At 38.0% G+C, this 144179-nt stretch overlaps 1 protein-coding gene across 4 annotated transcripts; it reads left to right on the top strand.

Moving 5' to 3' along the window:
- The first annotated feature begins 43097 nt into the window (after nt 1-43097).
- Nucleotides 43098-111127, top strand: POT1 (protection of telomeres 1). 4 transcript variants are annotated; one of them, XM_065664929.1, is made up of 20 exons: nt 43098-43193; nt 51671-51804; nt 56055-56127; nt 57841-57932; nt 60620-60730; nt 63163-63210; nt 63898-64012; nt 75364-75494; nt 80635-80925; nt 85387-85542; nt 90966-91126; nt 92770-92858; nt 93953-93997; nt 94264-94420; nt 97510-97715; nt 100473-100608; nt 103625-103722; nt 105280-105371; nt 108114-108219; nt 109248-111127. In XM_065664929.1, exons 1-20 carry the CDS (start codon nt 43115-43117, stop codon nt 109358-109360), a joined length of 2433 nt encoding a protein of 810 aa, XP_065521001.1. In that variant the 5' UTR covers nt 43098-43114; the 3' UTR covers nt 109361-111127. The 4 variants fall into 4 exon arrangements, with proteins under 4 accessions (XP_065521001.1, XP_065521049.1, XP_065521030.1 ...); XM_065664977.1 differs by lacking the exon at nt 43098-43193 and adding an exon at nt 43206-43365; XM_065664958.1 differs by lacking the exon at nt 43098-43193 and adding an exon at nt 44508-44593.
- Nucleotides 111128-144179: the final 33052 nt, after the last annotated feature.

The raw sequence follows: 144179 nt of genomic DNA, 5'->3' as shown, positions 1-144179 counted from the left end.
GAGATGACAGATCATGGCCCAGGAGGCAAGTACGTAATCAGTTCTCAGTACTGAGACCAGAGTTTTGCAGGAGAAGCAAACTAAAGCTACAGTGATTCCAAGCTTCTCTGAAGAATGGGTGTCTTCCATTTAATAACCTTTTCTAATGCTGACAGTAAGGTTATCTTTAAATCACACAGGTATTTTCTGCTTTATTTGTGGTAATGTAATCTATTTTTACTCATAAATAGCTACTCATCTTTTTCTGTGTAAGACTAAGCTGTGTTTTGGGCCATGGACATCCATACTCATCACTCAAAAGTACAGGTTGAAACTAAAAAAGAAAAAAAGATCAAAATATGAGAATAATCAAAACCATCCACAGTAAAATACTGAGCCCCAGGTATATGGGAGCGTTACATGGGTTTGAGGGAAATAAATACAGTGTGAGGTGAAACCCCACACTACCTTTTAAACTCCCATGTAATATTGGACTCAGGAACACTGAAATGCTGGGACATTCCTTACATGAATTTTATTTTTCTCTAACAGCAATCTAGGAAGTCAGGGTTGACCTTACTGTCATGCATTTAGCTACCAAAAGGAAACCTCAAGATTTTTTTATTGATTGGTCCACTGAAAGGCTAGTCATGAACGTTCTCCTTTTAAGTGTGATGAGTAATATCCAGTACTAGAACATGAGTAAATTTAAGATCAAGATGCTGTGTTAACTTCAGCTATCAATGTGAAGTTAACTTCTACTGTTGTATTAGCAAAGCTATGCAGCAGAGTAGAAGAGGATCAACTTCCTCTACTCACTCTGTCTCCATGCAAAACGCTTTATTAAAATAAGAAACTACAGTATTTGAGTGAGATAAGGAGATGAGAACTGATCCCCATGCCACTATTTTATCTTATATGATGTTGGTGTGTTTGCAAAATCTCAGGCATTGATTTCATTCACAATTTATAATTTTACCAGAAATATTAAACACAATAGGTAAACCTGTGTGTATTCTGTATCAATACTATTCTTGTCTGGACATCTCGGTGTGTATTATTTTATGGTTTGTGACTATGATGGCCACAGCAGAAAAGAGAGAAAGTCACTGTCAAGCACCAGGAGTTTATTGCCTTCTATGAGGATGCACACACTTCTGGGCACTGTAACACAAGCTGAACACAGCTAAGCAGGACAGGACACTTAGGTACTATGAGGAGATATCAGAAGCCCAATTGTCATTGCTCTGCACCAGTAGAATGCCCAGATGATTTGTCTACAGGTGAAATTAAAATGAACTTATATAAATTTTTAATACTTTTTGCACCTCCCTCAGAAATAAGAAAAGGTAAATTTACTGTGAGTATACCATGCTACATCGCAGATATTTGAACTAAGCCAGGTTAGTGATTGAATTTGTCGGAAAAAGATTTCATTAAAGAAAAAAAAACCAAAACCCTGCAACTGAAGTTGATAATCATGCAGTGAAACATTGCAGCTTGCATATTTCGTTGCAGAACCAAGGACAAAGTAATAATATACTTTCATGTTGTATTAACTCTAAATTTAGGGAAACACACAAGATTTCTGTATAATAATCCATTAAAAGTAGCACAGTCTTCCGCTGTGTCTGATAAGAAAAAAAATCATCATGGCTCTTACTAGTCAAAGAAAACACCACTATTGTCTTCTGTATGTTAGCCTATGCTAAGTTGTGCTCCTAAAGTATTTGCTATAAATGGACTTCTCACCACAGGTGCACAGATAGATAGCATAGAACCTTCCCTTACAAGTGTCTCCTGTGTCACCTGTCCTTCCCACAATTCATCAATGTCCCAGCCTACTCACGTTTAACATTTTCATCCAGTCACTGCAAAACTTTTCTTCATATAAAATGCTTCCAGCCTTCTTTCACTGGTGCACCAAATCTTGCACTGATCTTCTTTCACTAATTTAAGATTCCCTTACAGCATATTAACTGTATTTATTGGTCTCGGGAGCAGTTTTTGAGCAGCCTCTGCTCTAAGCCCTTCTGCAAGTTCTATTATTTGATATTGCATGTTTACCAGATTGTATGGTGATTCTTTAAAATGTCATAACCTAATCAGGGGCACCATTAAATGATAGTATTCCAGAAAGGCTGATCATTGGACAAATACTGCTTGTATTCAACATACATTATTTATTCCCAAAATTAAAACCCAAGCATCTGAGATTAAAAGAGAACTGGAGAGGAAAGGGTATTGTATTTGAACTGAAGTAGGAAAAGAGTTTTACTGATTTGCGGTTAGTTGGAATCTACTGGTGTTTACATTTTGTCTACCTAAAGGTTTCAAATATAGATGCCATTACTCGTATCGCAGTAGTCTGATTTCAGTTTTCATACTGTCTAGACTCCCTTGTGAATGCTACTTGATATTAATTCAGAACAAAATTGCATGTCACTGTACTGTCTGTTTTATGTGTGCCACTCTGAATATGGTTGTATTCCTATGGCAGCTGAATAAATCCTATTTACCTATATTTCCATGGATGTGTGATACCTAATTACTGCTTGAAAAGCTCTCTGAGATTATTGATTAAAAAAAAAAAATCCCTTCAGCCATCCCAAGAATCATAACACAGTGCTCCCAATAGCTTCAGTTTAAAAGTCCTGCAGTACATCTCCTCCAAATAGAGCTGCAAAAGTGAGAAGAAAGAAGCTACCATTATGCTTGGTTGGCTTTTTTGTGAGGTTTTGTTTGTTTTGTTTTGTTCTGTCTGTTTGTTTGTTCATTTTGGGTTTTTTTTAATACCTAGATCAGTCAATTTAACCATCATAGTAAAAGGTATCAGGCCAACTGCAAACACATCCTAAAACTCCAGAGTCATTATCTTCCACACAGAGCATTCACTCGTCCTTAGAGCACAAATACAGTTCATCAGAACACCGGTTCATGTTACCAAGAACAAAATAAGTCTTTGACGGAAAATATGTATTCTGTACGAAGTCTGCTTATGGACTGCAGAAGCCTTTAAGAGTTACTGCAGTTTGCCTCTTAAAATACTGGAGATGAGCATCTGTATTTTACTTTTTTTATTTTGCATATTGAAACATCTCTGCAGCTGGGACTCCAAAAAGAAAATCCTAAATTACCTCAAGTGAAGTACAAAGAAATCCAAGGTTAGATTCTGGCTGTAAAGCTTTACTAGCACTCTAATGCTAGATCTCATAGGCCACTGAAATGGTAATGAGTAATTTCAAGATTTCTACTGGGCTACTGGAGAACGAGTGGAAGAAAAGAGGATTAAAAAAACATGCTTCCTATATACTTCCTGAGGACTATCAGAGTGAGGCACATTGTCATCAAAAGAAAATTATCTGTGTATGCCAAGAACTCCCTGACAGGAAAGAAGCTAAGACACAAAGGTGTAATTCTGGCAATATTGGCTTTATAACATGGACAAACACCACCATGTCATGGGAATCTTGAGCTGCTCTGTAAAAGATTTTTTTCCAGTCCTTTTGTTCCTAATCCATCAAGTCCTCAGTTGCTGTTTCTGAGAAGCACGCACAATTTCACTTTATGTCTTTCCAGATTCACCAGCAGAAGATTTATTTTATGTATCTCTGGAAACATGAACACTTGACAACTTTATTAACAATCAGTTCATTCCCATAACTTTCAGTCCTCTGATTTACTCTGGATAATTATGATCTGTATTTTAATGTGTCATATCAGCAGAAACGGAATGCAGGCATTTATTAACATATCTGTCATTTGTTCCTGTCCAGTATCATGGTCCATGTCTTATTTAAGAAATGGGTTACTTAGCTTCAAATATTTAGAGCCAGAAATCTTAATATAAATATATTTTTCCTCAAGAAGTATTAAAAAAAAAATCAGATTATTTGTCGTAAATGAAAGTTGACTTCAATCAATAACAAATAGAAAAGGAATATTTCTTTTTTCAAAACAAATTTCCAAGTTCTTCTAAATATACAGAGGTATATTTATAAAAGATCATAATCTCACAAATTCAGTTACAAAAAATGTGAATTCATTTTTCTGGTCTATTACTCCATTTTCTGCTGCACTTCTTTATTATAAGCACTAAAAGTAATATTTATTCTTGGATATACTTCATGGTGCTGATAACTTGACTACCATCCCTTTGTGATTTTCCACACTGCCCAATAGCATTCTAGCTGTTAAAGAGTTTTTCTTAATGTCTAACTTATTCTTTTCTTTTCCTGTCTTCAGGCCATCACTTCTTGTCATGCCATCTTCCGAGACAGAGTAATTCCCTTCATTCATTTTTATTGTTATCTTGATGGTGTTTATTGACTGTGAACATGTTTCTCCTGAGCTTTCTCTTTCCTAAACTATAAAATGCTATTTTCCCTATGCTTATAACTGGACTGGATTATTCTTGTTGAATCTCATTGTATTTTCTTCACTATCAATCAGAGGTGCTTGTAGTTTGTCAAGCAACATGCCCAGTGGCAGGCACGTCAAGCTCCTTCACATCATTCTGGTACATCATAACAATGCACAAATATTTGTATTGTTAAAAAAAAAAAAATCCACAGGAGTTTATAATATTCAATTGTGTTGTCTGCTGTGTTCAGGGACTGGAAAAGGAGGCACACAAGACTCCTCAGAAATGAAGTAAAAAAAAGGCTGAGCTAAAATCTTTAGTCTTCAAAAGCAAAAGAAGTATTTCTAAAAGCATTAATAAGTAACCAGGAATTATATATGAAATTAAAATATATCATCAGAGCTACACTAATTTTTTTCCCTGTTTTTTTTTATTTCTTTTTTTTGTCACAAAATCACAAAGGCTCCAAAGCTCCACATTTATCAAATTATCTTCATCGGAGGAAAAAGAGCTTCACTGAGAAAAATTTATCTGTTCTTCTTCAGAGTAGTGAACTGCTAGAAGAAAGATGTAGCAAGTGTCGAATAACTATAAAATAAACCCTTAACAATTATGGTTAGCAAGGTATGTCTGAACTCACTAGCATTAGGACTGCAGCACACTATGGTCATATAAACTAACTTAAACCATGCCAAGTGCAAGGTCCTACACATGGGTCGAAGCAACTACAGGCACAGCTACAGAGATTCAGGCAAAGAAGAGATTCAGAGCAGCCCTGCGGAGAAGGACTTGGGGGTGCTGGTCGATGAGAAAATGAACATGAGCTGGCTTCAATATGCGCTCGCAGCCCAGAAAGCCAACCATATCCTGGGCTGCATCAAAAGGAGCGTGACCAGCAGGTTGAAGGAGGTGATCCTGCCCCTCTACTCTGCTCTCGTGAGACCTCCCCTGGAGTATTGTGTGCAGTTCTGGTGTCCTCAACATAAAAAGGACACGGAACTGCTGGAACAAGTCCAGAGGAGGGCCACGAGGATGATCAGGGGACTGGAGCACCTCCCGTATGAAGATAGGCTGAGGAAGTTGGGGCTGCTCAGCCTGGAGAAGAGAAGGCTGCGTGGAGACTTCATAGCAGCCTTCCAGTACCTGAAGGGGGCCTATAGGGATGCTGGGGATGGACTCTTCATTAGGGACTGTAGTGACAGGACAAGGGGGAACGGGTTAAAACTTAAACAGGGGAAGTTTAGATTGGATATAAGGGGGATATTCTTTCCTGTGATGGTGGTGAGGCACTGGAATGGGTTGCCCAGGGAGGTTGTGAGTGCTCCATCCCTGGCAGTGTTCAAGGCCAGGTTGGATGAAGACTTGTGTGAGATGGCTTAGTGTGAGGTGTCCCTGCCCATGGCAGGGGGGTTGGAACTAGATGATCTTGAGGTCCTTTCCAACCCTAACTATTTTATGATTCTATGATTCCATGATTCCATAACTTGAGAAAAAAATGCCCATACAAAGCAGCAAGCCAGCAATGCGAAATTAATAACGAAGGTAAACAAAAGTGGGCGTGTTTCTGAGCATTGTGTTACCTTTGTACCACTAAAGATGCTATCTGCAAATATGATCATTATTTAAGCCACATGTCATTCTACAAAAGTGCAGTTCCTTTTACTTTGGGAATCCTATTCCCTTGCCTAACCCTGCTAGGTTCTTCACTTTGCTATTTCTCTGACAGGCATCAGATCCATGCTACAGTATTTTGATCTAGCTGCTATACATCATATAATATGCTATTCTACAGCTGACAGATATAATTCCTTTACTGAATTAATTTTACTAGGTAAATCAGGACATTGAGGACAAAGGATTGCTTTTGCGTGGTAAAATCACTTTGGCAAACTTATCAAGCTCATTATCTACCAAGGGGCATTTTCCAGATACGGCCTCTTTTCCAAAAGGGGTTTAGATATGTGGTCATGGGCTCAGTGAGCTGGGTCTTAATGCAGCAACAGGGAGCCCACTGCCCATGTGCCAGTGGCATATGCACAGAGCTTTCCCTACTCCCTCACCACGTTTCCTTACTTTCTTTTCTCTTTTTTTCTTTTTCTTTTTTCATCTTTTTCTTTCTTTTTCTTTTCCTCTTCCTTTTCCTTTTCTTTTTTCTTTTTCTTGTCTTTTTCCTTTTCCTTTTCCTTGTTCTTTTCCTTTTCCATTTTTTTTCTTTTTCTTTTTTTTTTTTTTCCTTTTTATATAACCATTTGGGAAGCGGTTAACAAAGCTAACACAGAAATTATGTGGATTTGTGTAAGCATAATAAAATATTAGGCTGATCATCTTTCTGTGTATTTCTCTGTGTGTGCCATATCAAGGGTGGATTTGCTGTGGGAAGGAGAAATATGGAGATCAGATTATGCAGTGCAACCATGCAGCCCTGTGCAGAACAAGATGACATTCAGCAGTGTGTGTGTGTGTGTGCGTATGTAGATGTTTGTTCACTTCTATTTTTTTTCTCAAATTTAACTTACTGGAATTGAATTACATTGACCTTTCTCCAAGCCCTTTCTGTCTCTCCTCAGAATGCAATATGTGTGTGTGTGTGTGTATATATGCAGACATATATATATATATATATATATTTCACTTCTAATAACTAGAAGGAAAGAACAGAATCACAGGTACTTACACCATTCCATTCCGTGCCCATCATTTCAGTAACACAAACAGTACATGCCTTTTTTCTTTTCTCTTTTTTTCACCACTGGAAAATGAAACAAGACAGACAAAACACATTTCCACACCGCCATCCACTGATTAACTTTCTAGGACAGTTATTAGGTAGACTCTGTTTGCAACCCATGTGGCGTGCTGCTGGGAGAGCTGACAGCCAGAAGGAGAATGATGGTAAGGGGTCAAATGCTGTTCTGCTAGCCAGGAGAAACCCTTAGAATAACTCCACTGACTTTGAAATCAAAGAGTAAGAGCATTGCTACAAAATTCCAACCTGCAGCAGGACACAACGTAATCACTGAGCATAGCATCTCTCTTCTGCAGATATATAATTAATGTTTTCCTGAAAATGTTTAAGACAATGCTCTCATCTTCAGTCCGTCTGGGCCAGCTCCAGTGCCTGCTGAAGTCCATGGCAAAAGTCCTACAGGACTTTCCCTGTTATCCCTCATGTTCTTATGTTGAAGGATTTTGAATATTTCTGTCATTATTTCACTGACTTCAGTATGGTTCTATGTTCCCAGTCTTACTATGAAAGCTGAAGTATGATCGTCGTAGTTTAAACCCAGTCAGGCATAAATCACGCAGTCGCACACACACACACACACACTCCCCTTCTTGCCTTCCCCCTGCTCCCAGAGGGATGGGGAGGAGAATCAAAAGAATGCAACTCCCATGTGTTGATATAAGAGCAGCTCAGTAACTAAGGTATAACACAAACCACTACTGCTACCACCAGTAATAAAAATGATAAGGGAAATAACAAGGGAAGAGAATACAACACCTCACCACCTGCCCACTGATAACTCACCCCACCCTGCCCGACCAAGCGCCGACCAATACATCCTCCAAACCCTCAGTGAATCAGCCCTTCCGGGTAACTCTCAGTTACATCCTGGGCATGACGTGCTGTGGTATGGAATACCTCTTTGGCTAGCTTAAGTCAGGCGTCCTGTCTCTGCTTCCTCCTGGCTTCCCCACCTCCCTGACAGAGCGTGAGACTCACAAAGTCCTTGGTCAGACTAAACATTTGAGCAGTAACTAAAAACATTGGTGCTATCAGCAGTGTTCCCAGGCTGAAAGTCAAAACCACAGCAGTGCACCAGCTACCAAGAAGGAGAAAAAAATGACTGCTACTGCTGAACCTAGGACATCAATATTATTGTATCATTGTATAAAAGAAAGTGGATCAAAAGAAGAAGCTGCAGGCCAGCGTCTGGATCAGTTCCAGCAACACTCCTCTTAGCTCTAATCTCTCTTTCTTTCTTGTGATCATTCACTTATGGCACCATTTCAAACATTAAGAAATAAATACAAAAGTTCTTTTATAAAAATATAATTTACAGGGTGCCCATGTGTATGTCTGTGTCTCCACATTTTCTCTCCTATATTTTTTATTTATTCAGCCTAAGATTATTTAATTACATTTCAAACAGCAGCAAAACCAGCCCCCTATGTTATCTCCCATTTCAAGTAGAATTTTCTCTTTTTCATTTATAGCCTGTTTTCCTTCTATTCTAAGATTTATCTACAGTACTTCTTACAACTCATCATTATGTACAAACACCAACATCCCTATGGGGCAGTGTTCAAATGAGGATCAAGAAATTCCACTTAAAAGATCAGTAAGGTGAGGGAAGGGGTGGTATTAGAACCACATTTCACCTTTAAAGCTCCTCTGCCAGTCAGAGGAAATCAACCAATGCTACTTTTTGTTCCAAACATGTATAAAAATTAACTATAAGTAAAGCCTGTTTTTTACAAAGGAATACCCAACAGATTTAATTATGAGGAAAGACTATGACACTTACAGAAAAAAATATGACACTATATTCAAACCACTTACGTATCCTTCATCCACTAGCGATTATGATCCTTCATCCACTGAGCTGACCCCACTGCAGCTGAGGAGCCAGAAATTTGATTTTTAATGTCATAATGACAGCAATTAGTACATAGTATCTGGATTTTGACACATCAGTCAAAGGCAGAAGAGTTTGTAAAATATGGCCTACTGAGGAGAGAAAAAGCAAAACCTAAAGCCACACACACACAAAAACCCAAACCAAAAGAAAACCCAGATAGAATTAGAGCAATCCTGCAAAGCTGATTCTGCATATGTAGATAGATCACTGCCTCCGTGAGGCTCAGCTTCATGACCTGTAGTGCAGTCGGTAAGCCCTGTGTTCCAAACCCAAGTCATCTCATTTTCATCATAAAATCAATATATAAATTTGGAGGACAACATAAACATTACTTGTTTCTCTGTGGGAGGACAAGAATTCGAGCGAGGAGCCAAGGGTCACTGAACACTCTTCCTTTGGATCTGAGGTGCTAACAGGAGGAAAATGCCTTGTTGCTCTCTCTGTTTTATCCTCTCTTTCACCTGACAAGGCCAATTTATTTTCGGTTAGAGGAAAAGACAACTGTGTGACTGAATATAATTTGTAATAGGATATAAAAAATATCCCTTACTATCTGAATGAGGTAACAGCTCTTAATGTTCTATGGTACACCATGAGTGAGATCTGCCATTCCTACTACGTTATTATTTTGAATGAAAGAATCCATACAGGAGCAAGTGTGTATTATAAATGCGTTTTAATGTGTTTCAGTTTAGGAGAAATTACAACAGATGTGGACAAAAAAGTCCATATTCTCTGTTCTGTTCCACCTATTTTCTCAGTATCATGCAGACATATGACTATATGACATACATATGTGCTATCTCTTACTTTTCTGCAAGCTACTTGCTTTATGTGGACAGATGTTGGAAGGCTACAATGCTAATGCAATTTCTGACTGGTTAACAATCTATTATTGCCTATTATCAACTAGCACAGATAATTTCAGGCCCAAGGTTAAACTATGCTACACAAAGCCTGCTACAGAGTAGGCCCAGGAGTCAGGGATGGAAAATGGGATCCTTCAGTCTTCCTCCTTTGTGTCCTTCTGAATACAATGAAGATCAAGACACTTGAAACAAAGCAATGTGTCATTAGCCAAGATTTCTTCTCAGTTTCAAACCTGTTTCAAAGCATTGCCACTCTTTGAGCTTCTGTTTCTCACTGGGAAAACACTGAGTATAACTTGACATTGTTTATTTTCTATTTTGATGAGCATTTTTCTTCTGTGGTAGAAAGTGGGGATAATGGAATGGTCTCCATGGCAAAAATGCTACTTGCTTTGAAATTAATGGGATTGGATTTCATCACCTGACTGTAGTAATGGGAGCATTCTACACAGTATGTCCTAGTGCAGAAGTTCTGCGTCTCCATCATTAAGTAGTTTCAGTTTACAACAGTTGCAGATCTTACTTTATATTTGTCCTGGGTTTACCAGTAGCCGTTTTTCTCCTTCTTAGTAACTGGTGCAAGCTCTGTGTTTTGACTTCCAGCCTGGGCAGAGAGCTGATAACACTGATTGTTTTAACTGTTGTTAAGTAACGTTTATTCTGGCCAAGGACTTTGTGAGTCTCATGCTCTGCTGGGGACGAGGGGAGGCCAGGAGGAAGCAGAGACAGGACACCTGACCCAAACTAGCCAAAGAGGTATTCCATACCATAGCACGTCATGCCCAGGGAGGTAACTGGGAGTTACCCGGAAGGGCACTCTCTCTCTCTCTTTGGGGGGGGGTCGAACTCGTTCGGTGGTGGTATCGTATTCTCTTGTTATTTTCTCTTATCAATATTATCATTGGCGGTAGCAGCAGTGATTTGTGTTATACCTTAGTTACTGGGCTGTTCTTATCTCAACCCGTGGGAGTTACATTCTCCTGATTCTCCTCCCCATCCCTCCGGGAGCAGGGAGGGTCGGGGCAGGGTGGGGTGAGTGGACGACCTGTGTGGATCGGTTTAAACCACGACAATATTTACCCCAGGACAGAATTTAATTTTCAGTGGTCAATAAATACATATTCATGAAACAGTTTTAAAAGGGATTGTGGTGAACAAATATCTCAGGGCAATATTCAGTCATTTTGGAAGGTCAGTCAATTAGGTTAAAATTTCATCCTCTCCTTTAATTTAACTTAATGTGTTTTCTTCCTTTAGTGGTAGGATCTATTTCAATTAACTATGTACCTAGTTTGGGCTTGTCATTATCCTCCAACTTCTAGAGAGAAATGAGCACACCCAGTGAGAAATTAATCCTATTCTGTATTAGAAATCTATTTCTGGTTATAATGACCCAGACTCTGAAAATGTCCCCACTAACTAAAGAGCTGTCTAGACAACCACCTTAGGCTAAATATGTAATTTTCATATACCTAAAGTTAGGTGAGACATATCCTATTAAAGTGTCAATGAAGTTAGCTTCATACCATTTCCAGGCTAATAGGAAATGGTTATCCACAAAATTCACATGCACAAATCTGTGTTATCAACAAACAGGATGTTTTTAATTAAAGATTTCACTAGTTGTCAAGGAAATATCAAGCCACTTATTTTCATACTCTTATCCATTTTTGAAATATGCAGTCCTCTGTCAACAATAGCCATTGCTTTTTGGCTACAGCAAATTTTCAAAAATTTACTGCTCTGGATTCTTAAAATGCAACCTATACAATGCGGAATTCTACTGAACAGCATCTGGATTCTGGAAGGAGGGAAGGTGACATATTTTGTTGTTAAAGGTGGACCTTAATTACCTACTTGTGCCTCTTTTTGTTCAGTTATTATGACAAAGGATAAATTACATGCTTCCAGAAATGTAAGCCAGGCAAAATTAAACTCTTAATTTCCCCTTTATTTCACTTCAGTATTTGTAGAAATACAAAGTATAATACAAATCTATAGACTGTCTACTACAGACAATAAATTTATTTTGCCACTAAAGCCTCCAAATAACATACAATAATTTCTAGTTGTTCAGAAAATCCAGAGATTTCTTTTTCAAGTGTCATGCATTTTTGTACACAAGCAGTGTCTAACGGTAGCTCAAGGTACTTTGTTCTTACTGCCAAACACAGAACAAGCTTCTTACATTTTCTCTAACCTAGATTTATACAGAATATCCTCTTAAATGGGACCAACACTAAGACATATTTACAGTTATACCAGAAGATTAAAGATGCAGTTCATAAGCCAAAGGATTTTTTGAAATTACCTCTAACAGTGTTTTCTGAAACTATCTCAGAGAGATCGCGATGCTATTTTTATGCCAGTTCCTCTGTCAAATCATTTGTACTGTCACCATGAGATTTGCTGCCAAAAAGGAAGACAGCAGATACAGTACCTTTTTTTTGTATGTGACAGCCATGTCACAAACCTGCTTCTTACCTAAGAAATGTGAAATGTTTGTCATGCTATCAGCATGAATGTGCTAGTCAACACAGTACTGAAACGATGATGACACATGAATAATTTCTTTTTCTGTTGTTTTCCTGGTACCCACTCAGTAATGTACATTAGATATTGCTTTCTGCACGTGATCTACATAGTATTTAGAGTTATTACAGCAGACAGTTATGATCAGTTTGTATTGATTCATGATTGCTTGTTTGGAAAATCCCAGTTTGGATTTTAGTGTGTCAGAGAGTCACGGCTATGGCAACAATGAGGAAGGAGAAGACCAAGAATGGAGTCTTTGAAATGCTTGCAGTGAGATTTTGCAATGAAAGGGCATTTTTTAATGTTTCAGAACTGGGGGGGGGGAGGAAGAAGAAAGGTCAGGGTGCTATTGTCCCTTTCTATGTCTACTTGTACATTCTGCATAAAAGCCTTACTGCTGGGAGACACTGAACCAAGGGTTGAAAATCTTTTCTTACATTTTTTAACCTGATGTACCTACTAAATACGTACTGTGTTAATTCCAGAAGACTGAAGATTCTCAAAAGAAAGCTCATGCATATTTCAAGCCTTGATCTGTCAAGAGGTGCCTTCTAGCTGCTGAAATTTTAGTTGCCCTGAGCTACAAAAGTATAATTTCCATTTAGTTTGTCTGAGGTGTGTCAAAGGGATATAATAGTATATAGTGCAGAACTCACAGGCAGTGTATTTCATGTTATCTTCCCTTTCACAGAAAAATCACACACAGTATATGTTTTTCTGTTGACTTGGGATAGTGGGGACAAACTAGATGGCATAAAGACAGACAACATTGTGAATGCATGGTGCTGAAGAGGAAAGAAGCTTCTTTAATCAGTTCTTTCCTTTTTCTTTTATTTCCTGCTTGTTATGCAAGGAGCAGACATACCACACCAACTAGCACAGTGCGAATGCTTGCATTAATAGGTTTTCCTCAAAGTATAATTTCAAAAACATTAATTTAGTCAAATTATGTGTACATAGTGTAAATCACTTTAGCAAACTAAAAACCTGCAGAGTTTGACTCAAAATCCTATCATAGGTCATGTTCACAACAGTTTTTGAAGGGATATACTGACACAGCTGGACTTGGACAGGCTGGATTGATTGCCTGTGGCCAGGTATACAAGGTTCAACAAGGCTCAGTGCCAAGTCCTGCACGTGAGTCAGAACAACACCATGCAATGCTTCAGGCTTGGGTAAGAGCGGCTCAAAGCTGCTCAGTGGAAAAAGACCTGCGGATGTTGGTCGACTGCAGTTGAACATGAGCCAGCTTCCGCACAGGTGGCCAAGGCCGATGACATCCTGGCCCGTATCAGGGATAGAGTGGCCAGAAGCACCAGGGAAGTGATTGTCCCCCTGTACTCAGTACTGGTAAGACTGTACCTTGAATACTGTGTTAAGTTCTGGGCCTCTCACTAGCAGACAGACATTGAGGTGCTGGAGCAGGACCAGTGAAGGGCAACGAAGCTGGTGAAAGGTCTGGAGCACAAGTCTTAAGAGGAGCAACTGACAGAACTGGGGTAGTTTAGCCTGGGGAAAAGAAGGCTCAGGAGGGACCTAATAAGGCTCTCTACAGCCACCTGAAGGGAGGATCTAGAGAGGAGGTGGCTGGTCTCTTTTCCCAAATAACAAGTGATAGGACAAAAGAAAATGGCCTCAAGCTGCATCAGGGGAGGTTTAGACTGGATATCACTGTCCTGGAAGTGCTCAAAAACCATGGAGATGAGGCCTTCAGTGGTATGATTTATTGGTGGACTTGGCAGTACTGGAGTAAAGGTTGGACTTGATGATCTTTAAGGTCTTTTCCAACCTAGCTGATTCTATGACTCTATGGTCATATGACATGAACAAAGTGATATCAACTTCAAGTTGTACCTGCTGAGACATGAAAGATCTTAGTACTGTTTTGGTGGATATAGCATACTTATGTATTAACAAATACCAACAGAAAGGCATGCCAGCAGCTGACCTTCTTCTACAGTGGTCAGAAGAGGCTGAGCGCACTTCTTTAGTCTTTTTAACAGCTAAAGGATCCTGCTATTAGAACAATTCCCCATTTTTAACTGCTTTAGCAGAGGAGACTGTACTTATTATAATGTTGTGGTACTAGCACTTTCTACAAAGTTGCACTGTTTGCTGTGTGCCCACACAGTTTGGACTTTGTCAATGCATTGGCTCATGTACATTTGCAACAGGAGGTGGGCTCCAGTATTTTGCAGCAAACAGAGAAGCTGTAACATAACCTGAAGAAAAAGTAAAGCTATGACCTCTGGGGAGCACTTTCACTATATGCCTTAATGCTAAACCAGAGAAATGTATTAAAAAACAGTTTTTCTATTTGGTTTCAAGAAATTCCTGTAAGCTTTAGCTATCTTTCAGATTTTTTTACTTCAAGAATAACACACTACTTAGAAGATACAAAATGCAGATGTGAATGTAGAATACTACAAATATTTTTAATTATTTCATTGCTCATATTAATTTGGACATTCTTTAAGGATATTAAAGTACTTAAATGGAATGACTGCAAGTAAGAACTAAAAACTGGGCTTTGTTCCTTTGGGACAAAAAAATTCTTCTCTTCTGTTTCCTGGTGATTTGGCTGGTCACAGCTGACAGTATTAGTAGCTTGTTCCACCTTGAAGTTTAGGACTTTTGCAGGGGGGGACGATGTCTTGAAAACTGAGAACATGTCTGATATCTCCTGCATTTCATCACAGCTGATGGTCAGGCTGTTAATCCTAAACAACAGGGATACTAACCTACGAAAAAGGTAAGAGAAATAAAGGTTAAAAAAAATCACTCAGTAAGGTACAGGAACCAAAAGGATTTAGTGTTGCAGATCTGCAGACAGAAATAAATCTGGATAGGAGAAGATCAGGAAGAACACAGACACTTGGCAAAAGTGTATCTACATGAATGAAACTTCAAATTTAGACATAATTTTCAGCCTGACACTGCAATGTTTCTAAAATTACTTGTTCCTTGCCATGATTGAGAATATGCATTGCAGATGAAGGAGCTGAAAAGTAACTACAACAGGTGTCCTGACTGTCCTTTACACTGCAGTGAATGGCTGCCAGTATCCCACAGAAAAGTTGCGTGGAGGATTAAGTTTATCTACAGAAGAGGCTTTTGGAAGTGCAAGCCAAGGAGGTTTTCTCTAGAGAAGGACAGAATAATGCATATTAAAAGGTGGTTCAATCATATGAAATACGAGCTATGTCTTAACACTGGTAAAATTTATTTAAGGATTAATTCTCTCAACTGATGAAATCTACCTAAGTAGCTGGGAAAATACACAGATAAGACAAACTTTCAATTGCTAAATTACTGAAGCAAAAAATCATGTAGTGTCCATGCCTGATTTCAGTAAAAACCAAAATGAAAATCATGCAATCAGACACAGGAAAGAGAAGGACTGCAAGAGGAGGAAAATTGTAAGATTTCTATGAAAAAGGTGCTAGGAACACAATCATTGGTAGAGTGAAACCTAATCTACTTGGAAAACTTGATGAGAGCAGTAAAAAGCTCAGAAAGTTTGTGCACTGTTGCAAGGAACAAAACAGAAGAATCTGAATTACTGCAGTAGGACATAAAAAACATATATTTTACAAGCGGCAGACGGGCACTAATAATAAAACATAGTTTCTGAAAGATATCTATTATTAAAGACAGCTAGAAATAAAAGTGCTGAAGAAACACTAAGTAAATAAATGTTACATGGAGAACTGATAGGGCAGATAAAACTGAGTCAAGCACTTGAAAATAGTATGGAGGAATTTGTTTCAAGGTCCAGAATCAAACGTTAATACTGGTGCTGTCTCAAATCCTGTGACTATTCATTTACATTATGTAGAAGATTGATATAGTCCTGAGAACTCAGGATGGAACCCTGATTTCTTACACTGTATTTGATCATTCCATTTTCTCCACTTTTTTTTGTGCAGTTACTATGCTCTGAGGCTCTGCATCACCTGGTTAATCCAGGGACTCTGTCCACCAGCTAGGATCTGGTTTACTCAGAGTGGACTGCTTCTGCATGTAAGGAGTCTAAGTTCACAAACCTGAGGAACTCTGAAGTTCAAAATACTGACACTAAATTAAGTGACGAGTTCTGGGTAATAACCTTTCTTAAGAACTGTGTTGCATGGTGCAACATGTCCACATTCAACAAAAAACTTATCCCAGGTGCCAGAGAGCCACCTCTGAATCGTACCTGACCCACAAGATTTTAAGAACAGTTTGTTGAGTCTTTCAGTTTCACAAATACCTTGATCACAGCAGAGATATTTCTTAGAGTTTAGGTCATTTTCTGTTACTGGTAAGTATGAAGAAAGCCAGAAGTCATTTTACTTTCATATACTGCTCCCCTAAGCCAATCTGCACTGCTTGCAGAGGGGGAAAGTTCAAAGCAGAAAGAAGACAAAACAAATGAGTAGTAGCACATTTTGTCAGACAGATTAAGGAAACGGGTCTTGCTCCCCAAATACCCTACCTTTCTACCCCTGGCCAATTGCTAATGGAACACTTTGATTACTTATTTTTCAAACCATAGATAAGGAAGGTATACATTTATGAATGTGCTGCTCCTTTCTAAATTCATTTACAAGTGTGTCTATACAAATTTGCAGATATGCAAATAACACCATATTTACCTGAGGTGAAGCTAATAAATATTTAATGTTTTCTAAAGCAAAATAACCTTTTCAAGCCAGTGCCACGCCTGAGTCTAATGCTTGCTGACAGATTTTATTTTGACAATTATTTTTAAAGGTCTGCTTCTCTTCATTTTATTAGTGCATGATAAAGTCAAGCCCTAAGGCATCCAATTTCTGAGTTAAATGATGAAACACAGTAGTTACTGAGGAGGACTAAATTAAAAAGGTAAAAATTATATTATATTTGAAAGGAAAGAAAAAAACTTCCACACAGAGTGTTTTTTTGAGAAACTTGGGCTCTAGAAAGAGTAAGAGTATACAGTACATACGACAGTATATACAGTATATTATTGACAGGCCATGCTTTATAGTTCAATTTCTATGCCTTTCAGTTGTACTAGATGATAAGGTACATGCTACTGAATGCAAGAGGGAATAGTAACCCCTCTGACTTTGTGCTGTTTAGAGTCATTTCATTAACATGCTCAGTAGGAAAGGTATGGACAAAACTACTGGGAAAGGCAGCGAGCTGGCAAACCAGCAATACACCAGCTGTGCTGAAGGTGAAAGGTTGCAATCTATGAATTAAAATCCTCTTCGTTTTGGAATTGCAATTATAGAGACAGAACTGTGAACAGAAAACCTGTCTATCATTTCAAAACATAATCTTCTGTCCAGTAAAGAAGCATGAAATAACTCATTTAAGCTCAAAGACATGTTTCATTAATTATCCAGGCATTTTTAGCACTGCAGTAAAAGATTTTAAGCAGAACATTGTTTCACCTTCTTAGGACTGCTTATTTATATTTTGTGAAGAAGTCTTAGAACTTAATGATGTTGTGCAATATATGGATGTAAAAAGAATTTGACCCACGCCTTTTTGGATACATGAAATGTATTGCAGCGTCAATAGGAAACTAGCAACCAGTATACATAAAAACCTTTTGAATTGTGGATGTGAGAAAGAGGTCTGAGACAGTAGAAATAATACTAGCCTACATCATCTATTAAAAATAAACAGCATCTGGTAACATCACTGCAGCATGATTACTAAATGAAGTTTATTGATTACCTTGACCTTTATGGACAAGTATTATTGTTAGTTACTGGTGTACCTGGAATAACCAGAACAGGAGATGGGATGCACCTGACCGTAGGCAAATTGCTTCACCTTCTATATGTAAGCTAGCAATTTAGATAAGTGGTGAAAAAAAAATATGGGAATTCTAGATTGTGGTATGTCTCATGTTAGAGAAGAAATCCTAAAATAAATCAGATGAATTGTTTCTGTTTTTCCTTTGATGGTAATGAGATACCTGCTGTAGACATCTACATTATAAATTTACCTAAAGAGAATTCTGACTCTAAAGGCAACAAAAATGAGTAGTATGTGTACATATAGAGAGGAAATAGTCTAGAAGATGCTGGAGTGTCTGGAAGATAACTTCACATCTGACGAGTGTGACAAATAGAGAAGGTGCATTGCTGTGAATAGAATAGGACTTACGGTGATGTGATGGTTGAGGCCATCTTGGGCATAGCAACTACAAAGTAAGTTTCCGATTCTCGGAGCGGAGGGGGGGGGTGGGGGGTGGGGGTGCAGCAAAACTGCTATTTTCGACCTCCAGAGGGCAGACTTTGGCCTGTTTGGAGATGGCTGGTCTCCCGAGAGGCAAGTGACGGCACTAACGGAAACAGCCCCAAGTTGCACGAGATGAGGTTTAAATTGGATATTTGGAAAACTTTTTCATGGAAAAAGTTGTCAAGCACTGAACAGGCTGCCCAGGGAAGTGGTAGAGTCACCATCCCTGGAGGTATTTAAAAGATGTGTAGATGTGGCACTTAGAGACATGGCCTTGGTAGTGCTAGGTTAATGGTTAGACTGATGATCTTAAAAGTTTTTTCCAATCTATTCTATGACTCTGTGATTCTATATATGTGTGTGAGAAAGCGAGGAATAGAAACTATACCTTTCTCAGGAAGCACACACTTTCACTACATGAACACTCGTTCATGCTGTCTGATTTTCTGTAATTCCATTAGTATTAATGTATTTTTTACATGGTAGCTTCTGCTACTTCACTGTCATTTCTAGCACCTCCTTTGCAAGTAAACAGAAATATAACTTCCAAAATATATTAATTAAGCCTTCCAGTTTGTTTAGTCATGAAAAGAATTCAACCATAGTGTGATATTTCTGTTTGAGCATTGTGCCTCAAAAAAACATGCAGACCAAAGAGATGAGAGAAGAACAATGAGAATATCTAGAAACATACCACATGTGCAAGAAGTCCGAAGGACATACTATTGCTAAAATAAAAAATAACTTGCAGTCTTCAAATACATAAAACACTGTTAAAGAGAAAGGAAGTAATTTGCTTGTCATGTCTACATTTTCTTTTCATTATTCATTTCTTCTACACTTTCATTTGTTCTACATTTTCATTTCTACATCTGCTTTTATTTTCTACAGTGGATAGGAACAGTGGGGCTCAGATGCAGTGAGACACATTTAAAATAGACAGTAAGGAAACACTTCACAACAATAAAGATGACAAAGTACTGCCAGTGTAAGCTCACGTGTCTTCATCGCTAGAGGTTTTTAAGTGGTTAATCAAGTCACTGTCAGAAATGCTTTAGCTCTAATTGATCTTGCATTGAAGACAGCAAATGGAATACATGGCCTCAGTCCTTTCACTCATGTTGTCTATGACACATATCTGCTAGACCCCATATCCCTCTTCCCAGAATTGAGGAGAATTTACCACTCAGAAATGGTGCATTGTTTTTCACCTTCTGATATTCCAGTAATTAAACTTTCATGAACAAGGACAGACTGTGAATGTGCTTTAACAAAAAAAAAAAAAAAAAAAAAATCTATTTGAAGAAGAAATAGTATTTAATCAGACATGGAATCATAAAATAATTCAGGTTGGAAAAGACTTTTGGACATCATCTAGTCCAAACACCTCCTCCAAGCAGGTTCATATGCAGACCAGAATGCTCTAATTGCCCTGACCACTCTGTAACTTCTTTGCTCAAGGCTCAGCTGCCTGCATCAAAGTCAGCTATGCTGGCCCTACGCCTCCATCAAAGCACAGCTGTGATACCCTGATTGAGACTCCTGTGAAGACAACTAAGTTGCGAAAAAGAGCAGCGAGATACCTCGTCTGGCTTTCCTAACCATGCACTTCATGCCCATGGGCTCACAAGCTGCATTTAACCTCAGGCCCTTCCTTTTCATCCTTCCTTGAGGTATAATGCATGCATGCTGTGCATGGCCTTGTATCTTGTTGATCCTGGCCTTGTTGGCTTGCCTTTCTGACTTGACCTCAGACATGTTTTGTCACTATAGACTTCTCTGGTCATCACTCCATGAACCTGGCTACCATCACCAGATCTGATCTCATTTAGGTTATGTGGAACTGTCCCATGTCTTCAAGGGAACAGTCTGTCTGCAGGAAATAATTTGTGCACACTGTCCGAGGTCATCAGTGAAGCTGCTGGTGCCTCTGTACCAACATATTTAAGAAAGGACAGTAAACACCAAGACAAAGGAATAAGGCCAGGGCAGCAGAAGGTGTTCCACAGCGGAGATGGTTAACACCCCAGAGGGACTGCAGCCTCTAGATAAGCCCATGATCAATTAGGTAAAACAATGAGGAACTGTGGACACCGAAGGACCCATGTCAAAGCAGGTACATCACTAAAAAGACTGCAGCCTGGGGAGCACCACCACCAGAGAAGAGAAAACCACTAAGAAGGAAGGCACAGTGGAAAAAATGGAGTAAGGAACAAGTACTGCAGAAACCAGTATGTAGTGAACACCAATCCCCTGCAATGGCCTTTGCCTCAAAGAGAGGACTGAGTCTAGGAAAAGGGAATGAGATGTGTCTGGAATGAAGTTCAGCATGGGAAAGGGGGAGAAAAGGTGTCTAAGTGTTTGTCATTTTTTGCTTCCCAATACTGGATCAGTAATTAACTGTTTTAAACTGATTTAAATTTCCCAATTCAAACCTGCTTTGGCCACAAGAGCAATGGGTGAGTGACTTCCCTGTCTTGATTTTGATTTGTGAGTTTTCTTACTCTGTTTTTGCTATTTTTCTTCCCTGTGTCACTGTGTGTGTATATGGGAGGAGTGAGCAACAGCTTGGCTGCCAGCTGAGGCCAACCCACCTTAGCGTAGACAAATTTGTCTTCACAGCCCCTCTTCCTACACTATATGCTCCAGGCCCACAAACACCTTAGGGGCCCTTTACTGAAATCTCTCCAGTTTGTTGATATTTCTCTTGTACTGAAGTAGCCAAACTGGACAATTATAACTGATTAATAACAAGACACTTAAAATTATGGTCATCTTCAAAATTTTCTCCTCTTCTGAGTAATTGTTTCATTAAAGAAAATAACTTCTGACTTTACTAAAGGAAAAACTACACTGACATACAATAAAAAATTAAACAAAGTAATCCTTCTAGTTAGCCAGCCTCATAGGGCTGATATAAGATGGGTTAGGGAGGATATATAAAGAGTAACAGAAAGAAGAAAATGAAACAACAGTTTCAAGAAACTGAAACTTATAATTGGATTAGGGCAAGGCTGAGACATTCTCATTGTTCAAATATCCTTTCTTCCTCCTCAGACTGTGAAATTCTTGTGTGACTCTTTTATTTATTCTTTCCTTTCCAAAAACCAAGAAGAAAGGCATGGACTGCAGTGATATGATTTTTTGACATGTTTCCAGTCAATGCTAGAAGGTTCAGAGTCAGAGTTTCTATTTCTTTCAACAAACCCCAAAATGAACTAATACAACCTTCTTTTAACTTGATCCCTCTGAAAATCTGGACTGATAATTTTAAGCTGATTGTTGAAGCTCACAGAAAAGAATCGGGAAAAAAATAAAGGTTAAAAAAGCCAAACCCATGTAATTTGCTCATAGAAATATAACTGACAGTATTATTGCTAATGTTCTAAAATATTACAATAAAAATCAAATGAAGTCATAAAAATATATGTTTAAATAACATTTAAAACTTTAGCTAGACCTTATAAGCTAGATGATGGAAGCTTTAACGTATTTTCTTCCCATGTGTTACTACCACATTTCCAAACATGAGTTGCAGTATTTTACTGTGTAATAGGCAGAGACTATAATAAAATGGTTAAAAAATGGAGTTTAAAATGCTAATTTTGTATTCTCATGCTTTGTGTGAAGTGGGCCCCTATGTGCAATATGCTTAGGATGAGAGAGCTTCCTAACAACAAGATTTGCCTATTTTTCGGAGGTAATTAAGAAACAAAGCAACAATCAAACAACATTACAACCATGCAACATTTCCAGCTCCTAGTCTGGGAAAAGCTAGTTCTCTCAAAGTGTAATTATTAGTTGTGATTAATCATTCTCCCATACAGCCTGGCCAGGATCACTGATTCATTTTGGAAATTACCAGTTTATTGTCTCAAAGGAGGATATTTAAGCCAACAGCAAGCAGGAATCATGCGGAGATGGAAGTGATGTCAAAGCATTTAAGCCAAAAGGGCTGAAGCTCAAAAATATAATCAAAGCAAAAGGGCAATGTGCAAAATTTACATATTTGTTCTTGCCTTTCAACAGAGAAATGCAATGTAACACCTGTCTTAAAGTCTGCTTGCTCCTTTCACTGGCTTTGCTTGTTTGATTTTATCTTTTCAAAACAAGTCTGTTGAAGGATGGTTCCATGCTTAGCTTTTACACTGAACAATTTTTTTTTTTTGGTTTGACATGTCACAGAAACTGTTGCACACACACAGTCTGGTTGAAGGATACACACAAACATTCACCTTTGCACATCTACGAATTGCAGTTCTTCTTCAGATCCAGGGCAAGTCACTCAGAAATCTGTGTTTCAGCCCCTCTGTGCTACCACTACCATCTAGTTGATTGTTTAAACTAACAGATGGCATGACTGCTAGTACAGATAAAGTCTTCTAAAGCACATAAATCTTTAGCTTATGTTCCCATTGAAACAAGAGGTATTCATCACAGATAGTAGTGGGTGCTAACTTGAGATATAGATGTCTTTTTTGAGGCATTTACTGGTTTAAATAATTTTGTAATGATAAATCACAGGAGTAATAGACCTTAGGAACAGAAAAGAGAATTCAGCAGGGTTTTAATCTCGAAATTAAATGAGAGAAGTGGGGTCTGGAAGGTGTTCCAGTCAAGATCCCTCAGCCCTCGTGCTGTGGCTGAACTGTGCACTGGAAACCCAGCTGCTCTGGGGATATGAGCAGATCTCCCTGGGTATTGTATGCCAGACGACCTGTTGAATTTAGCTTTGCAAAACTGAAACAGCCACTGAATTGACAAAGCTCCCTAAGAGTAAGCCCCATTCTTTGCCAAAGCTATTGCTGAGTTGCAGTAAGAGTCAGGCTGCTCCACAGGGAAGGAAAACTACAGTTGAGGTTACACCCAGCACAGGTATCTCCGTGTCCTCACCAGCAGGGCACAGTACCTGAGAAGGGTGAGCACAGTGGGGATGCCCATTACAGTGGTCCCACCCGCAGTCGAGACAAAGCTGAGGTAACCAGTCATGTCTAACATCAGTCCAAGAAATCTAACCAACAGGTTAGGAACAGCAAAGGACAGGGCTGGAGAGTGTCTGCTGAGGCCAAGACTAGGGGCTCAGGTGTGAGGCGAAACGGGGCTCCTGGCCATGGACAGAGTGGGTGGGTGAGGTCCCAGGGAAGGCTTCTCAGGGCACTAAGGCTATTTCACAGAGGGATTCGGGAGCCTCAGCAGAAGATTTTTACTGTTAGCAAGAGGAAAATTCTCTCAGCAGGGCCTCTAAGTTGTCCTCCTACTTCTGTAGCAAAACATCCCAGTCTCATTAGAGTTAGAATTACCTTGGGTAACCGACTGTGAAAGAAAAGTAAATGACTGTAGACAGACCCATAAAACCAAAGAAATAATTAAATAGGTCCTTGTGGATAAGCAGCATTCCAGAAAACAGAGCAACAGTGGTGCCTATTTGTTATTTGGTAGATGTGTTCTGACTTTATGGGAAGAATTAAAGCTGCTTATTACTTCTCCCATTTTCAGTATTGATCCTGGTATCTAAGAAATAGTGCTTGGATTATGATGCCAACTGGTTCCAGGGAAGGTGGAAAGTACACAAACCTTATATTTCACATTTCTTTCCTGATGCAACAGCATTGTCTATCCTGCATGTTTCACCCATGGTTAATGCTAGTTAAATTTAAAATTAATAAGACCCTACAAGTGTAGATTAAAAGAGACCTTGCTCTCTAGCTCTTTGCTTTCCATTCTGTAATACAATTAATAAACAAATAAACTTGGCCTTTGAAGTAATTGGAGTTTCTGTTGTCACTTTTTTTTCAAAGGCTACTCCAAGTTATTTCTTTGCATGTCGTGTAGTCAAGATGTGCAAATATCAACACTAATAGGTCTTACAGTCAAGTGTTCCTAACATTTAAAAAAGAAAAAGCTAATTTTATGAATGGCTATTTCAAGTTATTTATTTTATCAATAAAAATGGGTCAATTCCTATTCTTCACTAAACCTGTGAATGGAAAAGGAAAGACCATTACACAATTAATAAGCAAACAAGGTCCCATCCTGCAGGGCAGGGATGGATCATCAGATCATCACAGTTTTCTCAGAAATACCCCTGAGCTTCTCTTAAAGGTGTTTATCAAAGAAGTTGAATAAATAGTCTGATCAGAATCAACTGCTTCACTTGACATCCACGTAGCACTGAAGTGTTGCAAATAATTGTGATAGAAGGAATCTGCACCTGACAAAATTCAAGATAGTTCAAGCTATATAGTGAGATTTTTCTGTTATCAGTTTTACTTCATTCTCTATCCCTTTCCTCAGATTTTCTCCAGTCTGTGGAAGAAACGTGCTAATACTTTCCCAACAATGGAATAACATTTAAAAGAATACTCTTTCCTCCAGCTCTGCCAGTTTTTTCAACTATCATATTATTGCCACTCTATTTATCTTATATTTCATTTATCTTTATACTACTGTGGCTACAACAGTACTATCAACAGTGAAAGAAGATCACTATAGCGGCCTTAGTACTGGTGAAACAGTTTGAGTGCTGGCATAGTGGATTTTCTGTGTAAATTTGAATAACCTTAAGCTACTCTTATTCATAAGAAAAGTTGAATTGGCTCTTGGCTAACCAGGGCCATAGAAAAAGACATATGCATTTGAATATAGTTAACCAGAATTCAAGGGAAGCTGTCTGGACTCAAATAGTGCTCACTGGTCTTAGATTAGTGTCAGAGTATTATTTATACAGCTATACTGAATTTTTAAGTAAGTATCCATGGAGAAAAAAATAGCTTCTTTTATTTCAATTTCCAGCTTTAACTTTGGATGTTCTGAGCTGGATCCATAGCTCTCTGAACCCTTGCCAATTATTTTTCCATCAGGAAATCTGGTATAGTAAAAAGAAAATAAAAATAGAAAAACATTAGGCTAGACAGAAGGACATGTAACAACTTACCTCTGCTCCTTCATAAAACCCTGATGTTTTCCCTTGAGGGAAATCACAATTTTACAGCATGAAAATCTGTAAATTCCATTTGATAAACATGGGGTGAAATTTTGAGATGATAGTTTTTCAGTTTTTCCTATGAATTTTCACTGCAGGAGAGAAGCCGAAGTCACTACTTCCTTTTAGGAGAGCCGACCCACAGGGGGTTTTATTTTCATTTTGTGGACATGAAAATGTCTAAAGTTTTTACTAAGTCTGCTCCATCTGGCTACAGAATATATATAAAAAAGAGTATTATTTTACCTATATGTGATGCTGTTGAAATTACCAATGTTAGTCATTGAAATCAGCCATTACGAGACGGCCTACTGATTTCACAAGGATTAGCTATGTCAGTAATATTAAAAGCATGCATCTATGACAACAGCGTGTTTAGAATAATGTAGTTTATGAATTACTATATACCTTTAAGCAATTTGGCAGTTCATTTTATGTGCTTCTGCATTTTATGATGTTTTGCTACTGCATTTACAGGAAAGTCTATTGACAATTTTTATTTCCAAACCTTCAGTGTATGGATTCTGGTGATTCATGAGTGGCAAAAATATTAAATTCCTAGACCTAGGTAGTTGCAGTGAAAAGATTGAACATCTGAGATACAACACTTATGGTAAATTGAACCAATAAAAGAAACATATAATTATTTCCTTAATTGATCTTTCAGACAGTTTCCTAAGTACGAAAGATCCAACTTAGTTTTTCTGAATGTAGTCTAACACTGGATTGTGAGAGATCACAGGGAGCTTTATGAAGATCAAGTAAAAATGAAGGGAAAGGCAAAATGAGACACCAGAGAATTATGCTAATAAATTAAATTTACTGAGAATATTCCTTGATCTTGAAACCAGCTGGCACAGCAAAGCTTGCTTCTATGCTAGTAATTGCTGCTATCCTGGGAAATTGGGTGGTTGCAGGCAAACTATCTATTGGCAGCCCTTGCTGGAACTCTCCAACTCCAGCATTGTGCCCAGGAATTCTTTGGGTAAGCTACTTGTGGCACATGAAAACATCATGACAGGAACACTAACTAAAAAGCTAAAAGCTTACTAGCATAGGCAGTTGTATTCCAACACTCAGAAACAGCACTGCACATCACATAAAGAGTAAGTAGCTTGTGTCCAGTGTTAGGATTGCATGATATATATATCATGCAATATAACAGCCATATAATGTGACAACAGCTCCTGTGGCTTCCTATGTACATTACAGGCTCAAACACTGTGTCTATTTATACAGATTCAATTTTACATCATGTCTTTACATTGGCTTAATCTAAGGCATGTTTACTCATTCACTGTTGATCTCACACATTGTTCTTCTGCCCCGAGTTACAAGTTCTTGTTCCAGGCACACTGAAACAACCCACAGACCACGGCACCAAGGTAAAACATAAGATGATCTATTTGAAGATGTTCCCGCTCATTGCAGGGGGTGTTGGAACTGGATGACCTTTGAAGGCCCCTTCCAACCAAACTATTCTATGATTCTGTGTCTGAAATGCACATGTTCCTTTTGTCACGTTTTCTGACATTTTTTATAACTCTGACATTCTTCAAGAAAAGCCCCTAACTGACCATCTCCTGAACACAGAGCACCCTCAGGCTGGTTCGGCTGGTTCAGCTGACCCACCATGCAGAACAGCACCTTAATGGACAAGGCTGGAGTATATGGAGGTGGTGACCAGTAACTATTGACAGGCTCCACAATAACTATAAGCTATGATGACATACAACAACAGGGGATTTCTCCTGTCAAGGTAAACTCTGTTGATGTAAAGTTAGCAAAAATATGCATACAAGTGGCACAGTGGACTAGACAAAACAGTTCTTATGCAGCTTCAAACAAATCCAAACTGCCTTGAACTATGCACATGCTATTTGCAGCTGACCTGTTCTACTACATCCAGCAGTGGGCAAGTATTCTGAGTGCACAGATCATGACCTCGACCTGAGAAAACTTACTTCATGAGTCTACAAAACATTCCTTCTTGATAACAGAAAATAGAAAGAAGAACACTATGGGTTTTCTTGGCCAAGCCCAGCCATGATCATCTCGTGTAGCTGTTTCCGGGTGGTTTTACACTGTCTCAAGGCACAATAAGTTGTTAAAGGGTTTGTGAACAAACTGCTCCACAAATTGTAGGCTGAGATAAACATCCTGGACCCAAAGAAAGTCAAAACCATCCTCATATATTGAAGCATTTTTCATCTCGAGGACAAAACATCAGGTTTGGGGAATTTACAAACCTTCCAGGTGAAACAGTCAAATTGATTTCCAGAAAAGTGTTTTGAGCAAGAATGGTTCAATTTGTCAAATTCTGTAGTTGTCTCAGCTGACAGAGAAAATGTCAGGTTGGGTAGTACAAATCAAGATACCTCAAGTAATGTTTGCATGCATGTAGCAAAAAAAAAAAAAAAGAGTTTAATATTACCCTGGGCTCTGACATATAACTGCCACAGCAGAGCCAAGCACGCTGGCTAGTGCTGAGAGTGTGAGGCAGAAGCAATTGTATAAAAGATTACAAATCACATTTCTAGTCTTTTTTGCAATAAACCCTCCAAGGACTTTTGTGACTATCAGTTACACATCTGTGCCCACATAGTCAAGTAATCTTCAGCTCATACTTCTGCCAACAACTGAAAAGTCCTGCTGCTTTGGCCAGCAGTGAAAGACCACTTCTTGTCTGCTGAAGCAATGTCATATATATTGCCCTGCTAAGCAATAAATCTGCTTTGTCTTTGTTCAGAGCCTGCTATTGTTATTCAGAAAAAGCCAGTGCATTTTTCAAAAAGCTGAACTAATTTCTCCACTTCCTGCAAGAGATTAAATCAGTACAGTAAACAGTAAATAAATTGAATCCCTCAAAATTTCTACATCACATCATGCGATACTATTGTGAATAAGCTATATCATGTCATAAGTACAATGACAGGAATGAAACTTAATTCCAGCTTAGAACTCCATGCAGTCAGAATTGTTTTATATGTTTGCACTTTTTATTTTTCCTCTTCACTCTCTTTTCCCCTAGTAATTTAGGTAGTTTTGCTTCTTTTGACTTGTGGCATCTGTTAAAACATGGCAAAAATCAATTTCACTAAAATAACACAAACCACATGAAAAGGAAGCAGGAGAGAAAACTAGTAAGCTCTAACTTACTTTTTCCTGTTTTACTGCTGTATGTATTCTAACAGCTTAATACCCTGCTCTTCTCTGCAACAGGGAAATAAAAATAGCAAAAACTATTATGTGGAAAAGCTTCTTTGCAAACACAATTTCAAAAGAGTGACAATATTTAAGGAATGCAGGACTCCGGTTGTTTATCCAGTCAGTGAAATAAGTAGGGTTTTTTTGCTCTTTCATGTGCTTAAAGACTGTACCCTCATCATTTTTATAGCACGCTCTTGAAGAGCTTACAAATATGGACCAAGTTCTTCCTCGAGGGAGGCACTGAGTTTTCCTGGACCAGTGAGAATTTTCTAAAATAAATCTTTGCTGCACTGCAAACTCTCAGATGTTGTTAGATTATTTTTAATAAAGCTCTCCTGCTACCTTCTGAGCAACTTTCTTCTGTTGAGATTTAAAAATATCTTACATTATTCCTAAATTAGTCACATTTGAAGCAATCACCAGGGGTTTCTTTGCAGGTTTCTCAGAATTGGTTGCTTCATGGAAATGTTGACTTTATGAACTGTGAAAAGATCAGAGTAACTGACAAATTTGTCAAGCTTGAACTGGAATGTAAAGACAGCTTGTTTGATGCAGTAAATCATGTGAAAGCTATTTCCAAGAAGCATTTTGACAAGCTGTCAGGACATTGGCTGGACAAGCACCAGGTAGTGCTACTCAGGAGTGAAGCAGTGACAATGGTGAGAAAGCTCATGTCATTTCAGCTCTGTATTCCACTTCTTGAGAGCTAGTCGTCATATGATAGAAAATATCCTTCCTGTCAGAGTGATTTTGTGTGCTAAGGCTCTTCAAGCTGGCTGCTTAAAAGAAGCACATTTACAAAGTATAACTTCAGGCACAAGAACCTAAACTATGTAGGTTCCTCTTTTCTCAAGCAGTGGTGAGATGGGCTCTTTCAGAGACCACTTAAGAGATCACAGGTGAGGCTCCTTTCACAAATTTACCCTGAAATGGTTTTTCTCAGGGGTTCCACTTGGTTCACTTTTCTAAGCCTGTTGTGGTCTCTCTGACAGGTAGATAGCATAGCCATTCCTCCCAGTTTTGCATCATATTCAAGAATCATACTCAAATGGCCTGTCCCGTTGTCCAAGCCATTAATGAAGATGTATGATGATGCCCCAATATTAACTCCTGGTGCGTGCCACTAGCAACTGTCCTCCAGAAGGACTTTATCCTGATGATTGCAATGCTCTGAGTCCAGCTCTTCAGCCACTCTTTAGTCTACTTCACTGTCCACTTATCTGGTCTGTTACTTAATCAGCTTGTCCTCGAGACAAGCTGTTAGAAGAAACAAAATCAATAGCCTTACTTAAGTTGAGATAAACTGCCTTCCCCTCATCCTCCAAGGCAATAATCTGACACAACCTAAAGGGTTACCTACTTTGCAAATGTGTAGAGGTTGTGACTGTGGCTTCTTAGGATTCCATAATAGACAAGGACATGGAGGCTTTATCCTCTAAATGTCTTTGCCCTATTACAGATGACCACAAGCACTGTTAGACAGTATAACTATGATTAATAAAAAAAATATATATATCAAGCTCTTACAAATTATTATCAGCAATCAGTAATACAGTAATAGCAGTAAACATAGCAACAATCAATATAATAGCAACAACCAGTAACAACAACAATAAAGTAGGTATATACTATTACAGGGTAGTAGAAACATCATTAATGAAGCAAATATATCAACAATGTAACATTCATGTTCATATACCTACGAATATCATATATATATATATATATATATATGGATACAGAATACCGGTATCAAGAAAATTTCAGAAGGGGGCAAAAAATCCCAGAGAGGGGCAAACAATCCCCAAACAGGAACCAACCATCCCAGAAGTCAGAGGACAAACCAAACAGAGCCCAAAAGTGTGTGCCCAGAGGGGGACCAGCAGAATAACTGACAGATTCTCACTGCAAAGATGATCCACATCACAGAGTCTGAAGTCAGCCAGGCATCCCCACTGAGACTCCAGGATCTTGAAAGTTTGTACAGAAAATTCAACCTGTTTAGGAAATGTATGTGCAGCATGAGAAGCTCTCAGAGAAAGGCTCCATTTTGGGCAAACATTAACTCACTTTACTATCATAGTGACATAAGAGGCCATGGGACGCCACCACTTTGAGCAGCCAATAGGTGTCGTTAGTTTTTTTTTCACCTGGAACAGCCAACAGGTGATTATGTTTTCTGTTCTCTCAGACCAGTTTTTATTTTTCCAGCCTGTTTTCTTGTTCCTACAGTTCAAACAGCCAATGGCAGTTACTGATTCTTACTTTCTGAAGATGTTTCCCCTTTTTGTGGAAAATTGTCAACAATTTTCAGCAGCATTTAAAAAGAATATAATTATTATTGCATTGACTCAAAGAAAAAGCATTATGCCAGACTCAGCCTCATCTGACGAGCTCTGATGTTTCATAAGACCCACCAATGACTGGCATCTTCTGGCTTTTATAAGAGCCTTATATAATTTTTAAGTCTACTGTAGGGATATTTCTCCTTAGTTATCAATAAACCTAAGAACTAATCATGAGTATCCCCTTTCTTGGAGTTCTTAATCATCCTAATTTTTGCCCTAAGGGAGTTGGTATAGATTTACAGTAAATTATAGATGTCTGGTCAGATAGTAAAATGTTAAATGTATCTTTTATTGGGTTTATAGCCTTCCTTTTTCTTGTTCTGCTCCTTTTCTATTTTTCAGTTCAGCTCTTCATATCACCTTTCTCTGGTTTTCTATGTAGATATGCCATGACAGTTAAGTAATTCATAAAAGGATTGTTCATGACTTTCCATAACTATCCATTAATTTCTGGAATGTCACTCTACATAGAGTCCACATCAATTCTCAGACCATTACATCTAACACCTGTTGGTATCAGGAAGCTGTGCTCTGTCATACATTATCATTTCAGGCAGTACTGATAAAATTTCCATTTTACCAGTACCACACAACAAACATTTCCAGAACAATATGATTCCTGACATCAATATAGGACAGAAAGATTTTTAGTATTCTGAGCAGTGTGTGATACTTTGTTTTGCAAGCACATCATGTGGGAAATCTCTATATTTCAGTGACTATGAAATTTAGAGTGAGATTATGGCAGTAAACAGACTACCAGTTAATCAATGTCTTGCTGTTATCTTGCCTATGAACTTCATGATTGTCATTTCAGTATCTTCCCACTCGTGAGATGTGCTGAGCTGCAGTACCACTGTCATGACTCTGTAGAAAGCCCTCTCCACAGATGCCAGAGGTGCTGAATAAAGAAATATAGAAACCCTCATTTGCTTGTTTTCTTCTTCTGAACCCAAGGGTTCAATAAAACTGCTATGAAGAAGGGTGGATGAGAAAAAAGGCAGAGTTAATAGGCAATGATGGCGTATTCAGATCTAAGAGATGTACAAGGTATTGATCTTTAATCACTACTGCAGCCCTTTTTTACTTTTTTTCTTTTTTTTCCTTTTAATTATCTCTGTGATTTCTACTGTCATTTAGCCAAACACAGTAGCTGCAGGACATCTGAATCCTCCGGAAGGGTTATTGGCTATTTCTCTAATACTGGTAATGAGCTACACTGTTCATTATGATCCTTTTTTTTTAAATCTTGTCCACCACAGTTCATGCCTTCTGGCTTTTTCTCCCTCTTCACTTATTCTCACACATGGAGACTGGCTTCTGTCAGACCAACAGGAATATGGACAGATGACTCACTAAGAAATTGGACTGCTGACCTTGGCAACACTTAATTTGCTGCTGTGCTAAAACTACGTCTCATCTGGCGGACCTTATTGCTTTGCTGGCCTTCTCTTGTCTTCAATTGGTTGAAAGCACTTACTGTCAGCAGCTGTTGCTCTCTTCAGGACAATATGGGGCTAGTTTCTCACAAAGCTCCTACTTGCTAGACTAATAATATACATTAAAAAAATGCCCACCCCAAGAGAAATTTAGAGCTGGATATCAATGTAAAGATAAATTATCTCTGTCAATGCACAGTGTTGTGGTTTAAGGCCAGGCCGTAAGTCAGACACGCAGCCCTCTCGCTCACTCCTCCCCTCACTTCCCCCCACCCCAGGCTCCCGGAGGGACGGGAAGGACAATCGAAAGAACGGAATTCACAGGGGTTGAGATAAGAACAGCCCAGCAACTAAGGTATAACACAAATCACTGCTGCTACCACCAATAATAATAATGGTAAGGGAAATAACAAGCAAAGAGAATACAATGCCACCCGTCAATACGTAGCCTGACTGAGCAGTGGGCCAGCCCTTCCAGGTAACTCCCAGTTACATCCTGGGCATGATGTGCTGTGGCATGGAATACCTCTTTGGCTAGTTTGGGTCAGGTGTCCTGTCTCTGCTTCCTCCCGGCTTCCCCTCCTCCCTGGCTTAGAAAGTCCTTGGTCAGACTAAAACATTTGAGGAGTAACTAAAATCATCGGCGCTATCAGTGCTGTTCCCAGGCAGAAAGGCAAAACCACAGCACTGCACCAGCTACTAAGAAGGAGAAAAATGACTGCTACTGCTGAACCCAGGACACACAGCACTATCTGTTGACTATCACATAAGTCAGACTAATAGCTATAAATAAATATTTTATTTATTTTTTTTTTTAATTAAAAGCCATTAGCCAATCTGAGAAGAAAGGAATTATGAAAGCTGGTGAGAGCATGCAGAACTCCAAATTTCTGATGACTTTATTTAGTTCTTAAAGATGATGGGATATGATTTTTCTGTCTGAAAAAGCAATGTGGATGGATAAAAGGTTCTGTGTTGGGGTGGCAAGGGTTTGGTAACAGGAAATTGCAGAGGTGGCCCCTGTGGAAGGTCAGGGACTGTGCTGGACACAGTTCCAGATGGCTCTGGACAAATCGAAAGCCAAAGCTGAGCCCATCAGTGGAGGAGAGAATAAGGGAACAGAGATAGGAGGAAGGAATCAGAAGGAAACAGAAAGAGAACCCTGAAGTCAGAGGGGTAGGAGCTGCTCCATACCAGAGCAGGCATTCCCAAATGGACAGAGCATGTAGAAGACCCATGCCAGTGCAGAGGAAAAAATCATAGAAGAAGCAACAAAAAGAACCACTGTGTCCTAACTGCAAAGACCACCGCCCCCTACCCCTCACCCCCTCCTCGCCTTCTGCATTCCTTGCCTCACTGAACGCATTGAGCATGGCCTGTGGCCATAACGAGGTGGGAGGAGAGGTGTGTGATGTGAAGTCGAGCCTGGGAAAAGGAGTGATGTGTTTTCCCTGTTTTAATGCTTTTTCTTTTCCTTGTTTTGTTTTGCTTTTTGTCTCTTTATACCTGAAAGAGTAATTAAATATCCAATTAGATTCTATTTTGCCTGCCTCCATAACCAGTAAGTGACTCCCTTGTCTCTATCTTGACCTCCTGGCTGTCTTGCTCCTATTCTATTTTGTCCCCTGCCATGCTGAGGGTGGGGGCAGTGAGCACACAGTTGGGTGGATGCTCAGCTGCCAGCCAGAGCCAGACTAACACTACTTCCTTAGTAATTATCTTTTTAGTAACGTTGCTGGTTTCTTCAGTAATCTCTGCTCTTAAAAAGAAATGCACCTTGTTTTGAAGAATCTACCTTTCTAAGCCACAGAGAAGCTAGAACTCCTGAAATCCTCACTGTTGTAAATATTTCAGAAACAGCTTCACATTTGAGAAGACATATGCAGATATGTAGTGTTTGATCATTTATAATGTTGTTCTGAGAGCAGAATCACACAAAAGATTCTCATGAAACTTGCAAAGAAATGCTCATATTCACCAAGGTTGAGACAAAAGTGATCTACATGACTCCCTAGTGTGTCTTCTTGGAAAAATGTCCTGTTGTCTTTGAAAATACCATCTTGGACATCTTCTCTACAGATATAAACTACATCAACATTAATAATCATATGTAAATAAACTGACCTTCTCCTCTAAAAGAAGACTATTGGTATTAGTAAGAGTTGCAAGCTCCAAATGTGGTGTGCAGTTATGCTCCTTCAAGCCTGACTGCTTTCTTAAAGATGTAGAAATTGGTATCAGTAATCCTTGTCTATATTCATTGCAAATGCAGCATTCATCTGCAGTTTTTCAAAATAATTAGATGCTTGGTTGAGCACCTAGTTTTAGTCAGTTCAGTTGAACGCACATATAATTATATCAGAAATTCTGTCTAGAATATTTATTCCTTTTTGCTACCAATCAAATTATGAAATAGATTTTAAATTTTCTTTTTGAAACCACTTAGCACTTCTTCTTAGATTTTTCAGTTATCTGAAAGATGACAATTGCACCTAACATTAAAACACACAAACCACAAAACTGAATAACAGTGTTGATATAAAAAAAAGAACAAAGAACTAAAGCAGCATGAAAAGGTGTCATGAACAATCATGCAAGATTGTGTAAAATGAAACAAAATTACAGCTTTTAAGCACATATTAACCACAACCAAACAAATACAATGAATATATACTAAGTCCCAGAAAAGCAACAAATCATGAATATTTCACAGTCTGCATATAAAGAGCCTTCCATCCTTGGCCAGTGATTGCTTTGTGCTAACGTAAAAGGCATAGAATAATGCTGTCTAACTGAGAATAATACCGCTTTGAGAAGACAAAAAAATTTAAGTTTCATACCAAATCTTACAGAACCATAGACAAATAGAGTTGAAATGACCTTCAGAAAGTATCTTATCCATCCATCTACTCTGAGACAGATCAGCTACTTAAACTAAATATTTTATTAACCTGGTAAAAAAAAAAAAAAAAAAAAATCCATTTAGTAATGCAGATTTCAGAAAAATTATTCCATGCCTCATACATTTTTTTTAGTCAGAGTCCGTTCTATTCTCCAATAATAATAATAATCTATTTTGTGATTTAAGCTTATTACTTCTTCTGCTGTGTACCATGGACACACAGAAACAATTATTTCTTCTTTGTTTCTATTTTTTATTTACCACATGACTCCACAGGAGAAAAACATCCTGTTGACTTCAGGCTAAATAATCCCAGATCTTTCCATTCATCTTTACAGATTATGTTTCCTAAACCTTTCATCATTCTTGCTGATGTCCTTCAGAACCTCTCCAGCTGACCTATGTTTTTGCTGAAGTTTCATGACAGAAACTAAACACATCACTTCAGCTTATCAGAGCCCTTGAACAGAAAGATTATTTTATGTATCTTACAGGTTCTTTATGTCATTTGTTCTTTACCAGAAGGGAATTACATGGCTGACCCACAATCAGCTTGTGATTCATTCCTTTTTTCTCCAAGGAACTGCCACTTAGCCTACTGTTTTCCCTCATGTATTTATGCAGCTGACAGTTTCTGATTAAGTGCAGTGTCTTTTGCTTGTCCCTGTTGACTGTATCTTATTTTTAAAACCTTTTTCTTCGATTTGACAAAATACTTTTGTAGTACAACAAAGAAGCAACATCCTCAGTATGTGATATAGAGTCTTTCTTCAGTTTACATTGCTTCCCAGGTGTGCTATATTTAAGAGACCATGGCAACCATTGCTGAGGATATGAGAATATACCAGCATATTCTCATAATTCTGGAGGTCCTGAATATCTGCTGTGACACTTTTATGGAAATTCAGCTCATGCTGTGCCTCTCAAGAGTTCAGTAGTCTGCTAAATAAGGTCTCAACACAGCCAAAGAATGCTTATTTCCACAAAATTCCATGTGGCTTCAAGTCCCACAAAATCATCAAAGTACCACACAGGTGAACTCAAAAAAACCTTGGACAGTAATGACGAAACCACAAGCATTCTTAAGTTAAGCAAACCTTAGAAGTAAAGATGAGTTCAAAATCATCAATAAAATGCTATACCAGATATTTTTACACAGGTTAGAAGCTTTTCCTGTGCTTCCCCCTTACTCAGTTGCTGAGGGATTCTTTTTTCATGTCAGTCATGATAAAAAAAAATGGAATATTTTGCCTCAGTCTGAATATTTTGGCTGTTTCCAAATGCAAAGAAATGTTTATGTTTTCCATGTTTTGGTAAACTCTGCTTCTGCTTTTCTGTAATACAAAAGTTTCAAAAAATAATCATCTGGCCTGAGAAAATAAACAGATGAAAATTTTTGGAAGATTGAAACCAAACATCTTCAAAATTATAAAAGTTTTAAGATAAGGTAGTTTGCCATTCATGGTAGAAAAACTTCTGTTCAGGTTTTCACAGAGCACTGAAGCAAAAGGGGTTAAGAGCCTGATGCTTTAGCTTCAAGGTGCTGAAAACCACTTAAGGTCCTTTGAGTTAAAACTTGAATTGAAGGTCTCTTAGCAAATCTTCAGGATGTCTCAGGACAGGAGGTGAACATGACTAGTGATAAAGTCATGCTCTTGAACCCACAGCTCTTTCCCCTCCTTTATTTACATAATTTTAATTCATTTAATTTTCCTTTTGTCTTGCTGAAAGCAAAAGATATAACTTTTTAAAAATATATTGATGCAAAGCCAAAATGAGATCTAAATATAAAAAAAAAAGCAGGAAAAAAATTATATAGGTAGATATTTAATAATCCCACCACAGTCATTGAAGACAAAATTATCAGAATTGACCCCTAACAGTTAAGATTTTTCAAGAAAAAGAACAAATGCTCTTTGTGTTTTTGGGGTATTTTATATACACCAAAAAGTCTGAGGTTCCTTAAATTATAATTTGTTTTATGTAGTGAAGTTTTCTTCAGGCTGGAGAATGCAATGATATCTAGAAAACCGACACCATTATCACACTAGCGAAAGCTAAGTAACGTAAGGAATAGGTTTCCTAGTAACACCTCAAGTCCCCTCTTGCTTCCTGACTTTTTTTTTTTTTGTTTTAGTTAAGTATCTCACTGCATTATCAATTAACTTCAGTTCTAATTGTCTCAGTGTATTCTGACTGTAAGCCTAGCAGCGTAGAGACTACCATTGCACTGTAGAACACAAATGGATTTTCAGTTCATGATGGCATCGATATATTTCCACAGGGAGGACAACGATGTCTGGGATAACAACCAAAGTCAGACTTTCACTCCTGAAACTGAAGAACTTGAATTTTCCAAATAAACTGGTTGCTAAAGAATGCTGCTTAAAAAGTCAGAAAAAGCTTCCCTTTCAGGTCTTAATATATATGATAGAAAAGCAACTGCTTCAGTTAATGAAAATAACAGAGCAAGAAACACTTCACTATATTACAAGTAATACTTAAACAGCTCTTATAGAAATAGTTTTATTTATCTGTGCTCACACAATTTCACCCTTTAATAAGCTCTTTCAAGGACTTCCTTGAAAATAGATGCCTAGGTTCCTGTCCTCTGTCGTCTAAAATTGACGCACTTTTACAAATTCACCTGTAATGAATGGGCATACAAATGCTCTAACATCAAGTACAGGCACATAAAAGATTAAACACCTCACTGATGACATTTTCTTTGTCATTGCCTTGTACTTATGAATGTCATACTTTTCTTACGGAAATATCTTATATTCCTGGCTTTATTACTGTGTTTGCAAACACACACACACACACACACACACACACACAAAAAAGATACAATGCTTCTGAAGTGTTGGGGTTTCTTTTAATTTTCTTTTCCTCATCTTACTCCCAGGACATGTGTCACACTAACACATCAACTCCTTGGTAAACTACATAAATTAGTTTTATTTTTGCAGGAGCTTTCTTAGCCAGGATAAGCTTTCAAGCATCAGTGAAAGAAGCACACACAAACTTCTATAGCTAGTCAGACAGATGAGATTTTAGGATAAAGAACAGTGTTTCTACATTCTTAGAGTAGGGAGTATTTAATTTAAAATATAGAAAAACTACTATGCAAAGAGAAAACAAATCTCCATTATTGTGCATTTCAGCAGAAGGCTTTTGTATAGCTGCCTCATTAGAAAATAAAATAGTATTGCTAAGCAAATTAGCTAATACACAACCACAGAGCAAGCATACTTAAAGAGTGTATTAAATTTAGAAAAGAAAAATATCTCATTTTAAACAAAGAGGCAGACTTAATAGTGGCAAGCAAAAATTTAATCTGCAATATCTGTGATGATTTGATGAATGGGAAACCCTTGAAAACAACAGAAAGATTGACTTTAATCATCTTTGGATTGGATTCTAAAATTTACACTGACTCTAATAACTATTTATAATCTATTAATATCTGTCTTATTAATGCTGAAAACCCCAGTAAGCTTTGAATTAGCCAGTAGTATAAGAACTGTTCTTTGAGTGAGACTCCATGTATCACCGTCTTTTATAAGAGAACTTGGAGACTGAAGATATATTTTAGAGTTGCTGAACCACGTAATTGCCACAAGCAAAGATGTTTCAGGAATCACAATAGTGGAGACCTTCTTCACTCCTTTGCCTTACATTCAGCTTTTTGCTTTTCCCTGGATGTTCTCCCATTTCTTTTCCTTATCACCTAGATACAGGAGAAAATTGTCTTCTGACCAGAATAAGTCTTTCTTCACCAACTACTCTGTTAAGAGAGTTATTTACAGCTGGCTTCTTCTGGTCAGGGACTCATGAATCTGCTCTGTGAGTGAGGTACTGAAATACCAGCAATAACCTGTGAAAGTGGTCCACTGCTATAATATAACTTGTACGATCTATAACCTATGCTATTTAGTCTAATAAAAGATTTATCCTCCTTTGCAAATCTTGCTTCCTTATCATAATGCACCCATTAAATACTTATTAAATGTATGTTCTGTTTATTTTTACATCAACATAAGATATATCTATGTACATGAGGTTCAACTACATAGAACATTAATATAATACAAATAGTGAAGAATTACTTATTTAAGTACTTCATATATACTGATTTCAAAAGACTCTAATTCTGGCCTCTGTATTTCAGGTTTGCCAGCAGCAATAACGAAAATTCATGCATCTGACTGTCCTTTAGAGAACAAAAATCATTTAAGCAAAGCACTTTATAGTGGTTCATTGCACATGAACTATGCTTAAAAAGATGCAATTAGACAAAATGCATTCTTGGAAATCACCTAGAAATTATTAAACATTTATACTGTAATTATTTTAGTAATTTTAATAAATCTGGATTTTTCACTTCTATTAGCCTATCAGCTCTAACAAGCAATGCATCATTTCAGATATATTGCAAAGGATCTTTGCTCCATAACTGTCTGAATTTGGCCTGTATCTGTAAAAGTCTAATAAAAAATTGAGTGCTGCCTTTAGCTGTGGATGTATTTGGAAATAGTTCTACAACAGCTCTCAAATGAAATGAAAGCTGATCCTTTTTGAGAGCTATATTATTTAGAATTAGAGTATATACTTCACATTTAACACTGTCTCAGCAGCCTGAAATGTCTCATGCTGAACATGGAAAATGCTATACCAGGAGAGCTGCTAATGGAGATAGGCTGTATTCCTACAGGACGATTCTCTTCCTATTGTCTTCTAAGATGTCAGAGGAAAATAAGGTTGAAGTGATAGAATTTTCAATATTGCTGTGGACTTGACTGCCACTGCAGCATGTTTAAAAAATAAAAATAAAAAAATTTGAAAATCTTGCCCAGTATTTTCAAGTTACTCCAAAAATTTGAAAAAAAACATGAGCCTGACACTAGTTTCCAAAACCCCTATTTAGTTCCCTGCCTCTTTATGAGAACAGTCTCCAGGACCTTCTGTGACTACATATTGATTTAATTTATAAATCTATTTCTGAAAGCTTCGATTCAGCGTCTTCTGATGCATATATTTTTGATGGGAAAGTTTTGGTCTTGCTGAAGCGAATGGAAAGTTTTCACCATCATCACTATTATTAATTATTATTATTATTATTAATGTCACTATTATATGAGATCACAATTTCAGTTGCATTTGGGGTTTTCACGGATTCCTTAACTGTTTAGGAGTACAAGCAACTGTTGCCTGTGCACCCTCTTTGCAACCCCCCCATTTCAAAATACAAGTTCAAGAAATAAGGGTATCGTGTTGTTATTTATTTATGAACTTTCATTTAGGAGTGAAAGTTTTAGACACGATTTATTGAAATTTACATAGCAAACCAATGTTAAGATCAGAATTCTCTTGAAGGGAATGGTTTGTTTGGGGGTTTTCCTCTACAGAGATATTATTTTTTACTAAGATACATATAAATTACAGCACATTTAAAGATCACTGAAAATAGCATGAGAACATGGAGTATAAAGATACCAGAACATAAAATAATCACTGTCTGATGTCATGTAATTAAATATATTTTTCACCTAAATTCTCATATTGACTGTAATATTATACTGACAGAAACTGGATAATTTCTTGAAGAAAAACTAGTAACTGAAGAGGAAGATGACTATAATTAAAGAAAAAAAATAATCCCCTACAACAAGCATCAAAAACTAAAAAAAAAAGATTTCAGGCTAAATTTCTGACAGACCCAACAACTATTCTGTTGACAGATAAAACTGGGATCTATCTTCTTTTTTCAAAATTCTGCTTATATGCCTCTTCTCCTTCATTTTTCTCTTTTGATTATACACACATAGGTTTGAGACGAGAAGATCAAGTAACCATTTAAATTACTCAGGAGTGCAACTTCCAAACAATTTTAATTTAATTCATCTATAATGCATAAGCTTGCCACAATTTCATTTCACCATAATTATAATTGCTAAGCAGATCCTTTACAGGCATGAAAAAAGAATCAGAACAGAAAAGAGAAGCACATCAGTGGGCTAAAGCAGAATTCCTTCACATTGTACTCTTTTAAATTTTACACTTTTTTTTTCTAGTGTTTCTAAAACTGTTTCATTCTTGACTGTATTCTTTGCTGCTTTATCAACTTATTTTCTGATAAATATTTAACTGTGATCAAAACTGTTGTTTTCAAAATGTAGATTTAAAATAGAAGCCATAAGACAGGACAGACAATACCCCACCAGGAATGCTCACTTGACATAACTTAATAGTCTGCAACTAAGGCTGATTTCTCCAAATCTTTTGATGGAAGCAAAGGACATGGATAAGTGACACCAATCTTAGCCTACCTACTCTGCTGTAGTTGGCTTTTCAGACAGCCAGATCATTAACCCTCCAGAAAACCAGGTGTGCTTAAATTCCCAGCTCCATCCTATCTCAACTGTGTGCTATTTTTATCATGCCTGTATAAAAAGGTCTTAACAATATTCTTTGCTTATAACCAAGCATGCTACATTAATACCCAGTGGAAGGCATAGGATCAAGATTTATTGAAAACAGCGATGATCAAAGAAAAGAAACCTATTCCAGAAAAGGCTGGCAACAATGGGAATGAGTACAAACACAAATGTCAGTGTATCCCCCTCCAGAGGTTTCCTGAACACAGATGGATTAAATTCCAATTTTTAAAGTGAATTTGAATTCAAAGTTCAACTAAACCACTTCAGACACTTAACTAGAACAGTTGCAAAATAGGGGGAGGATTGTAAAGGAGACGTTCTAAAGGTAGAGAAAGGAGAAAATTATTTCCAGTGGGACTTTTTTTAAGTCACTAAGTGATGAGAAAGAAGAAAAGGAAATCTGTCCCGGATACCCAGAGCTGCAGAGATGAGAAAGGGGAGAGCAAGCGCTGGCTGGCAGAAGACATTTCTTCGAGGTACTGGAGAGAGAAAGCTGCTGTCTCTAAAGGAAGGAGCCTTGCTGTTGTGATGTTGAGCCATGTGTGCTGTAATTTTGAATTGGCGAGTACTGCAAAAGGCATCTTGGCATGGTGTCAGCTCGCAGAACATGCATCAGTAAGCCTGAGGGACCCCGTGTCTCTGACGACAAATGCTGTTGTTCAAAGCCTGACCTGATGCCTCCTGCCATTGAAACAATGAACAAACACCACCAGGCAGCAGAGCATTTTTCCCCCGTAGTTTTTGATCTACTGCAGGTGAGAGTTTTAAGTGCTCCTGAACTCCGTAGAGACACCCACGTTTTACCGGCTCCGCAACAACGGGCCGGCTCCTACGGGCGCAGCGCACCCTCCAAGTGAGGGGGGGGGAGGCGGGGTGTGGAGCAGCCTCGGGCCTTCCCTCAGCTCGCCGGCTGCCCGGGCGGCCGCAGGCAAAGGCGGCCCTCGGGACGCGCAACCCCTGCACCCACAGGACTGCTGGTGGGGCTCAGGGCCGCACAGCGGGGCTCGGGCCAGGCGAAGGCAATACTTCGTTTCTCCTGCCCTCCCCGCTGCTGCCACCACCCCCGCCCCTAACGGCGCAGCCGGGGAGAACGGTGCACTCCAGCCTCCGCAGGGCGCATGCCTGCTCCGCCCCTGGCGCGCCCAACGGCGGGCATCCCGCCCAGCGCAGGAGGTACGCATGCGCAGGTCGTGCTGTGTGGCAGGGACAGGCGGAAGTGGGGTTGCTGCCGTCGCGGCGGAGCTCCTCTCCCAGACAGGTATCTTCGGTGCTGTGGCTGCCCGGCTGGGAGTGAGGCGCGGCGGGACGCTCTGCCCATTCCCTGGGGCTGAGGGGAGCGAGCGGCCGGGCGGTCCGGCTGTGGAAGAGGGGCTGTCGTAGCTCCGTGACCCCGCCTCCTCCGCCTGGCCGATGGCCCCTGCACGGGAGAGGTAGAGCCCGCGCCCTGGCCTTAAGCGGCTCTGACGCCTTGCTAGGCTTGCCTTTTCTCTGTGAGACCTGCAGTTACCTTGCGCCGACTTTCCGTCCTTGAGCTGTCCTGCAAGCGGCCTCTGCTGCAGGGGTTGAGCCCCGGCTTTGACAAACGCAGTGCTTCTAGGATTAGGAGCTTTTCCTTTTTTGCTTTCCTTCATAGGTGTTGAATGTACTGAAAAAAAACTTTTGTTGTTAATACACACGTGCCAGTGCATCTAAACTCTTGGTTTTAAAGATCTCAGCTTTTTGTAATTGCTGGGTTGACTCTAGTTGCGCTGTTTGTATCCCTGTCTTTCTGAGGTCTGTTTGTTTTTCAGTGATAGCCGAAGCATTGTTCGGATAATGGCAGTATAATAGTCCATTTTCCTTGGGTAGCATTTGGTTGTGGCCTCTTTTGCACAATATCAGATTAGTAAATTTTAATCTAAAATTCATAAGGGAGATTTTTTTTGGTTTGGGTTATGGGTGGTTATTTTTGCGGGTTTTTTTTTCTTGGTTTTGGGTTTTGTGGGTTGTTGGTTCTTTTTCCTTTGTTTTGTTTTTGCTAGAATTCTAGTTGTATTCTAGTGAAAGTAAGTACCGGCTCTGTGGTTAAGAGTAATAGCCTAAGACTTGTTTCCAAAATGTAAGTTCCTGAAGACCTGCAGCAACAGCAAGCTAGATCCTTATAGCTAAGGGAATAAGATGTGTCACAGTGCCGACTTGGTTTCTTCTGTTTTAGTTAGATGACATGGCGTTTTCTTCTCTTGAGAATTCTTAAGGAAATCACAAGTTACAAAATTCTAGGCTATTAGAAAAATTCTAGACTCTTCCAAACTTTGTTCTTTGTGAATGGGACTCTGATTTCTTTAATACTGCTATGTAATGAAAGATTTCTGTTGTGACTGATAGCAGGTTGAGTTTGTGGTAGTTCTGTACTGTTTTGTTCAATGGTATAAGTGTTCATTTTTATAAGAAAATTTCACATAAACTGTGTCAGGAGTATATGGCAGTGTCTGCATAAGTATGCATATTTAAAATGAGGCATTGTCTATTTTGTATGTCTTAGTTTTTACATATTTATACCAAATATTGCACTGACTAGTGTTTGTGTTTGCAGGGCCTTCCGATATCTACCATTTTGACTGACTACATCAATAAGATGCTGATGGTCTTGGCTATTCCTTCATTCTTCCTGAAAATTTGGTGAGGTTTCCTCCTGAGGTCCAGCCAATCGTGTTTTATTCACTGATTTGTAGAATGAGTTTATATGTCGTGTCTGCAAGTAGCATCTGCTTGGATAGATGAGGAATTTCCTCATGCTTCTGACTGCTGCACCTTTCTTCTCCCAAAATGACATTAATTCCCTGTATGTCATTTTCATGTTCCACTGAAGTATTTCTTGGTTGTAGAGAGGGAGTAATCTTTCCAATTTACCTCTCACTTTTTGTGTTTTCTTTACTGTTCTGCCCCAAAGCTAACCTCTCATTAATTCTTGAAGAAAAGTTGTGTTCTAGAGGAGACAATAGCGGAATAGCCCATTTGTCATAGTAAGAGCTAGAGTTAGGACCCCAGTAGTGAGTATCTTTATCTTAAATGAAGGCTCAAATGTTGACTGCGTCTGAATAATCTAGGCAAGGTGTTAATTACTTCCTGTACTGTGCACTGGATGGCTGCACTGTGATGATAAACCATAACAGAAGAATAACTTTCACTACCTCTACCATGAAGTTAATTCTGGAGCCCAGATGGAGAATATCAACATGCTTATTTTTCAGTCTTGGTTTTTTCAGGATTAAGGGTTTGAAGTTTTTACGGTGGGCTTCTATTGTCTATAATTATATTTTTAGTTTTTGGCATTGTGAGCTAAACATGGTAAAGCTTGACTTGCATCTTACTTATAAATTAGGGTGTTGTTACAGGCTGAGTTTGATTTTATTTTTTTCTTTTAAATATGTCTTGATAATGTTTTACTGAAGGAAATAGCAGAATCGTAATGTTTTAGAGAACTAGACATAGAAGACAAATATGGTGGACTTATTCAGCAGATAAAGACAATGGGGGAAAGTCTTGCTTTGTGATCTCTTTTCCTCGTCCACAAAATGCTTATTTCTTTTGATGTGTGAGGAAGAAACCCCCAAGATATTAACTCTGACTGTCACCCTATTTTCCATATATTACTTGTTCCACATCTGTCCTCAGATATGAGAGGTCTATGGAACATCATTCCATTATGAGCAAAATGAGTTTTCTTCTGATTTGTTATTATATGTGAACAGTCAGTAGATATTCACTGAATGCTAGTGATTCTTCTTGTTCAAAAGAATTCACTAACTTGCATATTCAAAGTGTAGGTGGAGTGATTCCTGGGCCTAACAGGAGATTTACTTGATCTGTCATGGCTAATAAGATGTTTTCCACTGCTAGAATGTTCCCTGGGGCTTTAGGTTATTATAAGGCATGTTGGTGCCTTTAGTTTAACTTTGACAGGATATAGGAACTTTTTTGTATACTGAGCTTGCTACCTACAGCTTTTTATACAGAAATCTTTTAAAATCTTCGTACTGCTTTACTGTGTTGATTGCCATACAAAGATGGCTATTTCGTGTTTCTTGGAGAAGCATGGATAAAGGGGAGAAATGGCGGTGCATTATCTTGATGATAAGAGCAAATTTGCCTTTTGTACATGGCCTATTTTCCTTTGTTCCTGTCTTTTGGGCATGTTGCGCTGCTGTTCATGTCAACAGTTCTGTATTGTTTGTGGGCCCGTGGTGATAATTTTGCTTGCAACTGCACCTTGTCATTTCTTAATGATTTTCAAAGTGCAGTGAAGAGTGATGCAACTTATCTGAGAGTTTAAATTCTGGTGGTTTTCCAAACATAATTTAAGATTATAATGATTTTTTTTTTAATTATTATTATAATGAAAGCTTAAAAAGCCTAGAGAAAAAAGATACGAGGCTTTCACAAGACTTAAATGAACAGGTTTGTTTCTTTTTGCAGTGCAAGGCTCCAAAATTGCTGTCTTTAAACCTCTAGTAGAGCCACTGTCTGATTCTGTATGTGCATAAGCCTCTGGGTGTATGCTTTGTCTTTAATATTGAAGTTACCAGGCTCTCAGAGCTTGTATCTGGGTTGTGCTGTACCTAAAAGGAAATGGTAATTATTGTGCTTTCTGTATGAACTCATAAGAAGACTGTGAAACTGAAAGCATTCTTGTTACTGTGCACATACCCTAGTGCATACCTAGCTGCCTATTTCGGGTCTGAGGATGTTTAAACTCTCAAGCTGCAAGTGAGAAGAATAAGGTAAAGTCCTTCAGATACAGGAATTTTTTCTCTTGCTTCTGGACATACAGATAGAAGCATTCTGTGACTGCAGTATTCCAGTGGAATGATGTCCTCATTCCAGCATAAAAATAAATAAATAAATAAAATGATTTCTTATTTCTGTTGAAGGTTAACCCTTGCTCAAAGTGATTTCTACTAGGCAATCGTTTTCTGGTGTATTGGTGTTTAAGATGAGTTGGAATACATATTGATGTTCTGTTGGCAATTAAGACGGAACAAATCGATTGTTCTGCTCTCAGAAACTTAAGGTCTAGAAAATGAGGTAGAAAATCAAGGGTAGGACAGAGCAGCACATAAAAAATTTCAACCCATAGCCATCCTCAAATGACTAAGTAGGTGGCATAGTTTTCTCTTTAGGGTGCTGCACTGCCTTTTTCCCTTTGCTGTGTGTGTTGTGTGTCCCTCCTGTTCCAGGAGGGTCCCACAATGCTGTCTATCGTAATTGCAGGCCTTCATTTATTTATTTGTTTGTTTGTTTGTTTGATTATTCTGTTAAACCGGTGGGCCAAAGCCAACTTCATGGAGTTCAACAAAGCCAAGTGCAAGGTCCTGCATCTCGGTAGGGGTAATTCCAGGCACAGCTACATGTTGGGCTGAGAAAGATTCAGAGCACCCCTGCGGAGAAGGACTTGGGGTGTTAGTTGATGAAAAACTCAGCATGAGCCAGCAGTGTGTGCTCGCAGCTCAGCAAGCCAACCATATCCTGGGCTGCATCAAAAGGAGCGTGACCAGCAGGTCAAAGGAGGTGATCCTGCCTCTCTACTCTGCTCTCGTGAGACCTCACTTGGAGTATTGTGTACAGTTCTGGTGTCCTCAACATAACAAGGACATGGAACTGTTGGAACAAGTCCAGAGGAAGCCACGAAGATGACAAGGGGGCTGGAGCACCTCCTGTATGAAGATAGGCTGAGACAGTTGAGGCTCTTCAGCCTGGAGGAGAGAAGGTCTCCATGCAGCCTTCCAGTGTCCGAAGGGGCCTACAAGGATGCTGGAGAGGGACTCTTCATTGGGGACTGTAGTGATAGGACAAGGGGTAATGGGTTTAAAGTTACACAGGGGAAGTTCAAGTTAGATATAAGGAAGAAGTTCTTTACTGTGAGCACTGGAACAGGTTGCCCAGAGAAGTGGTAAATGCTCCATCACTGGCAGTATTCAAGGCTAGGTTGGACAGAGCCTTGGGCAATGTGGTCTAATGTGAGGTGTCCTTGCCCATGGCAGGGGAGTTGGAGCTAGATGGTTTTAAGGTCCATTCCTAGCCATTCTGTAATTCTGTGAGTACCTCTGTTTATGACACAGGCTTCTTGAACAGCAAACTCAAAAGACTGAAGTGGGAATGATTGTTGTGTTACAAAGTCAGCCTTTTGAGGACAACAAAGATACTTGTCATGCTTACTTTCATTTAGATGCTATTCGGGAGAGCTATGAACACCAAGCACTACACTAAACATATTTTCCTGTAGGTTTGGGAAGCCAGTGCTGCATAAATTTGGTTTTTGAAAACTTACCTTTATGGCTCTTAAGAGCTGGATACTCACATCTTTGTTTTTTAATTGCAGGGAACAAAAATGTGGGAGTTCCAGTGCTTAGCAGTTAAAATACATGACCTTAGTTTTATAGGCACAGAAGCTGAAGATGTAAAAAAAAAAAAAAAAAAAAAAAAAATCTTTTTCTACTTGAATGGTATTTACATAAGTGTCTTACACTGTAGGAATATATAGTAAGTAAAGAATATGAGCAGGTCCTACTGCATCAGCCTGCATATGGCTCCTTTTTAGAAACTTTCCTTGGTAGACTTGAAGGCATGTGTGGAATATTTGTGCCATTGAAATAAATGGCAAAGGCTCTTTTTAAGTGAAAGCAGAGGAGCTGCTTAATTTGAGGGTAGTCATCAGAGAGAGTTTTAAAACTTCAGTTCCTGTCTTTGCTTTGTTTTAAGTATGACGTTTGCATTGTAACAGAATGCATCTTGCTGTTAGACATCTTTGTGGGAAACCCCCCCAACCAAACAAGAAAGTCTAATTGCTCAAGTACTGTAACAGGGAGGAATACATAAAAAGCATTAATCTGCTGTGTTGTATATCTCTGTAGCTCATTATAGTGTTGCTGGATAAAGATCAATATTACTGATTAACTTTGAAGTTGACTGATTCTGGGTGGAAAAGATCAGCTTCTTAGCCTGCTAGAATATAATGAGTTTTTATAAATATATATAGAATAATATATAAAAATATATATAGAATATATAGAATATAGTAGAGTCTTTAAACTGATAAGCTTTGTGAGACTTCTAGTTGCTCTTTACACTGGAGGCTTTGAAATCCTAGTAGGCTGATGACAAGGCTAACCCGGTTCATGTTTGAAAGCGTGGAGATCAAGCCATGATTTTGGCATCAGTGATATTTTATAGAAATTCTAACTCCTAATATTTCACTAGTTAAAGCAGTCAACAGAGACGGAACAGTGTCTGCACCTCTGCATCAGGCTTTTACCTTGCCTTCAGCTCAAGTGGAAACTGAAACCTGCCTGGTGATGTACCTCCCAGCTCTGCATTGTGGTGGGCTGACCCTGGCTGGTAGCAGGTGCCCATCAGGGCTACTCTGTGTCTCCCCTTCCTCAGCACTACGGGGGAGGAAACGTTTGTGGATCAGATAGGGATAGAGAGATTGTTCACCACTTACCATCATAGGTAAAAGACTTGAACTTGGGGAAATTAGATTGATTTGTTGCTGATCAAATCACAGTAGGAATGAGAAATAAGAACTAATCTCAAGTCACCTTCCCCTCACCTCTCCCACCTTCTCGAGCTTAGCTTCACTCCTTCCTCCTCATGTTCTTTCCCTCCTCCAGTGTTTGGTCCCACCCATGACTGACTGTCCTCCACAAACTTCTCTTATGTGGATTCTTCCCACATGCTGCAGTTCTTCACAAATGGCTCAAAGTGTGGGTCCTTTCCATGGGGTTTCACTGTATCCTAGTGGATATGTTTTAGAGTGTCCTGGGTTTACCAGGAGCCATTTTCTCCTTCTTAGTAACTGGTGTTTTGACAAAACACAAACTCTGTGTTTTGACTTCCAGCCTGGGCAGAGAGCTGATAACACCGATTGTTTTAATTGTTGTTAAGTAATGTTTATTCTGGCCAAGGACTTTGTGAGTCTCATGCTCTGCTGGGGACGAGGGGAGGCCGGGAGGAAGCAGAGACAGGACATCTGACCCAAACTAGCCAAAGAGGTATTCCATACCACAGCACGTCATGCCCAGGGAGGTAACTGGGAGTTACCCGGAAGGGCACTCTCTGTCTCTCTTCGAGGGGGTCGAACTTGTTCGGCGGTGGTATCGTATTCTCTTGTTATTTTCTCTTATCAATATTATCATTGGTGGTAGCAGCAGTGATTTGTGTTATACCTTAGTTACTGGGCTGTTCTTATCTCAACCCGTGGGAGTTACATTCTCCTGATTCTCCTCCCCATCCCTCTGGGACTGGGGAGGGTCGGGGGGGGGGGGGGTGTGTGTGAGTGGACGAGCTGTGTGGATCGGTTTAAACCATGACATAGAGATACACTGGGTCTGTCTGGGATGAAGCTGTCTTTAATGTGCCTTTCTGTATATAAAATGTTCACATTGTTTGTATTACCTGTTGGATTCATATATAAAGCAGCACTTTCTTGCCATTTGCAGTGTTATGGAATGCTTGCATGCATAGTTCTGCATTTTGGATTTGTGACTAGACCAGGTTTGATGATGCATGAGTATTTCAGCTGTGGCTGAACAGTGCTTGGGCAGCACCAAGGCTTTCTCCTTTCAGCAAGTTGGCTGAGAGAGGTTTGGAGGTGATGCAGCTGGGACAGCTGACATAAATTGGCTGTAAGGACATTCCATACCATTGAGCCATGCTCAATAAAAACATGCAACAATAAAAACCAGGCTTTTTCATTGGGTCTTCCAAGGGAGCCATTGGTTAGAGACCATCAGGGTATTGGTCTGCTTGTGAGAGATTGTGTTTCTGTTTTGTGATGTGTTAAAGTTCCTTGCCCTGCTGTCCATTCCAGATAGTTGTTCTTGTTTCCTTTTTCTTGGGTTCCTTTCAGAAAAGTAAAATTCTCTATGAGACAAAAAACTCTCAAAAGCTTAAGTAATGAGGCTTAAATTTGTTGTTCAATTTAGATGTAAGCTAATGTACTCTGCATTTGGGACAGCCTAACATGGTACTCAGATGATTACTGAGGTGGAAGTTAGTAATTTGTAACTGTAGCTAATTCTTGTCCAGTTAACCTATATGAATTCCTTCTATGTGTATCCCAGCTAATAAACTTTTTGAATCATCTCTTCTTAGTCGTCAAGCTCTTAACAGTACTTGGTAAGATCTGTCTGTTGCTCAAAATCTGTGCAGTAATGGTGATTCCTGGAGCCTCTTGTGTCTTTTGAATGTTGTAAGGCCTCCTAATTTTATGTATACTGGGTTGGATGTTACAAATAAACAAATTGTATGTTGTCTTAGGTTCAAAGCAGTCAAACTGGCATTTAGGGAAACAGCTGAATATAGAGACTGTTTATCCATGACTTGTGCTGAGGAAGGAGTCATTCAAAGTGCTTGGGTTTTAATGTGCCTTTCTGTATATAAACTGTTCACATTGTTTGTATTACCTGTCAGATTCATAAAGTAGCACTTTCTTGCCATTTGCAGTGTTATGGAATGCTTGCAAAATAAAGTAATTTGGGTGGCTGTCTATTGCTAAGAAAATGTTGCTTTCTCTCTTCCTGCTATTCATGGTACTAAGAGATGAGGCCAGTCCCTCTGAAGATTTTGTCTTACATAGCTAAATTTCTTATTACAAAATAGATAAATACTCTGCTTCTGAGTAAATTGCAACTTCCAGTAACTCTTAATTTGAACAATATAAGTAGCTTCAGGAATCTGTGTATTATTTTTGTTTAGATAAATCAGCTATGCCTGTTCAGTTGCTGAAGATCGTCAAAGGAAAATCTGAGCCTCCACTACCAAGCCATTTGCAGAAGGAGGATTTGAAACATTTGCGAGAAGGCTTCGATCATACCAACAAATATTTCCAGGTAACATACTAATAAAAAGAATTTTGGCTTACTTTGAAATAGCTACTGGTGTATTTATGAGGGGACTCCATATTTCAGCTCAGTTGGTGACTTGCTGCAGCTGTGTCTCTTTGTGTGCATCTGTTGCATATCTCTAAGTTATGCAGAATTATGACCCAGTTGAACTTTGTTGCATGTTGCTATTGACTTAGCTGATTTACTGTTCACTTCTTCTTTTTACATGGTCAGACTTAAATTCTAACCCATTTAAAACCCCATTGCTATTCAGAAAGCTGTGCTGAAAATGAAGGCAATGGGGAAGGTCAAATGGTATTTTGTTTGAAAAAAAAAAAAAAAGGCAACAAGCATCATTGTCATTTTAAAGATTAGATTTCAGAGTAATGACTTCTGAAGCAGTTTTCCTTTCTTGTATGAAGCAATTCAATATATAGTTTTGTGGAAGGAGGACTCTGTAGCGACTCCTGCATCAAGATAGAATTATAGTTTATTAACATTACGAAGTGTGTATTTATATTTTACAGTAGTCCCAAATATATTTCAGATTGGAATTGCAATCCTAGTGTAGTAATGAAATACAGATATATTTTTTTTCGCATTGTTAAATATGTTGTGTAAAATGGAGTGTTAGTTCTTGAGGGTTTCCTTTTTTAAACTGTTTAACTCTTTATGAATGGTTCTGAAAATCCTTTTAATTCCTGACAGGTAAGTGGCAAGAAGTTAGCATTGTCCTGTGCCTGCCTTCAGTCTGTTACAAAAAGAAAAAAAAAGCTGAGGGAAGAAGAAGAAATTCTGTAGAAAACCTTAGGTGGCTTGAATGTTTAAAAGTTGGCACAGATCCTTTGAAAATGAGCTGAACCGGCCTTATGATTTTCTGTATCCAAAACCCATGTCTGCTTCCCTAGCTGTGTATTCCCAGTCCCAGCTCTGCTTCTTACCTAACCCTGTGATTGAGTCCATTCATTGGAAATAAACTGGCAGAAGACTATCCATATTAATAGAGAGAGGGTAGTTTGCTCCTACTGTCACTCTGGACTGGTTCATTATAGTGTCAGAGATGCCAGGAGTAGTGCAACTAGGTAAAGCAAAGGAGCAAAACTGTCCTTTTAGGAAGCAGACAGCAGTAGAGTGTGATAGGAAGTGATTTGACCAAGAATGATCCAGCCTCCCTTAGGTCTTACAAAGGAACAAATGGAAATACCAATAACTAGTGCTTCTGGTAAATGGGGTTTTATTCCTCAGAATGTAGTTTTCTGTCCCCACTCACCTGCAGGGCGTATAGGCTTTCCTGCTTTTAACAGCTATGTCTGCAAGCACCCCTCACATGGAAGAGCAAGGATTCTTGTTCACAAAGGAAATATTGAAACAGACAGAAATGGATTATAAATTAGAAAATCTTTCTGCCAAAATAAATGTTTCCACTACCATTATTAGAACATACATGCAGTGTTATAGTTGATTGTTGAAAGAGAAAGTCTCTTTCTCTGACTTCTGTCTTATGTTAAGAGAACTTCATGCTGCTGCTGACGTGGATTAGTAGGTGGCTAAAAGAGCTTGGCATAAAACCAGTGCAACTGGAGAGCTGATAAAGCTGGTGCTAATGCACCATTAAATATGTAGGAAAATCCAGTTCTGCAGGCTGAGCTTGAAGTGAACCTTAGAATGCACTGATGTTAATTTATCTTAGCTGTAGCTTAGCTGTATCTTTTGCTTTTAAATAAAGCACAGCACACTGTCGCTCTAGACCTGCCAAAATAGGGATCAGGTTTTGCTTTGAGGAAGGAAAGAGGATGATCTTTATGAAGTGTGTTCTGGAAAAAAAGCAGCAAAGATCATCCATGATGCTCCTGTCTGGATTTTGTGCCTCAAGTCCTTTCATTCTTCTGAAGCTTTTTTGCCTTTCTGGCATCCCTCTGAATAATACAAATTTTAATTTAAATTTATAGGAATACAGCGCAAACAATGCCATACATCCTCAGTCATGGTGTTCATTAACTGAACCTGATGCCTTTTTGGTTAATTCATTGTCCTCTGGATTTTCCTGTGGCAAAGCTGACCCAAACCTGAAAATCAGCTGTCAAATCCTCTGTTGAAGCTGACTGAGGAAGGAGGCCACTGCAAAGAAGGAAATGGATTCGCTAGAGGAAATGCACATTGTCATTTTAAATCTAGTGGCACATGGAATGGGGAGGGCTTTGGAAGAAGTTTGTTGATGGGCTTAATAAACGGTGCAGGATTTGTGGGGGAAGAGTGAATTTGAGCAGGTTTTGGTAAGGTAGGATTTCTTTAAGCTTGGAGCCAGGAGCTGCAAGCATGTTGAGGAAGTAGCGGGTGGTATTTCTGCTGAGGAAGAGAACTAGAGCATAGGTGTTTGGGATACAAAGGACAGTGGTGGGACCAAATTATTTTAATGAAGAACATGGTCCCAGAATTTGAAAACTCACTGGGAGATGCCAGAACGGAAAAGAAAAAATCCGAAGTAAAAAATGGTCAGAAAACAGTCTATATCTGTGCTCACTGACATTTATTAAATAAAAAAAATCACCAAAATATGTAAATACAGTGTTCCTTAGGTGATTTTGTTTCACTGCAAAGACTTTGTTACAAGAAAAAGTCTGTAGTTTATTAACCTGTGAGAACAGTTTAAGACAAACAATCTCAGCAAGAACAATTATATATAATACCTGACATTTTAAACAAAGCTGAATTTTGTAAACATGTGGCAAACCTTTCTGTAAGTATTCATAGACAAATCTCAGAACAGTGTTTTGCGGATGCTGATTGTTAAAGTAAGTATTTGATACTTTAAGTTTCCTTACAAATCTCACTAGACTTCTCTGTGAAAAGTAGGAACTTCGCTGTTAAAAAATGTACGGTCATAGATTTTTGACCTTCGTTTTGCTTTTAAATAAAGCATTACTACTGCATCAGAATAAATGAAACAATATGGTACATGCTAAATCTAAGTAAACATCACTGTATTTTTAGTGTAATAAAATTAAAATACGCTTTGCATTGGAAAAGGATATTCTATGGAGTCTTAGTATTTATAAAACAGTAAAATAAACTGTTGGATTTGATTTGGATTCCTCCTAGTCAACATGTTGTAGGACTAATTTTACTCTGAAAAGGCTCTACAGTAACAATTCACTGCTGCATATTTGGTTTAAAAAGTTTTTACTAACATTTAAGTCAAAATTCCCACTGACTGTATATACTGTAAAATTACGATTTACCTGACTGTCCTCTTTAATGTTGCTTTTGTGCATTTATACAGATTGCTGCTGCAGTCTGTATATCAGAAACCTTTAATTTCTGGTGCTGTTCATGTAGTTCTCTTAAATACTTTACAGAATCTGTTTTCTGGTGGTTTTGGGGGGGGTTTTCTCCCTTTTTTTTTTTTTTCCTTACTGAACCAATTTCTGTGTTTTTATTCCTGAGTGGGATATAGTGTTTTAAGTGTCATACTGTGGAGGAACACATTTGTCTGACATTTTGCTGCTGTTGAAGGAGAAGCTCTTTTGATGAGTTACTGTATTTCTAACAAAATGTACTTGTTCCAAAGAGGTGTTAATATCAGTGAAGGCACTGATCCATGATTTTTGCTTCATTGTAACTTCAACTTCATTATAAAGACAGTGTTTTTACATAATTAATAGAACCTTTGTGTCTTTTAGAGCATTTGTATTACTGACAAATTATATAGGTCACTACAGCTTCAGAACTTTATAGTACTGTTACCTCAAATGTACAGTTTTTTATTTTCACAGATTATTTATCTTCATATGCATCTTTTCTACCTTAACTGTGGTTTCATTTTCATATTTATATTGTAGTCCTTTGCCAATATTTTTTGAGAAATGGCTGTACTTGTTACCTTTCAGGTTTTGTGCTAAAACTGTAGCCTTTGTCCTATTATTGTATCCGGTAAAAGGTACTTCCATAGCTACTGTTTCATTGCTTAGTCTAAGCTTATCATCTAATCAGCAGCATCTATGTAATACAGACATGTATTTCCTTTGTTAAATACCAAGAATATTGCTCTTCAGTGCTGTCTTTAGCAGATTTTGGGTGGTGTTTTTTTTTTTTTTTTGGTTTTTTTTTTTTTAGGAATTCAGGTGGTAACTTTCGCTTATTTCAATTCCACCTTTTTAGCTTACAGGTATTTCAGCTGTTATCAGTGTTTCAGTAACTTAGAGGTACATAGTCTTAATTCATAATGCTTTTATTTTATTTTATTGTTAACTTTTTAGGGAACAGTTATTCTTTCCTACCCGGTAACAAAGCTAAGAGATGGGACAGACTTTTTCAAGGTCGTTCTTCAAGGTACTACATTTAAGTATACAGTTTAAATTTGTTTTGTTAAACTTCTTGACACTTTTGTGACATTATGCTCTTACATCACTAGTACCTGCTTTTTAGTATTCAGTAAAATGTTATATTTAAAATACTCTCTAAAAGTGTTTGTTCTCTACAAAAATAGATAATGTTAAATTTATGCTGGCTAAGTTAATGAAAGCAATACAGTCTTCATATATCAGTAGACTTCTTGTTGCAGAATTTTAATGTACTGTTCTGAAAGTGCATTAGCTATATGTACAGATTTAATAATGTATTTTTAAACTGCTTATCATAAGGAAGGACTAAGAAAAATGCACACTTAATAGTTACCATATAACATCTATACTTATAGTATATACACAGTATATACTATGTAAGTGCACATTCAATATAGGTCAGTAAGTTGATACTTGTATTTCATTCTGTTTTAATCTAAGCAGTAAAAAATGGAATTTCACCTGATTACTCAGGTATTAAATATCAGTAGACGCGTTAACACACTGAAAGACTTAAGTTGTTCATCATGTAATCAATGATACTAAAAAATAATATATCTCTTAAGTCCAAAGCTCATCACCACCTTCAGCCAGGAAGGAGGAGGATGTCATTAGTCAGCAGTCTATGTTGGATTCAAGGGACTTTCCACTTCTTTCCGTTTTCTTCTTAACTCCTTTACACTGGTTAGGGACTCATCACTTGCTCCCTCTGAGCCTTTTTGATTCTACACATTCTGTGGCTGTGACTGAACAGCAGGCTGGGGGTGCAGATCCGACCTGGTGATACAGCTTATGACTGATGTTAGTGGAGGCAAATAAGGCTGATAGGACCAGAGTCAGTTTCCTGGATGGTGTCAGGATTCCCAGAGAGGGACCTAAAACTTCCGTGAGTCTTGCTGTTTGGAAAGGCCAAGAGTTTTTGCACATTTTCCACAGCCTGAAAAATTTAAAATCATCTAAATCATTTGTATTATTTCTGAAACAGTAAAAGGTAGAAAACTCCTTTAGCAATATAATTTCTGCATCAGTCTTGCTGGAAGGCTGTTTATTGATATGTTTATATCCTGGAGTATCTCCAGTTTATATAGTTCTATAATATGATATGTGTCAAAGTGGAAATCTTTGTAATTTCTCCTTAATGTACACTGGTGTAGAATTTTTTCACCTTTTAAAAGGTTCTCTTAGAATCATAGAAAAATGAGGGCTGGAAAGGACCTTAAGATCATCTAGCTCCAACCCCCTGCCATGGGCAGGGGACACCTCACACTAAACCATGTCAACCAAGGCTTCATCCAACCTGGCCTTGAACACCACCAGGGATGGAGCATTCACAGCTTCCCTGGGCAACCTATTCCAGTGCCTCACCACCCTTGCAGTAAAGAACTTCTTCCTTATATCCAGTCTAAACTTTCTCTGATTAAGTTTTAACCCGTTACCCCTTGTCGCAGTCCCTAATGAATAGTCCATCCCCAGCATCCCTATGAGGAATGTTCTGCTTGATATACCTATAGTTGGCACATAAGAGAAGTTGTATAGCTATTTGAAATTATTTTCTGTTTGTAGATTAAGTTGAATGAAAAGTGATGGACTGTAGTTTAATTTTTTTTTCTTCTGTAAATCACTTCCCATTGCTCTTTTGTTTTGTTTTAGAGAAGGTATGGTGATAGGAATCACTTAGATGGATTTTTTTTCCTTTCTGTAGATATGGATAACTCATGTTCACGGATTAACAGCATCAATATTTTAATATATGGAAAAATGGCAGAGGATTGTGCACAAGTTGTACTCCATGGGGTAAAATATATATGTTTTTCTTTTTCTTATTTTAAGATTTTTTTTCCACAGATGTATGTTGACTTCTTGTTTTTGTATAGATCAGTTCAAATATATAAATATGAACTAGAGGAAAAACCCCAAAGTCCTTGCTTATGTAAATTACTTCTAACATTAATGTTGAAATAAAGCAATTCTTTTTGTCAGTGCTGTTTACCTAGCAAGTAAAGGATCATGAATATGGATGATAGAGAAGTCATCCCAAAAACATGAATAGCCATGTTGTTCCTTCTCCTGAGAGTCTTCTGGTTCTGTAACAGAATAACCATCAGGGAAAATAGTGGTTTTCCTTTATTTCTCACTTCTTTTGAATAAGGAGAGTGGGATTTCTTCTTGCTGTTTAAAAATGTTGGTCAGATCCTAGCGCCTATATGTATGCAATGTAGTAGTCTTCCTTTGACATGAAAATTCACCAATTTATGTAAATAGTTTTGATCCTAAACCAATTATAAGAGAACATTTTAGCTAAAGATGGTGAAAACTAATCTATTTTGAAAATTAATAAACATAAAATCTCAAAGTGCTATGCAAATTATGTAATTTTTTTGCATGTTTAGCAACTGCAAGTTACAATCTGCCAAAACTGACTGAATTTGTAACAGATCTGAGAATATACCTGTTCTTTGTATGTGTAAAACTAGACTTTGAGGTTAGTGGGTTTTTCCTCATTGAAATTGCACAGTCCTTTCACAGGTGTTTTTTGAATGTCATGTTACACATCACTAGTAATCACCAGTGATCTAATACTATTAACAAAAAACATTTCCATTAATTATCAACCTGTGTAAAGGCTTGAGTCTGTGTAATTCTAAAGTTCCTCTGACACAGGGGAACAAGACAAGTCATCTGTACAGAGCTCCAATCCTCACTCAGCAACCAAGTCCCAGCATCTTGTGCAGCCTGCAATCTAATCAAATGCTGAAATGGGGATAACGTGTAGCAAGGCATAGCTTTTTAGCTGAAGGTTGATTCCACTGTTGAAGGAACGCAAGTAGCATCAGTACAGTGAAAGGAAAGACACGTGCTAACACCTGGTTTCTGCGAAATAGCTGAGTTTCCTGAGGCTTGTGTTTGAGTGTGTTTTTGTCTGGAGAGAATGAGGTGTATATTAGCAGGGTGTATGTTCCAGGCGTAAGGAATATTGAGTTGTGTAATTGTTTTGTCCTATTTTAACTTACTAGCTCTGAGTATGACTTACACTTATCTAACATATTATATTTTAATCAAAACATATATTGTATTCCTATTTATGACACTAGCTGAAAATCACCATGCCAAAAGCAGATTCATTATGTATTAAACTGCCTGATTAAATTTATTTTCTGCAGTATTTTTTTTTCCAAAACCCTTTAATAGCTAAATACATCACTGTCACTTAAGCTAACAGCCTTTCTTTTTCTTGTACAAAACATTAAGGTTTTGGATTTTAAATCATTTAGAGTAGCATTATCAGATTGCTGAAATAGCAAAAAGGAGCCATCATAGCATAATATTTGGCCAAAACTGTCAACTTTAATCAGAAGACTCTTTGTAATCAAATGAACACATGAACAGAGTCCTTCAGTAAAAGCTTATGGAAGAGGTTTTGGTAGCAGTCATCTAGAAATAGGGTACAGAGTCTAATATGCTTATGGGAATGGGTCATACTGGTACAGCCCTGCTGTACTGTTCTCGTACCAAATGAGCTGACTATAAAGGAGCTTTGCATTGCATCTGAGTTCCCAGCACTTTGATCACATACCTTTCTTAACATCTCTGTCTTCTAAATATATTTTCTATCTTCTCCCCCCCCCCCCCCCCCTTTTTTTTTCTTTTTTTGAATTGGTTGCTACTAAAAAGTGAGCTGCTGCAGGCATTGAATTATTTACTCCTTAAATCATAGTTTTCTTGTTTACTTTGTAGTATCTGAGGAACTTTATACCAAAGTGAAAGTGCATTTGGAAATGCAGTTGCTTCTTGCCCTGGAATCTTAGGAGTGATGCCAGAAATGTCTTGTTTGCTAGCAGAAACCTACCTATTGATTGACCTGCTTGGCCCTTAAGGAAGAAATTGGAAGATGGTGATCCAGCCAAACCAGAAAATAACTACAAGGAGAGTCTCTTCAAAGTGCAGCTATGGCTCAGGAAATAAGCTCTGAGAAAAGAATGTTTGTCACTGCTGATCCAATGTGTGATTCCTTCTCTAGCTTAGTTAAACTTACCCAGATAGGAGTATACTTGAAGGGGAGTGATTCTTTTGCTTTATTTGCCATGACTCTTCCCATCTAGCCCTTGTCAAAATTAGCACTCAGTTGCAGTAACATCAAGAGTGTGAAAATTCTATCAGAATTTGAAAAAAAAAAAGCCCAAACCAAAACAAAAAAAAAAAAAAAAAAACCACCAAAACAAAACAAAAAACCACCAAAAAAAACCAAACAAACAAACCCAAAAAAACCCCACAAACCTACTTTCTGGCATTGGCTGGAAAGATGAATTCTGCTGGTAGAAGAACTAAATAAAGAAATTTCAAGGCAGTGTTTAAAATTCGTTCAGCATTTTTGTTTCTTGAATGTCTTGAGACTTTAGGTAAAATTTCACATCACATACTCTTAAAATAGAGTATGTGATACAGCCTGTGAAATCATCTCTTTTATCACCCTGTCCCCATAGGACACCGTTGTAGTTGCAGGATTTAAGTTGGCAAAATCGCCTACAGCACGAGAGGATGGTAGACATGGTTGCCACCTGGAGGTGTCTGAAGAATCTGGATCAGCCATTTATGTACGTAGGTACCAAACTTTTTTTTTTTTTACCTTTTTTTCGTGCAGATACAAAATGTTTATGTTGCTATTTCAGTAGAAAAAATAATCAAATCTATTAGAATCTGAAATGCTGCAGATTATTTCAGCATGTTCATCAGGAAACAACGGGGACATATTTGTGTGTGCATCCAATTTTATAATAACCCTAACCATGCAAGAGCTAAATTATCTTAGGCCTCCCAGGTAAGTTTCTACTTGTTGAGTTCAGAAAATTGACCTTAGTTGACTTATAGATAGATCCCTAGAGCTGTTTAAGCCGTTCTCATGCATAATACAGTGAAACAATGCAGGCAAGGTAGAGGATGCAAGAATGGTCTTAGGTCTGTCATGAGTTTGTACTGCTTTAATTCTCATCATTACTCCTTGCCTTTGAAATACAGGGATTCCTAGATTCTTAACTTTTTTTAAAGGAAAATTACACCTCTTTTTAGGAGGAAAATAGTTTTTTTGTACTATTCTCATATGAGTACTGTTCATCTTAAATGCTTCCATCTGTTGAGATATGGGAGTGGAGATACCCTGTTCTGCTTCTGTGCCTGTGATAATGAATCAACAGTGCATGTTTGTTGTGGCTACTGTGTCTTTGCTTCAAGAGACATTTGCTACCCTTTTTAAGTCTAAGCATTAGTATTTTAAAAGTTATAGGACTTTAAAAAAAATCACAGAAGCTTAAATACCAAAGGATTTAGGATATTATTCTAAATTTGGAAACCTGTAGTGGAGAGAGAGAGTTGTGGAATGGTAATAGAGTTGAAACAACTTTGTTGAACACTTAAGCAGGCTTAAGCACTTCATATGTGTTATGAAAATTATCCCAACAGTTAAGGACATCTGGTGAGAAAATGTTGCACAATTTTGATCACTGTAATTGTCTACTGCTGTTACAAAGAAGGATGATAGCACTGAACTGAGCTCTCAGTGACAGTCCTGTGAACTCGATTCTGTAGTCAGTGAAAAAGAATACACACCTTCACTGGAAAACGATACAGCTTTATGGTGACTCCTTTGGGACTATCTGTCAGATTTTGAAACAAACTTAGAAATAATTATGAAAACTTAAGCACAGAAATCTCATATAAAAATTCCTATTAACATAAATCCTTTTGTTTGAACTTCTATTTGTATAATTGTTGTCTGACAGTTTTACACTTAAGAAAATACATTTTTTGGTTCAGAAAGGAATTTTTACCTCTATAGATAATTAAAGCTCGGAATGCAGCTCAATGAGAAACAAAATTAATTCGGATTGTAATGCAGACTGTTTCATGACATTGTCTGTTGATTGTAAAGGCAGAGAAAATATGTCATTGAAGATATTGGATAATAAAGCTATGTCCTGAGTCTGAGTGAATGTGTCCAAATGTACCTGAATTTTGGCACAACCTGAGTATTGACAGCACATCTTCGCAAACAATCTGAAGGAAGATGTGCAGCTCACTGAATGTCTAGGTTGTGCTGAGGAGGCTGAGGAGGTGTCTGTCTCGTCACTGACCACAGAATGGAGCCTATGGCACTTAATTTACTGACACACTCATTGAATGCTTAAAATTAGTACGAATTGTCTGAATTTTTGCATGATTCACTTTCTCAATTTACCTGTTCACTCAACTATTTAAAATAAATAAATGAAAATAAAACTTACTTCAGAAATGCAGCTGAGTGTGAAGAGCAAAACCATATCCCTAACAGGCAACATGCAGCTGTGAGTGGGACCCTGCTTCAAGCAGGCGGGCAGCAGTGTTGTGTCAGGGTGTCAGCTGAGCCCAGTGTTTTTCATTATAGGATGGTTAGGTGTTAGTATTGTCAAATCATCACAATAGGGTCCTTAAAAGACCTTACACTGAAGGTAAGTCTGGCTTACAAGTATGGCTCTAGAAGCTTAGGAACTACCTTTAAATAGAATTTATCCCATTCTGGTGAATTTGCCTTAACCTTCTTTTTTTTTTTTTTAATATATATTTTTTCCCCCAAAGAAGAGTAATGAGTCACTAAAAGTAGATCTAATGCTCTAAGCATTGACATGTACAGAACCTAAATCCATTTAAGTTCTCTGTTAAGCAAGTACAATTTTAAATTTGTGGCCTCTGACTTTCAGATGCTGACTCTATTAATGTGACCTGACCTATATTCAACTAAGCGCATTTCTGCTTTAGAAAATGTGTGTTGTTTAAAGTAGCTTTGTTTGAGTGTAATTGGAGTAAATGTTTTTTTTTTTTTTCATTATAAAGACATATTACTAGTTTCAGAGGTGATTCACATAGCAAAACTGCCTGTAGTGCTGCTTTGTGTTTGCCTTAGCATTGTATTTGCTGTAGAGTTATCAAATGTTGTTATGTTTGCAATGCCTTCATTTTTTTAATCAGAGAGTTTGCTGTTTTTTTTCCTGTTCAGATTTACAGTAAACAAACAACAACTGCTGCTTCAAAAACTGCACTGGTGGTGAGTTTATATTTAGCATGTTTTTAAACCATGTGAGACTAACTGCATATAAATGAGAATGTAAAATTCTTTTTCTTTCCTGTTTATTTTATTCCATACTCTCATCCCAGCAGTCATTTGTTTAGCTTTTAATTTTGCAAATAACGTGCCTGGAAAAAAGAATAAAGTATGGAAATGTAGTACTTTTTCTATACTTGAAGTTTCTGTCTCAGAATGGTTTGCATGTTCGTTTAGGAATATTTAAACTAGAAAGGTAACCACCCTAAAAAAGGTTGCATGCTTGTGTTTTAAAAAAATGGAAATATGAATCTTCCTTTGATTTAAAATCAGAATTCAGGTACTGGTCTTAACAGTACTTTTGATTACTGTTTGGAACAAACCTTTACCTATCTAGAAAAAATTACTTTCCATCCTTATTATTCACGAGTTAAACTGGTTAGTTTATTGTAAGGAAGATGCAGTCTCAAAAAGAAATGGCAATAAGTCTGGGGTTTTTTGTGCTTTATTGCCTGTAAATATATTTATGTTCAGAGAGTGTAAGTAAGATAGAAAGAAATAACTTTTGTTTTTTTAAGTATGATCAAATAAAGCATATCTGAGGGTGGATGGTTTTAAAAGACAAAATTCTGGGGGAGAAGGTTTGAATAATATTTTCTTTTGTTCCCCAATTGTATCACACCTTTCCAGCCTGTTGCACCCAAGTATGTGTACACTCCTCTGAATCATCTTAAAGATGGAACCGTAGTGAATTTGTATGGCATTGTAAAATTCTTCAAGCCTCCATATATAAGCAAAGGAACTGGTATGTACTATATACAAAAGATTTAAAATCTCCTCTAAACAGAACTATTCTTACTATGTTTGTTATAAATAAACCAGAACAAACTGAGGTGATCCTTTAGGCATGGCTCTCAGCTAACATCCATTAAACAGAACAACAAATAAGTAATGGGTATCGGAGTTGGTTTAGGCACACTGGTGGAGATAGCAAATGAAGAAAGTATTTCTCAAGCTAATACTGTCAGTACAAAGCAGGGAAAAGGACCTGTGCAAAAAAATGTACGAAACCCCTGCACCTGTCTTGTGGGAAAGGATTGTTGTGTAACTAAGTGCAATTCTTCCTTGAGATTTTGACAGGATGTGCTATGGTAGCCTATAAATGTGCTGCTAGCATATTTCTTAATGTAGAAGCAGTGCAACAACTGAATCATTTTTCTCTCTGTAAACACTTACTGATTGTACTGGTTCTACTAGAAGACTATACTATTTCACTAGGTGTTTAGTAAGTACACAGCTAGTTGATATCCCTGATGAATTTGATTAAGCAGTAGAATTTCTTACTCAGATTCAAAATTAATCAAAATATTTTCTGTTTATTGTAAAGTTACTGTGCATTTTAATGTGATAGTTTATTTTTGTTTGTTTTTTTTTTTATCGTGATGGTGACTGTTGGTTTTTATGTCTAAATCATAGAATCATAGAATATTTAGGGTTGGAAAGGACCTTAAGATCATCTAGTTCCAACCCCCTGCCATGGGCAGGGACACCTCACACTAAACCATCTCACTCAAGGCTTCATCCAGCCTGGCTTTGAACACTGCCAGGGATGGAGCATTCACAACCTCCTTGGGCAACCTATTCCAGTGCCTCACCACCCTAACAGGAAAGAACTTCCTCCTTATATCCAATCTAAACTTCCCCTGTTTAAGTTTTAACCCGTTACCCCTTGTCCTGTCACTACAGTCCCTGATGAGGAGTCCCTCCCCAGCATCCCTATAGGCCCCCTTCAGATACTGGAAGGCTGCTATGAGGTCTCCACACAGCCTTCTCTTCTCCAGGCTGAACAGCCCCAACTTTCTCAGCCTGTCTTTATACAGGAGGTGCTCCAGTCCTCTGATCATCCTCGTGGCCCTCCTCTGCACTTGTTCCAACAGTTCCATGTCCTTTTTATGTTGAGGACACCAGGACTGCACACAATATTCCAGGTGAGGTCTCATGAGAGCAGAGTAGAGGGGCAGGATCACCTCTTTTGACCTGCTGGTCACTCTCGTTTTGATGCAGCCCAGGATATGGTTGTCTTTCTGGGCTGCAAATGCACACTAAGGTTCAGCTAATGACTTCAACTTCGATGATGAAGCCATCTTCAAGCCTTGGTTTTGAGTCAGTTTACAGTGTATGAGTGGAAGAAACATCTCGGAGGTCCGTGCAAATGTGTGTGTGCTGGTTTCAGTATGTTCAACTGAACTATATTGATACAGTCTGTATTGTGAGCATGCTTAATTGCTTCCTTTTGGTGCAGTAGTATTATTCTAGATGAACAGGTATACTGCTATGAAAGATCCTTTTGACAGGAAATATTTGCTCTCACTTGTAGCTAAAGTGTGGCTTTGCTGTACCTGTAACTCAAGTGTGGACTGACATCCACAGAAAAGGCAAGACAAGTATGTGCAGCTCTCTGGGCTCTGGTATTCCAAGTGTCAGATGACATGAAGGCAGCATTCAGAGTTGTTATGCAGAGCAACATAGGATTTTTCAATAATGTATTAGATTAACTGGATCCACAAGCTAATTAATAGCTTTGGGAAATTCATCAGCATTTGTACATAGTGTTGACTGTGTCACCAGAAGAAACATGTACCCAAACCACTTGGACTCGGTGCTCTGGTGTCTGCAGCAGGGCAGTTCTGTGCTTCTCATGCAGTTTGTTGTTGAAATGTCCCCATTCGTGTTTATCATAGATGATAAGGCTTGCCCCTAGAAAAACTTTCTGCTCTACATTCTTACTCAGTGTTGAGAGGGCAGTAGTGTTTCCCAGAATAACTCTGAAACATAAAAAGTATTCTGAAGAATATGGAATCATCTAATTTAAACATTAACATTTAAAAATAGATGTAGTCATTAGTTGGGAACTGAGCCAGTAACAATCCATCTGTTTTTATAGCAAATACAGTGCATGTTTGAGGTTATTTTTTACTCAAGACTTAAAGTGAATATTACAATATTCTACGTAGTCACTGATACATTAGGGTTTTGTTAAATAATGTATTGCAAATCTTTAAGTACAATTTCCAGATATTTTAGATTATGAATGTTACAATACAACAGATATTCCTAGATGTAGTTGAGGAATAATGGTAAGTGAAAATAAGTGCAGGAACTCGATGCATTTAGACTGGAAAGAGAAGTGTGTTCTGGCATCTAATTAGAAGTGCGAACATTCATAAAATACTAAAAGAAGTGTGTGAATGTTTGCCATGTGTACAGCAAATTGAGTTATGCTGCTAGCTTAGAGGTAATAGTAATAAAAGTATTTAATATTTGAAAACTATTGATTAAATCAAAGAGGGATCTCTTTGAAGGTCAGAGATAGATACCCAGATAGGTGTGAATGGGTGATGTTAGGTTGCTGGGGGCTTGAGGAAAAGGATTCAAGGCTGTGGGGCATGAAGAAGGATCAAAAAGGGGAAAACAAGTTGTGCTAGCTGTCTGTGCTCCAGCTAGGTTTGTGTTCCAGCTGGCTCCAGCTGACCCACCACAGGGCATGGATGAGACCCTGGGACAAGGTGTTGGTGCCTCTGGGAAAGGGTATTTGAGAAAGGGCAAAACACTGCATTGCAGTGAGAAGTGAGGGAAAATGTGAAAGGAACAGCCCAGTGACACCAAAGCTGGAGAAGAAGGGGAGAAGTTGCAGCTGTGCAGGAGCAGAGATTCCCCTGCAGCCTCAGGAGATTTATAAGGAGGTTGATCTACACTGCAGCTTTTGCAAAAGAGTGTGAGAAGGAAGGTATAGGAGTGAAGAGGAGCTGTTGTGGACTGGCCATAACCCCATATTCCCTTTTTCCCCTGTACCACCTGAGGGAAGAAGAGATGTAGGATATGAAGAACTGAAGTTGAGCCTGGGAAAAAGGAATGGGGGGAATAAGTGTTTTAATCCTCGTTTCTCACCATCCTACCTATTTTTATTGGCAACTAGTTAAATCAGTGTTCCCCAAGTCAAGTCTGTTCTGCCCATGTTGGAAACCTGTCTTTATCTCAACCCATGAACTTTTTTGTCTTGTTTTCTCCCCCTGTCCTGTCGAGGAGGTGGATTGAGAGAGCATCTGGGTGGGCACCAGGCATCCAGACAAGGGCAACCCAGCACACATGCTGGGACTGTCTGGGTATTTCAGGCTTTCTATTCTTTGGGTTACAATAAAATGATAAATCTTATGAAAAATCTTGAGAAACAAGTTCCTTGTGAAGATATGATTGTTAATGGAATTAAAAATTTCTTTAGCTTAGAACAATAATAACAGACAGTCTTTATGTCTTCTCAAATGGAATAACCAAAAACTTTACGAAACCCTTCCTTTGGGTGGGAGATTTCATCACAGATATTCTTTCCTGCCTGATGTGCCACTAAAATTTGTAAAAGACTTCATTGTAAAGGTGCTAGTCTAGACATGTACACAGTAGAAATCAATATTTTGGTTTTAATGTAAAATATTGGTAAATTATTTCAATATTAAGTTACTCTATTTGGTCTTTTCTGCACAGGCTGTCAAGCAACACATCTGTCACTGTAGTGAGCTTCTCAAAATTTCCATTTTGTGCTGATGTCTAGTGATTGCTTGCTTATGCTAAATCTGTTCAAATGCTGTCAGTCTTACAGTAGTTAGTATATAAATATATACAATATATTTATTTACTTAAGAATTTGAGCAGTCACTGATATTCCCAGCCTGCAATTGTAAAAGATTTCTTAGCTGTGTTTATAAGGTCCTGAAAAGATTAGCTTTATCTGTAGTAATTCAGGATATTGCTAGTGGTGAAGAGTGGTACTTTCCTCTTGTAAAATATTGCAGGTTTAAAACCTGGGCTTAAAAGGAAAGAAGTGAACAAAAACCCACAGACATATTTAAAGGGTTTTTTGTTTGTTTGTTTTTTTGGGTTTTTTTTGTTCACATTGCTGACAATAAGAAAGGTAAGAAGAAAATAAATCAAATGTAGAAAGCACTAGTTTTACTCTTTGAGTTCCTGAAGGATCATGTGGTCTAGATCTCTCATTTGTCCAGCTGCTTTAACAAGACTCTGGGGACATGAGGACTTTTAACATCTTACTTAGAGAAGCTCTGATTGCTGGAAATTAGTAAGACAGCCATTCTTTCCATATGTGTAGAAACAATAAAGTTAAATGCACTGATTTTCAAGGTAGTATGTCTCTGAAACAGCTAGGACAGATTTTTGCAACTGAGTTATTTGGCAAGTTAATTGCTTCAGTTTCATAAGTAGTAGACATTTAATAGGGAAAATGATTTACTTAACGACTAGTTCTTGCCTAGATCTCATTAATAACTATATATCTTTCTAATATATCTATGTATTTTCAGTTGGTAGTATTAAAAAAAGCTAACACAACAGAATCAGTGGAGATCAAGGACACAATTTCAAAAGTTTCTTATTTATGAAGGTAGTTGTGATTCTATTTTATCATGAAAATTTCTAGAACAGTTTTAATTTGGGGTTTTAGAATTATTCACTACTCAGTTAACTATTTCAGAGTTTTGGATTTGGTTGGTTTTGTGGGTTTTCTGCCTTTTTTTTTTCCTTCCCCCCCCCCCCCCAAATCCAGAATTATGTCTGCTTGAGAGGTTGCAAAATGTTCAGTGATTGTTCTGAACTGTCAGGCCATGAAATGTCTCTTGTCAGAAAATTCTGTAGTCTCCTTACATCTGGCACAATCTTGTGCTAACACATTCTTTTTCTGACTCTGTGTTAATAGAATCATATAGCTTTAAGATGGCACCTGCTGGAAGCATGGGCAGGGGAGTCACTGTACTTAATCCATATGGGCCTTTGTGGGAATCGCCGGGAGACGAGCTCATCCGATGATGATCGACAAGTCTCGTTTATTGCTAAGCAGATGGATACTTATATACCTTGCTTGCATGTTTATAGTTTGGTTACAGAGAGATCATTGGCTTACAGCTTTTACATGTTACAAGATCATTGGTTTGTAGCTTCTACATTTTTGCAGCTACACCGTGCACCCCCCCACCATCCTCCTTCTCATGCACTTATCACTTAGTGGCCTTGGCTGTGATTGGTCATAGTTTGTTGCTGTTTGCCGGTGTCCTTCATTTCCTCATTATCTGGCGTGAGAGGTTTGCATCATGTTCTACACAGATGTCTTGTTTCAGCTCGTTGATGGGAGCGTGACCTTTGACCTTTTTTCGACAAGCCAATCCTCCACAGGCCTTTATTCCCTAGGTAGACATGCACCTAGATATGAAATATTGCTCTTTCTTACATATATTAAAGCTTAATGCTGAAGTTCCGCACTGTGTTCGCACTGAAGCCAAATGGTACCCTAATTTAGCCTTGTCAGTTTATGTAATCTATAATTAATTATTCATCATTTTGATTACTATTATTTCATTAGACAAAAGTTAAGACACCGGTGGATGAAATAAATTTTCAGTATGATAATAAATTATCAAGTATTCCAAAGAAACTTATTTTAACTGAGCATGCTTCAGCTGCTGTTGTGGTTTAAGCCCTGCCAGCAACCAAGAACCACACAGCTGCTCGCTCCTGGAGGGACGGCGAGGGGAATGGAAAGAATGTAACTCCCATGGGTTGAGATAAGAACAGTCCAGTAACTAAGGTATAACACAAAACCACTACTGCTACCACCAGTAATAATAATGATAAGGGAAATAACAAGGGAAGAGAATACAACTGCTCACCACCCACTGACCGATACCCAGCCTGACTAAGCAGTGGTCTAGCCCTTCTAGGTAACTGCCCCCAGTTTATGTAGTGGGCATGACGTGCTCTGGTATGGAATACCTCTTTGGCTAGTTTGGGTCAGGTGTCCTGTCTCTGCTTCCTCCCAGCTTCCCCTCCTCCCTGGCAGAGCATGAGACTCAGAAAGTCCTTGGTCAGAGTGAACATTACTGAGCGACAACTAAAAACATTGGTGTTATCAGTGTTGTTCCCAGGCTGAAAGTCAAAAACAGCACTGCACCAGCTACTAAGAAGGAGGAAAAATGACTGCTACTGCTGAACCCAGGACAGCTGCTCCGTTTAGTTTGGAATGTCTATACATAAGAATTTTATGTGTTCTAAAAACTGTCCAAGGACATGCTTCATGTCCTGCGTGGTACAACAGACAGATGGGTTTCTGTCTGCTGGAAGGTCGGTTGGAAGTGTTCAAAATTATGTGTTAGCTTTCCTTCCCAAATAGTTTAAAAGTCTCAGATATTTTAAATTTTGAAACAAAGGTGATTCTTTTCTCTCTCCCCTCTCAAGGACATGTCAAGTATTTAGTCTGAGTAAAACCAGCAAATATAAAAGAAAAAGATCTTTGGCCTTTTTGTAGCATCCAATTATAAAGATTACGTGCTTGACCATGAAACTTTGGGGACATTGCAATGTTATGCTACTGCTTCTCCAAATCTGTCTCTTTTTCCTGCAGATAATAGACAGTGTTTTATATAATACAGGGAGGAATTATGGCAAGAAGAGTCCTTGCTGCTGGTTAACAATAAGGCATAAGAGTAAAAATCTGTTTTCCTGGAGAAACCTCCACCTAGCTACACAAATCTCTCTGGTTTATGTGCATTGAAATAAAAGAAACAGAAGGCAATCTCTAGTTGAGTCCCTCATTGACAACACATGGCCAAAAACCTTTTTTTCTATTTGCAGGGGTGAGTTATTGATTCAGAATAGTGGGTTTTCACTTAAAGGTTAGTCAGAAATACATATGTGATTGTCCGAAAAGAGTCATAATCAGACTGATGCTCTGTACCTTAAAAATTTGTATAAGCATCTTTGTTAGGAATTGCTGAATAAAACTAAAATAAATGTTTAATCAGTAAATATTAAAGGCCTTCCTACAAAATCAGTAACTACTAGTCTGGAAAGCCTTTGTAGCAATTCTGGTTTTCTTACAAGGACTGAAAAATAGATTTGTGAATCCATGTGTTTTGGGGATTTTGCTGTTTTGTTTTTGTAATATATGTATGTGTGTGTGTCTACACTGTGAAGAGATGCTGACTTTCTAAGCATGCTGATGACTTACCTGAGTCCATAAAAGACTGGAAATGCTATGATATTTATAAAAAGAAAGCTATCATCTGAAGGATGAACTTAAATCATCATCACAGTGGAGGAAACTTTACTTTCTCAATGTCTGTTATGGGGATACAGAACATTGATATTTCAAACTACAGTGAGGACCTAGGAGTTTGGAGATCAGCATTCTCCATGTAGTTAATGTAACATTCTTCTGTCTTGACTTGGAATTTTATTGATACTTTTTTTAAAGATAGTCCTTGCAGTAATAATGAATTCCTGTTGTTGCATAAATTTTTTTCTAAAAAAACTGCTTCTCTGAATAGTTCTGGGTTTTTTTTTTTTAATGAGATATAATGCCATTTCTGAAGTGTTACAAGTATCCTTACAGATAGCTGCCCATTGCTGGTAGTCCCTCATGTGATGTTAATCTTAAGCCTGAGTGGGAATACCTCTTTAGAATAATTCAGTATATTTAAAAAAATCCAAACAAATGGTAGGTGCATTTTGGCATTCTGTATATTGCCAGCCTAAAACCAGTGCTTTTACTGAGTCAGTCTAGTATGAAAGTAAAAACTGTCTTTTATATAAATTTGCTGAACCATGCATCCATTGTGTCATATTTTTAACACAGATTATTGGAAGTCAAAATTACCAGTGGTAGCATTTCCCTTCTGTAGGAAATGTCCTGGGTTCAGCTATAACAGTTATTTTTCTCCTTCTTAGTAGCTGGTGCAGTGCTGTTTTTGAATTTAGTCTGAAAAGCTAACATAATGATGTTTAATTGTTGTTCAGTGGCCCTTACCCTGATCAAGGACTTTTCAGTCTCGTGCTCTGCCAGTGAGGAAGGGCACAAGAAGCCAGGAGGAAGCAGAGACAAGGACACCTGAGCTAAACTAGCCAAAGGAGTATTCCACGCCACAGCACGTCATGCCTGGTATATAAACTGCGGGGAGTTGCCTGTAAGGTCCAGACTGTTGTTCGGGTCGGACTGGGTATTGGCCGCATCTGGAATATTGCGTCCAGTTCTGGGCCCCTCTGTTCAAGAAGGACAGGGAATTGCTTGAAGGAGTCCAGCACAGAGCCACAAAGATGATTAAGGGAGTGGAACATCTCCCTTATGAGGAGAGGCTGAGGGAGCTGGGTCTCTTTAGCTTGCAAAAGAGGAGACTGAGGGGTGACCTCATCAATGTTTACAAATATGTAAAGGGTAGGTGTCAGGATGATGGAGCTAGGCTTTTTTCAGTGATATCCAGTGATAGGACAAGGGGCAATGGGTGTAAACTGGAACATAGGAAGTTCCACGTTAACATCAGGAAGAACTTCTTTACTGTAAGAGTGACAGAGCACTGGAACAGGTTGCCCAGGGGGGTTGTGGAGTCTCCTACACTGGAGATATTCAAGGCCCGCCTGGACAAGTTCCTGTGTGATGTACTGTAGGTTACCCTGCTCTTGCAGGGGGGTTGGACTAGATGATCTTTTTAGGTCCCTTCCAACCCTTGGGATTCTGTGATTCTGTGATTGGTCAGCAGGTGGTGAGCAATTGTGTTGTGCATCACTGCTGTTTATTGAGGGTGGGTTTTTTTTTCCCTTTTCTTTTTAGTTTTACATTCTCTCCACTTGTTATTTTACTTATTATTATTAGTGATAGTAGTAGCAGTTTTATACTATACTTTAGTTATTGGATTGTTCTTATCTCAGCCCATGGGGTTTACATTCTTTTGACTCTCCTCCCCATCCTGCCTGGAGGGGGTGAGGGGAAAAGGAGGGGAGTGGGCAAGTGGCTTCATGGTTCTGAGTTACCAGCTGGGCTTAAACCACAACAGGAAAAGATAATGAGTGAAGTAAGCTTACCTACTAAAGGAAAATTGACTCCAGTATGTAAACTTTTATAATTTTATTTTTTTTTTAGCTGAGTAACTGAAGGGATTTGCATCATTGGAAAGTATATCGTGAAAAAAATGAAAGTTTGACCAATGACATTTTATTATATTGTTTTGTGTAACACTGGGATATTATTTAAATTCTGCAATTCTGTTTAGAGTTTGAGTCATTATTTGTGCAGAAAAGTGAATTCAAGCACTGAACTATAATGCTGTATGGAAAGCAAAAAGCAATTTTCACCTTCCAGCTAGAGAAGGAAAGACAAGTAGCTTTTAATTTTTTAACCTTCAGAAAGGACTTGCTGGATGAGGATTTCTTTAGAAGAAAATTAGTCTTTATGCTTTAACAGCTTTATTTTAATTAGAAATATTGTAGAATGATTTTTTGAGGTGGTAGTTGAGAATGGAAGGCAAAAATCACAGAAACTGTAACATGTTATCCCGTATCCTGAAAGGATTTTAAATCTATGAACTTACATGGGGTTTTTTTTAATACTTAATTGCTCATTTCGTTCATATTGCTTTTCAGCTGACCTGTTACGTTAACCTTTAGAACTCATACCCAAAGAAATACACCAGTTCATCTCTGGATTACAGTAGTAAATACTTGCAGTTTTGTGAGCCACTGGCTAGACTCTATTCATGTCTGCTAATCCTAGCATAGAACATCAGAATAGGTGCTGTATGACACTTGACCTTGTGCCTTTGGTGTAAGCATGCTAAAGAGCGACACTTAGTAACTCCTGAGTGCAACGGGTGAGAATTTAACATTATTGAGTCTGTGTAAAAATCTTGTGAAGAAGAGTAGTGGTTTTATAGAAATATTAGAGGTTTTTCTATCTGTAGGAATAGTAGTTTTATTTTTCTTGGTAAGCCTTCACTTGATTTCTTCTTTCAACAGTTCAGTCACTCAAATTGTTGGTAAATTTAAACTTTTAACTGGTAGTAAAACTTAAGAATGTATTTGCTGGAAGTGGCAGAGTATTTCTTTTGAAGGCTTAGGCAGTGCACATACAAGCATGTATTTTCATCCAGTCTAACCTGTCTGTGGTTGGGAAATCTGTTCACAAAATTTATATAACACATATAACAATTGTCTTCTTTTGATTGCCTTCCTGTAGTTTTTATTCAAGGCAAATCTGTCAGTTGTAGTAGGCTGCCAGTATTCTCTTTCAAAACCGTCTGGCAACTGTTTATGTGTCTGTATCTTTATAAAATGCATGATGGAGATTTTATTGAATTTGTTTTGGCACTGTCATACCTTTGTTCAGTTCCCAGATATGTTAACTCTGGTTTACTGTCATTATCATGGACTGCCTTATAGAATTACAGCTAAGGGAAGTTGTGGGGGTTATTTGTTTATGGTTTTAATTTTTGAGCATTGAAAAGGTGCTTGTCACAGCCAAAATAGATTTGACATGGGTAATTTTATTTATTTCCAGTTAAACATTTCATAACTGGTTCAGATATTGAGAAACAAAAAAGAGAAATAGTTTTACACTAAGGGAAAACAACTTCCCTCCACCTCTCTCAGGCTCAGCTTGACTCTAGGCACCTCTCCTTCCCTCTTCCTCATCTCCACTTCCAGTGTTACTGTTGTAGGTTACCCTGTGTCTCTCAGGGTAGCAAACGGTGGTGCAGGAGGTTGGGGTTAGCATGTACTTGCTCCTTACTCTTTCCCCCGCCTGCACCTTTCTTTGTGATGTCCTCTTCTCCAGTGTGGGTTCCTCCGTTACCTCAGCCCTTTTGTTAAGGGCGCATTTCAGATTCGTATGGTACTTTGACTACTGCTGTGGGCTGTATCCGTGGAGTACATATCTTGCATATTTTGTTAAAAGGGAAAGATGAGTCATTTATGCTTTAATTTGCTTTTAGAATTTGCAGAACTCATTACCTCTTCAGGAGACCAGGATTGTACAAGATTGTATATATGCTCCCTATTTTATAGAGGAAGAAATTGAAACCTGAAAAAATTGCATGCCTGTTGCAGACAGAAGGAAAAGTTTTATGTGTTCCTGGCTCACAGACCTGTGCTTAATCACCTATTTCATTTTCAGATGGACCGCACTTCAGTTGTTACGCTATTGTGACTAAATTGACTTTGGAAGTCATAGCAGAAAAAAGTGGCCATATGGCTGCTTATCCCATGTTTAATATCTGTGTATTAAGAACTCCGTAATACCTATAATTTATTCACTTTTATCTTTTACAGATTTCTGCTCAGTTGTAACACTTGTGGACCCATCAAATGCGAAGTTAACATGCTCTCTTTTCAGTGGAAATCCGGATTCCCTACCAAAAATCTACAAAGTTGGAGATATTGTCCGATTTCATAGAATAAAGGTATGTACTAGGATGGGGGGGGGGGGGGGTTGTGTGCTTGTTTGTTGCATTGAGAGGACTGTAAAAATATTTTTTCATGTACTGAAATTATCACATGGAGACATTAGATGAAGCGATTGATTAAACAGCTTATCTGGGGTTGTTTAGTGTACAATGTCTGGTTGCTGCTTTGGTCTTTTCCTGTCTGACCTTACTTACTTGTATCAAAGGCCATGAAGGAAACAGTGTTTATAGCTTTAGTCCTGCTTTTGCTGGATGTTGTTCTTAAGCCTGCTGCAACTGTATAGGGAGGAGGGACCATGCTACACAGGCTGAACGGAAGTCTTATAATGCTTGACTGTACTTAAAGAGGAGCAGAATAGTACCAAAGACATGATTTTACGTGTTACATATTAATTTGCAAGATAACTGTATACAATTATGTATTTTATTTTTGCTTAAGATAATTATAACAGAAATAAGCAAACATCCTGAAAGAAGCCAGATGGGAAAAAGAAATTGCTAAGAGATCAAGGAAATTGAGGATTGTACAAAAGGATGATGAAAGCAGTAAAGATCAATAGTGCTAAGCATGTACACTTTGATATGCCATAGCGGGAGAGCAAAGAAAACCCCATGACAATAAATGTAAGAAGTGCTAAGATTTAGCCAGTTATTGAGATTTGTACCACTGAGATTATTGAAAAAGAAGTTAAGATTCAGAAACAGTATTCAGTTATTTGTGCATATTATAAATATTTACAATGGAGGGAGAAATTAACCTGTTTTGGGTTAGTATAAAGGTTCTTTAAGGTCATCTTTATGTATAGAGTAGAATTAAGCTATATTTAGATTTTGAAGCTTGTGTTGCTAATCAGTACCTGAGATGTGTGGTTAGTCTTGGGAGTCCATTGATTTGACTTCAGATGAGAGAGTCTTATGCTAAATTTTAAATTATCTCTTTATCCAGAAGGGTGTTACACAGATACTGTTTCTGAAATTCAGTAGAGATAGAAACATGTTTGTTGCTTCTTAAATAAAAATACAAAGTTTATATGTGTGCAAAAGGAGAAAGTAAAAAGGAGCCAGATTAAAAGAATTGAAACATTGTATGTCTGTGGTAGGTTAACACTGTTTTGTTTTTGGGGGGGGGGGGGGTTTTGAAGGGGAAAGAACAGGTTAAAAAAACAAAGAGGATCACTGTCATAGAAGTTATGTGTGCACTCTCTTATGCAGACATAGTAGTGTCTCAACTCCACTCTTTTAATATAAACTTATTAGGGAAACTTATGGACATAGCATATGTAAGGAACTTAACCGTTCTGATTTGGCATCACATTTTTGAGGACATTATTCTAAAATTCCTGTCAGTTGGTACTTCTTCATTCTCCAAGGTGATATTTCATTATTTAAAGGCAGGTTTGTCAGTTCCCTCCCACATACACTTTTTCATTGCATCTGAGCTGTTTTAAGTGGTTTCCAGCCCTAACTGACCTCCAGCTACCCACAATCTGTATCTCCTCAGATGCATGAACTGATAGCTTGTTTAATTATCTTTCTAAGTTAGAATGATCTGAAGTTACTAAGTTGTCTTTTTCTGGATGAGAATATCTTCATTCACTCCAGGCTAAAAAACAGCTACTTTGGGAGTTTTCGTATCTGATCTGAGCAGGTAAAAATCTGACGTAGAAGCCTGGTGCCAACTGTTGAGAGTGAACTGGAAGTGAGTGACCTCTTTCTCTCTTGCACCAGCATAGCATTTGTGACTTCTGTGCTACACAGTTTTCATTTTAAAAGAAAAAAAAAGAGGAAAAAGAAAAAAAGAAAAAGTCTAATTAGAGTTTTAATTACACTGTATGCAGTTCCTTCTTAATTCTCTTCTTTTGTCTTCAGGCCTTATCCACTTCTCTTAACTTGCTGAATGGGCAGCAATTGAGGGTATTAGAGGCTACAGCCTTCCAGAGCTATGCTTACCAGTGAGGACAGAAATACATATAGTCCTTACAGCATGAATTCACATATCTCTGTCCCAGATATGCTTTTCAGAATCTTCCAAGAAGATTGATAGCAAACACATTTTAAAAATGACTGCTCTCAGCTACACTCTTAGCTCCTAATGAGTATCTTCTCTTCCTAGTAACACAGGTGTTGGCAATGTCCGATGGTTCAGGGCTAATACAAACTTAATGGAGAGGATTCTGTTGGGATCACTCTGGTGGAGAATAATTTTATTTGCCCAGTGTTTGTTGCAGAGAATTAAAATTTTAAGTGTCTTAGTAATGGAACTGAAAGATTACCCAGTTTTAATTAAATTACAGTTAATATTCCTTGAAGTGCATTTTTATGACTTCTTATGATGATTTCTTCTGAATTATAGTACTTAGTGATTTGCGGTACCGTATTTGGGCTTTCAGCCACAATCTGTCATCTCTGCAGAGATGACAGTGGGGGGATCCCCCTAACCAACAGTGTAAAAGCTAAGCCTGTGATCTGATTGTCTAGCCCCCTCTATCTTCATGGCAAAGGAGTTGTCTCAAGTGGAGTTTTCTTGGGACATTTTTTCTTCTGTAGTTAACTGTGGATGCTCTTAATATCTTAAGACTCAGTGCCTAATGTTTAAGCTACTAAAGAGAGGGATGAGGCAACCTGCTGGTGCTGACTAAACCTGCAGTACTGTATCCTCACTTGACTTGGGAGTTTTGACATATATTCTGGCTTTCTTGTATTAGTCGAACCCTGCCATGATGATAGAATTGTTAATTTCCTCATTGGCTTTTCTCTAATATTCCTTATTACCTCTGGGTGATTCACAGACAGAAATTTATTTCCTCACTCTCAGTGAAGTGAATTGGTATTTGATTTCCGTTTTAATGTTTGAGATTCAGGGAAAAGTGAAGCACATTCTTGTTCAGGTGTTCGTCTTTTTCAGCATGCACTAGTTGTCTGATACAGTCATTATCTAGAATGTGTTTTGGTGGGTCTTTTTCCCAAATACTCAGCATTATGGAGATGTATGACTCATCTAGAACACTTTGAGAATGAAGACCAAAGCAGTGACTTCTTACTATAAACTATTGCATGACATCCTCAGTATAATACAATCTCTGCAGCAATTGCAAGTCTTAATCCTCTAGGTTTTGTCATGTCTTAAAGATGTAGGAAATATTCCAAATCGTTAGTTTTTTACTTTACTAGAATTTTCTCAGATACACTATTCTGCTTCCTCTGAGGAATGTTACTAAAGCAGTATCACAATATTTACTGTTTTTTTTTTTAAATGATTATCAGAACAAAAATTGTTTCAGCTGGTGAAGTATATATTTTGACTTCTGCTTAGGTAAAAGATACCTTACAATGAGGTCTTCAGCTGAATGTATACTCACATTGGAATAGAAGCTTGGACATTGAATTTCAGATGATAAAATAATTCAAAAAACAGATGAACAAAAAGAAAACCCCAAAGCAAGCCACAACACAACTTGACGTCTTGAAATAATTTTATATGTATAAATAATAGTCAAGTTTAAGTTTAATGGAATCATAATTCAAAATATTGTCTTGAATTACTGATACACAAATCAGTAGTAAAATTTATTTTAGGAAGTCTTTCTTCTTAATATAAGAATGTGTACACTAGCTCAATATATGTTGTTCTACGAGGCATTTGTTTGATATTCAAAGATGAGCTTTTCCCCCCAGTCCATCTATTTTGAAAGAATCCCCAAGCCTTCTAGAAATGACATAAAATCTACTGAGGGGGAGTTGTCATCATATAGAAAAGTCTTAGATTAGCTCTTTTTCCTTAGCTTAATAAAATTTCAAAATCATTTATGATGCTCTTTAAGGCCCCTTCCAACTCAAACTATTCTGTAATTTTATGATTCTGTGAATTAATGCGTTCCATTATTCAGGTCTGGAGAAAGCTTAAGTAAATGAAAGTTTGTCCTAGAGATGGTCTTTAATGCATTTATGCATTATGTTAAAGTAGCAGGGGTTAAAGGAATTCCTGTCACCAGGACTGAACTTTGTTTATGATTTTCCAAGGAATACTTGATTTGCTTTTTAAATTTAAGTGTGCCTATAAAATGTAGGCCTAAATAACTGGCAATTTTTTGGTAAAAAATATTGCTGTTTAGAACTTCTGTCACATATTTCAGATTCTGCTTTTTTAAATCAGTAGATTTTCAAGCATTTGAAAATTGAGCACTAGGAATCCTAATCTGTATTGTCTCACAAGTGCTATATGGAGAAGTCTTGTTGGTTTTTTGGTGAGTAAATTTTAATTAAAGGGAGATGGATCAAAACAGTCAGTTTGAGATTTCTGATGGTTGCCTATATATATATAGGCATATATATATATCCTGCAGTGATATATATATATAGGCATATATATATATATCCTGCAGTGATATATATATATATATATATATATATATATAGGCATATATATATATATCCTGCAGTGCTTTCATATAAGTACAGGGAACAGGAAGATTAAACTAGGTCCTTGAAGAAACTCTTCAGACTTTAAACACCGTGTTTTATATGGTAGCAGGTACACAACTAAATCAGGATAGAGGGGATCTGCCATGTGCAGAGTAGTAGATGTAAGAGTAATTGTGAGAGATGTATTCATAATTCAATGTGTGAAAGCTGGTAACTGCTTACTTTATAGGGAAAAAAAATCCCTCCTAGACTGATATTTTCTTTTTCAGTTCCATAATATCAGGAAATGGGGCTATTGTGAGAGGCAGAAAAGAGGAATCCATAATAACTTTGCTCTGCCATCACTCTGCTGTATGACCCCTAAAAATTGTCCTTCAGTTTTCCCACCTGTAAAAGCAATCCTGATGTGTTCCCCACACAAACATTGTGAGATACGTGAATGCTCTCTACCGATGCTGTATATTTACAGGTAGTCTTCCTCTTAGGAAAAAAAAAAAATCTTTAATGTTAGACTGTATTTTCTGCTTATTCACTTTGTTTTCTTGTTACTGTTAATTTCCTTTTTTTATTACATTTTTATTTTGATTTCATTCTCCTAATAGCACTGGGAACAAAAGTGATCAATTGTCCATTCTTCATGCATGTGATAAAACAAATGTATGTATATTTCAATGCAATGTAATAATTTTCTTTTTTTCTTCATATGTTGTTACAGATCAGGGAATACAATGGACAGATGCAGGGAATTACCAGTGGAGGATTTGCATCCTTGACATTTGATGGAACTGTAGGAGCGCCAATAGTTCCTCGAACCTCTAGCAAAGGGTACAGTTTCGTGGATGAAGAACACAAAACAGTAGAAGATTTACGTGTTTGGGCAGCCAGTAATCTTTCTATCTCTGAACCTGTAGTAAAACTGTCTCATGTTCAGCCAATGCTGTTCTTTGATCTCACTTGCCAGCTGGTAGGAAAAGCAAAAGTGGATGGATCTTCTTTTCTTCTAAAGGTAGATTATATTTTTAATAATAAATTTTTATATTTATTAAGGCATTGTGATTCAATTTTTGATAAAACAGACATATTCATTGCTTTAATGTTATGTACATAAGTGTTTTGAGGTTAAGTTAATTGATGATCCTTGACCATTTTATTTCCATGTAAACAAAATAGAAATCACAGTTTGCTTTAAAGGTCTTCATTTGATACATTTCTTTATGGAGGTTTTGTAAGATGGCATTGTTATGGATCAGCATTTCACAAATATCTGTAGATAAATATAACAAGATTTCTTAAAGTTGAAAAATATTGTTAGTTTTAAATTTCAACCTTGGTTTTTAGTTAGCAGCAACTGTTGCTTGTTTTTCTAGATCTGCTGGATATAATTAATGCGGTAAGTAACACTATCTAAGGAATGGATTATATTACTATTTTGATGGATTGATTTTAGGTGGCTGCTTTTAGTTGAACAAAAATGCTGTGGGGATCACCGCTCACTGAAAACATAAAATGCAAACTGCCACACACCTTTCCCAGGGTGATCCTTAATATCAGTTAAGTAAAAAGGAGGTCTGCATAATTTTCCTGGGTTTAGCTCCAGGTATAAGAGTCTGGTGTTATTCTGAAATTCCTTTGTAATTTTATTTTTTTTTTTCTTTTAGAAGTTGCTTGTTAAAATATCAGTGAAGAATAGGCTGTTATTTTCATTTTATGACTTCATAAAATTATTTATTGGTTCTACTGTATTAATCTGTACTGCTGTAACATTTTTAGAAACAGCACAATTCATTATTCCTTCTTTAAAGCAGCAAAGATCTTGTGCAGAGCAAAATGCTTGCACTGCATAGAAACAAGTCTCAAGTGTCATCCTATAATACGTTTTGGTGCTGTTACAAACATTCCATTTAGTTATCCCTTATGAAACAGATGCTTAATGAGACCCAATAAAATTTCAGAACTTTGGACTGTAATGAAGTTGTTCGTTAATATGTTCAGCATTGAAGGACCCTTTACAAGGACAGAGACAAGTGCTTTTGTAAATTATTAATGTTTCTTTACACTCTTCTTTATTGTAAGATCTGAAGTCAATTTTGTTAGGTTTGTGTAATAAAGATAATGACTTGGGGAGAAAACTTAGGATAGGCTTAGGAAGGGAAAAGCCTGACATCAAGCAACAGTGGACCAATTTCTCTGATACATAATTCCTTTGACAGTGTATTTTTTAGTGGTGTAAGATATTTAATACTTAAATCCATATTATCAGACAAGCTTAAAAATGGTATATTAACATTGGTAGGCTGTTAGTAATTTGCTCATTTCTCAAGCATTCGTTTCTCATGTCAAATGTTGGCCACAATAGAAGAAGCCTTTTTAAAAATTATAGATAGATCTCTATTTTTTTTCATTTCCTAAGAACAAAAAAGAACTGTCATGGTTTAAACCCAACCACAAACCTCATTCACTCACTGCCCCCCCTTCTTGCCCTCCCCCTGCTCCTGGAGGGACAGAGAGGAGAATCGAAAAGAATGCAACTCCCGCGAGTTAAGAACAGCCCAGTAACTAAGGTATAACACAAATCACTACTGCTACCACCAATAATAATAATGCTAAAGGAAATAACAAGAGGAAAGAATACAACACCTCAAAACCAGCCGACCAATAACTCGCCCCACTCCCCCCAGCAGAGCACCGACCGATACCAACTCCAGCCCTGCAGTCCCTCCCTTCCAGGTAACTTTCCGTTACCTCCTAGACATGACGTGCTGTGGTATGGAATACCTCTCTGGTCAGTTTGGGTCAGGCGTCCTGTCTCTGCTTCCTCCCAGCCTCCCCTCCTCCCTGGCAGAGCATGAGGCTCAGAAAGTCCTTGGTCAGACCAAACATTTGAGCAGCAACTAAAAACATAGGCGTTATCAGCACTGTTCCCAGGCCAAAAAAGCAAAACATAGCACTGCCCTAGCTACTAAGAAGGAGAAAAATAACTGCTACTGCTGAACCCAGGACAACACCCAACAAACAAACAAGCAAAAAACCCACTGAAAGAGAAAACAAATGTAATATCAGCTGAAATGGGCTGGTCATTAAATATTGTATTATTTTGGTTATATATTTTGTAACAATGATTAAAATGTATTATGTCACTCCAAATATATTAGTTCTATTAATGGTTGATTATACTATAAAACATAATGATTATTTTGAGTGTTGAGCTCATGTAACTAGTGGGGATTGCATCAAGAACTGAAATGAATTTCAGTGATTTTGTGCATTACTCATAGAATAACTTTTATTATTGAACTTGATAAATTAATTGGGATATGCACAGCTTGGGGGTGACATGGCATTAAGAGCATTAGTGCTTGTCTTTTTCTGAGTATTTTGTTATTGAAACTGATGGACACTAAAAAACTCACCTTTCGTAAGTGTTACTACTAGTCTTTTCTTTCCTTCTGTCTGTCAGTTAAATTGCTGACATTAAGCTATGTCACACAGCATGCTCTGCTGAAGAGAGCAACAGGTTTTATTGTCTGTCCCATTTCAGTGTTTTGCCCACCATGATGGACAAAGGTTGCCACTAACTATTCCTTAGCTCCAGTCTGTTCATGACTAGTAATAGAACCATCTACTGTTTCCTATCCAGAATGAACTTAATCAGTGTTGGTTTTCAGATCACTTTTGGTTTTTGAAACCAGGGCTCTGTGTTTTCATCCATAATTTGAGTAGAGTGAAGCTGGCAAGTTCCTGAGGTGAAGAGCTTGATCTGGTTTCATATTTGTGCAAATAATAAACAAAACCAACTACTTTCCTAAGGATTTTCTTTTTCTGGTAAAGAAAGTTTTCTGGCTTATAAATTCCTCCAAAAGGTGCCCCAACACTAGCCTCGTTAGTTCCTCTGTCAAAGGACATTTTAAAGTTAAGTAGTCATCCTTGAATTTGACGGGAAACATTCAGCAATCCATTTGTCAGATCGATCTCCTAAATGTGGAACTACCAAAGTGTCCCAAGTAAAGCCAGTTGAAGGTAATGGGAAACTTAAGAAATTTAAGATTATTTTGTCCAAGTGACTAAATTCATGATGCATATGCACTGTGTTTCTCAAGCCCAGTTCTGGAGAAGGATTGATAGTTCAAACAGTGGACAACCGCTCTTTCAAAGGTGGTTTTAAGCATTTCATGGTACAGGATCAGAAGATAATAGAATTTTTTTATTTATTTATTTTTTAATATTTTTTTTTTAATCTATGGCAGCACATACCACCTTGTCCTGACCATCTGAGTCCTTCAGAATACACTCTTATTTGGGAACATTAATTGCATGTTGTGGGACATTTTCACTCAACAGTTTCCCCTTTTATCTCTTGATTTGGATGAGTATTTCAACCATGAGTTATTCTCAGTGTATTTGCACATGACTCTGCTGATTCTTAGATCTTTTCCTGTGGATCTTTGATCCACAGCAGTTAAGCATAAGGGGTAGAAACCCTTTAAAAACTAGGTTTTGTCTTTTCTTCTCCCCCTCTGCAGCACCTAACTCATGGGACAAAATGTCCTGGTATCATAAACTGTCTGAAAATTAGCTTCTGTTAAATTTATATGCAGGAAATCCTATGAAATGCAGCGCTGCAGTCTTATAGTCCAAATGCCTCTAGATTTTTCTTTTTCTGTGCCACTATTTCACCATTATGTATGTTGTCTCTGAGAAGAGACTATCATCAGGAACTCAGAAAACCACAGTTTACAGAACCATAAGCAGTTACCACTGAAATTTTAATGTTTGGTTTAAGTATTAAGATTTGGGTTCCAGTCTGTTGGTAATCTTACTTTTTTCACAATAACTTTGATAGCTCAAAAATAACTCTTATTGATATTTCACTACTTAAGTGTATCAAGAACTTGGCTTTAGGTAAACAATTTTTATAATCCTTGTAATTAAGTACATATTAAATACTGATTTTTTTTTTTTTTTTTTTTCCTAACATGATCTGGGTAACTGGTAGTGTATACTGATGCAGGAGGTTCAGTAATTAAGGGAGTATATGCTGTGTACTCAGTCTTCATATACTGTAGGTAAAATGGTTAAACACACCCTTTATTAGGATTAAAATATTAAATATAGACAGTTCTGCCTATGGAGAATTCTAATAGTTGTAACTGCTGGATAAACAGTTGAGGTTTTGCTAGCATAGATTTTATTATTATTACTATTTATTATTATTATTAATAATAATAACAAATCCCAAGTCTTAACACTTGATCAGAATCTCTGTGGAGGATATTTTATACTCTGTAAGGAATGATAATTAAAAATAATAAAATCAAATTTAAGTTATTTAAGGTCTTAAAGACTAGGACTCCAGTTAAGATTTCTTATTGTTATCAATTACTAATCAACAAATTTGTTAAAAGAAAGTTATTTACAATCTCAATATGCAGTATTCTGGGCATATTGAAATAGTTCTCCTGCATTGCAGGTATGGGATGGTACAAAATGTCCCTACCCAACGTGGAAAGTTCCTGTGGAAGCAAGTGACCTGGAAGGAGAAAAAGTTCTTCTTCGTCGGCTGCAAAATCTAACAGTAGACATTCTAGTTTATGACAACCATGTACATCTGGCAAGATCACTTAAGGTAATGCACTGTTTGATTTTTCTAACTCTCATTTTGTGGCCTATTTTCTGCTTAGAATGCACTTCAGAGAATGTATCAATCCAGTTACACTGTTAATTCGTTTCAGATGTTCGTCTTTATATCTCATTGTATTTCCCGTACCTTTTGTTTGAATGCAAAATCCCTTCAACATGTGTGAAACAGCCTCATTATCCTAAAATTGCCATGAAAAAAAAATCTTCCAATTAAGCAGTTCTTTTCAGACACTGCAATACCATATAGAATTCTGTGAAAATAATGCTCTCAGAAAATGTATTCTATGCTTCAGAATTATTTTTTAAATATATTATTTTTGTAGTCCCTAAAAAGGACAGTAATTCTAAAATCAATAAAATATTTTCTGTTCTATAAACTTCTCCAATTTGCAGTGCAGTCTTCATTTGGTGGGTCAGTAATGCTGATTATGCTTAGATAGAGAAAACAACAACATAATTAAACATTTGATCTTCAACAATACTGCCATCTTGCTTCTGAATACAGTAAATTAGCAAAGAATACATCTTTCATTTTATGCTTTCCCCAATATACCCAAGCATCATTTTTAAGGAGTTTACCAGGAAAGAAAGGTGAGTGATAACCATTTGTTAGGCTGGGACTATCAGCAGACATGAAATCAATTTGATATATTAATGCCTGTTCATAAGTAAATGATAGACAGCAAAATAAGTTGCCCTTGTGTAAGAATTCGTAACAAAACAGTCACAGAAGTATTTCATTACTTGCATATTCTTTTCCAGAATTTTTCTCTTGCTGTCAGATGTAATCTATTGATACAAATATTAGCTAATATTCCAGTGAAGTATCTTTTGAAAACTAAAGGAAAAAAGTAATAAAACGTATTTTCTTGAGTAGCTGGTGATACTCCCTTTACTGCACTCTCCCATTTATATTCAGGAATTCCTGTTGAATATCTCTCACATAGGATGTCTTCATCAGCTGTCTTTCTTTTCTACGAAGAAATTGTTTATGCAGGTGTATAAAGCTGGAGAGCATTTGGTGTGTGCATGTGCAACTTCCTGAGCGTGAATGCAGAGAACACTGTGGACAGAAACTGTAGTAAATGCCTTGCCAGCTTATGGCTTTAGAAATAATAAAAGTCCACTATTTTTCATCTGTTTCTTCTGCATTTGACAATAGCTTAAAATTACCTTTTTTAACGTAAATTGTTATTGAATTGTTAGGTTACACTCTACCATATTATCATGTATCATTTGCAATGACAGTTTCATCTCTGAAATGATGTTTTATGTAGGAACAATCTGTTTTACACAGCCTTGATACTACGAGTAGATTGGAGAGGAAAAAAAATAGTATTCAGACAAGGAAGCTCTGAGTAAGCACTACAAGTCTGGAGAATGTACATAATGTATTATAGTGAATTTTTAGCAAATCCTGGAGCGCAGTGTCAGGGATATTCCTGCAAGAGTTTGTTAAAAGCTCTTTGTTTGGATTGTCTATCCAGAGAACGCTGAAGACAGGAGCATTTCATCCCATTTTCTGAAACAGTCAAATAATATTTACAGTTTTCAGTGGAGGGAACTTTAGTAATACTGAAGGAACACTACAGTTGATACCATAAGTAGACTTTTTGTCCCCTCTATTTATTTGCCTCCATTTGCTGCTGGGCAGGATTATGGCTTTCAACATTTGATGCCTTAACAGAACGCAAACAGAATTTTCAGAAATCTCATCTCTGAAGGAAATTATTTCCTGAGGCATAAAGACAACAGCAAGAGTTACAGCTAAGCAAAGACAGTCATGATCACTGCTTTTTCCTGAATTTCCCTCTTCCTCTGGCTACCTAGGGTGCATGAAGCTTTCTCTTTACTCTAGGAACCCCAGCCTGCAACTAACTCTCCAGGGTACAGTGGCTCCTCATAGGCTGTAGTTCATTATTCTTAGCTTTTCTCATCCCGGTGTTTCCAGAGGGTCTCAGGATTCACTGGCGTTGCAACAGGACTGTGCCATGGGTTTCTCCATCGGTGGCATTTTGCTAGATGGTAAGCATCAAGGTGAGTGAGCATCAGTGCTCACTCAGTCAGTGCACTGCAGGGGTCCAGCTGTCTACAGTGGCTTAGAGATTTCCTTATGTATTGTCATTCGTTGAATATGTGATACTGTCCTCTTGTGGCTTGATACCATCAGTTTTGTGTTGCCTTGCATTTTCTGTATAGTACAATTAAAACAACTAGCCTTGAGTATACTTACAAATCCTAGTTCATAGGCTCACAGTATTTGCTTCATGTTATGTGTCTTCAGATGCAGAATTAGAATATTTTCAGCTGTTCCTTCTTCTATATACAGTGTAATATCCTTTTTGATAGTACTTTGGACTAAGAAGCCTTGTTTGCTTTTCGAGCGTCTGAGTCACGTTTCCAGCATGCAACTTAAATGGGTTACATGACTGCAATAATTTCTAGCTTCCTGCTTTTCAGGCCTGGGTAGCATTCTTTGGACCTGTCCGTGGTATTTTCCTCTCTTCTGTCTTGGTACTCATTAAAAGAGGAAAAATACCAACAAACCACAACACTGTCCCACCCCAAGTCCTCCAAACCCTTTAACGGTTTTAAGTTGATACTTTTTATTGAAAGGACTGTACCCATGTGCTGTGTATATGCTTCCTGTCATTTGCAAAAAGTTGTGCACAATCTATTCAATAAAATTAGAGTGTTGATATGATGAAATTATGACAAAGAAATGTCGTTGAATATAATAAGCCATAAAATAGACATAAAAATTAGTACAGATTATTTTAAGTGATTCCTGTAAATAAAGACAGCCTCTTGTCATGAGTTCTTTCTGACCAGATGTGAACATTTAACTACCATGATAAATGACTGTTCCTTCATCAGTGCCTTAAAAATTAATGCAACCCTATATTTTTTTAGATAATTAAGGGATTTTTTGAGATAAATTAGAAAATTGTTTTATTTGACTAACTACAGGGAACTGCATATGCAAATTCTTAATTTTTATTTTAACCTTAATATTTATTCTTAAAATAGTCATACTTGAATTAGACTGCAAATAGAGTCTTTCTCTATTTTATATTACTGCAAGAAATGTGTCCTTACTGCTTTAATTTCATTTTAAATGAACTTGCTTTAAATGAGGTGGGTAATTCATAAGCAGAACTGCTGTAGTCAAGTAAGGAGTTGGTTTTGTAGTAGATTTTAGATGTGGCTTTGTAAATCATGCTGTTTATTTTAATTAAGGTTATCATTTCTTCTCAGTCAGATAGATGAAGTGTACTCCGTCTGCAGGCATTCTGTAAACAGAAATACGGTAACATTTTCAGCAGTAACATTTGTTCGCGCTGTTAACAGTGAGCAATGCTGCCTCCCAAAGGAGCTCACGGAAACTGCACTAGGAAGATATTTTTATACTCTTAAATCTCGGGACAGTAAGACATGCAGTTTGGCTGGCTTCTTACATGAATTTCACAAGTCTTGAAGGCAAACCCAGCACTTTGGACTCTCTCCTTCCATGTTTAATGTTTTATGTTTTTGCATACAGTAAATAGTAAACACTTTTCATACAAGGTATTTGAAAGAAAGTTCTTCAATTATAATCAACTTTTTCCCACTTATACAAATTACTCTGGGGGGGGAATATTTTGACACTATTAAATTGACATAAGGCTGTTTGGTAAGTAGAACTTCACTAAGAACTAAAAAATAAAAAGCTTTCTCCATAGTCATCAATTTGTTTTACGGTTTTGCAATATGACTGTCCCTTGCACTTTTGGATATTCAACGTAATTAAATGAAATTTCACACTTGGGAAAGATAAAAAAAGGCTTTAGATAAGCCTCTGAACTGCCACCAAAATGCACAAGCTGTCATGTTGATACACTTAGAATGAACAAAATGAGCAGCCCCTTAATGATGCAGATCAACTGAAACTCTTGTAAGAGCTCCATGCTAGAAGCAAAATAGGTGCAGGTTGAAGTGTGCTTCTTATGTCCCTGGTGCCTCAGTTTGAAAATATGCTGCCTTTTTCAGTGTGATTATTGTTTAAAAGAGCAATTTGATACCAGCATTTTATACTCATAGCCTGTTCCTTGATGCAGAGGAGGATTCTAGAATCAGTGTTGCTTAACTGCTTTTATGTGTGTGTGTGTATATATATATATATATATGTATACACACATTTATAAATGTCGTACTAGCACCTGGCCAATCCAGTCTAATAGGGGTACTTTTAGGTTTCTACTGATTAAAGCAGGTGCTGAAACAGAAGTGAGATTTAACAGCATTCTGCTGTAATATTAATGTTAATTGAATTAAATTTAAAGTAATTCATAATTTATATAGGGCAATTTAAAGACACTTAGAGTGAACATAAATTCAGGTTATTGAATGTGTAGCTTGCCAGCTATCAGCTGGATCTCAGGTTATACTTTAGAAAAAGGGTTTGGGTGCTAGTTAATCTGATTCAAAGACTTTTAAGACACATTGAAGGAAAATTAACTGTGTAATTAAGTCTCCAGATTGTCTACCTTTAGAACCTTGGTTTGGGTTTAGGCTTTCAGGGAGGTGAGAGGGAGGCCTACTGGGAGTGTTTTTTTGAAATAAAAACAAAGATGTATTTGATGTTCATGCTTCCATAACTTCTTCCTTAATAGGTACTTGTATAAGTTAGCCTAAGTCCATTTGTATAACTTGACAAAACTGTTTTAGAGAACACAAAGTAATTCTAAGCAAAACAAAAGTATGTGCTCCATCTACCCAAGGAGAAAATCTAACAGTTAAGATCAGTGCCAGAATCTTTGAATTTCTAACATGTCTTGTCTTGTATCCTGGTGTAGAAAAAAATCTTACCTGTAATGTAAGACAAGATAAAGAAATCTGGGTAAACAGATGTGTTTGCATGTAAACATAAACAGATAATAGTCCATGCATGGTGATGGACATGAGGTCAACTGCTGAGTGTGAGCATACATGGAGAAATCACAGCATGTCAGTCTCCAGAGGGCTGTGCTGTGAATATAGAAGACAAATTGTGCCCTCAGGAAAGGAATATATTGGTTTGTTTGATCTGTCTTCTGAAGTCTACTTGAGAATCAGTTAGTAAAAACGCTTGTGCTGGTTCTGAATCAGCCTTTGCTGCCACAAATGCTGTCTGATAAAGCAAAACAAACAGATCACCCAGAAAGGTTTTGGGATCTCTGTCTTTGGAAGCACTCAAAGCCCAGCTGGAGACAGCCTGAAGAAGCCTGCTCTAGTTGATTCTGCTCTGGGCATGGGGGTTGGAGTAGGCACTCTCCAGAGGTCCCTGAAATTCTCAGCTGTTACGTGATTCAGTGAATACTGGGGAGAAGCTGTATGAAGCCTGGAATTTTCTGAGTAAGCAGCCAATATTTTACTTTATTTTTTTTTCAGATTGGAAGTTTTCTGAGAATTTACAGTATTCATACAAAACAAGCAAGTGCTGATAATGAAGATGCCTCGCATATAGAATTTCATCTTCATGGAGGTACCGGTTATGGTCGAGGAATAGGAGTCTTACCAGAAAGTAACCCGGATGTTAAGGATCTAAAAGAGTAAGTTCTATATGTAGGGGTGGTTATTTTTCTCTACCTGATTCTGGAAAACTCTAAGCTAATGCAACAATTGTAGAGATTAGAACTGTAAATATGTAAGAATCAGAAACTCTGGAACACCATACATCTTTAGCACCACTAATATGAAGAGTATTTGGGGAGTTATGTAAATAAAGGCTAATTTTTGGAATTTAAAATACAGTAGGTATTGAGATTTCTGTTCTGTAGTGTTGTAATAATTACACATTTATTCTCTTCTGTACTGGCATATAAACTTTTAGAGAAATCTATGGTTAAGCAAATAAATTGAGCACATTTGGAATTGGTGAGACTTACAGATACTCAAAATGAGTCATATAATATAAATGTTTTACTGAACAGTGTTATATGCATAAAGAATCGTAGAATACTTGAGGTTATAAAGGACCTTTAATATCATTGAGTCAAACCACTAGCCTAACGTTGCCAAGTTCATCACTAAACAGTGTCCCAGAGCATCACATCCATTTAAATACCTCTAGGGATGGTGACTCGGCCCCTTTCTTGGGCAGTCTATTCCAATGTTTGACATCCCTTTCAGTGAAGAAATTATTCCTTCTTCATATCCAGTCAAAACCTTCTCTAGTTCAGCTTGAAGCCATTTCCTCATGTCCTGTCACATGTCACATTTCCTCATGTCCTCTCTTCTTGGGAAGAGAGACCAGCATCCACTTTGCTACAATCTCCTTTCAGCTAGTTGTAGAGAGCAGTAAGGTTTCCCCTGAGCCTTCTTTTCTCCAGGATAGACAGCCCCAGTTTCCTCAGCCTCTCCAGTCAAATGGACCTCCCCAGTTAGCCAGGACAGCTGATAAATGACTGAAAGTGGCTTAGTGAGCACATCCACCAGCTCCCTCAGTCCCATTGGATGGATCCCATCTGGCCTTACAGACCTGTGTGTACCCAAGTGGTGTAGCGGGTTGCTGATCTTTTCCCCTTGGATTATGTGGGCTTCATTCTGAGAATGTCTTCCAGCTTGGGGAGCTGCATACCAGGAGAACAACTGGCCTTCCTATAAAGACAGAGAGCAAGGAATGCATTAAGAACCTCAGCGTTTTCCTCATCCTTTGTCACTACATTTGCCCTCCAGCCAATAAAGTATGGCAGTCCTCCTTAGCCCTGTTTTTGTTGCTAACGTATTTATAGAAACATTTTTTGTTACCTTTTGTGCCAGTAGCCAGATTAAGGTCTAGGTGGGCTTTGGCCTTTCTAATTTTTTCCCTGCATAACCTCATGGCATCCTGAGATCCTCCTGAGAGGCCTGCCCCTTCTTCCACTGGTCATAAATTCTCTCCCTTCCCTTCCTTTCCCCCGCTCAGGAAAGGCTAAGTACCTGAAATCAGAAATTCTGTTTCCAGCTGTACGGATTTATTTTGGCACTATATTGTGTTTAAAGTTCCAGAAATTATTTGGAAAGGAGTGTCTCATCTTCATCATTAATATATATTCCTGCAACTTCCAGCTCAATTTAATTTATGTCTCAGCTGGAAAATTTATGTCTGGACATTATAACTGTGTATTGATAAAGACTAGGCTTCATATAAGTATGTGTGTGTATGTATATATATGAGAGACTTACGTAGAATATAAAATATTTATTTATTTAGATTCTTAGAATCGGTGGATCTGTCTGACAGTCAGGATATGGAAAGCATGTCTTCAGTCGAAGTAGGTGACACTTTTTACAGTGATGCAGGTAGGAACAGTTGAAAGCTGATATGCTGTTTCTTCTAACACATACATGGTCAGGATAAGGTCATAGTTATTGCTTCTGTAAATGTATAATGTTAGTTTCAGACACAAAGCTTTAGAGGATTCTTTTGGATTATTAAAGTGGAAATTGACATTACCCTAACCTGTTTTGCAGCAGAAGCCTTTCATATACATGGAAAAATACTTTCATAGGAGACAGTGAATAAATTATTAAACACAGGTGTTGTCTTATTCATACTCTATTAAAGTACTGATTAATTCCCTCTAAAGGGGGATTACTCAGAGACAGACACTGAAAACACTACTAAACAGCTGCTTGTTTGAGGAGCCCTTGTAAAGCCATTGGATGGAAAGTTGCGTTAGTGGCAGAGTTGCAAGGTGCAGTGCCATGGAAAAGTAGTATTTTACAGACAGTTCTACAGTTCCCATACTATTCTTCCAGTGGTCTTTTTAACCCAGAATAAGAATAACTAAAAATGAATTAAACTCTAAAGCTGTTTGTGCATAGTTTGCATTTTTGCTTCTAGCTTTTAAAGTCATATGGTACTTAGCCATTATTAACATACTCTGACACCGATATTTCTAAAAGGGTGCAAAAGTCAAGAATAAATCCCTCATGTCTAGACCATAACACTGCAAATTTAGAAATAATTTTGCACATATTTACTGTACTGTTCAAGTGTAGTAGAGGTTGTTCAGAGAAGGCCCTAGGGAGTCCACAGTGCTTTTAGAATAATGTGTTTATGCTCTTGTCTAGAGGGATTGCAGGGGAATGAATACAGTTTATGTTAGCAGTATCATTCACAGTATGCATTTGAAAAGTGTTCATTTTGATGGGCATTGCTTTTTAATGTATACACTAATTTCTCCTCAAATATATTAACTTTCATAATTATGTTTGCTGCTTACTTTGCATTTTCCTTTTGCAGTATTGTTTCCATACATTATTGGGATCTTAATTTTCCTTTGTTCATCTTTTGGTTTTATATGTGTATCTATCTGCCTGTCTGTCTGTTTTTGTGTGCTCACGTGGTAAAGAAGGAATGAAAATAATTAGGAAATTCTTCTGTATTTTAGATTTTGAATCAGACTTGAAGAGGTATCAGCAGTTACCCGTTACAGGTAGGAAACATTTTGACCTAAACATAGATTTTACTTTTACTAAAGAACTAAAATATTTTTGAGACATCAGCTCAACAACATTTGTTGTGATTTACCTGAAAGACTGTAGTAACATGTTACATTGATAAATTGAGGCTGTAACTGGGAAGGGAAGCTGGACAGTAAGGGAAAATGCATACTTGGAATGGCCATTTCCCATATTCCACATATTATGGTGTTTAATAGGTATGCACAGCTTTTTTTGATTTGTTTTCATTATTTTGCAGTATTAACGAGTCATCTGGATCTGAATAACACAGAACTGAAAACCATTCTGAGCAGCACGGCTCCTCAGCAGTACCGCATTAGAGTAAAGCTGGGAACTTACAAACCCCAGAAGCTCTACCAGGCTGTTAAACTTCATTGTTCCAAATGCAACTCTTTGTAAGTGTTTCACACAATAAAAGCAATTATGAATTGTTCTATAGGTTTTGGGATGCCTAAATTTTCAGTGTATTTTAATCTTTTTTGTGTAACATGAGCTGAATGTAAATGTATTTCATTTTCAGCAAAGATTTGAAACTCACCGGTAATAGGAAAATTTGAAATAATCAGATGAGTTCCTTTTTTACAGAGTCCTTTGAGTGCTTTTGAAGAAAGAATTTTTCTTTCTTTTCAAATTTAGCAGTGCAGTTTTTCCTATATTGAAGTTATATTGTGGATTTGAAATAGGATATGCAAAAAGGTATCATAGTCTCCAAGTGAATGAATAAAGTATCTTTGACTGAAGTGTATTTTCCGGAGAGGGCATCTTTTCTAGACCCAAAAATTCCAGGGGAACACCATTAACCTTGGTATTTTGTCTTTTTTTCTGACCTGGGTCAGTTCAGTGACCATTTTATCATTGCTTTCCTGAAAATGAAAGAAAGTTTGACCAGTTTGGTGGTCTTCTATGATGGGGCTACAGAACTGATGGACAGGGGTAGAGCAGTTGATGTCATCTACCTGGACTTGTGCAAAGCGTTTGACACTGTCCCACACGACATCCTTCTCTCTAAATTGGAGAGATGTCAATTTCATAGGTGGACCACTCGGTGGATAAAGAACTGGCTGGATGGCCACACACAAAGAGTTGTGGTCAGTGGCTCAATGTCTGGCTGGAGAGCAGTAACAAGTGGTGTCCCTCAGGGATCGGTGTTGGGACCAGTCTTGTTCAACATCTTTGTCGGTGACATGGACAGTGGGATTGAGTGCGCCCTCAGCAAGTTTGCTGATGACACCAAGCCGCGTAGTTCGGTGATACGCTGCAGGGAAGGACTGCGATCCAGAGGGACCTTGACACGCTTATGGGACGGGCTGATGCCAACCTTATGAAGTTCAACCATGACAAGTGCATGGATGGTTTAGTGTGAGGTATCCCTGCCGATGGTGGGGCATGGGGGGAGCTTGAACTAGATGATCTTGAAGTCCTTTCCAACCCTGACTATTCTATGATTCTAAGTTTGTTTGAAATGGCCTGTTTTTGATTAAACTACTGAGTGATGTGATACAGCCCTATTCATGATCATCTGAATCCTGTGTCACTTTATTTTGCCTGACTTAGCCTAGCATCTGTCCCAAGCAAGCAGTTTTACTGTTACTGGTGAAACTAAACTACTGCTTTCCTTAAAAGATGGTATGGTAGCATTCTCCTAACCTTTTGAAATTTTTTGCACAGTGAAAATATATTACATACAAATATTACTGAGACAAGAAAATGCCTCTGCTATCCTTCTCTGACAGCTTTTGGATGCTAAGTTGTATGCTTGCCTCTTTAACAATATTGGTCCTTATCAGATGTTGTTATTCTCTTGGTTGCTATTGTAAGAGGAAATGCTTCATCATTTTCCCAGCATACAAGTACATGGTCTTTATTACCAAGTCTAAAAACGAGAAAATTACCAGCTACCTCTGCCACTTTTCTTACTTTCTTGCTATATTTGCCAACTCTGTAATAAGCAGATACAATTGATAGAATTTTTTTGTTCCCTATGAACTTTATACCAAAGTGAAAATTAGTGGATCTGTGCTGCAGCCTGGCTTTGAGTGAGTTAAGAGGCCCAGGAAGAAAACATTTAGAGACATAGTTCTCTCCTACATGTTCTGCTGTGGCAGAAGTTGTTTCCTGGTTTAGTGTATGCTTTGTTAGTGTGAACTAATGACGTTCAATGCAAGTTTGATTCTTTAACACTTGGTGAAATAAGATGCACGTAACAACTGATGTATAAAATCCTTGAGAGATTTATTTTTGTTTTTTTAGACTTTGACTGGAAGTTTCTCTGGAAATAGCAAAATATCAATATATGTGGATAGTTTTATTAATGTATCCACATTACAGAAGTTTCAACCCTCATGTGTAGCTTAGTTCAAAACCAGTTAATTCCATTCCTGCCTCTGCCGGAAATCTACAGGCAGGCTGTAGAGGCTGGAAGAGTTTAATGGGTATATCTAGAAAGACGGCCTGTTCCCTTAGGTCTATTGCTGTTGCATTTAAAATAGTAATCCAGGAACACAAGTGGAAAGAGTTCATGTGAACAGCACTGTGTTCGTGAAATGAAAGTTCAGGTTCAGGAAGGCCTCTTGTGTGCCAGTGCTGTAGTCACAGCAGAAGAATTATCAACATCTGGTTTAGAGGCAGGAATTATCCTACTCACTGGTGGAAGCAGCTGCTCTTAGGTTTGAAAGTGAAATTGTCAGAAAAATCTGCAGAAGTCAACTCTGAAGCATGGCACCTACTTTCTTTCAGTGTTTTGTGAAATAGCTTTTTCATTGTCCTTTTTATCACGGTTCATGTTCCCGAAACCCTGTCTTGCTTAGGAGAAAAAGTTCAAAGGCATTTATGTGTGCCAACCACTGGCTTTTTGCCTGTTGGTGACAATATTGGTAAAATTTTGAATGACCTGCATTATTTCTCTGGGTGACAACTGGAAATGCACAAATGGTACATTCTAACAGAATAAGAAAGAAACTGTGTGGTGGTGTGGAGTTGCATATTTTCCCTTTGCAGGACATATGTGAAACTATTGTGTGCCTGTCTTTCTTCCCAACCCACCAGATATGCAAAATAGAATAGGCTAGAGCATAGAACTTGAAATTATATGAGCTTACACAGTCTTTGCATTCTACTGAAATGGTGTGCAGTTGTGTGGCCCTTTTAATGTGGATTCAGGCCCAACTGAAATCACGTAAAGCTTATATAATTTATTTTCTTGCATGGATTTACATACATGTGGATGAAGTCGCAAGGCTACCTCTGCGCCATAATCTTAACGTTAGATTACTTAGAAAATTTATTAACACAAAAATTCTCTTGTCATAATTTGCTATGCAACCACAAATGTCTAAGCTGATATAAACCAGTTATTTTTTCTGTATATACTTTAAATCTCATGACTATATTTTAATAATTATTCAGAGTACTGTTGTCCCTGTTGCTACATTGCCTAAGGAGAAGCTGTTAAGAGTTTACTTATTCACTTTGGGAATTGTTTTAGGCAAGAAGTTCCACATGGAGATGAGTTGGCCTTGAATTTACAAGGCTCTGCCATTCCTGCTCCAAACCCAGAATTACACAACACATCCTGGTATGATTCTGCAATGTGGACTACACAAGACCAGAAACAAAGAAAAATAGCTATCCATTTTGTAAGGCATGAAGAAATTCTTCAAGATCCTGAAAATTCATTGCTTATGATAGAAGGTAAGACAAATTGCAAATATACCACTTCCTACAACACTGTGTCCACTCTGAGCATATATAAACTTAAGGTATGTTAAAGTTGTATTCAATTAGAGATGATCAGGCATCTTCAAAAACAAACTCAGCTGGAACTTTTAAGTTACTGTTGTGCAAACAGCAAAAAGTCATCTATGAAAATCTTACAAGATCTACTTTATACCAATAAGTTTACTATTGTTTCTGCTAAAATTAACATCTCTGAGTCTTTTTTCTAGCTGTGCTTACTGTTTTCTCAATTCTGATTTGAGAAGTGAGAGTCTTCTAAAAAAAAAAAAACCCACTGTTTTTAGTATTAATGTGGAAAAGTTTTTTGAAAGCTTCTGTTAATACAAGCCTAGAATTAACTTTGTCAGCCTCTGGATGTCAGTGTTGTTTCAGATTAATAGAGCTTCTTGCAGCAGGAGGTATTTTTGGTGTGGTTTTTGTAAGATTTCCTTGGGGGACAGAAAAAAAGCCACTGACTGTTCAAACAAAGCAGTTTAGCAGTAATACTAATAAGGAATGTTTTGAATAGAAAACAATTGCATTCTGAGTTTAAAACAAAGTCTTCAGTTGTGCTGAAGTGGTGGTGTGTATAAGTCAGGTGGCCCTTTGTGTAAGGGTCAATGACAAAACCCCTTCTGTTTTATAGTTCTGTTTTATAGTTGTGTTATAGTCAACTATTTCTGATAGTTTCTTTGTTTTAGATATTTTATGTTCCAAACTGGATTTTTGTTTTATTTCCTTTTTTTTTTCTCAATCTAACCTTATCTTTGTGAAAACAAAAGAAAAAATAATTATTTCTGCTGCGTGTTCCTAAAATAACTTAACACCCCCCATATTATACATATAAAAAAATCTTGTTAGATCTTCTTTTTCGAGTTTTGAAGTGCCAGCAGCTAAGTATTTGTGTATGTGGATACACGTGCTTTATATTGGAGCACAAGGAAAAGGCATAATGAGTGTTTTCATGCTTTTCCCAAAACACTGATCATGAAACTTGTCAAAGCCACATGCCATTTTAATATTTATTTCTAAAATATTTGAGGTGAAGATTTTGAAGTCCCCATAAAAATTTTCCCAGCACTTTTCCAGATACAGACAACTCTTAAATGCCAAACGTATGACTTTTATTAAACAGACATGGTCTAGATTCTACCCATTTGTTAAACACAAGCAATTTGCTCTTCTATAATATAATATTCTTTCTCATAATCATTATGCTGAAGCAAGGACTTCTTTTTGAGTGTTTGGCATCTTTTGGGCTGGAACTGAGTAAATAGTTGGGTAGTGGATAGAATTTTATGTGGCCCTCCACAGGGAATGAGGGGAATCTATAACCATTGCTACAAATTTGTTTAACTGAAGAGTGAAATGTTACGGTTAACAAGAAGATTAACACTCTTGCATATCTTCATTATTTGTATGTGAGATTGCTGTGATTCATGCCATTGTCAGTCCTTTCCAATTTTCTGTGGTTTATGCCAGTCTCAGAAGCCAGAATACATTTGCTTGATGTAACTTCTTATTACAGCAAATATGAAACTCTAAAGACCTTTTAGCAACGTCAGTTAAAACTACCATGGGTTTTGTATGTTAATCCCTTGAATGAGAGTTCAAGTATACATGAGAGGCTTTATATGTCTCACTGTACTTGGAGGACCTTTATTTTATGACCTTTTGGGAAGCCATTTAAAATATTTGTGCCTCTGTTTTCTTTGAATTTTTTTTGTTTGTTTGTTTTACTAGAAGTTAAGTTTATTAAAGAGGTTTTGTGCTGTGCATTTTTCAATCACCAGTAATAATACAATTTTATTGATTTTATTTTCTTATTACCTCTGCAATACAAGTGACAAGTATATGTGATAAATATTTTACAATTCAGTGTCCTAATTATTTGTCATAAATTCTTTGAAGCATCTTACAGTTAGTGGTAAACAACACAGGTGTAGAAAATATTTATTTTAAAACAGTTTGCTCTCTTTTTTAGTTGTTGTTCACAAGCTGATTAAATCATATCTTTTTATTGAACTATGTTCAAATAACTGCTCTCTATCTATTAATAAATTTAACCACATTTCCACTGAATTGCTGAAATGTCAAAAAGATTCTGTAATCAGTTCTGCAGCCCATACTATAGAGACAAAAGGCAGGTTATCCTGTGACTTACAATAAATTTGAACCTTTTTCTGGAACTGGAAAATCTTAGGATTCCCTTTGTTAGTATGTTAATTTCTTCTGTGTTCATAGCATGGCCCCAGTTTAGTGGCACTCAAATTAGCACGAAGTTTGGTGGTTCTGTATTTCCCACCTCATGTCAATTATGACGTGGTTGAATTATTACTTTTTCATAAACTGCTAGCTAAAAATTAATAGATTTTAGGAGCAATTGCAAATGGTTTGGGGCTTTTTCTCTCTAAGTTGCTGGTAAAATCATAGTAGAAATTTTATGAAGATGATGCTAACTAAATACAACTTCATGGTTGCAATGATAGCTATGAGGAAGATATTAAGGCATCTGTACTCATTAATGTCCATCTTTGATTCTTTATTGAATCTGTTGTTGAGTAAGAGTGAGAAGGTAACGGGTCAATTTCTCAGTTCTCAATAGCAGATCTCAATTTCTATTGAAGGTCCTGAAATCAATATCTTACTAGCCAAGAACTGCAAGTTGTTTGATTTATTCTTGATTACAGTTTCAAAAAAAAAAAAAACACTATGTTTTTCTTTTTTTAATAGGTGGAACATTAAAAGAAATCTGGAAGCTTACAAAGAAATTTAAATGTGTTATTCCTGTGAGATCCACAGAACATGATCTTGACTTATTAGATCTTTCAGTTCCTTTTCTTTTCCAAGGGAACATAAAATATTATGGGTAGGTTAAAAGTATTTGTTGATAATTTAGTAGTAGCAGTAATAAATAAATTCAATTTTTTTCAGTAATTCAAAACACAGTGCTCAAGGCATAACTTACCCAAAGATTCTTCAATGCAGAATATATAATGTGATCATCAGTACTAAGATCATGGATGAAGTGCCATACTACTACTTCATTTCAAAGGACTCAACTGCAGCTGGGCTTTATCTTGCTCTATAAGTTTTATGCTCTTAATGACACAATGTCCCAGGTTCAGTCTTCCCTGTGGGGTGAGGGTATGGCAGTATGCTACAGAGACAAAAATGCACATGTGAACCTCTTTAGGCTGCAGAATTCCTAAATCTTCCACTTTTAGTCCAGATCTTCCATTTTCTGGCCAGAAAAATACATTAAATGCATTTTCTGGTCTTACACATTAGGCGAAAGTCAAAACATTTGTTGCTTTAAAATTGTATGCTGGCGGTTTTTTGTACACACATGATATTTAAATAGAGACCCAGGAAATAATTTCAGGCTGTCAATCCACATTTCATTCTGTCTTATTCTTAGTGTTGAGAAAGCTTGGGTTTGGGAAGAAATAAGGGATTTTCAAGGCCCATTGTGATAGGACAAGGGGTACTGATTTTAGACTAAAAGAGATGAGATTCAGGCTCTGTGTGAAGAAGAAATTCTTTACCATGAGGATGGTAAAATACTGGAATGGGTTGCCCAAATTGGTGGTGAATGCACCATCCCTGGAGACATTCGGGGCCAGGCTGGATGTGGTTCTGGGCAACCTTGATCTAGTCAAAGATGTCCCCGCTCATTGCAGGCGGTTGGACCAGATGAGCTTTGAACTCCTTTCTAACCCAAACCATTCTGTGATTCTGTGGTTTTGGACAGCCTTTCCTAGCCATTTGCCATTTATTGAGGTCCACAACACTATGAAGTGCCTTATCTATTTGTGGATATCAGTCACTGTAGAGACAACTTCGGGGGGTTTCTGAATTCCACAGTTCCAAGGCTGTGCAATACAGTACATCCATCTAGGTCTGGTATTGGAGCCATGTTATGCAATACGGTACTCCTGCTCAATGAGAGCTAGCAGTAGTACGTTCTCCCATGCACAGTAGCGTGCATTTACCAAGCTCAGATATGCGAGTCTACTTCATGCAAGCTATTGAGTCCTCCCTCCCAGCAACCCTAGTAAGTTCAAGCAGAGCAGAGTTGCACTACTTCAGTCCTGTAAGCAGTAAAAAAATTCCTGTGCAGAAATACTGCATGTTTCACATGACCCTAAAGTTTCCTATAAGGCTCTGATGAAATGAATGCAGATAATTATTTCTCTTTGCCATATATTGTTTTGCTCTTTTGGCCGTTTACAGGTTTTTTTTAAACAAAGAAAATACGTAGTTATTACTACTGAGACTGATTCTTTACCAGTACAAACTATTTCCCCTTGCACTTTCATAATCCATGTATTTTCCCAGCTAAGGACAATTCGCCTTCAGATGTTCTCTGTTTAAATGGCTGTATTGTAAAAACCAACTCTCTAGAACATACTCCATGATTGTTTATGGGATGTTTACGAAAGAGTCTCACAAGAATGGTGACAGCTCAGAGCTTTGTTCCACATGCTTGTTTTATCACTAGCATATATTTAGCAAAGTCTAAAAAAGATTCTGGATAGTGTAATGAAAAGCAAATTTATTTTTGGTATAGCAGTGAGCTTCGATAGCTGTATAAGTATTTATGTGTGTGCATATATGCATGCGTATTCATATATAAATATAAAAATCATAAACACACGTGCATATAAAAACATCCCCAGCTCAGTTACTTTATTGAAGTTTGGGTGGGTTTTTTAAAGGAAAAAAGTAGCTTCATTGGGCTTGACTTTATATCACTTGAGCAGAACCAGTGCTTTTGATTTTTATGACACATTTTGCATCTAATTCTAAAAGATAAAAAATGGCTGGTTTGTTCTAACTGTAATATACTAGTGCAAAAGCTTAATTTGGGGAAAAAAAAAAAAAGTTGTTCGGTAATTTTATTCCTTGAGGCAAATGAGAACAATGTTCAGTTCTCCAACATTTTTATCCACTTAGAACATTTGCTATGTCTCATGTAAAATTTATAATTACTGGTGTAAGTACAAGTAATAAGACATATTGTTTTAATAGCTCATAGTTAATATTTTTTAACATGCATAAAGCCAAATTTCTAAGCTTGTTGTGTTTTTAGTGTGCTACAAATTCAGATTCGTTCCTGCTTTTACAAAGTTAGGTATTGTTTGTATTGCTAAACAGCAAAGTAGTGACATAAGAATGTATATTTAGCAATGTAGTGATCTTATAATCGTAGAATAGTTTGGGTTGGAAGGGACTTAAAGATCGTCTAGTTTCAGACCTCCTGCCATGGGCAGGGGTACTCTCCACTAGACCAGATTGCTCAAAGCCCCATCTAACCTGGCCTTGAACACTGCCAGGGATGGGGCAGCAACAGCTTCTCTGGGCAACCTGTGCCAGGGCCTCACCACCCTCACAGTAAAGAACTTCTTCCTAGTGCCCAATCTGATTCTACCCTGTTTCAGTTTAAAGCCATTCTCCTTTGACCTATCACTACACAGCCTTGTGAAAAGCCTCTCCCCACATTTCGTACAGTCCCCCTTTAGGTAATGGAAGGCTGTTCTAAAGTCTCCCCAGAGCCTTCTCTTCTCCAGGCTGAACAATCCTGACTCTCTCACCTTAGATATACAGTTTTTCCCCTTCTTGTCACCAAGATGGTCTTTTCCAGACCAACATGATTTTATTTCTCTGCAGGGATAATTCAAAAGGAGTATTAAGGGGTTTGGTGTGGTCTAAAGTTTGTTTATCTGGTAAAACAGTTATTTTAAACAGCAATAAAAATACTTTTACACTCCCACTGAGTGCAAATCAAAAAGAAAAACAGATTTTTTTTTTCCGTGTGCACAAACTTCTACTATAAATAAATCAGTGTTTGCTTAGTCTCAGTATCTTGTTTTAAATGCTAGATGCAAGCAGTGTTCAACTCCAAAGCCTATCAAGAGCCTAAGTTCCATGGTTGCAGAACGACAACAACCATCATGGGAACCAACTGAAATAGCACAAGGTCAGCTGACGTGTTATTGTCATGAAATACTGTTGTGCCTTGATTCTGAAGTGTTTATATGAAGTGGTTTGCTTTCCAGGTTACAGTTTTGTACAGGAAGTATGTAATTTATGGTCATGTTTGAGCATGATGCTGTAAAATTTATTCACCTTTACCAGTTGTAATAATATGTTTTCTTTTGAAACTGTCACGGTATTAATTACAGGATTTTACATGTTAGCTTCCTTTACCATAGGTGTCCCTAGTAACATGTATTGTGGCACATCACAAATGTGATGAATTTTTGGTTGCAGTTGTCAGTTTTAAACTGTGTACATGCTTGCAGTCCTAGAAGTTAGTCTTGCTTTTCGTTTTGAAGATATATTTTTTCTGACCTAAAGATGACTATTGCAAGTTAGACATTTTTCTTCTGTAAGCATAATTGATCCTAAGCATATTCCAGAGAGTCTGCAAGAAATAATATTTAAATTAAAGAAATTATACCGTAACACACGTGTGTTACATGCTTTGTGTTACTTTATGTAGTCAATACATTCAAATGCTGAAGATAAAATGGAGCTTAAAACTTCACATTAAAGAAAAAGAATATTCTCATGTTTATCCATTCATGTCTAACATATTAATTTGTAATATCTAGCAGTGTCTAAGCTTGGTAGAAGTTTTATTAAAGAAAAAAACTATTTGAGCAGTACAGTGGTTCTCTTGAATAAACTGTTATATTCTCTTAAATAAAAGTAAAAAATAACTGGCATTGTTACAGCATCTGCAATTGACATTTAATTCTCAAAATGAAAGCAATATTCATTAAATGCTTTCTGCATTTAAATTATGTATAGTACTCTTTTATCATCTCTGTTTTCAGACTAAATTGTAACCTGCAAGTGTATCAGATCAGTTGAACATAAAATGACTAGCCAATTTAAATAGATGTACCCAGAAAAGACTGATGAAGAGTTGCAGTAACATTGTATGTTTAAGATATTTTATGTTTGCAGCATGACAGTTACTGCTGCCAGTGAGAGAATGACTACAGTCATTTACATATGCTGGAATGTTTTCAGAACTGCCAGAAGTTTTTCTGAATAAGGCTTTGCCTGGTAGTTTTTACTATATCATATGAAAGAATTTTTTTCCTCAGAAGATATGTTTTCAGGTGGAATGGCAGCTTACTATCACTGAATTAAGAGCAAGTCTCCTTTAATCTTCCATGGATGAAAGGAGGAGGAGGAGCCTACCAAGGCAGTATCTAAGATCTAAGCAAATATTAGCATTTCTTTTACTAGGATGAGAATAAGTGCTTACAAAAAAATTCTGTGTGTTTATAGACTGATCTGTTAAAGTGTTTCTAGGCAGATTGCAATGCACTCGCAAAATATGAATCACTTCTCACTATTCAGAGCCTTTATTTTCTTGGGTTCTCAATTTATACTTTTAATGGCAGTCTTCAAGGTCAGTTTCTGTTAAAGGAAGAATCCTGTCAGCTTGAGTTGTTATAGTTTGTCTTGCTTACTGATTCTAAGAAACAAATTGATTATTTTTTTTTTTTTTTTAATTCAGTTTTAGGCATTGAGCCACTCCAGTATGTTTTTATTATGAAGTTTACACTGGTTGATGGAACAGGATCACTAGATGCGTACCTTCTTGACCATGTAAGTAAATATAGTTAAAGGTAGACTGTACAGATTATGTGGCTTTGGATTTTATTGGTTTTCAAAATAGCAAGTGTATGTACAGAAATATTCATTCTGTGTTACCTGCAGTGTTTTGCAAGAACAGGTGCAAGTGCTGTAATGTCCATCAATGAAGATACATGGAATGTAATTTTTAGTAACAAGAGCTGGTTATTGCTTCCTGTATCTCTGATTTGGGGTTGAAGATGAATTGTATATGTGTGGCATCCTCCTTAGGGAATTTACTCCTGTCCTGGGTTTACCAGGAGCCGTTTTTCTCCTTCTTAGTAACTGGTGCAAGCTCTGTGTTTTGACTTCCAGCCTGGGCAGAGAGCTGATAACACCGATTGTTTTTAATTGTTGTTAAGTAATGTTTATTCTGGCCAAGGACTTTGTGAGTCTCATGCTCTGCTGGGGACGAGGGGAGGCGGGGAGGAAGCAGAGACAGGACACCTGACCTAAGCTAGCCAAAGAGGTATTCCATACCACAGCACGTCATGCCCAGGGAGGTAACTGGGAGTTACCCGGAAGGGCACGGTCTCTATTCGGGGGGGTCGAATTCATTCGGCGGTGGTATCATATTCTCTTGTTATTTTCTCTTATCAATATTATCATTGGCGGTAGCAGCAGTGATTTTGTGTTATACCTTAGTTACTGGGCTGTTCTTATCTCAACCCGTGGGAGTTAGTTACATTCTCTTGATTCTCCTCCCGATCCCTCCGGGAGCGGGGAGGGTCGGGGGCGGTGAGTGAACAAGCTTTTGTGGTTGGGTTTAAACCACAACAACTCCTCTAGATGTATTTTTGTGTGCAGTAGAAATATCTGTTGCTCTGTATTTTGTGGGGGTTTTTTTCTCTTTTGTTTTACCTTTTGGATTTTTTTGCTTGGTTGGTTTGTCTTGGTTTTTATATACACATGCATATGCCCGTTATACTTACTACACTAAATTTTGAGATGGTATGTCAATAATCTTAGAAAGGGAATAATAAAAAAAGTGAGAAGAGCTTGGCAAAGAATAGAATTATAATATAAAATAGGTTAGTATTACATTATTCCTTTTGTCTTTCTGTAAGTTCATTTTGATTCCAGCAGTTCGTAGTTGGGAATATCAGGATCTCACAATACACTTTGGAGTGATTTGTCTACCCAAATGGAAAATAGTCAGTGTAGTGGCACTTCAGAATTATAACTTTATCCAAAATAAGACAGAGAAACAATTTAGTGGGAATATTTTTTTCCCACAACAATGCTAATTAATGTGTAATATATATCTACAAGTTTTCCACCATTGTGCTAAGTGACCTTGAAAGAGACTTTGAAGGGAATACTCTTCTGTTGATTTTAAGACTGTAAGGAAAAATATTTGGAAAACCTGTGTGTTTTCTTTAAATACAGTGTATTAGCAGCAAAGGAGGTCAAAGACTGCAATCCCCATTTCAGCTAGTCGACTTTTCCTTCTACTGCTCTCCTTTTCCCTTTTTATATCGAGAAACTAAACTGCAAAAGGAAAGTGGGGGGAAAGATTTTTAAACCATGTCTTGATGCAGAATTCTAAAAGTCTCCATTTCAGGATAGCTCAGATTCTTAAACGAATACTGCTTAGTACTACAGCTTGGCTGCAGGAAAAATAAAACCAGAGTTTCTTCTGAAGTGCCAGCTGCTAGCCTTCCTGGTGGTGGCACTTCAAAGACAAGCCAGTACCTTCCAAGACTAAACTTGAGTCCTCCAGTGCCACCTGAGAAGGAACTGGGATACTTCGAAATGCAACTTCACTAATTTCCAGTCATGCTTCTGCTGGAATTCTCTCAGTTCTTTTCTTTCATCTCCTCTTTATAGGAAAAGGCATTGACGGAAAAGAATTTAAAAGTTTTGTAGTCAGAAGAAGGATTGGAAGAGTAAGAGGAAAAAGTAGTTGTCTGTCAAGTTTGCTACTGGATTATCTGCTAACTTGTGATCACTTCCAAAAAACATGTCAGAGAAAAATTACAGAATTATCTGCCTTTGTGTATTTGTATCTTTTAACAAAAAGAAGAAAGTGCCATCAAAAACCTTAGCTCACTTTAAGAAAAGAAGTTTTTGAGTCTTTAGAGATACAAAATCAGGTAACAAACAGAAAAAATAAAATGGTACTTCTGTGAGTCATGCTTACTGTATATGTTTTAAAAATACACAGAAAAGGTTTATGTGGCTTGTCAGTGTTCCATTCTTTATCTTACTCCTCCAGTCAGGCTGCAGGATACCTTTCTTTCTCCATAGTTTCTAAAACTATCCAAAATGAAAGTCGCGCTAAGGGGGTTCCGCTTGTATGAAACCAGGTTGCAGTGCCCCCTTGTTTTCATGTCACTTTGTTCTTCTCAAAATGTTCTGCTCACAGCAGTTGAGGAGGACTGAACATCCTCTCTGGCTATAATGCTGTTTGCTTGTGGAGGTTTACGAGAAATGTCTGCCAGTTATATGTGTGCTGTCTGGGTGGTTCCAGTCCCTGAATACTGAGGGGTACTGAAATACAGACTTTGATTTTATTTTTTTTTTCTGACAGTTTGTTTTTTTTCTGTATCTGAACAGTTTTAGAAATAATATTGTTTTTCTATTGTGTTACCTATCTGGATAATTTTAAGTTTTTTAAATTAAAAAAAAAAAAAAAACAAACATGCAGTGAGGGTTCTGCTAATGGTTTCTTACCCCTTTTCCAATACCTAATACTTTTCTGTTTTCTTCCAGGAAAAGTTCTTCAAAATTCCTGCCTCTGAAATCTTAACTACTGATTTTCTTCAGCAGAAGATGCAGATGATCATGAATGTGCTCTGTCCTCCAGGAGGAAAATTAGGTCAGCTTGCTGATATTTTTAAAGGGGAATGGGAAGGGAAAGGGTCTTTCAGTCTGCTATTGCATATGCGACGTCTTAGAATTCGTATTACGCATGGGCAAAACTCAGAGCAGAGAAATGCTGGAGTTGGTAAGAAAAGTTCCAGTTATTTGTTCAGTACATTCCTATAATAGTAGGGCTTCCTTTTGGGAAACAAAAGCAATGGTTCAGTAAATTCACATGTAGCATGCAGCGATATGTGAATACAGTCATGCCTATGCAGGCACTAACATGTCATTTGTATTCATATGGAAGTTAACCAGAACACCCTCATACTGTCACAACACATTAGGGAAAACTGAAAAGGAATTCGGCACATGGCACATTCTTTGGGTGAGGTTCTAGTTTTGAATGCTCCTCTGATTTAAAGCATCCCTTACTGAAGGAAACTTCCATGGAAATTGAGCAAAAACTTAATCCAAACCCACACACAGAGGTTTTTGTGCAGTATTTCACTTGTGGCAGAAAATAGCTCTGCATGAGCTACACATGCCCAAAGTAGCTCTATGTCCCTGCCACAGCTTCAACCTTTGGAATGTATTCCCTCTAAGCACCTGGCTGTCAGTGACCACCGTAACCCTGCTGGGGTCTTTACCATACCTATAAAAAGTGGCCCTGTTGTAAAGGGGGTCAAGGATGTTACCTTTGAGACCAATAAAATTGTCTCGTTGAGACACATGGAAATGAGTTTTTATCACTGGAAAGTCTTTATATGTGTTTTGCTGTGGTACAACTACTGGGTACCAAGTGCTTCAGGGAGGTGCTGGGGTGGGGAGGGCAAGGCTTGGGAATTTGTCACTGAACACCATTTCAGATGGCATGTGAAATTTTAAGGTACCGATTGGAATTTCAAAATTAGTAATTCATATATTTTCCCATTAACTGTTGTACGCATTTAGATATCCTAGTAAAGATCCTGCCCAAATTATACTTCTGACCTATAAAAAGTAGAAATTAGTATTCAACATTAATTTTGGTTTTGTTTGTAGATGACTTGCCATGGCTGGAATGCTTCATCAAGTCCTATAATGTCAGAGATGCAATGAATCATCAAGTTTATTACCAAATTTTTGACACTACAGTTGTTGAAGATGTTGTATAGTGATGTGTTGCTAATTGGATTCTTACTGGATTACTTCCTGTTTCGGGATCAGAGACTGTATGAAAAATCTTCATTCCTTTCTTGGAATTCAACTTGTATGTATGAAGTTTTAGTTTGTGTATTAATGTGAATGGGAATTATGCTTTGATGTATTTACTACTTTCCTGGAATACAGCCTTATGATCTGAGTGCAAAGGCAGGTGCTAAGCTTTTCACTGGAGGCTGCTTGGCTCAAGCTGAGGTAGGCAGTCTAGTATTCACCTGTCCTTCAAGAAGGCAGCGATGAGGTTACTCTAAACTGGTGTTTTACTCAGAAAGTCCAGTCAGAATGTTGCTGCTTTGTTCATTTCTGTTTTAAAATAAACAAGGTCAGCAGAGCTAAGGAGCTATTGTGTAAACTTCCTCTCAAGACAACTCTGTGCAAGCATGTGTTATTGTTCTCAGCCAGTTTGATGGGGAGGTTGTCCATTTGTAGGCTAATTTGACTGCATCAATACATGTGTTTAGACAGAACTCTTCTTGATAATCACTAAGTTAATTGCTACGTGCACCAGTTACTGTAAATTTTGGTGGCGATGTGAACGTGAACATGTAATAATTATCACTAAAATTAACGTCAAGCTATGGAACTAAGGTAAAATTGTAAAATGAATATTGACATTCACTAGAACATAATGATTTTTTAAGGTGGCCCTACTGGGTATCGGAGTTGTTAGCATGCTTATTAGCTGGGTGTGTGTTTTCAAAGGCTCTCACATATCTGAATTTATTGTCAGATTACACTGCCCAGATCTGCCTTTTCTGTCTTACATAATCAGATTATATGACTAAATTTAGAGTTACAGAACTGATCTAGTGGCTTAAAAGTACTACTGGGCTAGAAAAATTACTCAGTGGTTTTACTTTGCATTCAGAAGTTTGTAGAACAAATTCAGGACATGTTTCTCCAAGGATTATTAATGTAGAAATCACTGTCAAATCAAATGTTTTCCGTCAGAGCAAAATTGCATAATATTTAAAACAGCTGTTCTTTAAGGCAGTTCAGAAGCAAGATGGAATACTTGTAAGTAGATTGTTATTCTGATAGTAGATGACATTTTATATTTTTATTTTTCAGGGCTGTTTCGATTATGCAATTTGTCATTTCATCTTAATATCTGGTGATAATTTTCTGGTACTCTAAAAAATTATACTGGGTTCTATGTCATAAACTAGGAGATTGTTCTTTATTGATTGGTATATGGGGAAAATCAATATCAAAAGTGGTTAGAGGATATTTCCTTTCAAGAATGCGTAAAAAAACAACTTTGGAATTGAACAAGCAGCTTACAGAGAAGCAGCTTACAGAGGAGCAGAACTGTCTTATGAAAGCTTGCCTGAATCTGTGAATTAATAGATAAACAAACAGTAGTTAGAACAGGTTATTAAATATTATAAAAATATAGACACTGGCTGTATCCAAATGATTTCAGTAGTTAGGGGTTAAATTAAGGGCAATCATTTTTGCTTTTCTTTATGTAGTTTATGAAAACATTGGAATTAAATGTTTTTATTTTAAATTTTTTCTTAACTCAGATATTGATATTGAACATTTTTTCTAAATAAGTATTTTAAAAATAATAAAGAATGTTTTGAACTTCAGTGTAAACAGTATCAATTTTGCCACATCCTTTGCCCAAAATCCCTGCAGAAACCCCTGCATATGTATCACTTCACTTTTTACTCTTCACTATTGTATTAAAAAGTTTAATAAAGATTTTACAAGTATTGAGATTTTCTTGTACTTCACTTTTAGTTCCTAGGTTTTAAACTTTGTTGTCAGTAGCTTTCATCCAACAAAATGCTCCAAATTAATGTTTTTATAGTTGTGGGATTGAAACATACATGCTTAATTCTCTTTATAATTCATAAAAATAACTCTAATTAGTTATTATTTATTTGGCAATACTAAAGATCACTGTATAGAAAGGAATTAGTGCACAGACAGTTTAAAACGTCTGTGTCTCATTGGTAGCCTATATAGAGAGAGATGGAAGTCACAGAGATGGGACCCGGCCCTTTAGGCACTTACCCTGGCAAACGCTGAGGCCTGTGAATAGCTGACTGATGGATAGAATATTGAGATCACTGTGTCCTGAACTTACAGCACCATGAGACTTGAGTTTTTGAAAGCTGAGCATCCTGGGCAGTAATGACTTTAGCCATTACTAGCAACTTCCTCAATACAAACAAGAGTCACGTTTCCCTTGCTCAGTTTCTTGACCCAAGTGTGTGACTTACGGTTCTGAAACATTAATATGTTTTAATAGTTAAAAATCCCAGCATGGAATAGATGATGATGTATTTAAAGACACTCAAAAGTTGAACCAAAAGTAAATCAGATTAACATCTTGTCTTTGTCCATCCATACATACATCCCAGCATCCAGGGTAACTGCATCAAAGCATCAGCTTCTTACTAGAAATGTGGGCTAAATGGTAAATCTGTATGGAATGTGAATCACATAGCACAGCAAGCAACATCCCCATGGGCAAGGGCTTTGTTTTCTTTGTTTTATAAGACTATAAAAAAAGAGCAACATGAACCCACCCCCCATAAATTTCACAGCATGAAAGTGGTGAAATTGAAATAAGAAAAATAAAGTTTTCAGAAGAAAAGAAACAAGAACATAAATGTGGAATAATGTTTTGGGGATTGGGCTCCTTGAAGTCCTTGTATTGATGGGGTTTAAAAACACACTACTGGAAGTCTCTCTAAAGTAATTTGAATTTAAGATCTTTGATGCCTCACACTCTTGAAACTCCGATTGGAAAGACAGAAAGTAAATAAATTCATACTGCAGAAGCAAAGAATCATTGCTGGTAGGTGACCTGCTGTTCAGTGGTGATTGAACTTTTTCATCAGCTTTTGCTGTTACGGGATCCAGAGATTTACAGACAAGACTTTGAAATGCTTTGCTTAATACTAATCCTTTGGCTACTGAGCAGCAGGAAGTGGGGATTGCCGGAAAGACAGCAGAGCCCACAGGATAACAGCTGGGGCTTGCAATGGAAGAGAGTTTATGGTGTTAGCAGGGATGAAGCTTTAGCTTCAATACCACGGAGTTTTACATCCACAAGAATTTATTTCGTTTAGGTTACTTTTTGGATGAAGCTCTTGTGTAAATATGTGTCAGGAGCTGGGGCAATGCAAAAAGGGGTAAGACCAAATATTGGAGTTATGAAAAAGCAAGTATAAAAGTTCCAAGTTCTTCAGATGGAATGGGAGCACTGCAAGAAATTTTCTTCAGTGGAGGAGAGAAAAAATTTCAAATTAGAATTTGCCACAAAAAAACTTTGTTCTAAGTGTAGTGAACAGTGAATATTAAGAATTTGAAACAAGGAAATTTGGCAGAAGATGGAGAAGGAAGGAAGGAAAGAACAGTTTCAGAGGACACTAGCAAAGGCAGAAGTGATACTAGAAAGTCTTGAGATGCTTGCTGCAGCTCCTGTTTACAGCATTTCCTATATGTGAAATTGCCATAGGAACTATGGTTTGTTGAAACATCCATTTTATGAAGGATTACCAGGTCCTAAGTGCTTGAAAAATAGAGAGCAGAACTATGCTGTAACTAATGAGCTCATATTTGTGCTAAAGCTACCAGTGAACTTCACCACAGAACCATGCTACAGTGCATTTTTCCTTCTTTTTGCTACAGCTCCAGTACATGCCTGCTGAGGTAATGCTCTAAAACTGCTGCAGCATTATCAGTCTCCATAAACCGAGCAAATTCAAAGTCTAGGGATAAATCTGTGTTTAGTAGGTACTTGTTTTAACTTGAATTTTTGCAAGTAAAGGAGGAGCAAATGGGCTTAATGTGGACATACGCGCCAAAGAGAAAAAAATTACTTTTTTTTTTTTTTTGTCCCATAACTGTTCTGTTACAAATGTGAAGCTTTGAACATAAGTTTGTTCTGTACCTTCTCCTGTGTGTGTACAGCCTGTGGACTACCACTGTTAAAATACAGTTTTGTGAAGTGCAAGCTACATCTTTAGAACTGAGTCTGAATTTAACTGTAATTTCAAAGACTGGCTATCAGGTAGCTTTGAGTTATGGATGTGTTAACTTCCCTGAAGGCAATTCTCTGAAAGATGGCAGTTTAGAAATGCTGGTTGAATTTTGTACTAAAAGAGTGGTAAAAATGAACACTAAAATCTGCTGACAGATTTGAGTACAGACTTCATTTCTTTCTTCTCTTGTCTGCAAATGACCCTTAAGCAACTCAAAGCCCCTCTGAAGCAATGTTTCAGATGACAAATATGATCAGTCACAGGCAGGATGTGTATTTACCGGAGGGAATTTTTATTGTTTTGAGCAGGGGGTAAGACGTTTGCACCAGACAGCAGTGCTCCATGCTGTTATTCTGGCATACAAACATATGATACTCCATCTTGAAGGATACTCTTTTCCTACTACATTTACTATGCTAAAGGTGCAAAATTTCTCTTAAAGGGAGACATTTACTTTACACTTCCTCCTGTGTGCTGTGTTTTGTCGAGGGTAAGCTAACTAACGTTAAAAAGAGAAAGGTAAAAAATTGCTTTTCCCCTACAAGTCAGTCTGCATTTGCTAGCCAGATGCTGCGGCTTCGGTCCTTCTTGCAGGAAAAAGCAGCAGAAAAGAAAGATTGAAAAGCTTAATTTGAAGAAATGAGAAAGGTCAGAAGCTACACAGGAAGGGACAGTAAAGAACAAGGAGTGCCTTTTAAAGATCTAACAGAGCCTTTCTGAAAATCAGGTACTGTAACTTGAAAATCCTGATGCAAATCTATTGACTGCCATTATCTATATGATTTGTTAATGATTAACCTTTTGAATATTATTCCAATCTGTAAGTGATTGACTAGACTACTAAGTCACAATTACGTCTCTGAACAAGTTTAATTCCTCTGGGTTCAGCTACTGGAAATTGTTTCTATTTGAAATGAGAGATGTCTGTTTGGTTTCCATTTAAAAACCATGTGAAAAAATCCACTTGGCAAACTACAACATTCATCATTAGCTAGATACATTCTTGCTCTTCACCAAGTGCCAGGGCCTGCTCACATCAGATCATTCTATCTGGCAAGGACTGTATTTCACAATGGCACCTTGCAAGAGTGCCTATTCACAGCAAGCTTACCAAAGCATTGTAGAAATAACATGAGTTTTCAAAGCTCGTATAGCTCTTCTGTAAGACCTGGAAAAATGTGAATGTCTCTGGCCTACTTTTCAGTCTGGGTAAAGAGGTGGCTGATCTGATGTGATGGGGAAGAGAATTCTTAACCCATTTCTTAGTGACGATGGCAAAGGTACTCAAATCTCATTTTAAATATTGAGGTCATCAGCTAATATCTGTCAGGAAAGCACAGATCCGTACCAAATACTCCTGTCAAGAGCATGTACACCAAAGCAAATCAGAACTGGAAATCAGTTCCAGTTGAAACTGACACAGGGGAAAATGTGACTGTTGTATATTCTGCTTTTGGTAGTTCATCTTTTCTAAGGAATTCTAGTCTGAAAGTTAATAGTAAAAAAAAAAAAAAAGCTGATTAAAAGCATAATGAAAATACTTGCTTAAACAGAGCAGAGATTGCAGAAGAGGCACTGTACTGAGAAGCATTTTTTTTTTTCTTGTGGAAGATCAACTTGTCTTCCTGGAATGTTTCATTCTTTAGGCAATTCTCCTCCCAGTCAGCATACTTAGGTTCCCAATCCCAAAATCTTACTGTACTGGATCTGAAGTCTAACCATCTAAGTCAGCATAGAAGAAGACCACTGCTTGGAGACTGTCATTGTTTTAGGCTCCCAGAGGCTATTCTGAACATACCACGTGATAAGAAGTGTCAATAATATTCATGAACAAGTTTTCCATGCAGTCTTTCCTATCTGTAGTAAGGTGGCTGGAAGATTTTTGTACAAGGAGTTTTTGATACATGAGCTTGTTGCCTTCTCGTGCATACAGGTGTACTCAAAATAGCCTCTGAATGCTTACCAACAGAGTAATCCATGATTACTCATGTGTATGCCTCTGTACCATGGATAGCATGCAACTGCTTTATATAACAGCATAGCTGGTCAAGTTATACATAATAAATGCATGAGTAACCAGTTTGCATGTATTAAATATGTATTCAATCATAACTATATGTAGAGTGCCTTATGTTGTGCACTTCAAATACATTTGCACCTCTTTGGCAACCACAGCTTTATTAAGATGGAGTATTGGAGCACACTATCCAAGAGACTCATCAAAGCTGAGTCCAGATCCCAAACCTGACAGCTGTCAGTGCCTGATAAAGCTGTACCTGAGAGTGCCAGTGAACACAGAGCTGATGAACCCCACCACCAATTGGAGCAGCGAGCAGCATTCCGTGACCCACAAGGAGGGGTCCTGATTTTAGTTAAAGAGAACAGCATGAATATTGACAGCATAATAAATAAATCATGTGGAAAGTTGTTAATCCAGAATCCAGAATAATTCTAGCCTGTTCACTGAAGGAGCAAAGCCAGGCTGTTGATGAGATGTGAAGGTTTGGTAAACACAAGGAAGTTTGGTTATGATCCATAAATGGCTCGATTTCCCAAAGAGCAGAAATAAAGTGGGACAGAAATTAGCTGTCCTCAGCTACCTGAAAACCACATTGCTAAATACTTACAGGGTATATCATTCCTTGTACTAGATGCACACAACTTAAATGCTAATTTGCAATACAGGACTTGCGCATTTTAGTCAAGACAAGAACTTAACACTAAAGGCCTAATTGTACGAATAACCCATCTGTCTTGTACAGTGCAGAACAGAGTAGTATTTTTAAGGCTAAATCAACCCTTTAGAAATTAGTCAATCTGTTGCCACTTCTAGCCAGCTGTGCTTCAGGCAGTGGCGTTATTAGCCATTAACTCATCTAGTACTAAGCGACATGCAAGTGGACAGAAAGGGCTTCAAATAATCGAGCAAATTGCTATCACATCTCTTCTTTTCATAGTACTGGAACTGCTGCAGCCCCAAAGGTGTGCGTACTCACTGAGACAAAATGCTGCCTCATTTATAAAGGAAAAAGGAACTGGGAAATTCTCCACAGATTTCTCCTAATTTTCATTGTATTATTATTTGAAGATATTGTGGAACAAGGGGTTTTCATGTAAATAAAATCTTCATGACAAAAGGCATGAGCCTTTTTGCTCTTCCCTTTATTCTGTAATGAGAATCTCTTTGGCATATGTCTGAAAGATGTTTGAGCTTTTCTTGTTTGCCTTTATTGTTCTGGTTGCATCAAGATGCTTTCAAAGGGAAACCTACTATAAAGACACAAACTGAGGATGATGACTGAAAGTTGGCTCTGATGAAGAGAAGAAACAAGCATAGAGACAATCCCAGTAAGCCTTTTGTGAGTCCTTCTGCAGTGTTGTCCAACAAGGCTATGACATTTTTTTAATACATTTTGCCATAGGTTCATGTGTCCACTTAAAAAAAAAATCCAAAGTCAAAACCTTTGCAGTATTTCTTGAGGCAGTGGCTATCATCTGGACAGTTCAGTCCATTTATTCAACTATAATCTTCTGCAGCCACTTGAGATACAAAAAGCATTGTGAAACTGAAGAAGCTCCAAGGTGTACCAGTAAATTCAGGTATTCATTCAGGACAGAGGAGTGAAACAAGTGGTCAGCTGAAACTGCTCCTCGGTACTTGAAGCAATTGCGAATGTCTGACAATGACAGCTCTGAATGAAAAATGTGTTAGATATAATAATACTTGGGGAGTAAGGTTTATACTTGCTTTTTTTTTTTTTTTTTTTTGGTAGAGGAGCATTTTAGTTCACTGTGGTCATACTTCAGACTTAGATGAGACCTTCAAGTGAGATTCAAACACATAACAGGAACGAAAAAATAAATTCTGACACAACAAGCTGAAAGGGAACAAGGATTAGTCAGAAAAATTGCCTTTAGACAATCACAATAGCAACCATATTTCATTGTAATTTACTTAAAAGAGCAAGACCTCAGCCTAAGCAATCATGTTATCTTGTTAGGAGCGCATCTGAAGCATTTGCTAGCTGATCTCCATGGACAGAAAACATCTGACTAATGCACATCATTTTTAAGCCAATCAAGCCAGGCACCACAGCCAGAGCTGGGAATCGTGTGCTATATCCCTCACAGACACACATATGGAGACAGCCTCTGTTGTAGATTGTGTGTATTTATGATCAGGTGCAACATATTAATGAAACAGAAAAATGGGGGGCACGTTACAGAAAGGTTGTCAGGGTAACAGTTAATATAGCAAACCTACATAGCAGCTACAGGCCAGCTCATCACACCCATTTTCCCAGAAGAGGTGTCACTGCATTTCAAGTCCACTGAGTACAAGAAATTTAGTTTCCTTTCCTAGCTTTGCTGCAGGCCAAGGGTTCAAATGCTGCTCATCTCCCACTTGAGAAAGTCATGAGGTTGTTAAAAGCAGTTTGAGCTGTTCGTCTTGTCTTTTGAAAAGCTGGCAAGGGCTTTGCCCGGTGACTTTGTTAGAGGCTTTCATTCAAAGCTCTGAAGCACTAGTGAATTCTTGCTTTTCCTAAGGAAACAGACTCAAAGCAACAGGACATCATGCACAAGGTATGAAACAGATTTTTCCTCGGTGTTAAAACTATAACAAGAAAATTATTTTATACGGAGAAAACCAAGTTTGATTGAAGTTCATCACTTATTGCTTCTGAAAGAAACAGAAAAATCTCCTACCTTCTGAGATTATATACCAGAGTCTTGAAATCGTGCATACTGCTTTGTGGGTATGAAAAGTAGCGAAGAACTGGATCTTTACAACTTCATGGTCATTCTTTTTGCACATCCAAGTAAGGCAGGAAACAATTTTTGAAAGTTCGCCCAGTGTTGGTTTTCGTTTTCAAGCAAATTAAACACCTTTTTATGCCAAACAGAGTTTGAGTTGAGATTGACATAGCCTTTCTTTGAATGCTGATGAGTGATCATTATAATTTTATCTCTGGAAATATGGAGATAAGCCCTCTTCTTGCTTTCTTACTCAATAAGCCTTAATCATCCCTTGTGTAATTATGGCAATTTCAAAGCGGTTACACTACCAATAGGCGGGATGATGTGAATCATATTTGCCGATGTATGACTCTCTAGAAAATAGAATGAAAACCTAAACATATTTCACTTTATAGCAAAGATTTACTGTTGGCCTCAGACTGCTCCAGCTGATTGCTAATTAGACATTTGGCCTTAAAAACAAAACTATGTGAACACACCAAAAATCTTTCATGATTATGATTGTTAATCTTGTTAGAGTGGCGCACTTACCAAAGCCATCATGGAAAAGTAAGTATAATTATTATAGCAGTGCAAGCAAAAGTACTTTGAAACTTATTTCACTGGCAAAAGGCTAGAGCTCAATTCTTTCTAATATAGAAACCAATTTTCATATCTCAAACCCTGTAGTTTGTTATGTGTTGGTTTGGTACATGGAAAAGAATTCCTCTCACAGATTTATCCTTTTAACAGATAAGCTATCTTTCACATTCTACCTTTTTGAGAAAAAGGAGCTTGTGTGTATATATTTAAGAGGTTTAGTGCTCCTGAAGGAATTCATTTAGAATTGCTTCATCTGTAGCAAAGAACACGGATGGAATTTGTGCACCTGAATAGAAAAAAGAGCTGACAGCCTTGGTCTGATACCAAACTGTCAAGGTGCTTTTGTGTCTGGTTTACCTGACTGCATTCAGAATGCTGACCCACTCTGAAAATTCATGTTGTGGAAATGTAACAGACATTTCGCAGTCTGGTAAGGATGGCATGGGTTCAAGGATCCCATAATGACCATGCTTAGTTGACATTTAATATTAGATGGGAGGTCCTCCTAATTGTGTCTGGGTACTGTGAATCCAAGTTGCTGCATTGCTCTCATACGCGACCACTGATACTCTGAAATATCACCACTGGATCCTGGAAACAATTGCTGCCTTCTCTAACACCTCCATGGAAGGCCCTCTGCATCAGCAGGATTTGCACAAGTACAGTTCTTTCTGAAGATGCAACTTCATAAATCACTTAAGCCCCAGCAAGTCCATGATGCCACCAAAAAGACGAGTCCTTCATTTTCCTCTGCTTATAAGTTCCCAAGCCCTCATTCATGCTGGTAGTAGTAGGCTTGTATTATCTCTGATGTAGCTCAAAATTAATTTTTACAGGGAGAGAGAAAAAGAAGAGATTTAGACACTATGTAGATGCAGGGAGCAACCACCCATTTTGGCAGTGTTACTATCTGTCTTAGGTTTTGAGCAATTAAAATACCAATGAAAGCAGTGTCCAGGCAGGGGCCATTAAAAGAAAAATAGTTCTAATGTTTGGTTCTCCAGAGCTCCTTGGAAAAGCTCAGACTTGCCTCCTCTTACTGCCAGCAAGATTTGCCATTCTCAGTGGACTGTGCAAATTTTTGCATCATGATTTCTCCTTCTAGTGTGCTTTGATCAACAGTAAAGTCGCTAAAAGGATGACCATAAATTGTTTTCATCAGCTTGTCATAGTGAAAATGGGTGAATATCAAATGTCTCAGGACTGTTATTTCAGGTTGTCTCCCTGCAGACTGTGGGAGCAATTCCTGTGCTGCTTCGTATTCATCTTGTTTCTTCTTCCCAACTACAGAGTTTAGCTATTTTCTTTATTATCTATCTATCTATCTATCTACTTAATTTTGGGGATAGGAGAAGAATATTAATTTTGGAGGATAACAGCCAGGAAAACTCTGCATTGTCCTTGCTATTGCACAGTAACTCCATGTCCTACAATGGCTTTAGCAGATTCCTGAAATGGCACCTATGCTCTTACAGTCTTCCCAGTACACACACAGCTTCAAGATTTCAGTTTTACAGATACTTTTCAAAATCAAAGAATGTTTTAACCTTTAACAGCAAACCTTTTACTACCATCCCAGCTGGTCATTCATGGTATCATAACTTGCTAAGGTGTTTCTTCTGGTGATAACAGATGTCCACAAGAGATTCAACACTGAAATTGATGAATTAATTTCTACAACATCATAAGATATGCACAGTATACCTTAAGAGCAACCTTCTGAAAATCATCACAAATATAAAGAATAAGTATGGTCAACACAAAAAAAAAAAAAAAAGGGTCCTCTTGTAGCCCAAAAGAAGAGCTGTGTTAGACACTTGCTCAAGATCCTCATACTGAATTTCAGAGAAAACATTTGCATTCAGATGTTGACCGGCAGACAGGAACACAAATATTTTACAGCTGAGTTCAATAAGAGTTTAGTTCTATACATGCATCTATGTTGAACAACTATTTCATAAAACCCAGAAACAGTCCATAGAGCAGAGGTTAGGACCCTCTTGGTCCTGCCCTAGGAGAGCAGGAGGTCACATGTAACCTGGTTCTGCTTTCCCTATGAGTCATTTTTAGTTGAGATTGTAAGAATGTAAGTGTCTATAATAGGGCTAATCTTGAGGGGCTGAAGTTCTTTATTAAACCTAGTCCTTACTGTCTGACTTCTAACTTCTTCAGATTGAATTCTCTTTCTTTCTACCTGTTCTCTCCTTCTCTCCAAAGAAGGGCAAAGCAGCACTTTGAAAATCAGTGCATTTTCCTTCATTGTTAAATAGAAAATGTGACTTATATTTCTTTTTCATTATCTACTCTTATCTAGGTGAGATTGTCCTGACAATAGGCAGAGCTTTTGTCTTTAGTAAGTGTCTTGGGTTCATTCATCAATGGAACTTATTTCTTGCTTCCAGGGACTATTAAGAGCCTCTTCCATTCTACCATTAAGGCAGCTCTTCCTTACTGTCCTGTTCTGCAAGTCCTTTCTGATTTTTGAGAATTTCTCCATCAAAACATGATAAAAAGAGAGCTTAACTGAGAACTTTCAATTTTTAAATTACAGTGAATCACTAGTTAGGGGGAAGCAGCTTTCTCTCCATATAAGCTGCTATTTTATTGTCACTAAATCCGCTTCCAGATTTATATTTGTACCCACCTGTGTTCTCATAAATCCCTTCTCCAAAAGTTTATCATCTCCTCTGGATTTGAGCATAGCAGCTCTCCAAACAATCTTTAAATGTCTTGGCCTAAACAAAAATTTCATTAAAAAGAAATGTTAGATAGTGACCACTTTAGTCCAAAAGTGCAGCTGTGGAAACAGTCACACAAAATGCTGGGTTACCAGAACTAAGGAGCAGTAATAATTAACAGAAACAGTGGAGGTAACTTCTTAAACTTGATTTGCTGATGAGCATATAGTGACGTAACCACGGCTAGAAGGACCAAGTAGACAGGGCAATCCTTGGGTAGTGTACCACAAAGTATTTGGATTTATTTTCTGTTTTAACTCATGGTTAGTTCTTAATATCTGTTGCATTGGAAGAAGCTTGGAGATCTGTTCAAGTTTCAAAATTGTCTCATTAATTTCAGAGTGGTTTCAAAAAATAATATTGAATCAGAGAATGATTCAAAATAATATTGAATCATAGAGTCTTAGGTAATATCAGCCCTTCTTTTCAGACCGGAAAACCATAGTGTTTTACGGTGCTTTAGGGGCATACACCACCCTGACTGAGCTGACCAAAGGCCACAGGAACATATCAGTAGACTGAATGATCACACCAAGCTCAGAACAGTACTAACCATACCAATGTGGATTTCTTTCAGCTCTGACCACTGAAAGGACACTTTTACCTTCTCCTATGAAGTACCCCAAGTGAAAGACTGATTCCTCTGTTGAATAATTACAGCAGTTAGTGAAGAGAGCATCATCCTTTTTGAGATGTGGATAGCCTTTCCCTATGAAAAGACCTTTGTCACATTGAACTTTGAAGTAGGCAGAGTGAGATTTTACCCAGGTGAGTCCATATAAAGGAGATGAGCAAGGAGAATGTAACCAAGGAAAGAAAAGCTCCTTTTTTAAGGAGCATTTGTGTCCTAGAAAAACCCAGTAGGACTGTATTGCCTAAACATCAGAGAAACTCACAGAAGTATAAACAGAGAAAGCAGAGAAGATGGAGAAAAAGAGGATAACATTATCGAACCATAGAATCACAGAATAGTTTGTGTTGGAAGGGACATTAACCTTTAAACATCGCCTAGTCCAACCCCCCTGCAATGAGCAGGGACATCTTCAACTACTCTTTCACCCAACCCCAGGCAGAACCTGCTATGCCTACACCTTTCCTACCAATGTTTGCTTTGACCAGCTATAACTGACCTTACTGCCCATGGCAAGGTCAGGAAAGAGACTTGGACAGTGAATACTGTGAGACTGAGTTATGCAGCACAGCCACAGTTAGTATGTATATGCTGATGTGGAAGGCTGCTGCATAGCCAGGATGACCTACATCCAATCAACACAACTTCATCTTTCTATTGGGAAAGACTGGGTGAGCCACTTCACAGTGCATTTGTGGCTATGAAATCTGCAGGATAGATTTAAGTTTGTCAAGGAGATAATCCATTTTGAATTTTGTGTAAGTAATAAGTACTAAGCAATAGCTAGCTACTTTAAAAAGTCTGGAGGATGAGAGAAACAAGGAAGGGGAAGCACATTGTAAGAACAGAAGTGCTAAATAATATTTTAATAATCAGTGAATGTTGCATGTCTTTTTAATAATAATGCAGTAGGAACTTATATATAGTTTTCATTAACATGTTCTAAAACTTGGCATATTATAAGAAATTGTTTACAGAGAAAAAGCAGCCTTAATACCTCTCCCAATCTGTCACTAACAAAAAAAAAAGCTAAATTGCTAAACAAAGATCATGCTTGGGGGGCTTTGCTGTCTAACCAATAACAATTGATGATTGCCTCACATTTGAATCATTTGACACATTCTTTGTGAGACCAAAATTACACATTTGGAAGTGAAAATAAGAAAAATATGTTTGTTACAAATTTGCATAAACCCTGATTTCAGGCCAAACAGTGCAAACTTGTCATGTATCATAAGAAAAAAATGCAGATTGAAGTGGGTATTTTAGGGAAGTAGCAAAAAGCAGAAACATGAGAAGCTAAAATCTTACCAGCCATTTGTATTTACTTTAACTGTGTCAAACCTTCAGTCAAGTTAATAATAAGCACACAGGTCATTAAACAGCTTAATTGAATTTGAGTGACATCTGCTTTTGAACACTAAGGAGGCACAGCATATTTTCATAATGAAAGAATTGACTTAATTTCTCTCTTTTTTCACTGGAAGTTTATTAAGTACTTCAGCCATTAAAGTGCTTATTTATTACTGAAGCCCAGATGGCCAGCCACTATAAGTGTAAAGAATAGCTGAGCCATGTCAGATCTTAATGAAGTGATCGCAAATTAGATGAACATCACTCAAAGCACAGAGGCTGAAATTACACTTTTCTCCCTTATAATTCCATAGTGATTTGTAGAGAGTAAAAAAAAATCTAAATAGGAATTGTTCAGAAAGCAAACGTAACCACAACACAAGGAAAACGTGTGACACCCCTGGTGTTAGCCCTGTACCGAAGCTCTGTCGCTGCTTCTGTTGAACTTGCAACCCCTTGTCCTGGTTTCAGCTGGGATAGAGGTAACTTTCTTCCTAGCAACTGGTGCAGTGCTGTGTTTTCAACTTTAGTCTGAGAACAATGCTGATAACACACCAGTGGTTTAGTTCTTGCTAAAAAGCATTTATCCTTATCAAGACCTTTTCAGTCTCTTGTACTCTGCCAGTGAGGAGGGGCATGGAAGCTGGGAGGAAGCAGAGACAGAACAGCCGACCCAAACTAGCCAAAGGGGTATTCCATACCACAGCACGTCATGCCCAGTATATCAACTGGGGGAACTGGCCAGGAGGGGCTGATCGTTGCTCAAGTTGGGCTGGTGTCTGTCAGTGGGTGGTGAGTAATTGTGTTTTGCATCACTCGAGGCTTTTTTCCCCTCTGGTTTTATTTTGTAATTATTATTATTATTAATACTATTATTATTACTTTTAATTTCAATTATTAAATTATTCTTATCCAATCCACAAATTTTACCTTTTTTCCAATTTTTCTCCCCATCCCACTGGGTGGCTGGGGTGGGGGACAGGGACTGAGTGAGTGGCTGGTCACTCCTATACTTTACATGCCCTCAACGGGAACTGAGGATACTCAGAAGGTGAAAGATTAGGTAAAAAATATGACATATGTATTTAGTTATAAGTCTGTCTTGTTTCATCACTCTGAAAGGAAATGTGTGTGCAATGATATCTGCCAGCTCCTGTGGGACTGTTTTGTTGGATGAATACAGAGGCCCACAGCTCTCCCAGGCCCCTCTTATCAATTTTTATGTCCCAAAATGCCTTCTTCACTGAGGATGGAGGAAGGAGTTGTGATTTAGACTACAGTGGATTTGCATTTCCTGGGGATGCAGAGGCAGCACTCAGGTCAGTTTTCTGCCTGCTTTGCACAAAGCTGCTGAAAAAAAACATTCAAAGACCATTATTTTTTAACAAAGCATCATGGCAAAATTAAGCCCTTTATAAATATAGACTTATGGTTCCTATGAGATGTGTTATTCATCAGCCAGGTTTTTTTGTGTCCCAGCTTCTGTTTTGAATGTTTGTTTCTAAGCTGAGTACTCAGACAAAACTATCACAGCTTAAATAACAAAAATAAATTTTGTTCAGTGATCAAAGTTCATGTCTCAGGAGCACAAGAAGAGTTTCCACGACAAAGCATAATTCTAAACCAAGCTGGTAACTGTTGCAACCCAGGTATTCAATACTGTTATTTAAATAACTGCAGACACTAATTAGATCCACTGTCCAGGCTGGTGCTCAAACACTGGAAATCAATTTAAGCTTAATGATGCACATAACTCTTCTTAGTGTAAAGACCTGTGAAAAATCTATAATACGTTTCACTTTTCCTTTGAACATTTAGGAACTTTCTGGATGTTGCCATCAACAAAACAATTAGAAGACAGCTTTGAGCTGAATGCAGTGATGACACAAGCCCACCATTCATTTTATTCCCAGCCCAGGGTTCTTTGTCTATGCAGTATCACAGGGAATGATTTCTCAGGCAATACACTGCAGATGAAATAATTCTTAAGTTCACTTCATTCCTTATGGGTTTACTGTTTTTCAGTTCCAAAGGCCACAGGCAAGAAAGATAGCTTCATAGCCAATGTTGGTGTTACCACACCACCTCACTGCCAGAGACACTACATGAATTTAGCCATGGTTTTAGGCCATCGATTGAAACTCTGAACATTTTGCTCTTGTGAATTGAAAAAGCCACTGGTCACACCACCTTTCTAGCATGAAATGTGAGGTGTATTTCACACTGGATGCATTAAGGATGAGAAAAGCAAACAGATCGAGGACAAAATTGCTGATGAACTGGTAAATGATGCAGTCAATAAATTGCTGGTGCTGCTGAAATCAATAGGTGTGTTTTGCTTTCAGTTTCAAGAAGGCCTGGATTTCACCAACAGCTTGCCTGTCTTAGTTCCTGATGGGATTTATGTTCACTCTTAATTGCTTAGCAGTTCCTACTTCCAAGCTATTCTTGACTAATCAGAAATATGAACTCTCTGGCACAGCATATCCCTAAACCATTAAGGCACATCAAAGAACATTATTCACCAACGCTGTTTCTTGTACTCTTCCTCAGCTTTTGTTGGAGAGACAGGGCTATATCTTACCAGAGTTTTACAGTTAATTGACTTGAAATTGTCTTGCAATTACATCTGGAGGAAAACTGAAAAAGTTTGAGTTTACAGTTCCTATTGTAACTTTGTGGTGAGTGTACCAACTCTTCCATTATGTCACACTGCTTATGGTCATAGAATCGTAGAATATCTGGAGTTGGAAGGGACCCATAAGGACCATCAAGTCCAACTCCCTGCTCCTCACTAAACTGTGTGACTAAGAGCGACATCCAGATGGTCCTTGAACTCTGACAGGCTTGGTGCTGTAACCACTTTCCTGGGGAGCCTATTTCAGTGAAGAATCTTTTGCTAACATCCAATCTGAAGTTCCCCTGATGTAGATTCATACCATTTCCTTGTGCCCCCAGAGAGAAATCAGTGCTGTCCCCCTCACCACTGCTCCCCTTGAGGAAGCTGTAGAATGCAATGAGGTCTCCCCTCAGCCTCCTCTTGTCCAAGCTGAACAAATCAAGCCACTCCTCATAAATCTCAGCATATCCCATTATAACTTAATGTTGGGTCTTATAAAGCAAAAGAAGAAAACATTCTTAATCATATATTACTGTCTTTCTTTTTAATGAACTACCATATATTTAGCCAACGGTTAATAAACTAAATGGCCATCCATCTATTCAATCTTCTTAAAAAAGCCTTCCTTTGTATTATAAAATGGGTTTGGCTTCTTATATCAATAACTATTCTTAACATTTTATCTTTGTTAAAGACATCTTTGAAAGATCAGATATGCCGCACTACAAGCTGCTTATATATTTGTGTATTCACATACTCTCCTCAGCTATGGGCCAGTGTGTCATTTGAAAGAAACTGGCAGCATAATCATTCTCAGTAAGGTTATGCCCTTTATTGTGGCCAACAAATTAGACTCCAGAATTACAATGTACAACCCACCAAAACTGTACCAAAACCCAGCAAAAAGTAATAGTGTGTCTTAAAATATCTTCTGTATGAAAAAAAAAAAAAAAAGAAACAAAGAAAAATTAATTAAGAACTCCCTGTTACTAGTTCCACCAAGTTTCTTTCTGTTATTCCAGTAATACCTTGGTAATGACTGTGATCTGATCTTAATTCCTATTGCGCCTTTGTCATCTGGGAAGATTTGTCAGGAAGCAAAGAAAAGTCAAAGAATGCTATGTGTCAGGAGTGACAAGTGGAGACCTAAAGTGCTTTATACCCTGCTCCCTGCCTAGTAGCCAGTTCTCATAGAAATGAGAATAGAGATAAATCCTGTTAGCTCATCACAATCTTTCTACTGTTCTTAAAATTGTCAGTTTCCTTCTGCCAACTTCTCCACAAATGTGTATGTTTTCCAATAGCAGGAGTGAGGATTTCACAGACACTTGTGCCACACATCACAGTCAAACCCCAGAAGCTTAGGAATTTGCTTCTGCTCTAAACATGTCTGGGTATTTTTCAGATCAGATGCTGGAAAATGATTGGCATCCATATTTGACAGAGTATTTTAGTGGCTTCTTATTAAAATAGCATATGCCTGGATCTACTCTTTTAGTACTGGTGGGTTGCACATTATTTATTATTAAGCATATGTTGAGAATGATGTGCATAAACACTGTGAAGATTCTCTTCACAAAAATCAAGCAAAAGTGTCTGAAATTGGCATTTAGCAACTGTTTTCAATAAAGCAGGCTCAATTCCCATTTGTGTAACTCTGAGGAGGATGTTTTGAGAGCCAATGTTGAAGTTTCTAAAGTTAAAGAAATGATTCTTTATAATCAATGTTTCAGAATCAAAAGAAACATGTTAGTAGAAGTAAAAATAATGGACTCTTCAGCAAGTACTATATACGAAGGTTAATAGTCTGTTCTACAACTGTGGGTCTGCAAAATACAGGGGATCTGGCAAACCCATATTAATTTCTAGCTAAGGTCTACATATAAATTTCTTTGTTCAGTTTTAAAATCCAAGTGTCTCCCTTCTTTCCCTCATTCCACACCAGAAGGGGCCCATTTTGATTCTGGGGTCAGCAAGCTTTCATACCACACAGCTGGACCTGCCCATTTACACCAGGGCTGACGGTTTAGGATCTTAATCGTGGTGTTACTTGAAGGTAATGCCAAAACTGCCCTAGATATGAGTAGAGTACACTCAAGATTATAGTTTTCTTAATCTCATAATTCTGGAAAGGTTTCTGATATGAAGGATTAAGCCTGGCTCAAGTATACAACTGAACTAGAATAGTTTTAGGTAAGTGGTTGGTTAATACATTTCAAACTCTTTTTTTTTTTTTTTTTGGCCACTCCAGATCAGATGCTGGTGACCTGAATTGGAAGTGGGCTACTTACAGTGTAATCAATGCAGGTGGAAGGAGAAATGGATTCTTAATGCTATGCTTGTTAACATCAGCAGCAGTCCAAATCAAATGTAGCTTAAAAAAACAGATGCAAAGTATATTGTGGCCTGATGGACAGATAGAAAAAGAATTGCTATATTTTGGCTGGCAAACCTCTGGAAATAGCCTCCTCTTGTCTGCCTTGACACCTTTTTCTGAGCATTAAAATGCTTTTACAGATTTGCTGGATAACAACACTGAAGTTTATCATTGTAGATACATATATTTTTTTAATCCATTCTAGTATTTCTTGTAATTTCATACTTCTAATCTTAGCACTAGGGGAAGAGGGGGACTTTTATCAATGCACACACTATATTTATTATTTGTATTACTGTTGCATCCAGGGGTCCCAATTTGTACGGATATTTCCAAACACCTGTTAAGCAAATGCAAGAAGAAAATACTATCTAAAACACTTCTCATCTTTGGTAAAACCATTAATTTACTTCTTAGTCCATACCTCTTACAGAGGATTCACAATCTGTTAAACTGCGTCATAAATTTTATTGCAAACACATGGGGTGTTAGAATTCATAAAAGTGAACTCTAAATTCTTTCAAGGAAGTGGGGTTTATTGGGCTTTGGGTTTTCTTTTAGGAAAAGATTGCTGTCTGTATATGCGAGTCTTATGCTCTTCTTGAAGAATACTTTTTGAGACAAGATATGACAGATGGACTGACCTGGCATCTGCAGTTCTTACAGTATTTGTATTCTTAGATTATTATACTGTCTACATACTGAGTGTGAAACAGATGCTTCTTCTATAAGTTTTTTTACTGGATGAATGTATAAGCCCTCTAACCAGAGAAGTCCAGGAGATGCAGAATTTATTTGTTCTTAGGAAAAAATTTCCTTAATGAGCTGTTTCTATTGTGTTTCTTAAAGAGTCTTATTGTATTTGTTAGTGAATTTACAACTGAGATGTCTAACCAAGTCACAAATTACATGCTGTAAATATAGGAAATACTGTACAAATGGATCAGCAAGTGCAATTTACTACTGGAATCCAATTAAACAGGCTGATTTTCCCTTTAACACTTAAGGAATAGGTACAAGATTAGTCCTTTATGGCTTGCAGCAATACCTTCTGTTTTGCAGGGGAGGGAGCTATTACCTGCATTTTATAGGATGGGGATGTATGAAATCACTCAGTGTACTAAAGAGAAATATGCAGCAAGTACAGCTGGGCTGGATATGCTAGGGATGCCTGTGAACCAAATACTGTTTTGCTCTGTCCCGTTTCCAAGATTAAAACAGATAAATAGAGATGATAAGAACAGAGGAAATGCTCTTTTCTGCAGATCTTCAGCCTAGCAGCATGTTCCGGCTACTTGCTTTACATCCCCACCTCATCTAGGGAGAAAGGACCTGAATCTTCTGGTGTCTTCATGGGTAAATGTGTCTTCACACATTTAGTAGTGTTAATGCCACAATCTTTTTCTGACAGTATAAATAAAATGTAATGTTAAAAACCACATAATTCTTCTCCCAAATCCTGACTATTTGTTGACATCTGGAAAAAGTTTTGTGCCCACTTAGAGGTCTGTTCTCACAGGGAGGCTGCACTAAAGGCCCTTAAACTATGAGCTGCAAAAGTCACAATGTGCTGCTGAAGCTGTTTGTATACTGGTAATGTCTTTATCTGTAGTATCAGTAACACACTACTCTTTTGGCAAATTTCTTGCAGCTCAGCCAGCAAGTGCCTTCTGTGCTGGAGAGCATATGGGTAGCCTTGGTTGTCCTCTGTCAGAACATCAGTTCATCCACCTGTGGTACCTCGGGAAGCCAAATATGAGTCAAAAATTATTTCCTGTTTTATCCATATGTTGCCCCAAACTAGACCTCTAGTATTTAAAATGAGAGAAGTATGCACTAGGTAGGACAAAAAACAAACAAAACAAAAAAAGCCCCACCAAGCAACATTTTGAAGTATTGATAGTGACAGCTGGAATTATCTCTGTCTCCTTCCATTTCATTCCCAATTCAAATTTCCGTGCTGGCCCTATTTATGCTGCATAGCAGTTAACACTGCAAATTGATGTGATTTCAACACAGCCTAAACCACACAGATGAAACATACACGGAAACATATTCACTACATTAGCTAGCAACATCAGTCAATCACCTGCGCTGTAAATTGAAAGTCACAATTGAATAGATTGCATTGGCTAAATACTTCCGGAGAGCCACTGAACACCTTCTGTATGGGAGACAAGGAAATGGAAAATAACTTCTTTAGGTCCCTAGCATCCGCCCACTCTTGCCTTCCCTTCCCAACATTGTGTTCATCAGTAAAACAAGTTCATAGGGGACTAAATATTCATTCCCCCATACCTGCCTCTTCATGCAAAAGGTAAAGCAAAAAATTAAACACTCCTCAAGTTCATAGAAACACTGCAGCTTCAGACTAGGGAGACACTGTTGAAATTGGTAGGACGCAAATGCAACTTCCTCCATTTTCATTTTTACTCTGTAATCTTAACTTAATGTTAAAGTTATTTTTAAAAATTACTCTTTTGGGTTTTTTTTCTCTTTAGCTTCCAAAGTGGAAATGTGGGTGCCAGAAATGCATCAGTTTAACTCAACAAGCCAACTTGGGCACAAATTGAAGGAAAAGAATTGTAATAAAGAAAAGATTCACTTTCACACTGAGCAGTAGTTGTTATGGAACATACAGAAAGAACAATTTCTACAGTGATTGTCATAATTTTGAATGGCACCCTCCTCTTTCAAATCCTTTTTCACTCTTGGGCAATTGTATTTATGGATGTTAACAGACTTTTTATTTCTCTGCAAATTCTCCTCCTGCAAAATCAGCTACAAAGACCAGTATAAATTGCCTGCAAAATCCTCTTTAATGCTCAATTTGTGTCTATATTGAACACATTGATGTTGAAGAAAAACACAGGAATTGTGTTCATTATTACACAGAAAGGTTCTTCAGGCTAAAGAAATAACCATCCCTTGCTTCTGCCTTGGAACCTAATGTTGTTCAGCACATACTCTTTATTATTAATATACAAATAATTGATATAGCCTTACATTTTAAGGTCTTTCCTGAAAAAAAAAAAAAAAGAAGAAAAAAGATTAAAAGTGTTATATTCTTATAAAACAGATTCATGACTAACGTTTGCATTTTAAAATTGATATTTATGTGCTATTCTTGGTACAGTATTTTTCTGCAAGTATTGCTGTAATTCACTCAGTTTAATGACAAATATATTGTAACAAACTCCTCTGCATTTCGTTTTTGTATTGTAGTTTTTACTAGGTCTGAAAAAGGAGATTCAGGAGCTTCAAAGCCGTCTAATACATACATCTGGGCCCTTTTTGTTTGATCTTGGTGTAAAGTTTTATTTCTTCCCTCCTGTCAGTCAAAGCAACAATAGCAATATGATAAATAATTTTATGCATACATCAATTTGGGGGTTCCACAATATGGACAAATAAGTAAATATGATTGCAAACCCACAGTCTTTGGCTAAATTTGAACAGCTTTGACTCTGCTTGCACTCATGGTTATCTGCCTGACTAAAAACAGCAAAAATAGCCTGGAGACAATGAAAAATAACAACAACAAACAAGTGTCAGATCAAGTGTCTGAACTGTCAAATCCCTCTCCTATTTTTATCTTTTTTTCTAGCTCTGGGAAATGCCCATTTAAAGTGAAGAGGTACTGTCCTGTATTCAAGCCAGAGACGAATACGCGAATCTTTGAATGGAGCCTTCAGGTCCTCAGAACAGCAGGAGCTCAGCAGAACTCTGTCATTCCTAGGGTTTCCGGACTGCCAGGATTGCAGCTGCCCATTTTGGAGTGCAGCTGTCGAAGCATCTCACACACTCCACCCCAAATAATTTCCCTTTTCTACCCACATTCAGATTTCTGTTGCAAATAGTGCTCAAGAAGCGCTTCCTCCTGCTAGTAGATGGATAGGCAGCAAGCTGTTCAACTGCTGCTCAATCACCTGAAGGCTTCTACAGCACAGGTTTTCACCCAGCTGCTCAGGATTATGCCTCAGCAAGTGGGTAATGTAATGTGCAGGAACGCCTTGGGGTGCAGAGGTAGAGGTTATGTTTGTTTGCTTTCCAGGAAATTCCTAGCCCTAGGATGTGAAGTAGTAGAAGATAGGTGTCTGAATGACTCCAAGAAGGGAACTGAACGTAGGGTTGTTATTTGCCCACAGAAGGTACTAGTCATTAACCTGTGATGCAAAAGATGAGTGTCTAATCCCTCATTTCTGGAGCCACATTTTCTTCCTTCATTTTTGGTCCTGTAACTCCTACATTCCTGACTACACAAAGGAATGAAAAAACTGCACTGGTCTGAAAAAAGTCCTCTTCCTGTCCAAGCACTTTAACCATAAGAATATAACAGAAAATTCCACCACTACTACTACAACATTATCCACTTCAATTGGTTTGGATCAGACATTTAATGCTTTACTGTCTGTCAGCTTTAGAGATCCCAAAATCTCTTGTTCCTTCACTAATTATCTATCTTTGCTGCTTCATTTCTCCTGCCATCCAATACGCCCTCCCCAGTACTCACACTGCATGCTACTCACTAATCTCTCCAATACTTGTTGTTATATTTTCCATTAGTTACAGCTATGAATCACTAAGCTGCAGCATATTTGAGCAGTTTGCTTGATATCTTATTGTTAAATATTTCAGTTGCAGCTCATCAGTTTAATTTTTATGCTACTGTAGCATAAAACTATGCTACAGTATATAGCTGAGTTTTCAATGGTGATAAGGGTACCATCTTCAGAAGATATTCAGAGACAGTTACTGCTAACGGTACTCAAACTCCATCAGTCTTGCAAAAAGGTGAGCATATTTTTTTTTAGAACTGCCAAAGTATTCCATGAAACATCATTCTCTTTTTTAAACCACATCTTAACAGAAATGGCTAAAAACTCTCTTCTGACTAAGCTGCTGTGGGATTTAAAAAGCCTTGTGAATTTATTGTTGTGACCTCAGGGAAAGAGAAGAATGTGTTGTTTCCCCATTCCCCCTTTCACATTTCAATAGCAATTTTATGTCAGACTTCTATTCTTTTCTTATTTTTCCAATCGTGCCAAATCATATCGGATAAAAATTTCAACAGCATGATCAGCAAGAAAGAGCATCTTCCAGAAGCCCTTGAACATCCCTGATTGCTTGTTAAGAGAGAGGTCATCTCCTTTCAACTGATTGTAGCATTAGAGGAAAAAAAAGAAAAGCATGTAGAATGGAAAGACTTTTCTGCCAGTTTATTATGTTCCCTCAGGACTGCTCTCCTTACCTGGTCTTTAAATTTATGCACTCCAGAACAGGTTTATTTGACATCTCAGTGTAAAGCACTAATCCTTTGTTTTCTGAGGTTATTCCTCAAAAAGGCTGGGAAATCTTTGCTGGAGAATTTTAGAAACATGCTACACAAGTTGTTTGCTGGAGCCAGTCATTGTTCAACTCACCTCATTCCTGGAAAATGATGCTTTTTGCAGGTCTTTCTGCAGTCCCCAGCTGCAGAGAAGAGGATGCCATACTGGTATCCCACCATGGCAGCTTAGGACAAGACTGCTTTATCTAGTCTTCCCTTACAACACCTAGACGTTAAGATGCCAGAAATAGCAACATTCTGGTAACAGGAGAGAAAAAAAAGCTGTTCCTACACTTCCTGTGATTATATGTGGCAGGGGAAGCGAGCAAGAAGAACTAGGAATTTAGCATCTCAGTTATAGAAAGCCATGTACCAGCACCCCCGAGTGACACAAAATGTCACAGTTAGCAGAAATATGATAGACATATTTCTACAGGGCCAATGCAGCATTCATAACTCTGTGTGTGCGTATTGTGAGCTGTCAGCAGTGTCCTCAAAAAATAAAGCACTAGGGCACATGTTAATGAAATGACATTACCATTCCTAAAAGTTCTGCCACACTGAGCTGAGGTGTCCAGCTTGACGGTGAGTCTCTAGGATAACGAGGCAATGCAGACACTACATGGTTGGTACCAGGATGCATCATCAAATATATTTTTAGAAATCTGCTGTCAATCACGAGTAAAAGAGCACAGGTGTTCTGAAAAATATGAATCCAGATGTAATCAGTAATAACATCAGCTGGAACACTTTGAGATGTGAAGGCACCATATATTTACCCTCTGGCCCTCTCATGAATACACAACTGCCATTACGGTTAGCATTCTTGTATTGATAGGCACTAATAATTTTCTAAATTGTTGTCTGCTTGCTCTGATAATCTCCCAAGTTGTTAGCCCATGTCAGCCTGATATAAAAGGCACTTTAGGACATGTGGGTATATCAAAAAGTCCTCAGAAACAATAGTGTATTACAGTGATCAGGTGGCCACTCATTTAACAGGTGGGTCTATAAAATATTAGCAGGGCTCTCATTATTTTCTCCAGCACATTGTCTCAGGGAAGTGTTGTAGGAGATGTGAGCATTCAGATTTTTAAACATCTCTCTCACTGCTGCCAAGGTCCTGCTGCTTCCCATTTGCGCTGACAGCCAAGACCACTCCCCTCTCTTTCCCTTTGTGAATACCAGCCATAGAGACTCAAGAAAAGAAAGGATCGTTAGCAGCACATTTGTCTGAGAAGGAGAGGCGAGATCTTTTATTTCACATGACGCACAAGCCATTTCAGCGTGTATTCATTGTATTGCAGCAGGTACGGGGTTAGAGGAGCTGCCAGCCCCTCGGGGGGGCAGGGTACACAGAACAGCCACAAGATAGCAGCGCTGCAGTGCTCACTGTCATCACCTCCTCTGATTTCACCTGCAGCCCCTCCTCACCCATCTTTGGTGACTGATACTTTTGCTTTCATTACCAGCAGTTGCAAGGAATAATTTCCGGACAGGGTACATCAGGGGCAGCATACGCAAAGACAGAATGTGTCCCTCTGTGTGTGTGCACGTGTGTGTGCACATGTGTGTGCATGAGGAGTAGACTCCAACTGCAGCCCTGCCATGAGTCTACGGTGCATCAAGGTCCTGCTCTTACACCAGCAAGAGGGAAGGGCACAGGCTGCTTCTGCAGCCTCTGGCTACGTCTATTGATGATGGACCCTCAGCACTGCTGAGATCCTAGAGGTATAACTGGTACTCTGCAACAGCTGCCAGTTGCTCCTGGGGGGTCCATCGTTGCCTGCCTGCAGCAGGTACACATCCCAGAATCTCCAGGCAACAAATCCTCTTGTTCCTCTATTCCTGTTGTGCCCAGAACAGACTCTTGCCACTGACACTGATAGTAAGTAATCCAAAACAAAGGAAGAGTTGCCTCTGGAATACTTCTGCATCTGTGGAAGGCTGCCACCAATATTTTTGGCTGGAATAATTTCTAAGTGGAGTCGTTTCTATGTGAACTTTTTTAACATAAATACTGGTGCCTTTCTTGACCAATTAGAGACCCGAATAGAGTGAAGATGCAAGGTCACAACAAAGACACAGATGGGTGAAGATTTAGGAGCTCCTATTTGTCCCCTGTGGTTTTGTGTAATTTTTGCATGAGATTGCAACAGATTTTTTTTTTTCTTTTCTTAATTCTCTTCTACGCCTGGTATCCCAGCTCCCTTTTCCTGTGTTGGTGGCTGAAAGTGATGTCCTGACCCCACTTCTTTGCTATCTTCTGATGATTCGCCTTTCTATGAGTGGCAAATGCTGAATTACACCACCCTGCCTTCCTTCTGAACATATCCCTATTCAGCATAGCGCTACATTTGTGCTACACCATCACAGTGTATGTTATAACAGTTCTTGTTAGTTATGACATGGCTTTTGTTCAAGCTTCTCTCCTGGATTGCTCAGAGCTTTATCTCAAGCTCCCTTGGCATTTCAGATCTGCATGGTGTGTCTCCATAAGAAAGTCTGGAAAGCTAAAGCAAAATCAGTTGAACAGGTTTTGATTCAATCAAGCCTGAAAATTTACAGTCTTCTACTTTCCTGATCAGAAGCTTTGCCCTTGGCTGACCTAAACGTGACTGAAGCTAGGTATGCTAAATTTGGCTCCATCTTGCTCATGCTTAAAATTTCACTTCAAATGTGGTTTCATAAGTCTGAAATATAGGAAGAAGTGTGGCTGCTGCCAGGGAAAGTTTTGTACATTTTAGAAAGACTATGTGAGTGCTATAAAACAGCCTCACATCCAAAGCGGGTGTCTTCTAGAAAGGTAAGGATTCTTCTTCTGAACTCCAGAAGTGACCTACCATGAGGAATGGAACATATGGTGAGGTAAGCCCATGGATAAGCAGTCATTATTTAGGTAGTTTGCTCTTCCTGGGAGTGCACATTTAAGTGTGCATTGAATTTGGAACAAGTTTTTCCAACTCTCTAGATCAGAGGGGATCTAAAGATATAGAGGGTCTAGATCATGGAAGGCTGCTGGCAAAATAAGCCCAGTTAGTTTTAATTAAATACATTAAGCAACCCAATAATGCACAGGCTGCAGGCAGTTAGCAATGGGGAAGTAGCCTTCAGTGAAATATATTTGGAGCATGCAACTTCTAAATTCTCTGAATGCTGTCCACAGTATTTTTAAGACACCGAAATGTTTGGAGCAGGGAGGGGAGTTTCCTGTGACAGACCCTTGATGGGAGATAACTACTCTTCTGTCACAATTCTCTGGCCTTTGATGGGTGGGTGGCATCAGTGGAAGGCCATTATCCCATCAAAAGGGGGTTTAAGAGCAATGTTTTGCACACTGAATGGCTGCTGAGATTCAGGAAGGGAGTCTCCTTCATAGGTTGACCACCCGAGGAGGGAAAAAAAGATGAGTAATTGCTAAACTTGGAGTTGGAATAGCGGCATTGTCTGTTGTAGCCAGAGTTTGAGTAGCTGCTGTACTTGTTGCTGGGGGTGGTGTAGCTGCTGTGCTTGGAGCAGGAGTAGCTGCATTGTCTGTTGCTTTGCCCTCAGATGCAGGGGCATTTTTTTCCTTTTGAAGGTGCTGGATAGTGTTGAACAAGGCCCTGTAAGCATAGGCCAAGCCCCAGCACGTTGCCGTGATTTGTCCCTCTCTGGTGTGGCCAGACTGACCCCACACCTCATTTAAGTGTTTTACTAATTTTTCTGGATTTTGCACTTGTCTGGTGGTGAAATTCCAAAGTACTGGAGGAGCCCACTGACCTAGATCCTGGCCCATACTATCCCACACACCCTGCCACTCATGGCTGTCCAGCCTCGGGGAAAATCTCTTGGTCCTCCTATATCATCGTCTAACCCCAGACAAGGCCCAAACCTGACTCTGCTTAACTCTTGAAATCAGACGAAATGGTTGTGGGCAAAACACACTCTGTATGTGTGCCAACATGGCCTACAGCACGTGGGATTCCCAGGCGGTCTCCCATCCAAGTACTAACCAAGCCCAACCCATTTCTCAAGCCCAACTCTGTATTCTAGAAGTTTTTGCCCAGCCTCTTCCCACCCCATCCAGGCCTTATCCATCCCCACTTTCTTCTGCCAGCCTCCAGCCTCCTGTCCCATTCGCCCTTCTCCAGACTCATGAGTTGTCATTCGCTCAATCTTACCTTAATTCCTGTCCACTTCCACTCAGTTCTCCACCCCATAGCTACCTCCCCTGCAAAACTCCTGTCTTCCTTCCTTTCTTTTCTGATGCTGAGATTCTTCTCAGATTCTTTTCTGATCTCTGGTTAGAGCAGGGTGATTAGTAAGAATATGAATGGTAGAAGAAGGAATTTCCTTCCTTTCATTCACTGTCTCTGAAGCCAGATACATCTTCATGGCACCAGCAACTGAGATGAGCAATTTCAGAGAGAGTCCTAATTTGGTGCTGTTTCCTTGGGATAGTGAACTTTCAGTGCATCAACACTGGTGATGGCACATGTGTGGCTTGGTCAGAGTGCCAAAGCATCTGCAGGGAAGACAGGATATACACCAGGAATCTTGCAAAGAGAAAAAACAGCTCAGGTGGAATAACATTTCAGGGAAACAATAAAAGAGAACCTCCTCTTTCTCAGCCTTTTTGCAATCCATGTCAAGCTTCTGCTTGAAAGCTTCCAAAGTGAACAGGTATCAGCATTTCATAGTGATCAAAAGAATACATCAAAAGAAATGTTTACTTAATGCTCTACCTGGGAACTTTCCAAGAAAATAGCCAAAAAATTTGGCCTGAAGCAAATAAACCTACTCGATTTTGGCCATTTCTAGGAAAATGGAAAAACTCTGGAATTAAATTTAAGGTCAGCATTAGTTATAGGTGTCATTACCTGTTCTGTCCCTAAAAAAGTTTGGTATCATTTTGATTTTCCTAGAATTTTTAAATAAGTTATATTTCTAATCCATAATGTTTCATTTTTAGAACCTTAGGAAATGGCTGGTGTTTCTAAAGCTGTTCTCCAGTAGTGTTTATTATTCACTGTTCATTATTCACTGTTCATTATTTGCAGCTTGGTATTGCGCACAGGTCCTTTGCAATGTGTATCTGACACTTTATAGGTATTTGCTGCAATGCAGTCACATCTTCAAGGACCTAGAAGTATCAAGACAATTAGAAGACCAGAAATAGTGATCCTCTTGCAAATTAGGGGTACCAAATAGCAGCCAGCTGAAGCACTTACTCAAGAGCACACTAAAAGAGCTCTCTCAAAGCCAGCTACTGAGCTTGTATCTCTCAAGGTCTTACACATAAGAGCATCCTTCCTTCTCCAACTGTCTAAAAAATGGAAGATAACTGGCTCTGCTGGGTAATTATGTGTCAGAGTAAAGGAATGTGAAATGTGGCACCCTTCAAGGTTCTTTTCCTTTCCCATTTCCCATGCTGTAAATACAAAGTCTCCTGGTGAGATCATTACCGAGCACAGGACAGTGCATTATCATTATGCTGATGATGCAAGGCATATTTTTCTGGCCTTGTAGCTGCAGGGTCTGCTCCATGGGAAATTCCAAAAGATGTTGTTAAGGGAAACCCAAACCTGAGAAGATTCATGTTCTTGGCAAAGGTCACACACCGGAAGAGAGTACCCAAAGTCCCCAGCACATGCGAACAGAAACTCGCTTATTATTTTTGTTCAGTTGTACTATTCCAAGACCCCATCACAGGACTCTGATCCTGCCCCTCTACTCTGCTCTTGTGAGACCTCACCTGGAGTATTGTGTGCAGTTCTGGTGTCCTCAACATAAAAAGGACATGGAACTGCTGGAACAAGTCCAGAGGAGGCCCCGAGGATGATCAGGGGACTGGAGCACCTCCTGTATGAAGACAGGCTGAGGAAGTTGGGGCTGTTCAGCCTGGAGAAGAGAAGGCTGCGTGGGGACCTAATAGCAGCCTTCCAGTACCTGAAGGGGGCCTATAGGGATGCTGGGGAGGGTCTCTTCGTCAGGGACTGTAGTGACAGGACAAGGGGTAACGGGTTAAATCTTAAACAAACAGGGGAAGTTTAGATTGGATACAAGGAGGAAGTTCTTTCCTGTTAGGGTGGTGAGGCACTGGAATCGGTTGCCCAGGGAGGTTGTGAGTGCTCCATCCCTGGTGGTGTTCAAGGCCAGGTTGGATGAAGCCTTGTGTGGGATGGTTTAGTGAGAGGTGTCCCTGTCCATGGCAGGGGGGTTGGAACTAGATGATCTTGAGGTCCTTTCCAACCCTAACTATTCTATGATTCTATGACTCTTGTTGGGGTGGTTAATGTCATTGCAGCTGTACATTACATTATCTCAATGTGATGGACTATAGCGACACATTTTGTCCACCCAGCAATTTTATTTTGCATCAGCTGCTCCTTATTACTTCTAAATATTCCACCAGGCTTTACTTTGGCTATATTTAAGAAATACTCGCTGAGCTCTAAACTGGTGTGCCCCTGCACTCATGCACCACCCACTGCTGAAAGATTCTACCACTGAAAATGAAGTCAGCTGGATAGCTTAATTCTGTTATGACAGCCCTCCAGAATAAAATTCCTTCTACATTACATCTGTTCCCATTTATCTGTTCCCAGCATTACGAATTTAGACTGAAAATATGCCTGTATTTTCTTGGTTTTAACATTACCATGCAACACAAAATAAAAAGCATGACATATACGCTTTAGTATTTGACGGAGCATATATTTGTGTAGAACACTACATATACAAATGTGCATTTACAACATAGAGCATTATAAATATATAATTAATATTGAATTGGACTATGCAATCTGTACAAAAAAATCTATTACATGGATTTCAACATATAAGCGTTACGCATTTCTATATTTCCATAATTTATAAGCACTCTACGAAATAATGTGTAACATTTCTATTTGCTCTACTTTGTGCACAGTTGCATTTCAAATGCTATTCAAGATCATACTCTCCTGTAGTACACAGATGTCACAGAATATGTAAATATTTTATTGTAATATGCACATACTGTGGCCTAGAGGGTATCCCATTATTTATAAGTGCTTGATGAAGATATGTAGGTTTTACTTGATATTATTTATTTTCCATAGCATTGCAGGAAAGCTAGTGTGCTTTCCTGGGATAATCTTGATGGATTTGCTATGACAGGTCCAGTGGTTTATAAAATCTTCTACCCCAAAGAAATCAGTTCTTCTGCAGTAATGACTCATGGGAAACTCCCTCAGATCACTTCCATTAGCAACGATGCACTGGTAACATTACAGTATTCAGATGCTGGGGACTCAGGATTTATAAAGTGAGCGTAAAGAAAGCACGGGGTTTTCTTGGATGGACTCAGAGTAACTGCTGTGCATTACTTCCCAGCATGATGACACCTGCAGTATTTGTATTTTTCTTTCTATTTTGCAAGCTTTCCTTCTCAGTTGCTCCGTCACCACCCTGTGCATTCAGGGAATAAAGCCATTCTCTCCACCAAGAACACTGCAGGGTCCTGTGACGAGAAACCCCTTCCCCCATGCATGGCCTCTGAGTCTCACATCTGTCTGTCTGAAGTCATTGATCCAAAGACTTCAGCGAAGGCAGGATTCTCACGCTAACAAGCTGGCAGCTTTGGTTGTGCTCTGTGTTTCCTGGCTCCAGCTAAAGCCTGACCTGCAAGAGCTTAAAAAGAGCTGCCCCTCATTTCAAGCAGTGCTCAAGTGGGTGACTCGAGCTGAACTGTGAGGGCTTTTCAGAGAGGCTCAGTCTCAAAAATACCAACAGCCTTTTCCTATTTAAATATTAATTAAATATATTTTTTTAATTCTTCACATAAATCACTCCTGCTGTTTCTCACTTTTGTAATGCTGCACGGGATGTGACAGAAGCCCTAGCTTGCACCGAGGTACACAGTTCAGCCAGGCTTAGGCTAGATCATCTATGTGTTTCACATGGAAAGCATGTTTCACCCTACAGTAAGCTAACATTTTGCCAGCACCCAAATGAAATACAGTTTGACAGGGGCTGCTAAGAGAGAAACAGAAAACCCTTCAGCACCAAAAAACCAACATATAAAACCAGATAACATTCATATCATTATTAGAATATAATAATTCTCAATTTACAGCCTGTAAGTAAACCTAGAGAGTGAAATAAATTCCATTAGCTTTCTTTCAAGCCATAGTTATTTAAAAGGGGATTCTATGTCATTTGATGGATTTTGAATTCTTATTTTTAAAACAATTTTAATCACATCTTCCAGCTAATAATATATTTTCCTTCTAGAAAACATTTCTCTGTTGTTCAGGGAGGTAGATAGTACATTTCTAAAGCTCTTTACAATGACCAAACTAGATCCTTGATGTTTTTTTTTGTGGTCCCTTTATGCTAAGAAGTACACATACTAGAAAGCAGCTGCAGCAAGACAAGTGAGAATTCCCTGATAGGAAAAAAAATGCTGATTGCCAAGTGCCAGCTAGGATGGCTCTGTGACACCTCTTGTGAGGAAAGGGGGCTGCAGATAACAGTCCAAAGCACTATTTCCGTAAGTATCCCTGAACCCCAAAGCAGTTTTTAGAAGCTTTAGAATCAAAGCAGCTTAAAGGCAATTAACTTTAACCCTGTCCCTGTGTCTTTGCTGGCTTGATTAGCAAAGAACAGCCACAGCCAAAAATTTGTCCCACTGTACAAATCATTCACCCACCACTCAAGTGAAGATGTTTCTGGTATGGGAAATGACCACATTCTCAATGTCAAGATAGATACCTTCAGTCTTGTAAAAAACATCCCTCAATTTATTAATGGGCATGGCTAACAGGGGCTTTCTGGTGATATTTCATTTGACAGAGACATTCTGATAACAATGGCGCTTGCTTAAATTAGGGTATTTGCTGATGATTTTAAGGGAGGAATATACTAGCTCATGCAGCAAGCTGAGGTTACCACCTAAAGAGACATGAGTGCTGATGCTATTTAGGTAGAAAAAGCACAGCCTAATATCGCATGACCACAAGCAGCTTTCACCAACGCCCTCAGAAGCTTTGTGTAGTCCAAGACAGCTGTGATCCATAAGACCAGTGACAGAGGAGCCAGCATCCCTGACTGCCTCTTCTCAATGATCTGCAGACATTACCAGGGACCTTATGCTATGTCCTCATACAGAGATGCTGGCAAATTGGTATATATAGCAATGCTATAGAATGCAAGAATTTCAGTCTTTAAAACAAATATGGAAAATTATGCTAATATGGAAAATCGAGCTACATCTAAAAGAGGTAACAGATATGTCCTTTACAAAGGCATAAAATGAAAATGCACAAGAAATAACCCTCCAGCTGCTGAGATGCAGTTAGTAGATCTCCCTATTCACTGTTAACTTTCAGAAGCTATCAATTTATCATGAGATATAGAAGCAGGAGAGAGCAAAAAATAAAAGAGAAGGAAAAAATAAAACAATAACTAGAAAAGAGGATGCCAACTAAAACAAAATACAAGATTTGACAGCTAAGCGTGTGATACAAATTCACTGCAGTGAACTGAAATATTCTCACCAACTTTAACACAGTCTGGATCTGTGCTTAACTGAGAGCAAAGATTACATGAAAGGGATAATGTGTATGAAATACATCATACAGTTCGAAATAACTCTTCCCCCCAAGCGATATATTTACTTATTAAGAAGAAAGCAAACAAAATACACAAAGTCGGCCAGTATTCAAGGACAAGATGAACCATAGAAGATGACTTGTATGAGCAACAGCCAAGCATAAAATCTTGTACTTCACCTGAATGTATGAATATGTACCAAAAAAGCTGCATGATGAAAAGTAAATTTATTCTTACAATTTCATTAAAGCATGGTCAAAGTGCTCAATGGCTTTCAGGATAAAGCCAAGAACAAGTCACTGATACAAAAAGGGATTGTTGAAAGAAATAAAATAAATTCAAACATAGTAAAAAAGTAGGGCTAATTTGGTAGGAGAGAGGTGGCCAAACTCATTACTTCAGATATATGTATTTATTATGTGTTCTCATTGAAAGCAGAAAGTTTGACAGAACACAAGTGTTGTGGTTTAACCCCTGACATCAACTAAGTACCATGCAGCCATGTATTCATCCCCCACAGCAGCCCACTGGGACTGGGAACAGCATCAGAAACAGGTAAAACCTGTGGGTTGAGATAAGAACAGTTTAATACTTGAAATAAAGTAAAATATAATAACAGCAACAATAATAATAATAGCAATGAAAAGGGAAATAACAAAACAGAAAGAGAAATAAAACCCAAGAAACACAAGTGATGCACAACACAACTGCTCACCACCCACTGACTGGTACTCAGCCTGACCCAAGCAGCGACATGTCTCTCCCAAGGGGCCCAAATTTATATACTGGGCATGAGGTGCTG

The sequence above is a fragment of the Lathamus discolor genome, chromosome 1, assembly GCF_037157495.1.
Source record: "Lathamus discolor isolate bLatDis1 chromosome 1, bLatDis1.hap1, whole genome shotgun sequence".
Lineage (NCBI taxonomy): Eukaryota > Metazoa > Chordata > Aves > Psittaciformes > Psittacidae > Lathamus > Lathamus discolor.
Note: the sequence above shows the minus strand (reverse complement) of the source record. Positions and strands in the feature narration are given on the sequence as shown.

Bases quoted from the DNA above. Each gene is read 5' to 3' on its own strand.
- POT1 (XM_065664929.1), top strand. From the start codon at position 43,115: ATGCGCAGGTCGTGCTGTGTGGCAGGGACAGGCGGAAGTGGGGTTGCT. The intron at 93,998-94,263 runs GTAGGAAACATT...ATTATTTTGCAG, and splicing joins TCAGCAGTTACCCGTTACAG to TATTAACGAGTCATCTGGAT. The intron at 108,220-109,247 runs GTCAGCTTGCTG...TTTTGTTTGTAG, and splicing joins TCCTCCAGGAGGAAAATTAG to ATGACTTGCCATGGCTGGAA.